The sequence below is a fragment of the Zingiber officinale genome, chromosome 9A (genome assembly GCF_018446385.1).
Source record: "Zingiber officinale cultivar Zhangliang chromosome 9A, Zo_v1.1, whole genome shotgun sequence".
Classification (NCBI taxonomy): Eukaryota; Viridiplantae; Streptophyta; class Magnoliopsida; order Zingiberales; family Zingiberaceae; genus Zingiber; species Zingiber officinale.
Genome location: NC_056002.1, coordinates 130528164 through 130672342, shown reverse-complemented (window position 1 = coordinate 130672342; position 144179 = coordinate 130528164). Strand labels below are relative to the sequence as shown.

The 144179-nt window shown below is 38.5% G+C and overlaps 2 protein-coding genes and 1 long non-coding RNA gene across 5 annotated transcripts; all 3 read right to left on the bottom strand.

Moving 5' to 3' along the window:
• Positions 1 to 45670: 45670 nt before the first annotated feature.
• On the bottom strand, positions 45671 to 48350 carry LOC122021401. The gene is made up of 3 exons (XR_006122546.1): positions 48308 to 48350; positions 46709 to 46770; positions 45671 to 45715 (listed from the first exon to the last, which is right to left on the bottom strand). It is a non-coding gene; the product is annotated as an uncharacterized LOC122021401 (long non-coding RNA).
• A 48-nt stretch (positions 48351 to 48398) lies between these two features.
• On the bottom strand, positions 48399 to 51150 carry LOC122019584. Its single transcript, XM_042577039.1, has 4 exons — positions 50897 to 51150; positions 50738 to 50825; positions 50353 to 50432; positions 48399 to 48427 (listed from the first exon to the last, which is right to left on the bottom strand). The coding sequence occupies exons 1-4, from the start codon at positions 51000 to 51002 to the stop codon at positions 48399 to 48401; spliced, it is 303 nt and encodes a 100-aa protein (XP_042432973.1). The 5' UTR covers positions 51003 to 51150.
• Positions 51151 to 58752: 7602 nt separating this feature from the next.
• LOC122020213 (cycloartenol synthase-like) lies at positions 58753 to 105004 on the bottom strand. Of its 3 annotated transcripts, XM_042578033.1 has the most exons (19): positions 84546 to 84898; positions 84118 to 84265; positions 81720 to 81905; positions 81363 to 81452; positions 81084 to 81278; positions 80728 to 80812; positions 78968 to 79134; positions 77265 to 77453; positions 63434 to 63547; positions 63175 to 63297; positions 62946 to 63068; positions 62783 to 62881; positions 62661 to 62714; positions 61783 to 61829; positions 61545 to 61688; positions 61199 to 61376; positions 60306 to 60386; positions 59227 to 59310; positions 58753 to 59003 (listed from the first exon to the last, which is right to left on the bottom strand). In XM_042578033.1, exons 1-19 carry the CDS (start codon positions 84551 to 84553, stop codon positions 58884 to 58886), a joined length of 2235 nt encoding a protein of 744 aa, XP_042433967.1. In that variant the 5' UTR covers positions 84554 to 84898; the 3' UTR covers positions 58753 to 58883. The 3 variants fall into 3 exon arrangements, with proteins under 3 accessions (XP_042433967.1, XP_042433966.1, XP_042433968.1); XM_042578032.1 differs by lacking the exons at positions 84118 to 84265; positions 84546 to 84898 and adding an exon at positions 104691 to 105004; XM_042578034.1 differs by lacking the exon at positions 84118 to 84265 and having other exon boundaries at positions 84546 to 84897.
• Between the last annotated feature and the right edge of the window lie 39175 nt (positions 105005 to 144179).

Genomic DNA, 144179 nt, shown 5'->3' with positions numbered 1-144179 from the left:
ATATTTTAGGTATTTTTGATAATTTATATCTTTTTGAATTTTTAGATCTTGAACCCGTTTAGATATTTTAAGATTATGAGAATTTTTTCTTTTTGATAGGATTTGTGTCCTTTTCTTTACAAGTTAGGAATTTAGGGTCTATATATTAGGATTTTTTTTTTTCTTTGTGTCATAGAATTTAGAGTCTATATAAACATGTATTTAGTTGTTTGAGGAATTATCTCTATTCTCAATAAAGTTTTCTTTTTTTGGGTAAAAACTAGAGGTTTCTCTTTGTTTTTGCCAGATTCTCTTCTTATCTTCTCCATAATTTCCTCTTCTTGTCAGCTCGTAGGATAATCACTATCTTTCTCAGCATCAGTTTGTTTCATAACAAGCAGGTTCGAATTGAGGAAGTCATCAGGTCCAATGGAAGGTCATCTGATCATGGTCATCGTCGCATCAATAGGCAGGTTTCGATTGAAGAAGTCGAGCACCGTGATCGTAGCATTCAGGACATGATAATGATTAAGAATTTACAGAGGCAAGTCACATATTTAATTTTGCATCAAGCAATGTAAGACCTTGAGGATCGTGAGATCTTATATCATGGGCTGAAAATCGAGGTTTCGAGAACCTTTATCACCGGGCTACATACCAGAACCACCGTGGTCGGGAGGAACCCTATAGAAACCTCGATTTTCAGATTAATTTGCACGTATTTTCTGATACGTTACCAGTAGAGGGAGGCGAAGAAGGCCTCCTTGCCCCATTCTTCTCCTATCCCTATAGTCAGTAGGATGATAGAACCCTATTCCTTATCCATGCTAGGCTTTGACCGGTGACCATGACCAGTAGGTAGGCTGGTCTCTGCCATCGTTCCCTTCCCTTCCTCAATTCCCATCCATTTAGGCAAGGTTGCTTGGGTTAATGAACTGGAATTCAGGGCAAGGTTGCTTAGGGGAGAAGAGTGAACTCCATAGCCGCCCTATCCACCGAACCATGCCACGAAGCAAGCCTCATTCTCCTCCCTTTCCATGACATGCCTAACCTCCGGCTCATCTAAGAAACCGACGCGATTTGGATTCTGGGCTACCTCAGAAAGAAAGAGTCAGGCCGGGCCGTGACGAAGAACTAGAAGACTTCATTGATTGGATCAACGAAGTGAAGAGATTTTTTTACTATGAGGATGTCACGCCCCAGAGGAGTCTCTGTCCGAAGAAATTTCGGTAACATCTCCCCTGTACGGCGGACAATCTGAAACTTTTCTACAAGCACTATATACCTCAGCCACATGCGGCTGGAATAATAACAATAAAAGAAAACAAACACCACGCAGTTAATATCAAATTCAGCCTCTGGCTGACACAACCACGCAGCAGCCCACTCGGCTATACCAAAACCAAAACACAAACTGCTAGCCGGCTAGGCTTACACAACCAATAACAAATACAAAACACCACACAACAACATCAACCCTCCAAAAATAAAACCAGAGTACAGAGCTAAACAAACTGATACATAAAACAAACAAAACATACGTGAAACCGATAAGTCTTCTGATGTGACGTGGGGACCAGCAGACAGGATGCTCCAAGCGACACCATAAATAACCTGGTACCTGAAAAAGATAGTGTCAACGGGGGTGAGTTCAACAACTCAGCGAATACCAATGGACATGAGTAGTAAGATATATCTAACAGCAACAAACATGGAATACAGCTTCCTAATCATATATATAGGGAATAGGCAAAACCGAAAGGTAACTGAGGAAGCTGTACTTACCAGGAACTCCTGTCCAGATAAAAAGGGTCGTCAAACTGAAAGTGTCAATAATCCTGTATGCAGGTCAAAAGTATGTATCCAACCAAAATGCAGCAACCAAATGCAGCAAACACAATCATATAAATATAAATGCATCAATGCATATGATGCTAATGATGCGTCCTAGTCACCCCTGACGCCAGTCAGTCATCTCACACACAAATGGTGAGACCGAGTGGGTAGGGCTGTGACAACCGTGCACTCTGTCGTCACTACTCCTGATGAGTGACCGAGTGGACGGGATGCTGTCGGAGTACTCCTGTCCTGTGACCCCAAATCATAAATGGGGGAGCTCAATGCTCTCAAATCCCGGTACACGATGACGGGGAGGTATCTCTGCCGGCTACCACGCTGAGTCACCTGACCAACGGAGTCAAACAGAGTCCACCGTCTGCCGGCTACTACGCTGCTACACTAAATGCCAGCGGAGCCAAACAGAGCGAACGGCTACCACGCTGGGTCATATGACCAACGGACCCAAACAGCAGAACCGCCACACACCTGCCTGATATACCACTAAACCATGAGTGGGGGTGTGTGCAGTACATGTAACTGACGATGGGCTCAACCATAGTGGAGCCGACAATCGCACAGCATGCAATCATGATGCATGTCACTATGCATAATAAAAAATGATCAACATAACCATATCCATATATACAAAATGGGTACTGTAAAAGCGATGGTCACATACCAAAACCTATAGTACACAGGTCAGATAGAATATCAAAAACCTATGTCCTGAACATAATAAGTATGGAATAAACTGATCAGCATAGAAAAATCCATATATACATAATATGGGTACCACAGTATCAGTAGGTCAATCCACGGATCTAGGCATACAAGTCCTCTATGGTATAGCAACCTAGATCCTAAATGTTGGGGTTGCAAGGTTGCAAACATAGTCCCATATTGGAAACACATGGGAAAGATCATGGGTTTATAAGAGAAAGATATCTCCATTGGCATGAGGCCTTTTGGGGAGAGCCCAAGAGCAAAACCATGAGGGCTTATGCCCAAAGTGGACAATATCATGCTATTGTGGAGATATCTAAATTCTTTTCGATCCTACAATTGGTATCAGAGCCCGGACTGCCAGAAGGTTTAACCGCCGACTGTGCACAAGAGCTATGGTCTGATTGAACCATGTGAGTACAATATTGACCTCGAACAAAGAAAGTGGGGGCTCCTATGTTCGGATCAAGAGGACCAGACACCAGGCAGGAAGTCCTAGTAGGTCGGGTGGACCGAGGGGCAGGAAGTCCTAGTTGCGACTAGGCAAGGAAGTCCTAGTAGGTCGGGTGGACCGAGGGGCAGGAAGACCTGGTGGGTCGAGGATCGGATGTGGAAAGCCTATGGTCCTTTGTTTGAGGGGGGGATTGTTGGGGTTGCAAGGTTGCAAACATAGTCCCATATTGGAAACACATGGGAAAGATCATGGGTTTATAAGAGAAAGATATCTCCATTGGCATGAGGCCTTTTGGGGAGAGCCCAAGAGCAAAACCATGAGGGCTTAGGCCCAAAGTGGACAATATCATGCTATTGTGGAGATATCTAAATTCTTTTCGATCCTACACTAAACATATCTCCTTCCATAACATATGTACCAACAATATGCACATATCAAGAATCAAGGTCTAGGTACACGAATCATATATGATATACAAATAGAGGTACACAAGCCAGTCATGGCATAAAACCTAAGTATCAGATAATCTCGATACACATGACTGAAACCAAAAGTCCAGAACCTAGTCCTAACCTCAGTAAAACATGGTATGTCACTTATTCTAGAATCTAAGATACTTATGGTAATACAGTACTCATGGCAATAAATCACATGATATAAGCACGGATACGTCACAGGCGATAAACCTAACATGCTATGGATATCAAACAGTGACATACCAAAGACAAACATGTTCATTGCTTGTAGTTATAAAATACTATGCATATCCAAAGACAATATCATAAAAGATAAGTCAAGAGGTACCCGCCTTCATACGCAGGTCGTATCAACCGTCCTCAACAAGTCCAAGAGATCGCATCCAACTCAAATCCCGAACTCAAGTGGTTTGCTGATAGCTCACCATCAAAGGATGACTTAAGATCGGAAGGTTGGCCGAAGCCAAGGATCGTCCACGAACAGCACAGCTAGAGCTGTAATGGCTAATAACACCTACAAAGATTCCAAAACAAGTCACTCCTTGAAATCCTTATTCCACATCAATTGACATCAAAGCTGAATACCAACAATAACCTGTTCTCACCTCCTCTTCTTCTTCAACAGTTAGGAAGCCATGGATCGGGGCAGAGTCAACAACAAGCTGCCAACACAATGGTAGCCGGAACCAACCGAATACCCTTGCCCGATCGACGATCCACTGGAGTAAAGGTAATCCGGCGCTAGGGCACTCCTCAGAGGGTATCCAGTGACAATGCTAGGGCATGAAGATCGGCCGTGATGGTCGGCTCTGGCAGCACAGAGGGAAAGGAGAGCGTCGGCGGTGATGTTGCTCGGCTAAGGCACGGGATACTAGCCGGAGACCGGTGCTCGGGAGAAGAAGAGAAGGAGAGACCGGCGGTAGACTCCTGTAGCCGGCGATGTCTCGCGAAGAAGGGGAAAGATGTCGCTAGGCACGCGAAGGAAGGGGAAGAAGGAACCGCCCCGGCGCTGGAGGAACAGCCCCGGCGCTGGAGGAACTGCCCCGGCGCTGGAGGAACCGCCCCGGCGCTGGAGGAACCGCCCCGGCGCCGGTTAGGGCAGATGGATGTCGGGCGCGGTGAGGAGAAGAAAAGGCACGGCGTCGGGGAAAAACTCGGGCATACGGGTGAGAATAAGAAAAGAAAAGAAAAAGGAAAAGTAAAGGAAAAAGGAAAAAGGAAAAAGGAAATAAAACTTTTCCTCATTAAAACAGGGTAACCTAAATAGGTTTTTCCGAACCCCATTTTTGTCCCCGTTAACTCGTCCATACGAGCTCCGAAAAATTCCCGAAAAATTTCTAAAAAATTCCGGAAAATTCCCTTATTATTATTCACCATTTTTTTCGGTATTTTACAGAGGAAGTTTCTGATCAGGTGATAGTAAAATTGGTTATCTTCAAACTCAGAGGTCTAGCATCGGCATAGTAGAAGCACTTTTGACTCTCACGAGACTAACAAGGCAAGACCAAGATCAGGAATTGACAGAAGATAAAAAAAAAAGATAAAGAGTCTCTTTCTTCCCTTTGGTTACACTCCAATCTTGTTTCGAAAACGTCATGCGTTAAGGCAAGGTGTAAGATCGGTCGATGATTACATCGAGGAGTCTTACCAGGTGATTGAGGAAGATGTGGAAGACAAGACCGAGGCGATTAGCGAGTCGGTGCATGAGGATGAATCTATTGATGAAAATATGTCAAGAGATAAGGGTGAAAAAATTGACGAGGGTGGCAATGGTGAAGAGATATTTGATTCTACTGCACTGACTTCTCTACTTAAAGCAGTGGCAATATTACTCTAAGCTTCCAAGATGGTAGTAAGCTCTTCTCAGATGATCCCCCTGGAATAGGTTCTTCAATTTCATCCTTAAAACTGATGCCACAACGTTCTTTATGTTCAAGCATTTTACTCCCGCTGATTTATCAGTAGTTGGAGATGATGAGATAATGGATGAGACGGAAAGGAAACATTATGATAAGGTTGAGCATATAAGGGGATAATTCCTTCGCCTTGTTCTGAAGCTGGGGCATTCTCCTGATGATACTGTTGCTACTCAAGTTCTACATCGTCTTAGTCTTGCAGAAGGCATCAAACGATGCAAGGCAAACTGGTCGTTGATTTATTGCTGAAAGTGCAAAGAGAAAGACAATGCAACTAGAGGCTGATGGCAAGGAGGGTTTGGACTTCTCTTGTAATATTCTTGTCCTTGGAAAGAAGAGTGATACTACTAATTCTATTTTTGACCATTCGAAGATTAAGACAAATGCATTTAAGCCAGCCACAGCTTATTTGAGAGAGATTTGAGGAACTTTAGAAGGGATTAAAATTAGAGTTGTTGATACTTTGGGACTCAATACTTCTGCAATAGAACAGTCATCAAATAAAAAAGATACTCATCTCGACAAAGAAATTTATCAAAGGATGTCCTCTTGACATTGTTCTCCTTGTAGATCGCCTTGATACTCAGACACGTAATCTGAATAATTTGCCTCTATTACGCTCAGTTACTAGTATATTGTGTTCCTCCATCTGGTTTAATGTTATTGTCGCTCTCACACATGCTACATCTTCCATATTTGTTGTCATCACTTTTGCAGTCCAGAACACATGCAAAGTTACCTGTTAAGCAGGGTGGTGAAAATGATGATTCGGATATTAATTTGGATGATTTATTGGATGTAAACGAAGAAGAAGAAGATGAATATGATCAACTTCCACCCCTTTAAACTCGTTAAAAAGGCTCAGCTTGCTAAGTTTACTAAGGAGCAATGCAATGCCTACTTTGACGAATACAATTACCAGATTAAACTTCAGAAAAATCAATGGAAGGAAGAATTAAGAAGAATCAAAGAGATGAAGATGAGAGGAAAAATCAAGCAAGATGATATTGGTTATGATTATGGAGATATGGGTGAAATTCTTCGACAGGGTTCACTTGTAGCTGTGTCAGAACCTTTATCTGATATGGCTTTGCCATCTTCTTTTGAGGTAGTGATAAACTTCGACCGGGTTGATAAGCCTCTAACTATTGGTGCTGATGTTACAGCATCTGCTCCTTCGTGTTGGCCCTGAAACGAATTGACGGGCGCACTGGGAGCAAGTGTATTCGTCTTTTTTGCCACTATGATGTTACAGCATTTGCACTAGGATAATACCTATTTAACATCCTCTTTCCATTATGAGTGGGTATTATAATACCAACTCACGAGAGGTGTTCAAAGGAATGAATGCCCCTCTCTCATCTTTTCTTTTCTTTATTTGTTTTTTTATTTTTTTAACGGTAAAAAGTTTAATATTATTTTTTTAAAAATAGTATTTTTAAAAGTAAGATTATTATTATTATTATTAATTTAAATATATTTATTTAATATAATTTTAAGATGATTGAATAGACGGTGAGATCCATAAATAATGAGTGTTAATATTAAAAGGAATGTAGATGAAAGAGATATGTTATTATAATGAGTATGTGACAGTGGACCCATATTTTTTTATGAGATAGTGGGTGGTATAATGATAATACATTGTAGATGCTCGTATAAATACGAGGTTACTGACGCAAATGATCAGAGGATTGAAGCTGATGACCCAATCACCTTGGTTGAAATATAGTTTGCTAATGGAATTGATATGTGCCAAATTGAGTTTTAGCTTGTCAAGTTTGGAACTTAAGTTACATATGGATTGTCGAAGATTTCGAATGTCTAACCGTTGTTAATAGATTTTGTCAATTTGGTACTAAATAATTAATCTCATATAATCTCCTTTCTGGGCTACCATTTAACATAGTTTGAATTTGAGGACAAGTTTTTTTTTAACCTAAGATGACTAATGCTCTTTCAATAGATTATTATTATTATTATTATTATTATTATTATTCTAGTAAATTAGTCTTTGTATGTTTTTAGGTTTTTTTTTGTAATTTTATGTATTTTTGGTAATTTATATATATTTTATTTTTTTAGATTTTGAGTCTGTTAGGATTATGAATAGTTTTTTTATAGTTTTTTTAATAAGTTAGAAAATAAGGTCTATATGTTAGGATTTCTTTCCTTTCTGTGTTTTATGATTTAGAGTCTATATAAATATGTATTTAACTGTTTAAGTAATAATCTTTTATTCTTATTAAAGTTTTACTTTGCGTTTGTTAAACTTAGAGAACGATAGAGTTCTCTTTGTTTTTGACGATTTCTCTTCTTGTCTTCTACTCTATTCCTTATTTTTATCAGCCCGTAGGATAATCGTTATCATGCCCGGCGTTAATTTTCTTCTCACCCTTCACTAATATGAGTTTCATAGTTGATTTTTCCTGTTACTGACATGTTCAATTTTTTTCCTTGAAATCTCAGTAAATGAAAACAAATCTTTCATGAAATTGTTGGATATATGTGAATGGAGAAGAGGCTGAAGAGGCATGAAGCTCCATTGTGAATGAGGCTTTAGTCCCACATTGGGTGGTAGCAGTTGAGTATTTCTAAGTTGGTCATGACCATCAGTGCTTGGTGGGAATCATGGTTCACCGTTGTATCCTGGGAAACAGATGACCCGAGGAAATCTCGAAGCATAGCCGGAGGTGGGGCGAATCTGTTTCAAGGAAACTGCAGCCCTCGCAGGCCTTGGTCGATCCGTCAACTTGAATTCTACGTTCAGTCGACTTCTATTTTCGCTCGGCCCTTTGCTTGCCGGGCCTCTTCTTTGCTCAACTGCACGCCTGTCCGGCCGTAGCTCGCTTAGCCTCTACGTACGTTCGGTCGCACTCCTGTCCGACCACAACCCACTAGACCTCTTCTTCACTCGGCTGCATGCCCGTTCGAACTAAACTTGCTCGATCAGTTCGTTCGGCAGCTTGCTCAGTTTGCTCGGCCTCTCGTTCGTTTGCTCGCTCGGCCGCTCGGTCACTTAGTCTGCGACTCGCCCGTCCGGCCGTTCACTCTCTCAGCCTCATCACTCACCCGATCAGTTACTTGCCCAGCCACTCTCTCAGTCTACTCGGCTGCTCACTCGCTCGCCCAGCTGGTCACTCGTCTACGTTCAGCACTTAGCAGAAACCAGCCCCTGCTGCCAGTGGTCAATCTCGAAGATAAGTTGAATTTAATTTGGTGTATTTAAATTCAGCTAATTCCCAAAATCTCCGGCAACTAATTATTTTATCCAACAATCTTGAAATATATTCGGTTCTGTTGAGATAGCCACAGAACAAAGTGTTGAGGTGCAACAAACTCAACACATGAAGACCAGCTACGCCCCAATTAGAGTTACATCAATCAATCATGAGGAAAAACCAGAGAAGTTTAGTGGACTAAACTTCAAGAGGTGGCAGTAGAAGATGTTATTCTATTTAACCACGCTCAGTCTGGCTCGATTCTTGACCGAGGACCCTCCCAAACGTGCTGAGGATGCTGATGAGCATACCATCAGTGTAGTGAAGGCATGGACTCATTCTGAGTTTCTTTGCCGAAACTACATCCTCAAATGCCTTGCCGACTCACTGTACGTTGTGTATATCATAAAGAGAATGACTAAGGAGATGTGGAAGTCCTTGGACAAGAAGTACAACTCTGAGGATACAGGGGCCAAGAAGTTCATCGTGGGCCGATTCCTGGACTACAAGATGGTTGACTCCAAGGCGGTGGTCAGCCAAGTCCAAGAGCTTTAGATGACCTTGCACAAGATCCACTTAGAAGGGATGGTTTTGAGTGAAACCTTCCAAGTGACTGCTATCATTGAGAAGTTGCCCTCCTGGTTGGATGTAAAATACCGAAAAATGGCGAATAATGATAAGGGAATTTTCCAGAATTTTAGAAATTTTTCTAGAATTTTTCGGAGACTGTATGGACGAGTTTACGGGGATAAAAACGGGATCTGGGAAAGCCTATTTAGGCAACCCCATTTAAACGAGGAAAAGTTTCATTTTTCCTTTTTCTTTTATTTTCTTTTTCTTTAAATTTTCTTATCCTTTCCCCGTGCCCTCACCCGAGCCTCGCCGCGCCCTCTTCTTTTTTTTTCCCTCGCCGACTCATTTGCCCTAACTGTTGCCGCTCGCGGCGATTTCTCCAACCCGACAAATACAAGTCTTTCCCTGCACCGATTCCTCTGCCCTAGCCTCTTCATCGCTGCACACCGCCACCTTCTACTTGAGACAAGTTGCAGGGACGACATGAGGCCGAGAGCCGGCCACCAAGTCCGGCACCAGTCGCCGATGATCCATTTCTCCTTTCTCCCGCGTCGCCTCTTTCCCGATCACAGTGGAGACCACCCAATGCTGATGTCCATGCCCTAACTTCGATTTGTCAAATGTCGCATACTTGATTCTCCGGTCATTGACACCTTGTTGCAGCTTTCTCTTGTGTCCAGCCATCGTGACCAGGTGCGAGCCCTAGTTTTAGTTCATTGCGACATCTTTCTTCTTGATTGGATTTCACCGTGGATATGAGGGGTCTCTATTTGATCCCTCCAACCGATCTCTATTTAGTTGGGGGTTTCATTATTGATCTTTTTCTTGTTTAGGGATTGCGATGCAGTAACCAGGTCGAGCTTTGGCTCCACGAATCAGTTGTGGTTGATGAGGTATACATGTTATAGTTCAGTTTAAGCTTGATTCCATATTAGGGTGCTGAATTGGGTTTAATGTTTGGATGTGGTTATGATGATTGTTGTGTAGGGCATTTGAATTGGAAATAAACAACTCTATCTTGTTCCGACCACAATCCTTGGCAGCGAACATATTTTCAGTGGTGAATCAACATGAGAGCATATGAGATTTGGGTGAGTTATGATGGATTCATGTTTAACCTAACCTAATGTGATTATGGAATGCTTAATCTATTGTAGTTGTGATGGTTTATGGATTAAGTTTAGTAAATTCTTATTGAGATGAATTAACTACAGTTGATTCATTTTGGATTAGATTTAATCCTTGGATTATTAGAGATGATCATATTGCTAATCGTAAGTTGATCAACGAAAGAGAATGATTGTGTAGATTGAGGATTATTGGAGTTATTGAAAAATGTTGGATATGATTGGATAATTGATTAAGGGGATTAATATAAGTTAATCATTAATTAGGATTAATTAATGATGGATCGATTAGAGTTTTCCCTAATTAAATTGGGGAGTTTATCTGGCTATTTGTTATCTATATAATTAGCCAAATATATTGTGTGATCACAGGACTTTGACACGAGACGAGCATCTCGACGTCGGATTTGGACTGGATTGGACCTTCCTAATGGAGGCAGGTACCTCTTGACTTATCTTTTATGATATTGTCAATTTGATATGCATAGTATTTTATAGCTACAAGCAATGATCATTTTGCCTTTGGTATGTCACGGTTTGATACCCAAAGCATGTTCTATTTTGTCGCTTGTTATGTATCCATGTTTATACCTCGTGATTATTGTCATGTGTACCTTAGTTCCTAGAGTAAGTGGCATATCATGCTTTACTGAGTTTAGGACTAGATTCTGGGTTTTTATTATCTGACATGTGTACCTATATTTTTATATCATATCTGATCTGTGTACCTAGACTCTTTTGCTTTGATCCATGTATATTGTTGGTATATATTTTATGGAGGTGGATATGTTCAGGACCTAGGGTTTTTGATTCCTTATCTGACCTGTGTACCTAAACCATTGATTAGGTCAATTTATTCTAGGGTACACATTTTATATATGTGGATTGGTACAGGATATTGTCATGCACCATTCGCATGATTGCATGCTGTGTGATTTTCGGCTCCATTATTGTTGAGCACATCGCCAGTTACATGTATCTACACACACGACCACTCATGGGGTAGTGGTATATTCAGGCAGGGTGTGTTGCAGCAGGTGCTCTGTCAAGAGCTCCGTTGGTCCACTCATGGGTTAGTCTGATGCAGCGTCGTAGCAGGACAGGGATCCCTCCCCGTCATCGTGTACCGGGAGATGAGAGCATTGAGCTCCCCCATTTATGATTTGGGGTAAGGAGGATAGGTGTACTCCGACAGCATCCCGTCCACTCGGTCACTCATTAGGAGTAGTGATGGCAGAGTGCACGATTGTCACAGCTCTACCCACTCGGTCTCACCATCATGTGTGAGACGGCTGACTGGAGAGTAGGGGTGACCAGGACATGTCATTGGCATCATACGCATTGATGCATTTATTGCTTGTGCTTGCTTCATTTATTTGGTGCATTTGGTTGGATGCATATGTTTGACATGCATACAGGATTTATGACACTCTCAGTTTGACGACCTTTTTGTTCTGGATAGGAGTTCCTGGTGAGTACAGCTGCCTCAGTTACCTTTCAGTTTTGCATTTTTCCTATATATGATTAGGAAGTTGTATTCCATATTTATTGTTGTTAGATATATCTTACTAGGCATGTCTATTGGTATTCGCTGAGTTGTTAAACTCACCCCCTGTAGACACTATTTTTTTTCAGGTACCTGGTTGTTATGGAGTTGTTTGGAGTATCCTGCTTGTCGGTCCCCACGTCACATCAGAAGACCTGTCTCCATTTTTGTTTATTTGTATTTTGGTAGATGAATGTGTGTATTTGGCTTTGTGTTCCGGTTTTGATTCCGGAGTGTTATGTTGTTGTGTGGTGTAAGCCTAGCCAGATAGCAGTGTTTTGTTTTGTTTTGTATGGGCTCGTATTTATGTTTTTCCGCTGTGTTGGTTTTGATTTCAGCCGAGTGGGCTGATAAAAATATATATAACTGCGTGGTTGTTGTTATATTTGTCCATTCGTGTAGGCTGAGATTATTAACTGCGTGGTTGTGTATATATTCCAGCCGCATGTGGCTGATGTATATTGTGTCTGTAGAATTGCTTCAGATTGTCAGCCGTACAGGGGAGGTGCTGTCGAAATTTTCTTCGGACAGGGACTCCCCCGGGTCGTGATAATTTAGTGGTATCAGAGCCAAGTTTACGATACTTACTATGTGTTTTGGATTTTCGAGATTTATCTGATACCAATTTATTTGGTATCAGAGCTCGGTTTACGAGTCTTATTTCTCGTGTTTCGGTTTTCATGTTTTAGTCTTCTCGATGTGATTTTTCGGGTTTTGGGACCTGGCAGCGGCAGGACATCTCCAAGCTATAGGAGGTATGTTGGTATATGTTATCCTACCTTTTTGGTTAGTATATGCACTGTTGACTATTATAGTTTATGACATGTATTAGTATTCTTTATTAGTATCTATCTGGTTGTTGTAGCACATATTACATGTGATGGGTTAGCCACTGATCTTGATCGACCTTAATAGAGATTAAGGATTTCAGGCTCTGGTGATTTTTCATATCATACCCCCAGTAGTTTTAGCTTCTGTTACGATTAGTTGGTTAGAAGATCGAGACACATACCAGCCTCTATTATTATTAGCTATGTAGTGGATAGTATCTACATATTCATGTTAACTTAGCCAGTAGTATATCATTTTATCTTAGTTAATTTCATTAGTATATAATTGATATACTCTTGTTAGATCGGTTAATAGAAGTTTGATTTACCATAGTTGCTTGAAGAGGATTAATGTAATCTTGATCAGTTGGTAGATGACCGATTTAGTTTTGTTGGTCCGATCAGTAGAGGACCATCATACTCTATTTTTATAGAGATGCTGATCTTTAGGTTATTTGTGATTAGTTGGATATTTTGAACACATTTGAGTACAGGGCTTTTACCGACGTGGAAAAGACTGAATTAGTCGTATACCATTGTCGGCTTGGTTAGTCTATAGAGGATCGATGTATCCTATTCCATGTTGACTTTAATTTTTGACTGTATGTACCTAGTTGGATAACTTAGAAGGTGACCCTGCCGTTTCAGAATGCAAGGTTGATTGGATTAAATATGCTGATTTTACATATCTATGTGGTGGGTACATATGATTATTATGTGTTGTAGAAGTGTTATGATGGACGGTCTAATTGCATGTAGTGGGTGTATACTTTTCTAGTTATGATTGTTGTGGGTTTCTAGTAGATTATACCCGAGTGGTCTGATTAGTTTATTGGAGGTATTTTGTTGATTAAATCTATGTTGTGAAATGTGCACATGTGTTTGAGTGTTTTATTGGAGGTATCTTATCGATTTAATCTGAGTTGTGATATGTGTAGATGTGTTCAGTGTAATATTTGAAGTATCTTGTTCATTATATTTGTTCTGTGTGTACACTCGTGTCGATTATGATTTGTTGGAAGTATTACGTTGATTATACTCTTGACATAGGTGTATATATGTCATGTAAGTGTTGTTTGAGGTGTATTGTCGATTATACCTATATTGATATATGCACACGGGTTCGGTATGCATTGTTGGAGGTATCACGATGGTTTATACCTTTGTTGTGAGTATGTTTGGTGTGTACTAAATGGAGGATTATGTCGATCATATATATGTTGTGTGTGCACGTGTGCTAGGTGTATGGTTAGTAGCATCATGATGATTCTACCTATGTTGAATGTAGAATGTCGAGTGTCTATATTATGTTATTGGTTGTATTACCCTGTCAACTAATTATCCTATTAGTGGGTAATCGACCCACTAGGATGATGATAGAGTTGACTATGGATTTGATTTACTTACTGGGTTGGTTATACCCTAGGCTACCCATAGTGGTCTGTGGTAGAGAGATCTCGTGCAGTCTCTAGCTGGATAGTTAGGTGCCTTAGACACTTATGTATTGTTTGTGGTGGAGCGTTGCTCCCATACATGTTATGGATTGTTTGTGGTGCAGCGTTGCTCCCACATATTGCAGATTGCTTGTAGCAGAGCATTGCTCCCATATTTATTGTAGATACATGTTACGAATTATTTGTAGTGGAGTGTTACTCCTACATATTGAGGATTTCTTGTGGTAGAGCGTTGCTCCCACATATGTGGTATTTTCTATAATGGAGCGTTGCTCTCACACTAGAGGATCTATTCTTTGGTGATTTATATCGTTGGTGATCAGATTTCCTGACTTGTTGTCGGGGATCTTATGGTTGAGGATGTCTGATTTACGGACATTATAAGTTCTTGGTTTTATCATTTAGGCTAATAGTGCCTTAAATGTTATCATGGACTCGATGATTTGGGTATCCCTAGGATATTGGATCTGAATTCGTTATCGTTATTGACGACGTGGTGTTTTATTCCTGATCTGAGGTGTATCACGTACACCATCTTCACATAGTTCTAGAGATGTTTCGACGAAAACGTCTATATGTGAAGATCAGTAGTGCGTATTTTGGTTATCTTCTGTGAGATGTTTGAGACACACGATCACCAGTAGGAGTATACCGTGGTTCCACAGGAGATAGAGGTTGTTATCATTGGGAGTAGACGAAGTCTATAGAGGAGGCTCGCAATTTTCTTTGTTTGGCTCAATATTTCCGGAGATACGTTGAGAGCTTCTCTCGGATTGCTTTGCCACTTACACGCCTGACCAGGAAAGGCGTGAAGTTCACTTGGACTGAGGATTGCGAGACCAGCTTCCAGGAGCTGAAGCGGAGACTAGTGTCCGCTCCGATTTTGGTTTTACCTTCTGGAGAGGACGGATTCGTGCTCTATACTGACGCATCTCTACAGGATTTGGGCGCTGTTCTGATGCTGCACGGCACGGTAGTCTCCTATGTTTCTCGGTAGTTGAAGGAGCATGAGGAGAACTACCCAGTACATGACTTGTGGCTGACCGCCATTATTTTTGCCTTGAAGATTTGGCAGCATTATCTGTACGGTGTTACATTTGAGATTTTCATTGACCATAAGAATCTCAAATATCTGTTCACTTAGAAAGAAACTTAATCTCCGACTGAGGAGATGAATGGAATTCCTGAAGGATCACGATTGTACCATTAGCTATCACCTGGGGGAAGCTAATATGATTGCCGATGCACTCAGCAGGAAATCCAGAGGGACTTTGGCTTGCCACCAAGTTTCAGTTACAGACTTGGTTCAGGGTTTCTTCGAGTTAGACCTTGAGGAGCAGGGACTGTTAGGGTGTATACTAAAAGCCTAGCTTTTGGTATAAACATTTATCTAGTAATAAGAATCACATTGGTCAAATGTCTACATTTATGATAAATGTAGTTGTTCAATTAATTTATATTGTAGATAACATGGTGTGTGGTGTCACACACAGAGGATCATGTTATCAGTACCTTATAAATTATAAACAGTAGCTCACGACCAAAATGGAAAGGAACAAACCATTAGAAGGTCGTAGTGTAATTAGGTATCAGTTTATCTTGACTGTATAATTACACTAGTACACTTAGAGTGTATTGAGTAGGACCATTTGAGGTCGTTTCTTTTATACTGATTTTATAAAGAAACAAAGACCTCGGTTATTATGGAAGTGTGTGCTCTTAATCCTAATATAATAACAAGCACATATATTTGATATTTATTTCTTTAATTTATCAATGGGTGAGATTTAGTTCGATGAATCAATAAGCCCGATAAGTTGGGAAATGGTATCACTTATAGTGTGTGTTGTTGATTATAGAAGGAAAGCGTGTCCTAGAGATACTAGGTTGATAATGTCCTCAAGAGGAGCTCATAAGGATTGTCATGTTAAACCTGCGGTGGACCTAGTCCGACATGATGATAAGGTTGAGTGGTACTACTCTTGGACTAAGATATTAATTAAATGAGTTGTCAATAACTCACTTAATTAGTGGACATTCGATATCTTAAACACAGGAGACTAACACACTCATGATAAGAAGGAGCCCAAAATGTAATTTGGGATTGGTGCGTAGTTCAATAATAGTTCTCTAGTGGAATGAATTATTATTGATAAAATTAAGTTGTGTGTTCGGGCGAGCACGGGATGCTTAATTTTATCGGAGACCAAAACCAATTCCTCCTCTCGGTCCCTATCGTAGCCTCTTGTATATAGAGATTTATACCCACCACATACCCACCTTCTTACCCAACCAATAGGGGCCGGCCAAGCTAAGCTTGAAGCTCAAGCTTAGGGCCGGCCAAGCCTAAAGGTTGGCCTTAAGGTGGCCGGCCAATAGCTTGGAGCCCAAGCTTAGGTGGCCGGTCACATCATATTAAAAAGGATTTTTTATTAAAATTATTTCTTATGTGGATATCATAGTTTTAAAAGAGAGTTTAAAAATTAAATCTTTCCTTTTAAAAGCTTTCTACAAAAGATTAAGAAAAGATTTGAAATCTTTCCTTATTTGTAGATTGAAAGGAGATTTTATTTTTAAGAAAAATTTTCCTTTTTAACCATGATAATAATTTAAAAGAGAAGTTTAAAAATTAAATATTTTCTTTTATTAGTTTCTACAAAAGATTAAGAAAAGATTTGATATCTTTCCTTATTTGTAGATTGAAAAGAGATTTTAATTTTTAAGAGATAACTTTCCTTTTGGAAATTATCCACATGTTTAAAAGAAGAATTTTAATTTATAAAATTTCATTTTATTAAACCATGAAGGAAAATTATTGGAGAAATTTTTATAAATTTCTGGAGACAAATTAGGAAGTTTTAATTAATTAAAACTCTCCTTGTTTATAACTTGATGGTGGCCGGCCATGTAAATTTAGAATAGGAAAATTGTTTTTAATTAAATAAATTTTTCTTTTTCATGGCAAAAGAATTAAGGAAGTTTTTAATTAAATTTCCTTATTTGCCAAGACCAAGGATTATAAAAGAAGGGGTAGAGGTGCCTTCATGGGTGATTAACTCTATTATTCTTCTCCTCTCTTTTCCTCCTTGGTGGCCGGCCCTAGCTTCTTCCTCTTCTCTTCTTCTTATGGCCGGTGGCAACCTCTCTTGGAGCTCTTGATGGTGGCCGGTTCTAGCTAGGAGAAGAAGGAGAGAAAGGTGGTTTTGTTTCTTGCATCCCTTGGAGCTTGGTGGTGGTGGCCGGACCTCTACTTCTCTTGGAGAATTGTGGTGGCCGAAACTTGCAAGGAAGAAGAAGGTGCTTGGTGGTTCTCATCTCGGAAGATCGTTGCCCACACAACGTCCGAGGTTAGAAGAGGAATACGGTAGAAGATCAAGAGGTCTTTTTAGAAGGTATAACTAGTAATTTTTCCTTTCCGCATCATGCTAGTTATTTATGGAAATAATACCAAATACAAGAGGCTTACGATTCTAGTATTTCGAATATGTTTTTCGAAGTTGTGTTCTTTTATTTTTCTTTTCCTTGTGATTTGATTGTTCTTTTCGGTTAACCTAAAGTTATTTTAGGAAATTAAATATTATCTTTCTATAAAAGGTTTTGTCTAGTTGGTGGTGGTTGCTCCCATATCCAAGAAGGCCATGTGCCTCGCCACGTCAGTACTGGGAACCAATTATGGAAATTAATATTTAATGGAATTAATAACTTAAGGTGACTTGGGTCGAACGTGTTAAGTTCCGCAGGAGATCCAAGTCAAAACCTAAAAGAACAAATAGATTAAGTTTTGGATCAAACGTGTTAAGTTCCGCAGGCGATCCAAAATTTAATTTAAAAGAACACATGGTAGCTAGGAAAAGGTTCAGACCTTTGTACAAAATTTTTGTACAGTGGAACCTATAGGTTTTTCGAGTAGCAACCAACAGGGACAAACAGAGCAGGGTATTATGGTTACCATGGTTGCTCAGTCGTCGATCAGGACGAGGATCTGAGAGGCTCAGGCTGGTGGTCAGCATTTGCAGTTCATTGACAGTCAGATAGCTTCTGGGCAACATACCAAGTTTACCCGAGATGAGGAGGGTATTATATACTTTCGAGACAGATTTTTGCGTACCTCAGTTTTACCCGGTCTTACATGAGCTATTTCAGGAGGCTCATCATTCTCGATTTGTGATCCACCCAGGCGGTACTCGTATGTACCGAGATTTAAGGCGTTTCTATTGGTGGAACGGAATGAAGAAAGACATCGCGGATTTTAAAGCTGGATATCTTTGAAAGGGAGTAAGTTAGGATTTCATTACCTAGAGGGAGTTTGCCCTCTTAGGGGGAGAATGAAGAGCTTAACTTATGTATTCATTGCCCAGTGGCATGAAGCAGGTTTAGGCTATGGGATTAGCCTAACTTACATGTGGTATTGTAAGTGATAGTGTTGGTATTGTCAAACATCAAAAAGGGGGAGATTGTTGGTGCAACATTCCTCAGGTCAAGGTTGACCTAGTTGACCAAGCTTGAGTCTTGGTTTGGGTTTCGATGTTTGACAATGCAAGGCTGATTGAAGAAGAGTCAAGTAGGTCAAGGATGACCGGATACTTGACTGGGAAGTCTTAACTGGGATGTTAGGCAGAAGGAAAGACCTAGTGAGTGAAGCTAGGCCATGAGGAAAATCCTAGTAAGTGAAGTTAGGTGAAAGTCCTGGTGAGTGAAGCCAGGTGAAAATCCTAGTGAGTGAAGCTAGGTGAAAGTCCTAGTGAGTGAAGCCAGGCAGAAGAAAATCCTGGTGAGTGAAGCCAGGTGAAAATCCTAGTGAGTGAAGCTAAGTGAAAATCTTGGTGAGTGAAGCCAGGTGAAAATCCTAGTGAGTGAAGCTAGGTGAAAGACCTGGTGAGTGAAGCCAGGCAGAAGAGAAGTCCTAGTGAGTGAAGCTAGGCAGATTGGAAGTCCTGGTGAGTGAAGCCAGGCATGGGGAAATCCAAATGGGTCAAGATTGACCAAACATCTGGTGAAAGTCCAAGTAGGTCAAGGGAGTGACCGGATACTTGGCATGATGAAGGAAAGTCCAAGTAGGTCAAAGGATTTGACAGGATACTTGGTAAGAGGAGAAAAGTCCAAGTGGGTCAAAGGGATTGACCGGACACTTGGTGAGGGAGTCCTAGCAGGTCAAGGGAGTGACCAGATGCTAGGCATGATGTACCAACAGGTCAAGGTTGACCGAATGTTGGTTTGAGAGGCTTGGGACTTGGTTTTGGGCAAAAACCAGGAGCTGGATCGATCAGTGAATCGATCCAGGCTTTTCTCCAGCGAATAGAAAGCCTCTGGATCGATCAGTGGATCGATCCAGGCCTTTCCCAACGAACAGAGAGCCTCTGGATCGATCAGTGGATCGATCCAGAGGTCCCAATCGATCAGCCGATCGATTGGGACGTTGTTGGTTCGCGCGATATGCGCTGGATCGATCCGTGGATCGATCCAGGCATTTTCCCAGAGCACAGAGGCGCTCTAGATCGATCCGTGGATCGATCCAAAGCCTCCCCGATCGATTGGGAGCTTTCGAATCGATCGGGATCCGACCGTTGCGTCGTATTTGAGCTGCAGGCGTGTGATGGCTGCAGAACAATTTCACGATTTCATCTCAGATCAACACAGCGACTTCTCCACACTTCTCTCAAGCTCAGATCGCCAGTTCTTAAAGGTTCTTGGAGGTTTCCCAAGTCAAGAGGCGGATCAAAAGCAAGAAGAAGAAGTTAGGGTTAGGATTTTTATTGCACATCTTGTAAGCTTTTGCTTATCTTGTATTTCCCTTTCTTCTTCTTGTATTGAGAGTGTTGTAGGGCTTCTCCGCCTTTGGTAGTTACCATAAAGGAGTGTTATTCATAGTGGAGGGTGCGTGAGTAGGTGTGGATCCTTGGACTAGTCACCTCTTGTGAGGTGGATACCAAGTAAACCATCCTTGTTAGCGTTGTAAGCTTTTGTTTCTTATATTTCCGCTGCATATCTCTGAAGAAACGAGCAACGTCGACGACGAGCACGCGAAGAGCTATTCACCCCCCCCCCTCTAGCTACTTTTCGGTCCCAACAATCTTGTTTGTCAGCAAGTGAAGGCCGAGCACCAGAGACCTGCCGGCTTACTTCAGTAGATTCCTATTCTTGAGTGGAAATGAGAACACATTTCCATGGACTTTATGGTGGGTTTGTCTAGGATACAACGAGGCTATGACGCGATTTGGGTAATCGTTGATCGATTAACCAAATCCGCGCACTTCTTAGCGATCCGGAAGACTGATTCCCTGGATCGATTGACAGATTTGTATTGCCGAGATATCATCATATTTCATTGTGTCCCTTTGACTATTATTTCGGATAGAGACCCCCGGCTCACGTCTCGATTCTGGCAGAGTCTGCAGCAGGCCTTGGGCACTCAGCTCCAGCTTACCATCCGCAGACAGATGGACAGTCTGAGCGGACCATTCAGACTCTAGAGGACTTACTGAGGTCATATGTATTGGATTTTGGAGACAGTTGGGAGGACCATTTGCCATTGGTAGAGTTCGCCTACAACAACAGCTTTCGTTCGGCTATCCAGGTGGCACCGTTTGAAGCGTTGTATGGTAGACCTTGTTGGACACCCACCCTCTGGGATGAGGTTGGGGAGGCCCAGTTGTTGAGACCTCATAGAGCTTAGCATGAGGCAGAGTTGGTCCGTACTATCAGACAGAGGATGTCAGAGGCGCAGGACCGCCAGAAGAGTTATGCTGATCGGAGACGCATACCCCTGGAGTTCTCTACTGGCGACCATGTATTTCTGCGCGTCTCACCCACGAAAGGGGTGAAGAGATTTGACCTCAGAGGTAAGCTAGCTTCACGATACATTGGATCTTTCCAGATCTTGGAGAGAATTGGAGCGGTAGCTTATCATTTGGCGCTACCACCAGCTTTGGCAGGTGTTCACGACATGTTCCATGTGTCTATGCTGAGAAGATACATACCCGACCCGACGCATGTGCTGACAGATATCTCGGTTCCTATTCAGCCTAACGTCACTTATGAGGAGGTTCCGGTACAGATTCTGGACCGGAAAGAGCGTCAGTTGTGGAACAAGACTATCCGGCTGGTTAAAGTCGGATGACAGTATCATTCGGACGAGGAGGCTACCTGGGAGCTCGAGGATACGAACCGAGCTCGATACCCCATCTTTTCACTTGAGGTATGTGATTTAATTTATCGTTCAGCATTTGTACTCTTTGCCTGTTAGTATTTGCTGATGGAAGATAACGAAATTTGGGGACAAAATTTTTATTAGTGGGGGAGAATGTAAAATACCAAAAAATGGCGAATAATGATAAGGGAATTTTTCAGAATTTTTAAAAAATTTTCTGGAATTTTTCCGAGACTATATGGACGAGTTTACGGGGATAAAAACGGGATCTGGGAAAGCCTATTTAGGCAACCCCATTTAAACGAGGAAAAGTTTCATTTTTCCTTTTTCTTTTATTTTCTTTTTCTTTAAATTTTCTTATCCTTTCCCCGTGCCCTCACCCGAGCCTCACCGCGCCCTCTTCTTTCCCGCTGACTCATCTACCCTAACTGCTGCCGCTCGCGGCGATTTCTCCAACCCGACGAATACAAGTCTTTCCCTGCACCGATTCCTTTGCCCTAGCCTCTTCATCGCTGCACACCGCCGCCTTCTACTCGAGACAAGTTGCAGGGACGACATGAGGCCGAGAGCCGGCCACCAAGTCCGGCACCAGTCGCCGATGATCCATTTCTCCTTTCTCCCTCGTCGCCTCTTTCCCGATCACAGTGGAGACCACCCAATGCTGAGGTCCATGCCCTAACTCTGATTTGTCGAATGTCGCATACTTGATTCTCCGGTCATTGACACCTTGTTGCAGCTTTCTCTTGTGTCTATCCATCGCGACCAGGTGCGAGCCCTAGTTTTGGTTCATTGCGACATCTTTCTTCTTGATTGGATTTCACCGTGGGTATGAGGGATCTCTATTTGATCTCTCCAACCGATCTCTGTTTAGTTGGGGATTTCATTATTGATCTTTTTCTTGTTTAGGGATTGCGATGCAGTAACCAGGTCGAGCTTTGGCTCCACGAATCAGTTGTGGTTGATGAGGTATACATGTTATAGTTCAGTTTAAGTTTGATTCCATATTAGGGTGCTGAATTGGGTTTAATGTTTGGATGTGGTTATGAGGATTGTTGTGTAGGGCATTTGAATTAGAAATAAACAACTCTATCTTGTTCCGACCACAATCCTTGGCAGCGAACATATTTTTCAGTGGTGAATCAACATGAGAGCATATGAGATTGGGGTGAGTTATGATGGATTCATGTTTAACCTAACCTAATGTGATTATGGAATGCTTAATCTATTGTAGTTGTGATGGCTTATGGATTAAGTTTAGTAAATTCTTATTGAGATGAATTATCTACAGTTGATTCATGTTGGATTAGATTTAATCCTTGGATTATTAGAGATGATCATATTGCTAATCGTAAGTTGATCAACGAAAGAGAATGATTGTGTAGATTGAGGATTATTGGAGTTATTGAAAAATGTTGGATATGATTGGATAATTGATTAAGGGGATTAATATAAGTTAATCATTAATTAGGATTAATTAATGATGGATCGATTAGAGTTTTCCCTAATTAAATTGGGGAGTTTATCTGGCTATTTGTTATCTATATAATTAGCTAAATATATTGTGTGATCACAGGACTTTGACACGAGACGAGCATCTTGACGTCGGATTTGGACTGGATTGGATCTTCCTAAAGGAGGCGGGTACCTCTTGACTTATCTTTTATGATATTGTCAATTTGATATGCATAGTATTTTATAGCTACAAACAATGATCATGTTTGCCTTTGGTATGTCACGGTTTAATACCCATAGCATGTTCTGTTTTGTCGCTTGTTATGTATCCATGTTTATACCTCGTGATTATTGCCATGTCTACCTTAGTTCCTAGAGTAAGTGACATACCATGTTTTACTGAGTTTAGGACTAGATTCTGGATTTTTATTATCTGGCATGTGTACCTATATTTTTATATCATATCTGATCTGTGTACCTAGACCCTTTTGCTTTGATCCGTGTATATTTTTGGTACATATTTTATGGAGGTGGATATGTTCAGGACCTAGGGTTTTTGATTCCTTATCTGACCTATGTACCTAGACCATTGATTAGGTCAATTTATTCTAGGGTACACATTTTATATATATGGATTGGTACAGGATATTGTCATGCTTAGTGTCATGCATCATTCGCATGATTGCATGCTGTATGATTGTCGGCTCCATTATTGTTGAGCACATCGCCAGTTACATGTATCTACACACACGACCACTCATGGGTTAGTGGTATATTCAGGCAGGGTGTGTTGCAGCAGGTGCACTGTCAAGGGCTCCGTTGGTCCACTCAAAGGTTAGTGTGACGCAGCGTCGTAGCAAGACAGGGATCCCTCCCCGTCATCGTGTACCAGGAGATGAGAGCATTGAGCTCCCCCATTTATGATTTGGGATAAGGAGGATAGGGGTACTCCGACAGCATCACGTCCACTCGGTCACTCATCAGGAGTAGTGATGGCAGAGTGCACGGTTGTCACAGCCCTACCCACTCGGTCTCACCATCATGTGTGAGACGGCTGACTGGATATTAGGGGTGACCAGGACATGTCATTGGCATCATACGCATTGATGCATTTATTGCTTGTGCTTGCTGCATTTATTTGCTGCATTTGGTTGGATGCATATGTTTGACATGCATACAGGATTTATGACACTCTCAGTTTGACGACCTTTTTGTTCTGGATAGGAGTTCCTAGTGAGTACAGCTTCCTCAGTTACCTTTCAGTTTTGCATTTGTCCTATATATGATTAAGAAGCTGTATTCCATGTTTATTACTGTTAGATATATCTTACTAGGCATGTCTATTGGTATTCGCTGAGTTGTTGAACTCACCCCCCGTGGACACTATTTTTTTTCAGGTACCTGGTTGTTATGGAGTTGTTTGGAGTAACCTGCCTGCTGGTCCCCACGTCACATCAGAAGACCTGTCTCAGTTTTTGTTTATTTGTATTTTGGTAGATGAATGTGTGTATTTGGCTTTCTGTTCCGGTTTTGTTTCCGGAGTATTATGTTGTTGTGTGGTGTGAGCCTAGCCGGCTAGCAGTGTTTTGTTTTGTTTTGTATAGGCTCGTATTTATGTTTTTCCGCTGTGTTGGTTTTGATTTCAGCCGAATGGGCTGATAAAAATATATATAACTGTGTGGTTGCTGTTATATTTGTCCAGCCGTGTAGGCTGAGATTATTAACTGCGTGGTTGTGTATATATTCCAGCCGCATGTGGCTGATGTATATTGTGTCTGTAGAATTGCTTCAGATTGTCAGCCATACAGGGGAGGTGCTTCCAAAATTTTCTTCGGACAGGGACTCCCCCGGGGCGTGACATTGGAAGGACTTCAAGAACTACTAAAGCATAAGCAGAAGGAGATGAATATGGAGGAACTCACTATTAGACTTCACATTGAAGAAGGCAATAAGAGTTCTGAGAGAAAGTTGTTCTCTCTGGCTACTATGAAAGCCAATATGGTCGAGCACGGTCAAAACTTGAAACGGAAGAACCGCAAGTGTTCCAAGATGGGATCCAGAGGAGGCATCATCAAGAAGCAATTCTTTGGGAAGTGCTTCAACTATGACTGAGTCGGTTACAAATCTTCAGAATGCAGAAAGCCGAAGAAGAAGCAGGAGGCCAACCTGAACGAGGCATCAGAAATAAATGGCCTCTGCGCAATGGTCTTAGAACTGAACCTGATTAGTTCAAACCCGCGGTAATGGTGGATCGATACTGGAGCCACCAGACATGTGTGCTGCAATAAGGAGCTACTTCACAACTTTGAAGAAGTTAATGGAGACAAATTATTCATGGGGAACTCAGCAACCTCAGACATCATGGCCTAAGGAAAAGTGATGCTGAAGATGACCTCGAGCAAGGACCTTACTCTGAACAATGTATTGTATGTTCCAGAGATTCGAAAGAATCTAGTGTCTGGATCACTGTTAAGCAATCATGGCTTTCACATTATTTTTGAGTCAAATAGAATTATGCTATCTAAAAATAGAATATTTGTTGAAGAGGCTATGTATCTGATGGACTATTTAATCTCAATGTAATGACCATTGGGCTTAAGATAAATAAAAATGAAAGCTCCTCTACTTATATGCTTGAGTCTTCATGTTTGTGGCATGGTAGACTAGGACATGTTAACTACGATATGTTGTGTAGATTAATAAATATGCAAAGCATACCTGCATTCCACCTTGATCCGAAACACAAGTGTGAGATTTGTGTTGAAGCAAAAAAGATAGTCATCCTTTCACCATATTGAAAGAAGCAACGAACCACTCGGGCTAATTCACACAGACATGTGCGATCTCAAAGGTACACCAACACGTGGTGGGAATAAATACTTCATCACTTTTGTAGATGATAACACAAACTACTATTATTTGTATCTTTTCAAAAGTAAGGATGAAGCTATAGAAAAATTTACACTTTATAAGAACGGGGTTGAAAGCCAACTTAATAGAAAGATTAAGGCTTTTCGTAATGACCATGGCGGTGAATATGTATCACTATTTGCTGAGTTGTGTGCTGAATATGGGATCAGAAACAAAATTACATCTTATACTCCTCAACAAAATAGAGTTGTTGAGCATAAGAATCAAATTCTAAAGGAGATGACAAATGCTCTTCTATTAAGTTCTGGACTACCAGAGTTCATATGGGGGAAAGCTATGTTAACAGCTAATTATCTTCTAAATAAGGTGTCTGGAATAAAATAGATAGAGCCCTTATAAGTTGTAAAATGAAAGACAATCCTCTTACAAATATTTACAAATACGGGGGTGTCTTGCCAAAGTTTTGGTGTCTGATCAGAAAAAGAGTAAGATAGGATCAAATACTATTGATTGCATATTTATTGGATATGCACAGAATAACAGTGCGTATCAGTTTTTTTCTATGAGTCACAAATATCGGAGATACACAAGAACTCGATAATAGAATTGAGAAATGCCTCATTCTTTGAACATGTATTTCTGTATAAGACCTGAGAGAATGCTAGCTCCTCAAAGCGGGCATATGAAACATAAGGTGAAGATGATGATAAGGAACCAGTGGAGGTTGAGCTTAGATGGAGCAAAACAGCTCTTGTAGAAAAATCCTATGGATCAGATTTTATCACATTCGTGTTGGAAAGTGAGCCCCAAAGTTACTCAAAAGCTGTAGGCTCTTTTGATGGACCTCACTAGAGAGAGGAAATTACATCTGAGATAGACTCTATCTTGCAAAATTACACTTAGGAACTTATAGATATTTCTCCTGAAAGTAAACCACTATGTTGCAAGTGGATCTTCAAGAAGAAAGTAAAGTCAGAGGGCATAATTAATAAGTATAAGGCCAGATTGGTAATCAAAGGATACTGACAACAAGAAGGCCTCGATTACTTTGATACATATTCTCCGATGTCGAGAATAACTTCCATTAAAGTATTGTTGGTTATTGTCACTCTATGGAATCTCGAAATACATCAAATGGATGTAAATATAGTCATTCTAAACAGGGATTTAGGAGAGAAAGTCTATATAGAGCAACCGAAAGGATTTTCTGTGCCAGGACAGAAAAATAAGATTTATAGATTGGTGAAGTCATTATATGGTTTGAAACAAGTACCAAAGTAGTGACATAAAAAATTTAATAATAATATAAAGGAATATGGATTCAAGATTAATGAATGTGATAAATGTGTCTACATGAAAGTCACAGAGAATTAGTACGTCATCTTGTGCCTATATGTAGATGATCATACTTATCATTGGAAGTAATGATAAGATAATCAAATCCACTAAATATATGTTTGTTCCTATCCATCTTAGTCATGAGCAACTGCTTATAATTTATAAAGAACTGATAACATTATCTTCTGTGTGTGACACCACACACCATGTTATCTATAATATAAATTAATTGAACAACTACACTTAGCATAAATGTAGACATTTGACCAATGTGATTCTTTATTTCAAAATAAATGTTTACAAAAAGTTAGGCTTTTAGTATACACTCTAACACAACCAACCTAACTACTCAATCTAATCAACTCGGTAGCCACATTACCTTCGGATCTAACATAGCTATATCTCCGATAGGCGTAAAGCTGGATGGCTCCAACTATGCTTTATAGTCCTAGGTGGTTGAAATGTATATCTTGGGTAAAGATAAACTGGGAGATACCAATAGAGATTTCCCTCAACAACCCTAGCTAATCCGGCCTTTTGATGATGGCGTACTGAGAATGCTATTGTCAAAGGTTGGCTAATTAACTCTATGGATGCCTCCCTTATTGGGAATTTTATTCCTTCCCAACCACGAAATCGGTATGGGATGCCCTAGCCATGACATACTTTGATGACAGCGACACCTCTCAAGTGTACAATCTTCATCACCGGGTGACATGACTTAAACAAGCTGGTAGTTCTCTAGAGAAGTTTTATTCAAATCTTCCAGGACTTTGGCGGGAAATTGAGTTTCGACAACCAAATTTGATGGAATGTCTAAGTGATATTCAGCGGTATAATTCCTTGGTTCAAGAAGACCACGTCTACCTATTTCTGGATGGTCTTGACGATCACCTTGATAATATTCGCAGCGATATCCTACAACTTCAGGCGTTTCCCACACTAAAGTAGGCTTTTGCCCATATTTGTCAAGAGGATACTCGACAATCAGTAATGACCAACCACCCTACGAATGATCTACATGGAGTAGGCTTAGCAACTCGAGGTTCTCGGTCAAGTCCTTGGGTTCCACCTCACGTTGGTTCTCAGTCGAGTTCTAGTAGGAGAACAGGCCCTACCACCAAGGCCCTTCCTTGCTCGCATTGTGGTAGTGTTAAGCACTCCCATGACAACTGTTTTAAACTTCATGGATGCCCCAACTGGTGGCACGACCTCCAAGCCCGCAAGAGGAAAGATAGCAGTGGGCGGGGCTCTTGGTTAAGCCAAGCAGACGGACTTAGCAAGGCATCCCTCGTTGACGGGCGGGATGTTGGAAAGGAGGATAGTTCGTTTGGTCCGATGGTTAGACCAGGCTGAGTTGCAGTGGCAGGAGCAGGAGCAGCTACCCAAACAACAGGGAAGAATGTTGATCTAGGCTAGACCATTGGACAAGATGGCCCAAGCCGGATAGTCGAGCAACGACTGCCCATGCTTCCACCTGATGGTCAACCTACTTCCTCAGGTAATGCTCTTCTTTGCTCGATTCAGGGGGATAGCAAATCATTCCTGGATACTTGATTCTGGTGCGATGAATCACATGACTTTTGATGTGACCGATTTTACTCAACGCACTCCTCCCAAGCGAACCACAATTGTCAATGCTAATGGTGATATATCTTGGTAGCTGGAGTTGGGACTGTGCAATTATTCCCTACCCTATCCTTATCTAATACCCTATTAGTGCCTTCCTTGTCCCACAAGTTACTATCTGTTAGCCAATTTACTAAAGACTTGCATTGTATTGTGCTGATTTATCCCACGTTTTGTGTCATTCAGGATATTCTCACAAAGGAGATCATTGGGCGTGGTACTAAGAGGGGGGGACATTATTACCACTACAAAAAAATACAGTTTTACCGACGGGAATACCGACGGAAAATAATTTCCGTCGGTATTATTCTTAAACACCGACGGAATAGTTAATTCCGTCGGCGTTATTTTCATTTCCGACGGAATAAAAGATTCCGTCGGTAAACTACCGACGGAAGCTTTTATTCATTTTTTTTTAAAATAAACTATACCGACGGAATAAAATATTCTGTCGGTAAATTCATTTTTACCGATAGAATACAGAGTCCGTCGATAAATCTGCCTAAAACACAACCCTAGCTTCCTTTCTTTCCACGCGCGCGCCGATTCCTTTCTTCCTCTTCCCCGATTTCGCCGGTAAGAATGTAACTCCTCTCCCTCATTTTTTTTTTCCTCTCCCTCATTTTTTTTTCCTCTCCCCGATGCCCTTTGTGGCGACCGGCAGCGGGCTGCTGTGGCGACCGGCAGCGGGCCGCTGTGGCGACCGACAGCGGGCCGCTGTGGCGACCGGCAGCGGGCCACTGTGGAGACCGGCAGCGGGCCGCTGGCCGCTGTGGCGACCTGCAGTAGACCGCGAGCCGCTGTGGCTGCCGGCAGCGGGCCATTGGCGGCTGTGGCGGCCGCCAATGGGCCGCTGGCCGCTGTGTCGGCCGTGCCGGTGGCCGCTGTTGGCACTGTTGCCACTATGCCGGCTGGCATCAGGCCGCTGTGCCGGCCGTGCCAGTGATCGTTGCTGCGTTGGATACTGCTGTGTTTGTTGATAGTAATAATTTATGCTTTGTACTTGTTAATTTTTAGTAAAATTTTGTACTAAGGTGTTTTTATTTTGTAAACAGATAGCATTTGCTGCTCTTCTCCGGTTGACCTACACATCTTCAGGTATATTTTAGTAAATTGTACTTGATATTATTTAGCATGATTTAATTTAGATATATTCGTATATTATTCTGTAACATAATATAGTTATTTCATTTGTAATGTGTTTGTACGTTAATATTTGCTAATTTTCAATTTATTGGTTTAAGGTCAAAATGTCTATGAACAAAGCTTGGATGTACAATCGTTTGGAAAATGGGTTTATTAGAGATGATTTTATTGCTGAAGTTGAAAAATTTGTGAACTTTGCTAAAAGTCGTTCAGAATGTATGAATGGTGATGAGTTATGGTGTCCGTGTAATCTTAAGAAATGTAGGAATAGAGCTTTTCGTGATGAGGATACCGTGAAGGTTCACATATGCAGAAATGGTTTTGTACCAAATTACTATAATTGGTATTGTCACGGGGAGCCTTATGTGTATGAATTAATTGGACCTTCTGGTGGGACGTCATCTGCCACAACTTATACTGCTCCTGATATCTCAACTAATGATATTGCAATGCAGTCAATGGTTCACGATGTGATGAATGCTGCAGTTGATTATTCCAATATAGATGATGAAACACCAATACCTGAATATCAGCAACTATATGAAATGTTGAAAGCTAGTGAAAGAGAATTGTGGGAAGGAATTCCCTCTAGTCATTCTCAGTTATCAGCTACTGCTAGGTTATTGAATATGAAAGCAGAACATCATTTTTCAGAAAGATGCTATGATGACATATGTCAATTGATGTCAGAATTGCTTCATTCTGATAACATAATAACTGATAGTTTTTATAATACAAAGAAATTGGTCAGAGGTTTAGGCTTGCCTGTAGAGAAAATTGATTGTTGTATAAACACCTGTATGATATTTTGGAATGAAGACAATGATCTACGTGAATGCAAAATCTGTACACACCCTCGTTATAAGCATGGTAATCGTATACCAGGGCAGAAGAAGAAAAAAATTGCTTGGAAAGTCATGTATTATTTTCCGTTAACTGCTAGACTTCAACGTTTGTATGCATCTACTGCTACAGCTTGCCACATGATATGGCATCATGAACATGAGCACGATGGAGCGCTGATGTGTCATCCTTGTGATTCCCCTGCATGGAAACATCTTGATGGTTTATTTCCTTCGTTTGCAATTGAACCACGTAATGTGAGATTGGGACTTTCCGCCGATGGATTTTAGCCATTTGGTCAGTCAAGGCAACAATATTCATCTTGGCCAGTTATATTAACACCGTACAATTTACCACCATGGATGTATATGAAGGATGAATTTATGTTCCTTACAGTACTGTAAAATACCGGAAAATAGGCGAATATTAATAAGGGAATTTTTCAGAATTTTTGGACATTTTTCGGGAATTTTTCGGAGCTTGTACGGACGAGTTAACGGGGATAAAAACGGGGTCGGAAAAGCCTGTTTAGGCTACCCAGTTTTAATAAGGAAAAGTTTTATTTTTCTTTTCCTTTTTCCTTTTCTTTTTCCTTATTTATATTTTTTTTCCCTCGTTACTGTGCCTGCCCGAGCCCTAATCCGTTCCTCTCTTCTTCTCTCGCGCCCGACGTCGGCGGTTTCTTCTTCCCGAGCACCGGCAGCCGGTTCATAGCCGAGTTTTTTTTTTCTCCACTTCGCCTCCCAGTGCCGAGCTCTTCTCCTCCTCACTGCCGCCGTGACGCCGCCACCACAGCGCCCGACGCCTCTGCCCTAGATCGGAACTGAAGCCCTAGCCGCCGGCGACGCAATCGACCACTTTCTCTTCCTTTCTTCCCTCCACCCGAAGCTGTTGCCGATTATCTTCTTCTCCAAGCACCGACGACTCTGCCACCGCCGACCTCCCCAGTGCCCTAGCCTTTGCACAGCGTCGCTGCCGATCCGACCGTCGGCTTGTAGATGCCCTAGGGTGTTGAGGATTGAGGCCACGGGATTGGAGAAGAAGGGTGAAGTTCTGTGTTCTATGGGGTTCTGGTAGCATTCAGTCAGCAGTAGAACAGCAGCTTAATCGAGGTATATTCTTTGATTTGTAATCGTCACTGCTTGATCTCTTCTTCTGATCCTAACCAATGAGGATTTGTTGGAAGTGATCTTGGTTCTAGTGGTGTTTCGTGCTGGCAGCACTCAAACAAACATTGCCAGGGATTTTAGATCAAGAGCAAAGGTAAGAATGTGTACTGTGAAGAAAAGAAAGAATTTGTTACTAGAATTAGTTTTAGGTTTACCTTTAAATCTATTTGTGTAGTGGAATTAAGTTTGGATTTCTAATCTAATGAGTTAATTGGGGATTAAGTTACTAACCCTAGTTAACTATTAGATTTAATTAGGTAATTGAGGTTATGTGATTAAGGTTTTTCCCTAAATTAGTTTTTTTAGATTTTATTTAGCTATTTTTATGAATGTAGCTAAATAAAAGTATATCTATTGGTATTACAGGGCTTTGACGCGAGACGAGTATCTCGGAATCTGATTGGACCTTTCTATTTTCGGAGGCAGGTACTTTTGACTTATTGTCTTTGATATGCTTAGTAATGAAATTAACATGTTGCATTAATTGTGTTTCTTATCTGTTTCGGTTAATCACTACCCAAATCTTAGTATATGCTTGATTGATTGATTGGTTTGCATCTCATGTATACTTTACCTGTTATTACATGCTTATAGGGGTAGTGATATACCATGCTTGACCATGTTCAGGACCTAGGTTTTATACCTTCTGTGTACCTTTGGATTGTTTTGATTCGTTGACCTATGATGCACTTTTATATCCATGTGGATTAGGTCAGGATATTTTTGTGGTTAGTGCCATGCACCATTTGCATGATTGCATGCTGAGCGATAGTCCGCTCCATTATTGTTGAGCACATCGCCAGTTACATGGATCTGCACACACCACCACTCATGGGTTAGTGGTCGATTCAGGCTGAGTGTGTTGCAGCAGGGACTCTGTTAGGCACCGTTGGTCCGCTCATGGGTAGTGTGACACAACGTGTTATCCGGCAGGGATTCCTCCCCGTCTTTGAGTACCGGGAGATGAGAGCATTGCGCTCCCCCATTTATGATTTGGGGTAGGAGGATAGGTGTACTCCGACAGCATCCCATCCACTCGGTCACTCATCAGGAGTAGTGACGACAGAGTGCACGGTTGTCACAGCCCTACCCACTCGGCCTCACTATGTGTGTGAGATGATCGACTGCCGTCAGGGGTGACCATGACGCATCATTGGCATCATATGCATGATGCATTTATTGCTTGTGTTTGTGTTTGCTGCATTTATATGCTGCATATTGTTTGGATACCTATGTTTGACATGCATACAGGATTTCCTTATCCCTCGGACTGTTTGACCTTATACTCAGGACCTGGTTAGTACAGTATTCTCCTGTTTACTTCAGATGCATTTTTTTATCTTTATTATCAGGAGACTGTACGCATGATTAGTGCTAGGTGTTGTTTCTTTACTTTGCATATCAATTGTACCTGCTGAGTGTTGGACTCACCCCGCCTCCATTGTTGTTATTTTCAGGTTGATGCTGTCCGGAGGGAGTTCCAGTCGCTAGTCCTCACTGCACGTAGTGCTGGTCCCTGCAGACCTCCAGGATATGTTTGGTTTTCTTTGGTTTTCTTTTCTGTTCTAGACTGTTTTGAACATGATATGTTTTGGATTATTTCTGCTTATGGATATGGTATGGATTTTATTATTGCGATGGATTTGGATTTGGATTTTATTCTACTACATGCCTGCCAGGATGGCAGAAGAGGTGAGTTCGTCGGATTTGAGCTTTACGAGTGTAGTGGAGTAGGGTGGATTTCGAGTCAGAGTATTATTTTACTGTTTAATTATCTTAACTGCGTGGTTGTGACAGCAAGAGGCTGAATAGATTATATATAACTGCGTGGTGATGTTTTATTTTGTTGTTATTATTCAAGCCGCCTGTGGCTGAGGTATTTGTGAGATGTAGAAAAGTTTCAGATTGTCCACCGTACAAGGGAGATGCTGCCGAAATTTTCTCAGACAGGGACTCCTCTGGGGCGTGACAATTTAGTGGTATCAGAGCACAGGTATGCGATCTTTTGTTTTCGTATTTTTGATGTTTGGGATAACCTGATACCAATTTATTTACTTGGTATCAGAGCGCCAGAGTTCGGCGACGCTTGTTGGATTTTTGTATTTTGGATTTTCGAGATTTATCTGATACTAATTTATTGGTATCAGAGCAGGTTATGGATACCTGCTTTTGGTGTTCTGGATTTTTGGATGTCTATTTCGGTTTGTACGGATTTTCGTTATGGTTATGTTTCGGACTTCCGTTTCGGATTTATTTGGATTTCCGGCGATATGTACGTTCGGAATTTTGAGGTCAAATTGGGGACTGGACAGCGACGGAACATCTCCAGACGGCAAATAGGTATGTTGTTATTTTATGTTTGTTATATTGGTATTGATATCTGTAATTTAATTTAACAGATATGAGACGATCTACTCGTATTGCCGTGGTGCTGGACGACCACGTGCGAGGACCACGGGATCTCTGGATATGCCAGAGATGCCCATGTTAGTGAGCCCGTCAGTGATGGACTCAGGATGCGGCAGGAGCATCGGGCCTCAAACCCGATAGCTCCTATAGAGATACCTACTTTGGCCACACCGGTATCCACTCCCACCGGTACCATCAGTGTACCATTGGCGTGCATTCGACATTTGCTCCAGGCGACCACTACGTGCAGCACCCGGCCCGCTGACCTACAGTATGCCCGCCGACACGGTGCTGTGCCCCGTGCCTCTGATGGCGTGCTCCATATCCGTACCATTACTACCTCCAACCGCCACCACTTTGTTCCCGGTCACCGACTTATGCTCCGGTATATACAGCAGCATCGGGAGTTCCTCCTCCGGTTTATTCCGCGGTACCACCTGTAGTATCAGCTCCAGTGTTTCCGCCAGTTCCTGCAGCCGTCCCGACACAGCTCACTGATATTGTCGCTGCACGAGCTAGGATTCCAGCACTGGCTGAGTCGATGAAGACTCGTTTCACTCTTTTCCGCGGAGATCTCGATCCGAGTATGACTCTGTCATGGATAGAGACTATGGAGCAGACTTTCTTCTATATGGCTTGCTCCGAGTAAGAGAAAGCAGAGCTGGCTGCTTACCATTTACTGGATGAAGCTAATGCCTGGTGGGTTACTCAGCGTTCTATTATTGGTGAGCGCAACGTCACATGGACCAGGTTCAGAGAGGCTTTTGAGAGCCGTTTCTTTCCACTGTCCTATCAGATGGCTCGCCGACAGGATTTTATGAGTCTGAGGCAGAATAATCGCTCAGTGACCGAGTATAATACTGAATTCCTCCGGTTGGCTCAGTTTTGTCCAGAGTTAGTTGCGGAGGACAGAACTCGCATGATGCAGTTTATACAGGGATTGGATGGTTATCTGCATGTACAGCTTGCCGGATTAGGGATTTCATCTTACTCTGATGCATTGAATCGAGCTTTGATGATAGAGTTAGCTCGGCAGACAGCATATCCGGACAGGAAAAGAAAGCATACGGGTCAGACATCAGGGCAGGTCCAGCAGACACAGGCGACAGGACAGCCTCAGAGTAGTCACAGACGGTCAGGTCAGGGTACTTCTGGGGCGTCTCGTAGGCCTCATAAATCAGGGCGGTCTTCTTCAGGGCGTTCTCGGTTTTCTCAGCAGAACCGACAACCACCTTCCAGTGATACACATTGTTTCAGATGTGGATCCAGAGATCACCTCACCCCAGCTTGCTCTCTGGGACAATCAGTTTGCTTTTATTGCAAACTGCCGGGGCACCAGAGCCGAGATTGTCAGCTGAAGGCTCAGCACACGGCTTCCGGAGGGTCAGGTCAGAGGGGGCAGTCTAGTCAGTCAGGGGCATATCGAGGAGGGCAAGCTTCAGCAGGGAGCAGCTCCCTCCGCAGTAGCATTTGGCATGCTTGGACAGGAGTACTCCAGTGCTTCTGTAGCACCCCAGAGTTTTGTTCCAGGACTTTATTATCCGACTCAGGGGCAGTATCAGACTCAGTCCCAGCCAGCTGCATAGTATCAGTCACCATCCTCTCAGTCTTATCTGGCACATAATCCAGCAGCACCTCAGTGGCAGGCTTCTGCCCAGCCGCAGCAGCCGCTGGCAGCATTACCACCTCCTCCTCCGCCAGAGACTGGTCGTGTTCATGCGATTACCAGAGAGGATGCTCAGCGGGCCGACGGATCCATTTTCCACGGTACGATTTCCATTTATGCATTTACTGCTGATATTTTGATTGATACTGGTAGTTCGCACTCTTTTATATCCCGTACCTTTATGCGGGAGATTGGTAGATTACCTACTGTTAGGTTGCGGCGATTGACTGTCTCCCTACCGTCCGGTGATACTTTAGACGTCACCCAGGAGATCAGAGGTTGCCCGTTAGACTTTGGCAACATGATACTTACGGTAGATCTTCTAGTATTGGAGATGGTCGAGTTTGATATCATTCTTGGCATGGATTGGCTGTCAGTATATCATGCTACCGTTGATTGCCAGACGAGGGTGGTCACCTTCCGGCCTCCGAACCAACCCTCGTGGAGTTTCACTGGCATCAGAGACGACGACATCTCGATTATTTCGGCGATTCAGGCGCAGAAGCTGCTGTCTCACGGTTGTCATGGTTTTCTGCTGTCGTTGATCAGTACTGAGGACAGTAGTAGTTCGCAGCTCTCCGACGTTCCTGTTGTCCGGGAGTACCCAGATGTATTTCCAGAGGAGCTGCCAGGTTTGCCTCCCAGAAGGCCAGTGGAGTTCGCTATTGAGTTGATTCCGGGAACCGCGCCGACATCGAAAGCTCCGTATCGTATGGCACCAAAAGAGTTGAACGAGCTGAAGGTTCAACTCCAGGAGCTTTTAGACAGGGGATTTATTCGCCCTAGTGTTTCACCATGGGGTTCTCCAGTTCTGTTTGTCAAGAAAAAAGATGGTACTATGAGGTTGTGTATTGACTACAAACAGCTGAATACAGAGAAAATCAGAAATAAATATCCATTACCACGGATCGAGGATTTGTTTGATCAGCTCAGAGGTACATCAGTGTATTCTAAGATTGATCTGTGATCCGGATATCATCAGTTGAGAGTCAGAGATTCTGATATCCAGAAGACAGCTTTCTGTACCAGATACGGTCATTATGAGTTTTTGGTAATGCCATTTGGGCTTACCAATGCTCCAGCGGTGTTTATGGACTTGATGAACCGCATCTTTCTGGAGTATCTGGATCAGTTTGTTATCGTTTTCATTGATGACATATTGGTCTACTCTCATTCCGAGGAGGAGCATGCACAGCATCTTCGCACAGTCTTGGAGATTCTTCGACGACATCAGCTATACGCGAAGTTCAGCAAGTGTGCATTCTGGCTATCCTCAGTTGGGTTTCTGGGACACGTGGTTTCTAGCAGAGGTATTTCAGTTGATCCTCAGAAGATCGAGGCTGTCACCGGTTGGGAGCAGCCGAAGTCAGTTCAGGAGATCCGCAGTTTTCTGGGATTGGCCGGATATTACCGACGTTTTGTCGAGGGCTTCTCGCGTATTGCTATGCCACTGACACGTCTTACACGGAAAGACGTGAAGTTCATATGGTCCGAGGATTGCGAGACCAGCTTTCAGGAGCTGAAGCGGAGATTAGTGTAGGCTCCAGTTTTGATTTTACCTTCTGGAGAGGACGGATTTGTACTTTACACCGATGCATCTCATCAGGGTTTGGGCGCTATTCTGATGCAGCACGGCAGAGTAGTCTCTTATGCTTCTCGTCAGCTGAAGGAGCATGAGAAGAACTACCCAGTTCATGACCTGGAGTTAGCTGCCATCATCTTTGCTCTGAAGCTATGGCGACATCATTTATACGGTATCACATTTGAGATTCTCACTGATCATAAGAGTCTCAAATACATTTTCACTCAGAAGGAGCTTAATCTCCGACAGAGGAGATGGATGGAGTTCCTGAAGGACTACGATTGTACCATTAGCTACCACCCGGGAAAAGCTAATGTGGTTGCCGATGCGCTCAGCAGGAAGTCCAGAGGGACTTTGGCTTGCCACCGGACTTCAGTCACGGACTTGATTCAGAGTTTCTCGGAGTTAGATCTTGAGGAGCAGGGATCGACAGAGCAAGGTATTCTTGTTACCATGGTTTCTCAGTCGTCGATCAGGACGAGGATCCGAGAGGCACAGGCCAGTGATCAGCATTTGCAGTTTATTAGCAGTCAGATAGCTTCCGAGCAGCAGACCGAGTTTACACGAGACGAGGAGGGTGTTATATTCTTCCGAGGCAGATTATGCGTACCTCAGTCTCATCCGGTCTTACAGGAGTTATTACAGGAGGCACACCGTTCTCGATTTGCGATCCATCCAGGCGGGACCCGTATGTATCGAGACTTGAGGCGTTCCTACTGGTGGAACGGCATGAAGAAGGACATCGCGGATTTCGTAGATAGATGTCTTGTTTGTCAGCAGGTGAAGGCTAAGCACCAAAGACCTGCAGGATTACTTGAGCGGATTCCTATTCCTGAGTGGAAGTGGGATCACATTACCATGGACTTTGTGGTAGGGTTGTCGAGGACACGACGAGGTCATGACGCGATTTGGGTAATCGTTGATCGATTAACCAAATCCGCGCACTTCTTAGCGATTCGGAGGACTGATCCCCTGGATCGATTGGCAAATCTGGATTGCCGAGAGATCATCCGATTACATGGTGTTCCGTTGAGTATCATTTCGGATAGAGATCCACGGTTCACGTCTCGATTCTGGCAGAGTCTGCAGCAGGCCTTGAGTACACAGCTCCGTTTCAGTACAGCTTTCCATCCACAGACAGATGGACAGTCAGAGCGGACCATTCAGACTTTAGAGGACCTGCTGAGGTCATGTGTTATGGATTTCGGAGGCAGTTGGGAGGACCATCTGCCGTTGGTAGAGTTTGCCTACAACAACAACTTCCATTCGGCTATCCAGATGGCACCGTTTGAGGCGTTGTATGGTAGACCTTGTCGGACACCCGTCCTCTGGGATGAGGTTGGAGAGGCCCAGTTGTTGGGACCTCATAGAGTTCAGCAGGATGCAGAGTTGGTCTGTACTATCAGACGGAGAATGTCAGAGGCGCAGGACCGCCAGAAGAGTTACGCTGATCGGAGACGTAGACCACTAGAGTTCTCTGTGGGCGACCATGTATTTCTGCGAGTTTCACCCACGAAAGGGGTGAAGAGATTTGGTCTCAGAGGTAAGCTAGCTCCGCGGTACATTGGTCCTTTCGAGATCTTGGAGAGGATCGGAGCAGTAGCTTACCGACTGGCACTACCACCGTCCCTGTCAGGCGTGCACGATGTATTTCATGTATCCATGTTGAGGAGATATGTACCCGATCCGACGCATGTGCTGACAGATATTCCAGTTCCTATCCAGCCTGACATTACATATGAGAAGGTTCCGGTACGGATACTCGACCGGAAAGAGCGTTAGTTACGGAACAAGACTATTCGGCTGGTTAAAGTCGGATGGCAGCATCATTCAGACGAGGAGGCTACTTGGGAGCTCGAGGATACGATCCGAGCTCGATATCCCCATCTTTTCACTTGAGGTATGTGATTTTAGTTTACCGTTCAGCATTTATACTTTCTGTTTGTTGTTAGTACTTGCTGATGGTAGATACTGAAATTTGGGGACAAAATTTTTATTAGTGGGGGAGAATGTAAAATACCATAAAATAGGCGAATATTAATAAGAGAATTTTCCGGAATTTTTGGACATTTTTCGGGAATTTTTCGGAGCTCGTACGGACGAGTTAACGGGGATAAAAAGGGGGTCGGAAAAGCCTGTTTAGGCTACCCAGTTTTAATAAGGAAAAGTTTTATTTTTCTTTTCCTTTTTCCTTTTCTTTTTCCTTATTTATATTTTTTCCCCTCGTTACTGTGCCTGCCCGAGCCCTAATCCGTTCCTCTCTTCTTCTCTCGCGCCCGACGTCGGCGATTTCTTCTTCCCGAGCGTCGGCAGCCGGTTCATAGCCGAGTTTTTTTTTTTCTCCACTTCGCCTCCCAGTGCCGAGCTCTTCTCCTCCTCACTGCCGCCGTGACGCCGCCACCACAGCGCCCGACGCCTCTGCCCTAGATCGGAACTGAAGCCCTAGCCGCCGGCGACGCAATCGACCACTTTCTCTTCCTTTCTTCCCTCCACCCGAAGCTGTTGCCGATTATCTTCTTCTCCAAGCGCCGGCGACTCTGCCACCGCCGACCTCCCCTGTGCCCTAGCCTTTGCACAGCGTCGCTGCCGATCCGACCGTCGGCTTGTAGATGCCCTAGGGTGTTGAGGATTAAGGCCACGGGATTGGAGAAGAAGGGTGAAGTTCTGTGTTCTATGGGGTTCTGGTAGCATTCAGTCAGCAGTAGAACAGCAGCTTGATCGAGGTATATTCTTTGATTTGTAATCGTCACTGCTTGATCTCTTCTTCTGATCCTAACCAGTGAGGATTTGTTGGAAGTGATCTTGGTTCTAGTGGTGTTTCGTGCTGGCAGCACTCAAACAAACATTGCCAGGGATTTTAGATCAAGAGCAAAGGTAAGAATGTGTACTGTGAAGAAAAGAAAGAATTTGTTACTAGAATTAGTTTTAGGTTTACCTTTAAATCTATTTGTGTAGTGGAATTAAGTTTGGATTTCTAATCTAATGAGTTAATTGAGGATTAAGTTACTAACCCTAGTTAACTATTAGATTTAATTAGGTAATTGAGGTTATGTGATTAAGGTTTTTCCCTAAATTATTTTTTTAGATTTTATTTAGCTATTTTTATGAATGTAGCTAAATAAAAGTATATCTATTGGTATTACAGGGCTTTGACGCGAAACGAGTATCTCGGAGTCTGATTGGACCTTTCTATTTTCGGAGGCGGCTACTTTTGACTTATTGTCTTTGATATGCTTAGTAATGAAATTAACATGTTGCATTAATTGTGTTTCTTATCTGTTTCGATTAATCACTACCCAAATCTTAGTATATGCTTGATTGATTGATTGGTTTGCATCTCATGTATACTTTACCTGTTATTACATGCTTATAGGGGTAGTGATATACCATGCTTGACCATGTTCAGGACCTAGGTTTTATACCTTCTGTGTACCTTTGGATTGTTTTGATTCGTTGACCTATGATGCACTTTTATATCCATGTGGATTAGGTCAGGATATTTTTGTGGTTAGTGTCATGCACCATTTGCATGATTGCATGCTGAGCGATAGTCCGCTCCATTATTGTTGAGCACATCGCCAGTTACATGGATCTGCACACACCACCACTCATGGGTTAGTGGTCGATTCAGGCTGAGTGTGTTGCAGCAGGGACTCTGTTAGGCACCGTTGGTCCGCTCATGGGTAGTGTGACACAACGTGTTATCCGGCAGGGATTCCTCCCCGTCTTTGAGTACCGGGAGATGAGAGCATTGCGCTCCCCCATTTATGATTTGGGGTAGGAGGATAGGTGTACTCCGACAGCATCCCGTCCACTCGGTCACTCATCAAGAGTAGTGACGACAGAGTGCACGGTTGTCACAGCCCTACCCACTCGGCCTCACTATATGTGTGAGATGATCGACTGGCGTCAGGGGTGACCAGGACGCATCATTGGCATCATATGCATGATGCATTTATTGCTTGTGTATGTGTTTGCTGCATTTATATGCTGCATATTGTTTGGATACCTATGTTTGACATGCATGTGATTTCCTTATCCCTGACTGCTTGACCTTATACTCGGGACTGGTTAGTACAAGATTCTCCTGCTTACTTCGATGCATTTTTTTATCTTTCTTATCAGGAGACTGTACGCATGATTAGTGCTAGGTGTTGTTTCTTTACTTTGCATATCAATTGTACCTGCTGAGTGTTGGACTCACCCCGCCTCCATTGTTGTTATTTTTAGGTTGATGCTGTTCGGAGGGAGTTCCAGTCGCTAGTCCTCACTGCACGTAGTGCTAGTCCCTGCAGACCTCCAGGATATGTTTGGTTTTCTTTGGTTTTCTTTTCTGTTCTAGACTGTTTTGAACATGATATGTTTTGGATTATTTCTGCTTATGGATATGGTATGGATTTTATTATTGCGATGGATTTGGATTTGGATTTTATTCTACTACATGCCTGCCTGGATGGCAGAAGAGGTGAGTTCGTCGGATTTGAGTTTTACGAGTGTAGTGGAGTAGGGTGGATTTCGAGTCAGAGTATTATTTTACTGTTTAACTGCGTGGTTGTGACAGCCAGAGGCTGAATAGATTATATATAACTGCGTGGTGATGTTTTATTTTGTTGTTATTATTCCAGCCGCCTGTGGCTGAGGTATTTGTGAGATGTAGAAAAGTTTCAGATTGTCCACCGTACAGGGGAGATGCTGCCGAAATTTTCTCGGACAGGGACTCCTCTGGGGCGTGACAGTACTTATTCCTGGTCCAACAAATCCAAAAGAGAAGATAGATGTTTTCTTGCAACCTCTTATTGCCGAGTTGAATGAATTATGGAATGTAGGGTCAGTGACTTACGATGTTGCAAGTAAAACTAATTTTAGATTGCATGCTGCATTATTATGAACAATCAGTGATTTTCCAGCATTCTCAATGTTGTCGGGATGGAGCACGGCTGGTAAATTAGCTTGTCCACACTGTATGACAGATTCTGATGCATTTTCATTACTTTATAGTGGGAAAGTATCTTCGTTTGATAATAATCATAAATTTTTACCAATTGATCACTCTTTTAGACGAAATAAGAAATTCTTTTTAAAAAATATTGTTGTGAGAAAATCTCCTCTAGCTCATGTTTCAGGTGAAGATATCATTGAGCAAATAGATAGTTATGGATTTCTACCAGTATCTCAACCTGGTTCCGATGAGTTAAATAAATACATTGTTAGGATGTGTAAGTGTGGTTGGAAGAAAAGAAGTATTTTTTGGGAGCTACCATATTGGAAGCATTTACTTATTAGACATAATTTGGATGTCATGCATATTGTGAAAAATTTCTTCGATAATATTTTCAACACTGTGATGAACGTGCCTGGAAGAACTAAAGACACTGCAAAATCACGTGAAGAATTAAAGGAACTAGTTAATAGACCAGAGTTGCATCAGGATGAAACAACCAACAGATTTCCAAAAGCTTGTTATACATTAGACAAAGATGGTAAGCAAGCTTTATGCAATTGGTTGAAAGAAATCAAATTTCCAGATGGGTATGCCTCAAATATGGCTAGATGCGTGGATGTGAATAGATTAAAGATGTTTGGAATGAAAAGTCATGACTGTCATGTCTTCATGCAAAGACTTATTCCAGTAGCCTTCCATGACTTACTTCCTCGACATGTTTGGCAAGCACTCACTGAATTGAGTCTATTTTTTAGAGATTTGACAGCGAGATGTATTATGATGGATGATATGCTTCGGCTAGAAACAGACATTCCTCTTATATTATGTAAGCTGGAGCGCATATTTCCACCTAGTTTTTTTTATTCAATGGAACATCTACCAGTGCATTTACCATACCAGGCACAAATAGGAGGGCATGTGCAGTACAGATGGATGTATCCATTTGAATGGTTTTTGAGGAAATTAAAAAATAATGTTCGTAATAAAGCAAGAGTTGAGGGTCCAATCTGTAATGCTTATTTGGCTGAAGAAGCATCTTCTTTCTGTTCATATTATTTTGCTGATAGTGTGCAAACAAGACACCGCAAATGTCCTAGAAATTCTGATGATGTTCAGCCGATAGACCCATCAATGCTTTCTATTTTCAAATTTCCTGCTAAATCAATGGGTGCATCACGTTCTAGATGGTTAACCGATGATGAATACCATGCTGCAAGAAGATACATACTATTAAACTGTGAAAATGTCAAGTCATACATAAAGTAAGTTAACTACTTTAAATAAATAATTATTCATTCTTAAATATCTTTCTTGATATCCCAATATTTATATAATTACATTCTTTCTCAGCTTATACGAACAACAACTATATTACAAAATCCATCAATTGCTACAAGTGAGGTAGCTGAAAAGTTAGAGATTGAATTTGCACTATGGTTTCAAATATATGTAAGTTACAAAATTTATAAATTTTTTTCCTTCAATCCTATTAATAGGTGTCGTAATTTATATGTGGACTATATTTTATAGGTGAAAGACCGTAGAATATCAAATGTGCAAGATGATAGGATAATGAATATTGCATCAGGCCCGCTTCGTAAAATTAAGGTGTACTCTGGTTACTATGTTAATGGCCTTAAATTTCACGTGGCATAAAGAGATTCACAGATATTAACTTATAATTCTGGTGTTTGCGTCAAAGGATCTATGAACAACAATAATACTGAGTTTGATTACTATGGTAGACTTGAGGAGATCATAGAGATTGAATATCCTGCATTACCAATAAAGAGGTGTGTGTTGTTCAAGTGTTCATGGTATGATCCGACACCAAGAATAGGTACTAGAATTCATCCAAATTATAATTTAGTTGAGGTTAATACAAACAAAAAATTCAACAAATTTGAGCCTTTCATTTTTGGGATACAAGCGGGTCAGGTTTTCTATCTTGAATACCCTACGAAGAGAAGAAGATCTAGTGAATGGTTGTCTGTTTGTCAAATCAAGTCTCGCTCAACCATAGAGATGTCGAACACAGTCACTCCTCAAAATCATAATGCATTTCAGAATGATGAAGTGGAGAGACATTTAGTTGATTTACAACTCCAATCTACTTCTCAATTACTTGTAGATGTTAATGTCACTTACGAAGAGATTGATGATGGAGAGATCTCGAACAGTGAGTATGAAGTTGAACTAAGCTCATCTAGCGAAGAGGACATAGCAACTGTACAGAGTTGATTAGTCAGATGGTAACGATGATTAAGTATTATAATTAGTAATCATCAAGTAAGTTATGCTTTCGTATTAAATTGTAATTTTATTATCATGTTTTCATCACCTTATTATTATGTGTTCTAATGTTGTTTTACAGATATCATTATGGCAGAGCAGCAGCCTGTAGCACCACGTGGCTACAAGGTCCTTAAAGTCGTCGGGGACTCGTACGTATTTTTCATTATATTAATTCAAGTTAATATATGATTGATTTCTCTTAACTTAATATTATTTTGTGCAGGTTCACTCCAGATGGCCACCGAGTTGCCACATATATCACGGGAAAATTCAAAGAACGAGTTAGCGCGTCTGGTACTACATGGAGGCATGTAGACCAGGAGATGAAGATATTTTACTATAATGAATTTGTGGAAAGTAAATTTAATATATTTGGTATTATATTTAATATAGTTATCACTTAACTTAAATGCTTAACTTATAATTCACTACAACAAAAACCCTCATAGACATCGGTTTTCCACCGATGTCTATTATATTTTCGACCGATGTCTATGAAGCAGATGTAAAAGGTCTGCCATTTTAGACATCGGGTTAAAACCGATGTAGTATCACTTAACGACACCGGTGTTCGAATCGGTTATTAACCGGTGTAGTATCACTTAATGACACTGTTTCATCAACGGTGTAAAACCGACGTAATATTATATGTTAATAATACCAGTTTTGGTAGCGGTATACGACCGATGTAATATTAGTTAATAACACCGGTTTTGCAGCGGTGGAAAATCGATGTAATATGGGTATTTTTTTAACAGCACAAATTTGATTTTCGAAACAATGAAAAACTGACAGTAACAAAAAAAAACACAAATATTCACAAATTACACAAACATTCTTCATTCAACAGTATCCATAAAATACACAAATATTCACAAACTACATAAATAATCTTCTTACAACAGTATCCATAAAATACCCAAACATTCTTTTTACATCAAAAGCTAATAGATATCAGAATCAAGGTAGAACATTCTTTTAACAACACATCAAGGTAGAACCGCACTTCAAATGTAATCTAGCATGCATTCAGCCCACTCGAACCGCACTTCATCAATTTCAACTCTGGAGTACTTGAGATTTGTAAACTGTAAAAACACATAAATAATATATTAGTAAAGATGCAATTTTGAAAGCTGGAAATGGTAAAGATGCAATTTTGAAAGCTCGAAATGGTAAAGATGCAATTTTGATTTATTTATTTTTTTCCAAATATCTGCTCTAGCTCTAACGAGGCCAGTCTAGTTTTTCTGATCTCTATCCTTCTAACACTTCAAATCAAGCATTTTGAAAGCTTTTCAGTCTGATTTTGCAATGAGAACTACCAATAAACTAAATTTGGAATGCAAAATATCTAAACCAAAGAAAGTCCCTTTCTAATTGATACTTGCAACAAAGATAATCTACAATACTTTATACAAAGTTAATTCATGATCAAGACCCAATAATCCACCATATGTCAAATAACTAAAACAAATGTGTACATGTATCAAATAAGATAGAATACTGAGTTTTTAAAGGCTGCTGTGGAACAGTATTGTTCATAATGCTTAATTCATTGAAGGATAATTGCGCGCATCCGCATACACACCGATACACATATACATATGCAATCTAGCACAAAAAAATCATTGTAAAATCTAAAACTTTCATATATGACACTTAGTATATGCTGCTTAGAATATAACATAGATAATTTGCTCCTTCTAATTAAAGTGCAGAGATTGATAAGAACCGACAGCATCATACAACAAATTACTAGGCATGATAATGGTTGAACAAAGAAATATGACTACACAACAAATCCAGTGAAGGAAGCATAGAAGAACAAAGAAAATGTTCATAGTTAACAAGCAAATGAAGAGATATACTATTTATTGTACTACCTCTGATGCCATCTTCCAAATCTCGTAAGCAAGAATGCAACTGTGCCCTTTGTATAAACATGGCTAATAGACATAATACAATAAGGAGCAAAAGCTATAAAATTCACCATCACCACGCAATCAATGAAGCAGACAAACACAAGGTGGGTTGATATGCAGTGAAAGTGTTAATTAAGTGGAACTGCAGCAAATTACCTGTTTCTATGTTGCATCATCAGTACAGTTAGCCATGTGCATGAAGATGGGGGTCTAAATCTCTGTACAGGAGATTTGGATGGTTAAGTAGTTTCTATTACTGGCTTTTACTGTAACAGATCAACTGAAAAGTGAATATCTGGTTAATTTACAAGTAATGAAGTATTCACAATCAGGAAGCTATTTAAAGGTCTTCTTTCTTATCAAGAGCAGGGAATATTCTTGATGCAAACTAGCCAATTACTGTAATCATAGGGCACTAGGTCACAAAACTCAGAAACATCGATTATGATAGGACGCTGAGATCCTAAGTAGCAATTTTACTTCAGAAAAACCTTGGAAACGATCCCAAATTCAAGAACATAAAGATCCTAACATATCTCACTTACATCCGTCAACTCTGCCTTACAGCACAGCGGACAACAAGAGTGGTGCATGGTCGCCAATTGCACTAGTGAAGGTTCTCCTCTCTTTTTCTCTCAAATTTGATTGGCTGACTATTTATCCTAAAATCTAAGTTGTTAGGAAAGAGAGAAAGAGACTAATATATACATTGATATCCTTAATAATCTCCAACTCTTTCTCCAATTCTAATTCCCTCTTTTCGGCCACTCTAGTTACTTTTGAGGGCATTTTTACTAGACTTTGGTTGGCTATTACTGATCTTATTCTTAAGCCAAACCAGCTGATTAGATTGACAAATATTCATTTATGAATCTCTAGTAGCACAATCAAAATCTGATTAAAGACAACCTTAACAGATTGTCCACACTCCAGATTCTGCGAACCACCATATTGTCAATTGAGGCATTCTCTATCCACCAAGTAATTTGCTCCTTCTAATCTCCTTCTCAACATTGATGATAGTCAAAATCCAGTGAAAACTACACAAAGAAATATAATTAGTGTATATATGCATCTTGCAAGTTCTCAAAATAACTCTTTTATTATTTCCGTTACCACAGTTCAATGGTCAAAACTTTGACAGGAATTAACAACTACAGAAAAAAACTAAACTTTTGACAAGAATCTTTAGATGTCTTTCAGATTTTTTTTTTTTTGGCAAAATACATATATACATATTAGAAACTTAACCCAAAATATAAACAGATACCAAAACTTCAGCACCTGGAACTTCTGAAACAACAAATTTGCAACACTTAAAATATGATCAAAGAAAAATACACTAATTCACCAAACAAAGAACAAGAACTTGTCCCCAGGTCATCTTAAGAAATTCGAGATATTTATCTGCAGCAGAACTACATCCTAGAAATGCCCTCATTAAGTAACAAAATTCAATCCTCAGACTACTCTGATGGGCGAGTATGAGAAGAAAAGAACCAGAATTGCTCAGAAAGGTAATGGATAAATAAAGTAAACCTTATGCATACACCAGCACATAAAACTCCTTTCATATTTCTAATATTTTATTGATTGCGATAGAATGGACAAAGAAAAAGTGGAGTCGAAACGTACAAACAACACTAATTATTCTAAATTCGGAATAGATGTAACAGTGTGAGATAAATGAAATTTATGAAGTAAACAAAAAATTGAAGTGTGAGATAAAAAATTCTAGATAAAAGTGGTTGTCACCTTGGCAAACTTATCTGATGAACCTGTTAGAAAATGAGAGCCATATGCAAATTTTGATAGGGAGGTAATCGTTTTCTGATGACCAATTTCTTTATCTACCTCCTTCAGCAGTTTGCCAGTCTGAAAAGTTCACACAAAAATACCACAATGAATACACATATTGCCCAATGACAACAAGAATGAAATTGACTATGCTGTGATGAAGAGTTGGGCAAGGTCTTGACTAATTAAAAAATGAAATCAAATAAGTCTGAAATTTTATATATCTTAGATTTTGTACTGCCATTCCTTGCAACCGATTTGATTTCCTTGGCTCATCAAGAATGAAATGATAGTTAAATTAGATATGATAACAGTCTCTTATAATTATATGTTGTCAAATGGCATGAAATTTCCTTGAAAGATAAGAGCCACCACAAAACATGGCAAACATGAAAAGTAGACCATGTGAAAGAATGATATATTAGGAACTGGTACAATAATTGTAGGGGGGACTAATATGGTATCAGAGGGAAAAAAAATCCATACTTAGCTAACGTCGCATCACAAAACAGCAAATTTACATATTAGAAGATAGAAACATCCATCAAGTCTTTGGTAAATAATTTCAAGAAAATGAATAGCTTATACATAGATGATATGACTGATTCAGTAGTTTCTGCACAAGCAAACATCATGAAATGACTGTCCTATAGCAGTGAAGAGATGGTGAGAACACTAAGGTTATACATAGGTGATATGACTGATCATGCTTCAAGTGAAATCCTGACTTCCTAGGAATACAAAGTCATTGGACTAGAACTGCTGGATTAGTTGATTGACTATATTGACTAATCTGACGATAAGCAATCTATAGTGCTAGCTATAACAGCATGAGCAAATTTCAGTCATGCATGAACCTACAAAGTAATGATAGTTCAATAATTATCTTGTACATTCTCGTGGGGCCTACCTCAAGGCCAAGGCAACATTATGTTGAAGAACTTAGATATGTAGTTAAGATAAAAGCTAGCATGTTCAAAGTGTAAACAAAGTATATTTTGTTTAATTAATTCCAGCTGTGTATCCATACGGCATGACGTGACTGCACGCATAGAAGTAAGCTTGGAAAAGTGTTAACAAAGTAAGCTTGGATATGGTGGATGGTGAGGTAGATGCTTCCAGTGTTTGGAAAAGTGTTAACAAAGTCAATCTTGGGCCATGTTAATAGGTCGATAAAAGTAAGCTTGTATTTTGATTGTTGCTTCTTAGATGGTGAATTAACATATTGAGAACATCCATATTCTAATCCTGAATATGCTATAGAAGACTGATTAATACAGACTAGAATGACAATTAATGATTGAAAAAAAAAAAGAAACATTGACTATCATTTAGAAGATGAAAATCCTTCTAGATGTCCATTAAACTTACTATACATTTTTTGATTCCCAGCACATAAAATCAAAACAAGTAACTGCTATAAAAAATATAAATGACTCCACAAAAGATTTGTCATGGCAAACATACCTTTCCAAAAAAAAAGTATCTTACAATCTTTAACCTTCAAGGCAAAGAACCAATAAAGCTTGCAAACACAAACGAAAAACATCAAATAACAAGACCTTTTTTCCAAATAATTCTTTTCTTTCTCAAAAGAAATTAAAAAGGAATATGGCATGATTTTTGAAGCTGGCAGAGTTGTTACACCTAAAAATCATATCAAACCATGTAAACATTTTATGGATGACTACCAACAGAAATTTCCAAAGTTTATTTAAATTGAAGCTTTTGTGCAACATGAGTTCTCAAACTTCGATTTGCATGTAGTAAATAAGCATGACATGGTACATAAAGCTAATAATAACATGTTTTAGTCTTATGAAGTAAAAAAACAAATTTCCTCAAGAGAATAATCATATCTATCAAGAACTATCCTTCAACAATACAGAGGAAAACAAATGAAATGAAAGAAAAGAATGAATGGGAATAGTACAGACTTCAAGAAAAAATGGAGTCAATTTGAAGCCTATATAGCAATTCCTATAACTTGTACATGTACTTACAAGCTAGGCTCATGCTCAAGTGTAGTCTTCTCTCTATGAGGAGAAAAAATATCATTGAATTCCACAATGGAGAGACAAACCTGAAAATTGACATAAACAATAAATGAGTTCAATGCTTGAACATATAGAACATCTCATTGGTATACCCAACTTAATAAGTATGGTCAAGATTACTACTAAATCCAGGAGTCCAATTTGTTTTTTGTAACTACAGCTAAGAAATAAAATTCAAAGTAACACAAACAAGTAATGGGATGGAGCATTAACCATCAATTGTAACTTGTAAGTCATTAGGTGACTTTTTGTAGTGAGAAGCAACATAAAGGGAAATCATGCCCTGTAATATAAATGAAAAAATAGCACAAATTTAACCAAATAAAAGTACCTATAAACATATCTCACTCTCCTTGTGATATTAGAAAAGTATATCTCGGTTGACATAGTAAAGGGCACATTCACTTGGATGTGGAAGTCTAGACAAATAAAAGATCATTTAGAGAATGACCTGAAAAACAATTATTTACTTTTCACCAAGAATACTAACATAGTGATATTTGGAATGTAACTTGCAACATCCAAGCAAAGTAATTCATTAAGCCATGACTTAATTGAATCCTCAGTAGCATATCTGCTAGCTTGTGCAATTCCATCTTCTTGAAAAGCTTACCAGTATATGGAGATGGAAAAACACGAGAGTTTCAGAAGCAGATAACGATGTCGTTGCCTCGCTACAGGCCACTGCTTAGACCCCCTCGTGTGCAACCGTTTGTGAACGGGCTGCCTCGTGAGCCATCGACCCCCTCACGTGAAGCCATTCGCAAATCGACCGCTAGTAAACTAGTGGTCTGGAGAGGCTGCAACCCCCTTGAGTGTGGCCGCACCTAAAGCATCCTCTCATCGCCTGGCGAGGTTACGCACGGTGCTGCGAAGAGGGAAGAAATAAGATATAGGGTTACCTTTGAACTCCTTGCTTACTGCGAAGAGGGAAGAACCTGGTGCGCTGCAAATACGAAAGGAAAGAAGGGGTAGGAGAGAGGAAACCTAGCGGTGATAGAGGAAAGGAAAGGAGATGGAAGAAACCTAGCGGTGATAGAGGAAAGGAAGGAGAGGGGAGGAAACAATGATCGAGTGGGAAGGAAAGTTTAGGTTAATATGTTTATAAAATAATGACATTTATAAAATATGTCACCATACAAAGTTTAATATGATAATTTTTATAAAAAAATAATTAATGGTAAAGAATGTCATTATAAAATATTTATAATGATATTTTTTAATAAGTGTCATATAGAAAATATCACAATAGACTTTTTTTCTTGTAGTGAGAGGAAGGGGCGTCGATCTTGGAAGGGGAAGGACGATGCGATATAGGTTTAGGTTTGGAGGGAAAAGTGAAGTGTTACAAATTTTGGCTAAGTATTGGGGGGAAATTAAATTATTTTATTTATCATAGACATCGGGTTTTAAAAACCGATGTTAAAATCGGTGTCTATTAACGAAAAAAAGGCACTCATAGACATCGGCTAAAAAAACCGATGTCTATGAACGAAAATCTGCGCTCATAGACACCGATTTTTGGAAAAATCGGTGTAAAATACTCAAAGACATCGATTTTTGCTTAAAACCGTTGTTGTTCCACCGATGTCTATGAGGGTTTTTGTTGTAGTGATTGCAGAAAATGTATACATGGGAGGACGGGCATGAAGAAGAATTTAAATCTACATGGAATACATACTGTGCCAAACTATACAGAGATCATATGTATTACATGAGAAAGAAGGGCGTTAGACCTGCGTATGTTTCCGAGGCGATATGGAGTGCATGGACGGCCACCTGGGCTGCAGAAAGATGGCAGGCAAATGCTGAAAAGGCAAAAGCAAATAGAAATACAGAACCAGGTGGCCCGAGCATCGGAACCGCTCGGCATACGTCAGGACCCAGATCTATTGTAGAGCATACCATGGATCTGGTGAGTAAAATTTAAAGTTATACATTGTAACAAATTATGTATTTATTAGCAAACTTGTATAATTTTATCCAAAAATTTTTTGTATGTTGGAACACGAGCTTGCCCGACAGCCCACATGTATGGAGGTCTTTCTCAAGACCCATAAGAAGAAGGATGGATCATTTGTTGATTCTCGATCTCAGACTCTCCATGTAAGATTATTAACTTTATTACATTTGTTCATTTCTATATTAATTAGTAGTCATCAATACTGATTAAATTGGATATTATTTATTTGTTTACAGCAACAAATGACAGAAAGGGTGGCTCAGGCATCTCAGCCATCAGTAGAGGGGGGAGATTCACAGTCTCTATCCACCGACGCTCTAAATGAGATTTATTATGATGTTGTCGGTGGAAGGACAAAAAACTCTACCCTCTACGGCCTGGGCTCTCAAGCAAAAGTTGCATTTGATTGTCTGAGAAATCTGGCCGCCCGTGCTAGTTCCTCTTCATCTAGCGAGATGCAGTCCTTAAGACGTGAAAATCAAGAACTGCGCACTCAATTGAAATCAATGGATGAGAGGATGGCCGGTATGGATCAGTGGCGAGCTGATGAGGAGAAGAGGAGATCTGATGAGGAGAAGAGAAGAGCCGAACGTGACAAGAGTAATGATGATCTCATGGCCCAGATGCGCCAGATCGTGGCTAATTTCACCCAGGGCTCACATGGTTCTGAGTCACAGGAGACTCAAGATCCATCAGCCGGTGATGATTAGCATTTTCTGAGGTATGTTCAATTATACTTTATTAGTTTTTTATTTATCATATATAGACCGTGGTAATATATTTATTCCATTTTTATATTTGGTATAATATGTTCATTTAATTTCTAAATGTTTTATTAATATATGTTTCAGGAGTCACATTCGGTTCTATTTACATACTGGCCCTTCATATGATCATATGCTCCTTTTTGTGTCCCGGTATCATTTTATTATAAATAAAATTTGATATACATATATGCAAAAATGTTTATTTATATATCAACATGATCATTTGATATTTGTCTTTTGACAGGATTTCTAGCATTATCTTTCATTCTTGTATTATTTTACGTACTCTACACTATGGTATGTATTCTGTAACTTTGCACTATGGTATGTATCATTTTCACAGGATTTATATATGCACTATGATATTTTGTTCAGTTTAGTTTGTTTTAGATGATTATAGTTGTTTCTAATAATATGATATTGTGATTGTTTAAGTGTCGATTGTGTAAAAGTGATTGTTATATATATATATATATATATATATATATATATATATATATATGATGTAAGTTAGTAAGTGTGGATTATATGTTTGTATGTAGTTGTATCAATGAAGTGTTAGAATGTTATGATTGTTTAACTGTGGATTGTGTAAATGTGATGTTTTAATTTATGTGTGGATTATATATGTTTGTGTGGATTATATATATTTGTGTGGATTGATTGTAATGAATTATATTTGTGATGGTTTGTATATTTGGAAATTGTATATATGGAAATTGTCAAAACAGATCGTTCCTGGAATTTTTTTTTTTAGTTTATCGACGGAATAGCGACGGAAATCTAAATCCATCGGTAAATATCGAAAAAATCGACCGACGGAAATGCGGTTTTCCGTCGGTAGATCGATATGTTACCGACGGAAACAGGTGTTTCCGTCGGTAATTACCGACGGAAACAGTCTTCCGTCGGTAATTCATTCCTGGCCAAAAGACACTGTTCCAGCAATGTTTCCGACGGAATTATGGTCCGTCGGTATATTATTACCGACGGAAATAAGATCTTCCGTCGGTAATGACCTTTCCAACAAATTGGTTGCCGACAACTACAATTCCGTCGGTATTCCGTCGGTAACCTATTATACCGACAAAATACCGACGGATAATTTCGTCGGTAAAACTGTTTTTTTTTGTAGTGTACATGGATGACTTCATCAACCGTAGTGCTCACCACACATCTAGTGATTATCAAGCACAACAAGTTCTTCTATGGCATCACCGACTGGGCCACCCTTCTTTCAGTTATTTACAGCATGTGTTTCCACCGTTATTTTTGAATTTATCGTCTATGGATTTTAACTGTGAAACTTGTTTGTTAGCAAAAAGCCAGAGAGTCTCGTATCCATTACGACATAATAAATATGACATTCCGTTTGCATTAGTCCATTCTGATGTTTGGTGTCCTGCTCCAAATCCCACGTCATCTGGTTACCGATGGTTTGTGACATTTATTGATGATTGTACCTTCATGATTTGGATTTATCTACTGCACCATAAAAAGGAAGTGTTCACTATATTTCAGTCTTCTCAGACTCTTATTTAGACACAATTTGGGGCTAAAATCAAGAAGCGACAATGGAGGTGAGTATGTTAATCAATCATTCTGTCAATATTTCAGTTCACGTGGTCTCATTCATGAGACCTCCTGCCCTCATACTCCCCAATAGAATGGTATTGCAAAGCGAAAAAATTGATATATCTGGGAGACTACTTGAGCCCTCCTTCTTGGGGCCCATGCCCCGCAGCATCTCTAGGTTGACGCTGTTTGTACTGCTGTATATCTCATTAATCGAATGCCCTCCAAAGTATTGGGGTTCCAAACTCCTTTACAAGTTCTGGAATGTTAGTCTCATTACCTACCATCTGATGCTTCCACCTCATATTTTTGGATATGTGGCTCTTGTCCATCTTCCTGAAACCCAACGGACCAAGCTTGATCCCCGTTCTATCCGTTGTATTTTTGTGGGATACGGTACTTACCAGAAGGGGTATCAATGTTATGACCCATCGATTCACTATACATATGTTACTCTGGATGTTACCTTCATGGAATCTGAATTATTTTACTCCCCTACTACTTCCCTTCAGGGGGAGACGGTATCAGAAGGGAATACGTGGCTCTCGTATAACCAACTAAATGAAGCTAGCATTCCACTTTCTGGCTTAAGAGAAACAACAAATTATTCGGAAGATTGCTCAAGAGGAACGACTCCCTGTATGGGTGACACAGTAAACCTACCGAAAGAATCTCATTCTGGCCCAAGCAATACCATGCAATTACCGCTTGAGAGCCCTCCCTCGCCAGTATCCACCAGCCTATCTCCTGAGAATATCATTGACGTATATCCTTATGCTAGTGATAAAACTACTAGTGTTGGCTATGAATTACCTTTCAGGCATAATAGGGGTAAACCTCCAAACCGGTACTCTCATGAAGGAAAACCAGGCAGTCTAAATATCCCATTGCAAATTATGTATATACACTAAGGTTATCCAACCCTCTAAAACACTTTGTATCCGAACTATCCTCAAATCAAGTTCCTACAAGTGTAAAAGAGACATTGGGAAATCTTAGGTGGACTCAAGCAATGGAAGAAGAGATGGCAGTGTTGCTTAAAACAAGACATGGACGCTAGTATCAATACCAGAGAATAAAAATATAATGGGATGCAAATGGATATTTTCTATCAAATATAACACCAATAGATCGATTGAGAGATACAAAGCAAGGCTGGTAGCGAAGGCTATACATAGACATACGGTATAGACTATCAAGAAACTTTCTCACTAGTAGCAAAATTAAATACTGTCAGGGTACTGTTGTCTCTTGCTGCAAATCTTGATTGGCCTTTATATCAGTTTGATGTAGAGAATGTTTTTCTCCATGGTGACCTAGAAAAAGAAATATACATGGAAGTGCCTCCAGGTTATCGGGCATATACTCAAACTAAAGTAGTATATAAGTTGCAATGAACTCTGTATGGGCTGAAGCAATCTCCTAGAGCATGGTTTGGTTGTCTAACTACTTCCATGAAAAGATATGGGTTCAAGCAAAGCCACTCAAACCACACGTTATTCTTAAAACATCATCAGGGTAAGATAACTGCTCTAATAGTATATGTGGATGATATGATCATTACAGGAGATGACTAAGAAGGAATGGCTAATTTAGAAAGGAGACTGGCCACTGAATTTGAAATGAAGAATCTTGGAGGATTGAAGTATTTCTTAGGCATTGAAGTTGCTCGATCAAAGCAAGGTATATTCTTTCTGAAAGAAAATATGTTCTTAACTTATTGGCAGAAGTTGGACTACTAGATTGTGTGGACACCCCAATAATCCAAAATCATAGGCTTGGAGAGTACACAGATCAGGTTCCAATAGACAAGGGCAGGTATCAAAAATTGGTGGGGAAATTAACTTATCTCTCCCATACTCGGCCTGATATTGCATATGCAGTAAGTGTGGTAAGCCAGTTCATGCACAACCCAAGTAAAGATCACATGAGAGCGGTGATTCGCATTCTCCAATATCTAAAGTCATTTCCGGGAAAGGGACTTATGTTTACAAAGAACAACCATTTGTTGATTTAGGGATATACAAATGCTGATTGGGTTGATACAATTTCGGATAAGAAGTCCACCTCTGGGTATTTTACATTTGTCAGTGTAATCTAGTCACCTGGAAAAGTAAGAAGCAGAATGTGGTGGCTTTTTTTAGCGCTTAAGCGGAATTCCGAGGTATGGCAAAAGGGGTGTATGCACTCCTCTGGCTAAGGAATGTATTAACTAAAATAGACTTTGCGCCTGATCATGAAATTGATTTATTTTGTGATAATAAAGCAGCGATTGCTATTGCTCATAATCCAGTTCAACATGATCGAACGAAGCATGTGGAAGTTGATCGACACTTTATTAAAGAAAATATAGAAACAAAGATAATTTGATTTCCTTTTGTCAAATCTGAAGATCAACTAGTAGGTATACTTACAAAAGCAGTATGTAGCAGAAATTTTCATGACTCACTCAACAAATTGGGATTGTGAGATATCTACCTACTAAGTTGGAGTATTGGAATGAGTTAGGAAAGATAATCATTGAGTTGGCAGCATTCAATTTTTACTGTAATTAGTGGATCATTTGTTAGGAATATAATCTCTAAATTATAATAACGTAGACGGTATTAATTAACATTTAATTTTTTTACTTTAATTTATATTATATTGTATCATTATATTATATATTCTTGATGAATAATAATATAGCAAGAAAATCTTCTACCTAAAGGTTTGAAATCTTCTGCCTAAAGGTACGACAGTTCCTTCAATTGATAATGGTGGGAAGTGAGCAACTGTTACATTCCTTTCAACTTTACTTGAATTATTTGTCCCAAGGATTCTCTAATCTGCACATTCACTTTCTTGGAGGTTGTTCATTCATTTCTTTGAACATCGAAAGAGTCAAGGTCGGTAACTTTGGTGGCAAAAGAACTGATGCAGCTTTGGTGGCAAAAGATGTTCTTTGCTTTGGGATGATCGGTTTGATTTCATAAATTTTTTCTATTATTTCATAGTTAAAAATTGAACCGTGTGTACCTAGAAAATAACTAAACGTTTTTACCATTGTATCATAACTCTTGGGCGGTTGGAGAGAAGGGAAAAAAGAAATTGATAATTGAGCGAAGACAATTGTATTAATTGTTTAATTCTTTGTATATGATATGTTTGTACAGAGTATAAATGAATATGAATAAAAAACGACGGTTGCATTAATGATATTACGATGATAGAGTGGTTGGATAAATGAAAGGATCTTAATGTTTGTTCCATGTGGTAATATTTCTATGCTTTTAGAGAAATTCACAAAGGCAAATTAAATTAGCACTCAAACAAAAAAAAAAATACTCAAAAGACATTTTTAAAATTCATCAAGATACATCCTAATATTCTAGGAGTGTCAATTCAGATGGATCGGGTAGGATTAAGTCGGCTTGAGTTTTTTTTTTTTTTAACCCAATCCGAACCCGATCCGAACCCGAGTTCAACCCAAAATACCTCAACCTGAATCCGAACCCGACCAACCCGATCAATCCGAACCCGACCCATATAACCCGAAAATCCGATTCAAAATGACTTTTTTGAGTTATTTTCCCTATAATTCTTCACTTTTATCTCAATACTCCATTATTATCATACAAACTTCATATTAATATACATAAAAACATCTAAATTTTTAAAATAAAATTTAATTTAACTCCAAAAAAACCCACAAAACCCTATATTTAAGTCAACCCGGATCAACCCGAACCCGACCCGACCCGACCCGAAACTTTTTTACTCTCCAACCCTCCAACCCGAACCCGATCCGAACCCGAAAATGCCCAATCCGAACTTGATTTTTTTTCGGGTCGATTCGGATTGGGTCGTCAGGTCGGGTTCATTTTTGACACCCCTATAATATTCTATCAATTTTTTATACTCTAACAAATATTGCTATGAAATATTATTTATTATGAAACCAAAAATTTTAAAATCACAAGTAGAGACTTGCATGGTCAAATACATGCATGATGCATGATACTAGTTATATTTTTCACTGTGTGAGCACCTCGACACACATTAGTTGTAACTTTTTTTCTTTGACGTGAAAGAACCTTAACACACATTACACACATTGCGCGAATGAAAATTATTATGATCATAATAATGTTAATCATAACAGTATATTCAGTAAGACTTAATATAAATTTTTAGCGGTCTTTAGGGCACAACACACGAGCGCGATATTCTCCAAGTGCCCATATCGGAAATATATTTCGAAATGCTGCATAGCTGTTTGTCATATTTTTATTGGAGACTCCGATAATCTCCTACACGAACAAGAGAAAAGATTAAATATAAGTTCTTGAGTTCTAAAAAACCAATGAGCACATAAAAAAAAATATAATCAATAAATTCACAAGTGTGATGCTCAACTGTTATATGAATGTACATCGTCAAATAAATTATACGTGAATTTTTGAAAATCAAGATATACATGAATATAAAATTTGTCATTAAGCTTGATGTTTTATTTTAAGAAAAGTGTCTTACTTGTTGGGGAAATTCGCCATTCTCCATTTGCATATTTATTAATACCTTTGCTGCTCTCTGCAATGGTTTTGGATCTCTATCACCCTGATCCAACACAAATTTGAAAAAAAAAAAAAAAAGTAATGTTACCTCATCTATTACATCATTAAGTTCAAGAACATATTATTAACACAAAAACTAAGTGGTTTCCATAATGAAAAAAAAAAATTAAGGAAATAGTTATGAATGATGGATATAGATTCGTGTATGAGTTTTAAATATTTTGGAGAATGGAGAGGCATTTTTAGATTCTTGTGTGATAGTCATGTGCTTCAAGAAAATTTTATAAAGGGTGAACAATAATGTATAAGAATGTTGATATAGAAAGGTAAGATTATTTGAAAAAATAGGATTTGGATGCCACTGTACTATAATTTTTACCCGGCCCGAGCTAGAACTGTAATTGACCAGACTTGTAACCGGGCTAGTTATGATTCCAGCTCAAATTAATCGCTGTTCTAAATAATTAGAAAAAGAGACACTTATTTATTTATTAATTAATTTATAATCAATTATCTCTAAATAATATTATATATTAATTAATTATTTAATAACTAATTAATATTTTTTACTATATAATTATTCTTAATAAGTCCAAGGCTAGAACCGGTGGTTCCGAATTATCAAACCGTTGAATCGTTGATTTCATACTAGGGTCGGGTCTAAATTTTGAAGTTACCACAATGAAATATACAATATTTCTTATGCTGGCCCTTTGAGCAACCCCCAATACTCCATGTCAACAACAACCTCATCTCCAAATTCTAACCTTCTTGCACATGGTAATTTTGAACATTTGAATTATTTCTACTTGGATCTTAAGACAAGAATAATCTTCATTGAATACAACATTTCACTCATTTTGCATTAACTTGGACACTATTTTCATTTTTTTTCTTTCTATTGACCATACTTCCAATCTTTCCCCATAGGGATTTTATATGTTGTATCATTCACTTGATAAAATTAAAATTGCTTGCAAATTTGTAGTCCTAGGAAATCCAAGCCCTCATAAGATTGGTAATCAACAGAAAACTGACCTGTCCAGCATCTATTAGAGCTAGCATGGCCCAGCTTGTATTCACTGCATGAACCCTGTTGCCCTCAAGATTTGTGTAGACCTGCTCAAAGAGAACACGAGAAATATCTAAGTCACTTACCATCTAGATAATGTGAAATCTAAAGTGGTCAGTAACTTTCAGAATCAATCAAAATGCCAATGTGACACAATTATAATTGTAAGGTAACTTATATAAAAAAATTGGAATTTGATGAATTCTGTATAACAAGATTCAGATACTCAAGTAGATTTTCACATGATGTCCCAACTATTTGAGGACTACTGCACCGACAATGTGTTGAACAAATCATAAAACTAAAATATGAAGACGAATGTACGAGAAGAAATCAGTGTGTTATTTCATGGAGAAACATCTCTGCTAATTTAACTATCTGTAAAGGCATTGCCTTGTGATCTGCCAAAGATGTTTCTTGTTAAATTTGATATCTAATTATAACATCTCACTGGCTACTCTTGCTTTGACCATAAACATTCAAATAATCCAAGAATATGGCTAGATTTTCTACTCACCCCTCAACAATGAGTTTCATAGTTGATTTTTCCTTCAGTTTTTTTTTTTACTGAAATATCAGTAAATGAAAACAAATCTTTCATGAAATTACCATAAAATAAATAAACTTCACTTATTTACAAAAGTGAAAAAGATAAAACCATTGGCCTCTATTATTTTGAACGGAATAATGTTAAATAACTTATACACTAAGCTTCTATGTTTGTTGTCTTAGCTTAAAGCTAGACCTTATTAAACATGTTAAAAAAAACAGAGGATATTATACGGAGAAATGAACTAGAACCGTGTTGATTCTAGGAAGAAACTTGAAAAGATAAATGGGTAATAAATTAGGAATTAACCTTGTTTACACAGGAAAGGTAGCTCTCTCCCCAACCACCAGAATCCAGTTGTTTAGATAACAGAAAGTTGCATGCCTTTTGGATACAAGAGCTGCTCTCGTATGTCCTTCCAGCAGCAAGTAATCCCTCTACTCCAAACCATGTGCCGTAAGTGAAGCAAACACCCCAAGATCCATACCTATTAATTAGAAGTAGTTAACAGTCTGTACTCAAAGTTTAAATGCCTTAATTCAACTATTGATTTGTAAGCCTAATTGTGTTATTTTTTTGTCTTTTTAAAAAATGACAAAAGAGAGTCCTACAAAATATATTTAAAGGAGACAAGCAACTATATATAAATGCAAACCATGAACCATCGTCTCGCTGCATCTTTTCAAGAAAACGTGCTGATTTGTTAATGCAATTATCTATCTCCTCTCTCCGGTGGCCTGGATATATCTTTCTAAATGATGTCAATGCCTGAATCGCTGATGAGGTGCATTCAACATACCTATAAAAGACATTTGCATTTCAACTACATATAAAAAAATTGAAGTAATAAATAGGAAATGTTATATTGAGAAATAAAAGTGATGTAATCTTACGAATAGTCAATAAAAATGTCTCCAAATGTTTCAGAAGGGTTAAGAATCTGTACGAGAAAAAACAAGAAGAGATTTACAAAGTCAAGATTAGCATGACTTTGGTAGAAGATTGTCCTAGTTTTATAGATAAAAATTCAAAGTTATTATGAACCAATCAAACAGACATAAATACTTTCTGCGGTATATCTAAGGCTAATGCTTATCAAGATCATCATTGTGAATCAAACATGAGGTTTATAGTCGAGTTTGCCTTGGAAGGAAAGTTGATATATACAAGGCCAACAACTAAAGATAGATTTTTTTTGTAAAATTACACATTGTTCCATTTCCCAACTCTGTCCCACGAAATCTCGCATTTTACACAACTGGAAAGTGTGGAAAATGTCCCTGGATTTACTTTTTTCTTCTAAAACTAGAAAAGAGATCAGTTTGTTGAGAAATTTTCACTTTTTATTCCTGAAATTGTAAAGGAACATACAATAAGATATTTCAGATATAAACTAGCCACTCCAATTTGTATGTGCCAAAGTTCATTTCTTTCCTTTATTTTTTGCTATCGTGTTCCTCTCAAGCTTCCCTTGACTATCCAAAATTTCTATGGTTCTTGAATTAACAAAACAATGCCTTGAACTAATGATCTAAGGAATTAATTTCAATTTTACATCTTTAAAAATACTTTTAATAAGTGCTCATGTGTCTCATCAACCTTTATGCCTCAATTTAATTGGAAAATTAACAACTTCAAGGATAAGCCCGCATTATATATATAAACAACTCCTATTTGTCCAAAGTGAATTAATCTATGAGCAAATTCCAAATTCATGATTGAGAAACATATGCAGAATGCAATAACCACAAAATGTTCTTGGAATACATACCTCCAACCAAGCATAGGATCTTGTAAGTTCATAACTGGCAAAACCATCCTTGTTCTGCAACATAACTACAATTAGAAGAAAAGTTACTGTTAAGTATTTGCATCTATTTCTAGTGGTATTACCATTAGTGAAAGGATGATATTAACAGCATCATAAAGCTTCCTTGCTTCAATTGGATCACCAACAATCTCTGGAGAAACCTTAAATAACAAGAGGACAGCCTATAGAAGAAATATTAGCATCTCCATCATGAAATTTAGCTTGACAATAGAAGATAGCAGTTACCTTAAGTCCTTCTGCTGTGCAATCTGAGACAGACCACCCTTGATCTGCAGTGGAAAAGGGCCATGCACCTTTGGAGATGTGGCGATACCAAAAATCAAGATTACCAGGGCAATCTTCAAGGATCTTCAATCAGAAAGAAGTGAAAATTTAATGTATTTACATATATAATAAAGGGTAAATATTCAGCAGAACTTTGCATACTTTGAGAACTTTGTTAAAAAATGCTAACCTGTGAACTTTTTAAAAATTCATGAGCCTTCTTGACTGTTAAACCAAATTCCTCAAAAAGATCAGTTGACATAATTGCATGAATAGCAAAAGCTGTGTCCCACAACTGGCTACCATTATAGCCCTACAAAATTAACAATATGGCATCAACTTCTTTAACGCATACAAAAAAAGGTACCACACACACTATTCAGAACTGTACATGATTATAGGAAGTAAAAAAACTAATAAGAGTACATGCGCTGCATATTCTAGCGTACCTGCATTTTCATTCCATCTTCAGCTACCCATAGATAATCATATATTCGTGGAAGATGTAACTTAAATGCCTTTGAATTTGGGTCTTCAATCCAAACACAAAGCATATTAAGTACCTATATAGATGAAGTTTCAGAAGAAAGCAACATTTCTCACATAATTGCTGCATAAATTGTAAAACATTTACCGTGTTGGTCAGAAAGAAAAACTGGCTTGAGTTTTTCATTCACATTCTATTTAACTCATATACTAAAATTCTACAAAAAAAAAATAAACTTGGATTTAGGAACGAAATTTAGGGACAAAAAATTTTTATCCCAAATCTGCAACAAATTTAGCGACAAAACAAGAAATTGTCACTAATTAGCAACAAAATAGTTTTATAACAAATTAGCAGCAAATTATATTTCGTCGTAAAATTTGTTGCCAATTAGCGACGAAATTCAATATTTGTTGCAAACTTTGAGACAAAATTCTAGATTCATTGCAAATTTTGCAACGAAATTAATATTCGTTGCAAACTCTACGACGAATTAAGGATTCGTCACAGAAGGGGCGAAAATTAAAAATAAAAATAAAAATAGCTGAAATCGGTTGATGGACCAAAAGATCTCGGAATGATATGAAATTAGTTTCTATGTATTCGTCTAATTCTCCTAATTACGTCCATACCTTCAAATATCAATTTGACTTAATATATTGAGATTAATAAATTTTTGAACATGAACTAGATTTTTCACATACATTCATGTTCAAAAAATCACAAATCTTAATATATTAGATCAAATTAATATTTAAAGGAATAGATATAATCATGAGAACTAGAGGAAGATTTTATGTCATTCGAACTCTCTAGGTCTATCAATTGGATTTGGACATATTTATTTATTTATTATTAAAAAAAGGCCCATTCTATGACAATACAAGGATTCGTCGTCAAATCTGAGACGAATCCATGGATTCATCGTAGAATGAGCATATTTTCAAAAAAAAAATGTCTCAAGATGATTGATGGACCTAGAGAGTTCGGAATAATATAAAATCAATTTCTATGTATTCTTTTAGTTCTCTAGATTATATTCATGCATTCAAACAACAATTTGACTAGAAATATTAAGATCAATGATTTTTTTTAACATGAATGTATCTAAAAAATCTAATTCATGTTTAAAAATTCACTAATCTCAATATATTAGGTACAATTGATGTTTAAAAACATGGATATAATTAGAAGAATTAAACAAGCATATAAGAACTGGTTTCATATCATATTGAGTTCTCTATGTTCATCAATCGATTTCAGACATATTTTTTTGCATTTGTCAGAGAATGAGGATTTTTCAAAAAAAAAATGTCAGAAGCTGGTTAATTGACCTAGAGAGCTCGGAATAATATGAAACCAATTCCTATGTATTCCTCTAGTTCATGTTCAAAAAATCATGTTCCTAGGAGTTTGGAATAACATAAAACCAGCTTCCATGTGTCCGAAAAATTAATTCATGTTTAACAATTCATTGATCTCAATATATTAAGTAAAATTGATGTTTGAAAGTATATAATCAGGAGAATTAGAGGAACACATAAGAACTAGTTTCATATCATTATGAGCTCTCTAGATCCATCAATCGGCTTCAGACATTTTCTTTTTGAAAAAATGTCATTCTACAACAAATCCATAGATTTGTCGCAAAATGAGCATTTTTTTTTAAAAAAATATTTAAAGCCAATTGACAGACCTAGAAAGCTTCAAATAATATAAAACCAGTTTCTATGTATTCCTCTAGTTCTTTTGATTATATTCATGCCTTTAAATATCAATTTGACTCATATATTAATTAGATCAATGATTTTTAAATATAAATGTGTCTAAAAAATATAATTCATGTTCAAAAATTCACTGATTCAATATATTAGGTAAAATTAATGTTTGAAAACATAGATATAATCAAGAAAATTAGACGGACATGTATGAGCTGATTTCATATCATTCTGAACTCTCTAGATCTATGAACTAGCATTGGATATTTTTATTTTTATTTTTATTTTTTTATAAAAATGATCATTCTACGATAAATCCATGGATTCATCCCCAAATCTGTGATGAATCCGTGGATTCGTCGCAGAATGAGCACTTTTTTGATAAAAAAAAATAAATATGTCTGAAGTCGTTTGATGGATCTACAGAGCTAAGAATGATATGAAACCAGTTTTTATATGTTCTTCTAATTCTCTTGATTATATCTATGCCTTCAAATATCAACTTGACCATATATATTGAGATCGGTGATTGTTTGAAAACGAATATGTCTGAAAAATCTAATTCATGATAAAATTTCACTGATCTCAATATATTATGTAAAATTGATATTTGAAGGTATGGATATAATCAAGAGAATTAGATGAACATATACAAATTTGTTTCATATCATTCCGAGTTTTGTAGATCCATCAAACTACTTTAGACATTTTTTTTAAAAAAAAAGATGCTCATTTTGCGATGAATCCATGGATTCATCACAGATTTGCCGATGAATCTATGAATTTGTTGCAAATGGGCATTTTTTAAAAAATAAAAATAAATATGTCTGAAGTTGGTTGATTAACCTAGGGAACTCAAAATGATATGAAATCAGTTCTTATATGTTTCTCTAATTCTTCTAATTATATCCATGTCTTTACAAATCAATTTGACCTAATATATTTTTTTATGTCTAAGTCAATATATGGGCTTTAAACGATGGATGCCTTAGTTAAAATCCTAAAAAGAGTTATTGATTGAACATGTTAGAGTTATTTTGATGTTAAAAAATTATTGCTCTCAATATATTAGGTAAAATTTATATTTTAAGGTATGGATATAATCTGGAGAATTAGACGAACATATAGAACTAGTTTCATGTCATTCTAAACTGTTTAAATCCATCAACCAACTTCAGATATATTTTCCTTTTTTAAAAAAATGCCCATTATGCAACGAATGCTGAGCTCTCTAGGTCCATCAATCTACTTTGGACATATTTGTTTTTTTTTTAAAAAAATGCCCATTCTACAATGAATCTATGGATTCGTCGTAAATTGGTGATGAATCAATGGATTCGTCACAAAATGGGCATGTTTTCACAAAAAAAAAAAGTCCAAAGCCGATTCATCGATTTAAAGAACTCAAAAATACATTAAACTAATTTCTATAAATTACTCTAGTTATATTCATGTCTTCAAATATCAATTTGACTCAATATATTGAGATTAATAATTTTTGAATACTAATATGTCCGAAAAATCTAATTCGTGTTCAAAAATTCATTTATCTCAATATAATAGGTAAAATTGATGTTTGAATGTATAGATATAATGCGGAGAATTAAATGAACACACTTTAAACTTGGAGTTCAAACTATTTTTTTATTAGGAACAATATAAAAACATTAAAAAAACATGTTATTAAAATAATAATAGAAATAAGTAAGTTCTACAATCAATACCAACCCAAAAACATGTCATTTTGTGATTTTTTTAATTAACTTGATATTATTATATTAACTTTATTTAAAATTTATATTTATAAATTTATCAATAATTAAGATTATTATATACATTATAGTAGTTTAGATTAAAATTAACCAATAATAGTTGAATAAAGATATATTTAAAATAAAATTAATATTTATAAATAAAACTATTATAATTAATATTTATAATTCAGGGTCGAATTCAGGATTAGATACTTCCTGATCCTTCTTCTGCTTAAGGCTTGAAAGATCAGTGTTTTTCTTTCTCCTTGTCGTCCCGTGAGTTCTACTTTCCCTTTGATTTGATACTTTTGTTGGATAGAGTAGTCTCACGTTTGTGATTTTTGATGTGCTTCAGAACCTCTGAATATCAGCAATTGATTCTCGACCTATGTGTGTGAGTCACCTGAGCCTTTGGGTCTCCCTAATCCTATTGGTAGTTTCTGTTGGAACCCCAAGGTTGTTTTGGTGTGATCAACAAGTTAAGTTAGGTCCTGCGTTGTTTCTAACCTTGTGTCTAAGTGTGCAGGAGCTTAGGAGCACAGGTACTCGAGCGGAAGAGGCAGCTAGAAGGGCTCGCTGCGTCCGAGGGACGAGGTGTCTTGGAAGAGTACACCGACGAGAAGGAAGTGCGGTGGTTCCGAGGCACTGGAAGTCGAGCGGAAGATCGCTCGGGAGCAAGAGACGCAACCAACGGTCGGCACGGGTGCGACCGAGGGACGAAGTCTGAGTACGCCGGTGGACGAGAAGGGACACGCGGTAATTCCGAGGGACGAAAGCCGGAAGCACGCCCGAGAAGACCGGAAGATGGGTTGGGTGAGCCCTATTCCGAGATCACCCAAGCAAGCGGAGCAGCGAAAGAGCCAGAGGCGAGCTGAACCAGAGAAGAGAGCACGGACCAAAAGTCAACTGGTTGACTTGCCCGGCGCCGAACTATCCGGCGCCCGTCCGGCGCTGGAACCATCCTGCGCCGGAATGGACTTTCAACAGATCGAGTTTGACTCGATCCGACCGATGGGGATAAAATTTATCCCCAGGTGCCCGAACCCTTCAGGCGCCCGACCAAGACTATAAATATAGCCTTGGTCCAAGCAAATGAACTCACCGATTGTAAATCCAGTGCTTGCACACTCTCTTTAGTCTAAGCTTCTGTTTTCTGCACACGAGGCTTCTCCGCCTGAAGGAGTTTTATTGAGCTTAATCTTCCTTTAATTAACAACCACATCGGTTGTAACCAATTAAATCTTTTTTGCCTCGCGTGTTCTTTATGCTTTTAATTTGCTGCTTAGTTTATTGATGCAAGTGTTAGCCTAAAGAGTTCGAGGAGGGTTTGTTTTCCTTTTGTGTTAGCAGGATATCCAACAACCCCTCCTAGCCGGCCCAACGGTCCTACATACCGCACTCGGTGATGCTCTCCACAAACTAGCGACTACCCACCAGCATTCGAGGGGGAGCTTGCGTCTTGGAAGCAACAAATGATGGTATTTCTTAACTCTGATATTGGTATTTCACTAATAATGAAAACAGGTTATGAAGCACCAAAGACAACGAATGGAGAAGAACTCGATCTACGCCTATGGAACTAGAAGCAACGTGACGCGTCAATGGCAAACGGTCGGGCAGAGTTTCACATTCTAACCGCAATACCAAACAAAGATTTCGATAGAGTTGGCGAATACAACAGCGCAAAAGAACTTTGGGAAAAGTTCTTAAAACTTTACGAAGAACCAACTGAAGCCGAATCCGACTCTTTGATAGACACCGAGCTGCCGACAGAACAGTCTGAGATGGAAGAAATTACCGAGACAGCCCCAACAGCCGAAGTACATCCCGAGAGTGATGAAGGGGGAGAATCTTCGGATAAAAGCAACTCGACAGGGGGAGAATCAACTACCGAAAAGGTAAGTCAGGTATGGATTCGAACCTTTGATCAATTAAATGATTCAATCGAAAAATTGCCTGAAGAGTCTTTCGAATCAGAAATTGAATCATCGAAAGAATTTTTCGAATTAGAAAATCAATTGTCAAACTTGCCTTGCAAATTATTATTAAAAGAATTTTGCAAGTTAGAAATTTTGTCGAAAAACTTTTGTAAATTGCAAAATATTTTTTCGAAAGAATTATGCAAATTAGAAATGATGTCAAAAACTTTCTTCGAATATTTTTTCGAATTACAAATTACTTTCTCGAAAGAGTTTTGCAATTCAGAAAATGAGTCATCGAAAAAGTGTTTCGGATTAAGAAATCTATTATTAATAAATTCCTGCAAATTAGAATTTTTATTAAAAATTCTTGCAAATTACAAAATATTCTTTCAAACGAATTTTGCACATTATCGAAAGAATTTTTTATAGCGTCGAAAATTTTTATCAAGTTAGAATCTATGCTATCGAAATATTTTTGTGAACTTGAAATTCAAAAAATAATATAAATTAACATGATACAAATTGTTGCATGTTTAATATTTGTTGCTTTAAATCTGAAAAAGTGTGACTTAAGAATTTCTGATAAATTAAAATGAAAATTTAAACCTTCTGATTAAAGCATAAACTATATAAATAAATAAATGCATAGAAAATTTCTCTTTATGTTATTAATTCTCTGAAATTTTCTTGCATAAAGCTTTCTGTTTAGAAACTTCTTAATCTTGATGTCGAATGACTTAGAAATTTGTCTTGACTTAGAAATATTTCCCTGAAAATTATTGAAATATAGTTTCAAAATTTTTTTTAATGTCAACCCTTAGATTTCGTTTGTACCCCATTTTTATTGTGATCAAAGGGGGAGAAGGGAAAGTATAAGTCTAGGGGGAGGTAGAAAACATTGAAAATTAAAATTTGGAATGTTTGAAATTTAATTTTTTTCTATCATGTTGCATGTTATTGCAATAAACTGTTTAATTTCATATCTATTGTTGACCCTAGCTTAACTTGGGTTGATCACACCAAAAAGGGGGAGATTGTTGGAACCCCAAGGTTGTTTTGGTGTGATCAACAAGTTAAGTTAGTCCTGCGTGTTTAACCTTGGTCTAAGTGTGCAGGAGCTTAGAGCATGTACTCGAGCGGAAGACGCAATTAGCGAGAAAGATGGCACAGAGGCGAGGTCTTGCGGAAGAGTACACCGGACGAGAAGGAAGTGCGGTGGTTCCGAGGGACTGAAGTCGGAGCGGAAGATCGGGAGCAAGAGACGCAGCTAGCCGAAGGTCGGCACGGGTGCGACCGAGGGACAAAGTCTGCGGATGAGTACTGGTGGACGAGAAGGACACGCGTAATTCCGAGGGACGAGAAGCCGAAGCACGCTCGAGAAGACCGGAAGATGGGTTCGGGTGAGCCCTTTCGGATGTCGAGATCACCCAAGCAAGCGGAGCCGAGAAAGACCCGACGCAGGCGGTGAACCAGAAGAGAGACGCCCAAAAGTCAACTGGTTGACTTTTGGCTCGGCGCCGAACTATCCGGCGCCGGAACTATCCGGGCGCCGGAGTCGTCCGGCGCCGAACCATCCGGCGCCGGAATGGACTTTCAACAGGATCGAAGTTTGACTCGATCCGACCTGGGGATAAAATTTATCCCCAGGCGCCGGAACCCTTCCAGGCCCGGACCAAGACTATAAATATAGCCTTGGTCCGGAAGCTTAACAGACAAGCGATTGTAAATCCAGTGCTTGCACACTCTCTTTTAGTCTAAGCTTATGTTTTCTATTGTATGAGGCTTCTCCGCCGAAGGAGTTTTATTGAGCTTAATCTTCCTCGAATTAACAACCACATCGGTTGTAACCAATTAAATCTTTTGTGCCTCGCTTTTCTTTATGCTTTTAATTTCTGCTAGTTTATTTATGCAAGTGTTAGCCTAAAGAGTTCGAGGAGGGTTTGTTTTCCTTTGTGTTAGCAGGATATCCAACAACCCTCCTGGCCCAACGGTCCTACAAGTGGTACCAGAGTTAAGTGTCGTCTGAAGCAACAAAACAATGGCCGAGCTAGCGATTACCCACCAAAGATTCGAGGGGAGCTTGCGTCTTGGAAGCAACAAATGATGGTATTTTTAACTCGATATCGTATTTCACTAATAATGAAAAAGTTATGAAGCACCAAAGACAACGAATGGAGAAGAACTCGATCTACGCCTATGGAACTAGAAGCAACGTGACGCGTCAATCGGGCAGAGTTTCACATTCTAACCGCAATACCAAACAAAGATTTCGATAGAGTTGGCGAATACAACAGTGAAAAGAACTTTGGGAAAAGTTCTTAAAACTTTACGAAGAACCAACTGAAGCCGAATCCGACTTTGATCGAGCCGTCATCAGAAACCGAGATGGAAGAAATTACCGAGACAGAACAGCCGAAGTACATCCCGAGAGTGATGAAGGGGGAGAATCTTCGGATAAAAACTCGACAGGGGGAGAATCAACTACCGAAAAGGTAAGTCAGGTATGGATTCGAACCTTTGATCAATTAAATGATTCAATCGAAAAATTGCCTGAAGAGTCTTTCGAATCAGAAATTGAATCATCGAAAGAATTTTTCGAATTAGAAAATCAATTGTCAAACTTGCCTTGCAAATTATTATTAAAAGAATTTTGCAAGTTAGAAATCTCGTCGAAAAACTTTTGTAAATTGTAAAATATTTTTTCGAAAGAATTATGCAAATTAGAAATGATGTCAAAAACTTTCTTCGAATATTTTTTCGAATTACAAATTACTTTCTCGAAAGAGTTTTGCAATTCAGAAAATGAGTCATCGAAAAGTGTTTCGGATTAAGAAATCTATTATTAATAAATTCCTGCAAATTAGAATTTTTATTAAAAAATTCTTGCAAATTACAAAATATTCTTTCAAACGAATTTTGCACATTATCGAAAGAATTTTTTATAGCGTCGAAAATTTTTATCAAGTTAGAATCTATGCTATCGAAATATTTTTGTGAACTTGAAATTCAAAAAATAATATAAATTAACATGATACAAATTGTTGCATGTTTAATATTTGTTGCTTTAAATCTGAAAAAGTGTGACTTAAGAATTTCTGATAAATTAAAATGAAAATTTAAACCTTCTGATTAAAGCATAAACTATATAAATAAATAAATGCATAGAAAATTTCTCTTTATGTTATTAATTCTCTGAAATTTTCTTGCATAAAGCTTTCTGTTTAGAAACTTCTTAATCTTGATGTCGAATGACTTAGAAATTTGTCTTGACTTAGAAATATTTCCCTGAAAATTATTGAAATATAGTTTCAAAATTTTTTTTAATGTCAACCCTTAGATTTCGTTTGTACCCCATTTTTATTGTGATCAAAGGGGGAGAAGGGAAAGTATAAGTCTAGGGGGAGGTAGAAAACATTGAAAATTAAAATTTGGAATGTTTGAAATTTAATTTTTTCTATCGTGTTGCATTAATTGCAAAAAGTTAGTTTAATTTTATATCTATTGTTGACCCTAACTTAACTTGGGTTGATCACACCAAAAGGGGAGATTGTTGGAACCCCAAGGTTGTTTTGGTGTGATCAACAAGTTAAGTTAGGTCCTGTGTTTCTAACCTGTGTCTGAGTGTGCAGGAGCTTAGGAGCACAGTACTCGAGCGGAAGACGCAGCGAGAAGGACTTTGCGTCCGAGGGACAGTCTTTGCGGAAGAGTACACCGGACGAGAAGGAAGTGCGCGGTGGTTCCGAGGTACGAAAGTCGGAGCGGAAGATTGCTCGGACGCAAGAGACGCGAAGGTCAGGGGTGCACCGAGGGACAAGTTCATGGATGAGTGGGACGAGAAGGGACACGGTAATTCCGAGGGACGAAAGGGAGGAAGCACGCTCGAGAAGACCGGAAGATGGGTTTGGGTGAGCCCTATTCCGATGTCGAGATCACCCAAGCAAGCGGAGCCGAAGCGGAAGACCCGAAGAGAAGAGAGCACGGACCAAAAGTCAACTGGGTTGACTTTTGCCCGGCGCCGGAACTATCCGGGCGCCGAGTCGTCCGAGGCCGGAACCATCCGGCGCCGGAATGGACTTTCAACAGGATCGAGTTTGACTCGATCCGATCATAAAATTTACTCCCAGGCGCCGGAACGCGCCCGGACCAAGACTATAAATATAGCCTTGGTCCGGAAGCTTAACGAACTCACTGATTGTAAATCCAGTGCTTGCACACTCTCTTTTAGTCTAAGCTTCTGTTTTCTGCACTTCAACGCTGTACGAGGCTTCTCCGCCAGAAGGAGTTTTATTGAGCTTAATCTTCCTTGAATTAACAACCACATCGGTTGTAACCAATTAAATCTTTTGTGCCTCGCTTTTTCTTTATGCTTTTAATTTACTGCTTAGTTTATTTATGCAAGTGTTAGCCTAAAGAGTTCGAGGAGGGTTTGTTTTCCTTTTTGTGTTAGCAGGATATCCAACAACCCCCTCCTAGCCGGCCCAACGGTCCTACAAGTGGTACCAGAGCCGAGTACGCCTCAGAAGGGCTAACCGCCGTCTGAAGCAACAAAACAATGGCCGGAGCTAGCGACTACCCACCAGCATTCGAGGGGGAGCTTGCGTCTTGGAAGCAACAAATGATGGTATTTCTTAACTCTGATATTGGTATTTCACTAATAATGAAAACAGGTTATGAAGCACCAAAGACAACGAATGGAGAAGAACTCGATCTACGCCTATGGAACTAGAAGCAACGTGACGCGTCAATGGCAAACGGTCGGGCAGAGTTTCACATTCTAACCGCAATACCAAACAAAGATTTCGATAGAGTTGGCAAATAAGAACTTTGGGAAAAGTTCTTAAAACTTTACGAAGAACCAATTGAAGCCGTCCACTCGATAGACATCGAGCCGTCAGCAGAATCCGAGATGGAAGAAATTACCGAGATGCAACAGCCGAAGTACATCCCGAGAGTGATGAAGGGGAGAATCTTCGGATAAAAGCAACTCGACGGGGGAGAATCAACTACCGAAAAGGTAAGTCGGTATGGATTGAACCTCATCAATTAAATGATTCAATCGAAAAATTGCCTGAAGAGTCTTTCGAATCAGAAATTGAATCATCGAAAGAATTTTTCGAATTAGAAAATCAATTGTCAAACTTGCCTTGCAAATTATTATTAAAAGAATTTTGCAAGTTAGAAATCTCGTCGAAAAACTTTTGTAAATTGCAAAATATTTTTTCGAAAGAATTATGCAAATTAGAAATGATGTCAAAAACTTTCTTCGAATATTTTTTCGAATTACAAATTACTTTCTCGAAAGAGTTTTGCAATTCAGAAAATGAGTCATCGAAAAAGTGTTTCGGATTAAGAAATCTATTATTAATAAATTCCTGCAAATTAGAATTTTTATTAAAAAATTCTTGCAAATTACAAAATATTCTTTCAAACGAATTTTGCACATTATCGAAAGAATTTTTTATAGCGTCGAAAATTTTTATCAAGTTAGAATCTATGCTATCGAAATATTTTTGTGAACTTGAAATTCAAAAAATAATATAAATTAACATGATACAAATTGTTGCATGTTTAATATTTGTTGCTTTAAATCTGAAAAAGTGTGACTTAAGAATTTCTGATAAATTAAAATGAAAATTTAAACCTTCTGATTAAAGCATAAACTATATAAATAAATAAATGCATAGAAAATTTCTCTTTATGTTATTAATTCTCTGAAATTTTCTTGCATAAAGCTTTCTGTTTAGAAACTTCTTAATCTTGATGTCGAATGACTTAGAAATTTGTCTTGACTTAGAAATATTTCCTGAAAATTATTGAAATATAGTTTCAAAATTTTTTTAATGTCAACCCTTAGATTTCGTTTGTACCCATTTTTATTGTGATCAAAGGGGGAGAAGGGAAAGTATAAGTCTAGGGGGAGGTAGAAAACATTGAAAATTAAAATTGGAATGTTTGAAATTTAATTTTTTCTATCATGTTGCATGTTATTGCAATAAACTGTTTAATTTCATATCTATTGTTGACCCTAGCTTAACTTGGGTTGATCACACCAAAAAGGGGGAGATTGTTGGAACCCCAAGGTTGTTTTGGTGTGATCAACAAGTTAAGTTAGGTCCTGCGTTGTTTCTAACCTTGTGTCTAAGTGTGCAGGAGCTTAGGAGCACAGGTACTCGAGCGGAAACTAGCGAGAAGGGATGCGTCCGAGGGACGAGGTGTCGGAAGAGTACACCGGACGAGAAGGAAGTGCGGGGTGGTTCCGAGGTACGAAAGTCGGAGCGGAAGATTGCTCGGGACGCAAGAGACGCAGCGAGAAGGTCGGCACGGGTGCGACCGAGGGACAAAGTCTGCGGATGAGTACGAAAGAAGCGAGCGGTAATTCCGAGGGACGAGAAGCCGGAGGAAGCACGCTCGAGAAGACCGGAAGATGGGTTCGGTGAGCCCTATTCCGGATGTCGAGATCACCCAAGCGGAGCCGAAGCGGAAGACCCGAACCGAGGCTGAACCGGAGAAGAGAGCACGGACCAAAAGTCAACTGGTTGACTTTTGGCCCGGCGCCGGAACTATCCGGCGCCGGAGTGTCCGGCGCCGGAACCATCCGGCGCCGGAATGGACTTTCAACAGGATCGAGTTTGACTCGATCCGATCGTTGGGGATAAAATTTATCCTTCCAGGCGCCGGAACCCTTCCAGGCGCCCGGACCAAGACTATAAATATAGCCTTGGTCCAGAAGCTTAAACAGAACTCACTGATTGTAAATCCAGTGCTTGCACACTCTCTTTTAGTCTAAGCTTCTGTTTTCTGCACTTCAACGCTGTACGAGGCTTCTCCGCCAGAAGGAGTTTTATTGAGCTTAATCTTCCTTGGATTAACAACCACATCGGTTGTAACCAAGTAAATCTTTTGTGCCTTGCTTTTTCTTTATGCTTTTAATTTACTGCTTAGTTTATTTATGCAAGTGTTAGCCTAAAGAGTTCGAGGAGGGTTTGTTTTCCTTTTTGTGTTAGCAGGATATCCAACAACTCCCTCCTAGCCGGCCCAACGGTCCTACAGTTTCATGCTGCACCAAGAAGATGAGAGCGAAACTGCCAGAATGTGAGGTATTGCTTCTACTTTGGACTTGTATTCCTATTGATTGTTTCTTGTTATATATAAGACGTGGAATTCACTGTTATTTTATTGTTTCTAGAACAATAGAAGAACACTTTCATTGATGTTCCACCAAATGACACCAAGAATCCACTTGGTGTCACTTGCCCGTGGTGTAAGAATAAGGGTTCTGAATCATATTGCATTGACTAGTATACAATATTATCTGTGTGACCATGTTGAGGCATTAGAAAAGGTAAAGTTTTAATTTGTAGGTCAGTTGCTATTTACCCCTTCTGAGCATTCTAAAAAGTTCCTAACACAATGTAACATTGTTTGACAACACTGAATGTTTATCCTTAGCATGTTGAGAGATGACTGTAACTATCTATAAAAGTTTCTAGTAACATAATGTTACATTGATAGGTCAATCAACTGAATGTGCATCTTGTGATAGCGTTGCAGATTTTAGTAAATATCTACTACAACATGGAAAATTTTTGGGAAAAAACTGCTTCACATTGTAGCAATTTTTTTCAAATCTACTACAGCATATGTAGATTGATTTGCATGTTTGTCAAATCTTTCCATTGTGCTCACTAGACTCAATTGAGTTGCAAGATGCAATGGCTTCAACACTATCAGTTTGGCTTTATGAAGACGTTCAAATCATTCCATTTTTTTTTTTGCAAAATTGTTACAACAAGTTTTGAACTCCTACATGATTAATAGAATTCATTATTGCATAGAGTAACAATTGCATTGGTTTTGCAACACTAAATAGCCTCAAGTTCTTCACATTTAGTCGATAATTCATTTGTTGACTATGAAAACACTACATCATGTAGTTATGAAAGGAAAAATACAATGAAAAGCAATTTTTTCCATTTAGGTCCTTTATTACACTACTATTAATTTGTATGTATACATGGTGGCAATATCATTAAAAATATTGTGTTTTGCTATGAATTTGGTGATGAATTTTTTAATCGCAAAATGTTATTGTGTATCAAAATTCTGGGATGAAAACATGCTTTTATCCCAGAATTTACGATGAAAATAGATTTTCGGTGCAGATTTGAAGTTCACTGAATTTCTATTCTTTGCATGATTGAGCGACAAATAATTCATCGCAAATTTACGACAAAAATATATTTTCGTCATAGATTTAAAATCATAAAACTTTGTGACAAATTAATTTTCGTCGCAGATTTGCAATGAAATCTGCAAGTTCTTTTGACAGTAAAAGAATCCTATTGTTTGCTATAAAAATTAACAGTAATCAACTTCTGCAAAATGTTCTTTTGACTTACCTTACTAACTGGTCCAAGGCAAATATATCTAGTATTCTCATCTTCATAATGAATATGCTGGATAGCAGTATTAATAGCCTTCTCTCTCAACTTGCTACAAGGCCAACGCATTAAAATAGGTTCAGCAATTTTATGAAGGAATGCCCAAACCATGTCTTGTATAAATGGATGTGGATAGTATAAATCTTCCTGAAACATACATCACCAAGCCACAAAATAATGAGCATTTAGTATATACTCATTAATAAGCATCACAACTAATTATAGTCACCAATTACAAAGTTATTTAATTCATTTATTTAAGCATTAGCAGGATTTTCTGGTAAATTAATATACTTTGTAGTTGATCCTATCTAATGGGATAAGACTTAGTTGTTGTTGTTGTTGTTTGGTAAATGCACTTTGTGCTTAAGAAATTTGAGGATGAAAAGGTAGACAGGATTACCTTCTAGTTATTTATGGAGGGAAAATGGGGATACAATTACCTCTGATCTATTAGGAGATAAATAACCAAAGCAATAAAAAAATGACTAGTGAGTGGGGCGATAGATTTCAGGAGTATCCCATTGAGGGTAAGGAGTTGACAAGAGGTAGATGATGAAGCAATTAAATCCTATGGAGAGAAGAGACAGTAAAATAAAAGCTACCACCATCATGAGAGGAGCAAGCCTATGGACATTTAAGTCAATGATTCCAAGTTCTTGAGATTTACAACTAGACGAAAAAACCAATTGCTCTTGAAATCAACAGAGAAATAGAGGATGATCCAATTCAATAAATCACTCATTTAACAGCTTTGAAGAAAGAAATTATAGAGAACAAAAAGTACAACATTTCATGTGGGTAAGGCATCCATCATTATTTAAGTATCCATGAACCAATTTTATGCTAGGAATCTCAGGGATGCTTGGATAAGAAGTTGGAAGTTAAAGATACTTGGTTGAGAGGATCCTAAATTACTCCCAAAGAAATCTACCTAGACAATGGGAGGAGTAAGGACATATGTTGAGATAATAAACTAACAAGCATTCTCAGCACATATCTTCGATCAAAGACCAATTGGCACTTAGACAATCATAAATATGCTAGCACCATAATATACATGAAGATAATGTATGCTTCAAAATGGAGCGCTAAATAAAAAACCCTTCATCCAATACGAGTTCAGGATGTCATCACACATAAATATCAAGAAATGCAGTTTAGGTCATGAAAAAGTATGAAATGTGTTCATATCCCCATGCTACAAAATATTGCATAAAAGAGACCCTGTTTGTATTATAATGCTAGAAGTCAGCATGCACATTCACAAGGGAATCATTATAGATCTTATATGCCCATGCTACAAAATAATGCATAAAAGCAACCTCTTCTGTATTACGCACTATGATACAGTCAACTTGCATGAGGGGCTAATTGTAGAACTTAACGTTTGGTTCATTACTAATAGACAGTCTAGCTAGCATCTCATTTCTACTGATAGTAATCTAAAATTCACTGTATCTCTTCCCATCAACATTTATTTGGACTAGATGTACTTATGATAAGAATCGCACAACCATAGAACTATTTGTTAATGTAAGACACATTTAGGTACACTATAGGCACTGTAATAAGATAGGAAAAAGATGCAATGACATGCATGATAATAGTACATCCAATTAGTCAGAACTAGGAGAATAAGGAGTAGAGGAATTGCACACCTTTGCACATTCATTACGAGCATGATTCCAATCTATTTGGTCATATGGGCAATGGAATAGCTCATTTCTTAGTGATAAGATTATTGGTGTAATTGGGCCAGTAAATCTTTTCCCGTATATATATGACATGGGCAAGTAAACCATCCGGCAATGGCACCACATTCGTCCTATAAAACAAAATTATTTGATAAAGTTCAGAGCTTTGTTGTACCATTCAGATTTATAGTTTGGAAATGAAAATTGATTGTATAAAGGCACCATACTAACATTTAAATGCCTAAAAATATAACCATGATTAGAGCTTGCTAGATTCCTTCTCTTAATGCAATCTCTTCTTTGCACTTATCTAAAAGATACTTATTTGATGCATCCTAAAGGTCATTTAAACCACTTGATAGTAACAATAGTCTAGTCTTTATTCCACTAAATGGAGTGAGTTATATAAATCCTCCTATGCTATTGGGCTCAATCTCCTAGTATATCATCACCTATATTTAAATAAATTTTATCCACTTTGATCGTTGTTAACCAAGTCTTCTTTGTCTCCCTCTTCCTCTATTAATGTGCATATTTATCACGCTTCTCACATTACCTAACTGGAGTACTTATTGAACACCTAAGTATGTGTCATTATCCTCTTAAACACATCTATTGGACTTTTTCCGCATTCAAACCATAGATTGCTTATATAAATGAAACTTTCTAATACATAAATGCTAAGAATACATATGGCCATGATTATATTTTACATGATGTCTTCCCTAGATGTTATCTCTTTTCCGCTTGTTTGAAAGAAACTATTTGCTGAATTATAAATGTCAGTACTCAAACCACCTGATGCATCTAGATATTCCTACCTTGTAGAACAACAAACAAACCAAATGGAGGGAGGAATGCATGATGATGCCATCCGTAGCTAAAAAGGCATAGACATAGTAGAGTAGGTCTGTCGTTCCATGTAGAGAAGTGAAATTGACACTTGTTTCTCAAAATAGAATGAACATTCTACTTATGTTTTATTTGTCAAAGATTTCTGCAGGTGATATCTGTGAATGATGGAATTAGTTAAATAATACAACTAGTAGGTAGAGGAATAAACCGCATGGAATGATGTTCTTAAAAATTCATAAAGGAATGGCAACCCTAATAGAGAGATAATGGAGTTCTCAAATATATACTAAAAATTTGCACCATGTATAAAATTACCATCTCATAGTAATGCAATTTCATACAAAAAAATTGAAACCTTCTCTAATCTCCACTTTAGTAATCGTGTAGTTCATCTTAACCCTAGTAAGTATCCTACACAACTTTTGAATAGTGAGACTGTCTATGTAGAAATTTGGTCTTTAAATTTCCAAGTTGCATAAAAGTTACCTCTATCCAATAAGTTTTATGTTGTAACGAAAACTATATATTAGGCACATTGCCTGCAATAGAAAATTGTATAGTATATGTTATCACGAATGTATGAAGAGTTACGAAACAAGTCTTGAGAATTGAAAAGGTTTTAGTATTGTTTCAGTTGTGCTCAGAATCATATCTGAAGTTCATGTCTAATGAGCAAAAGTCCTCATATATGTTGTTATTTACTATTACAAGAGCAGACAGTAAGTGATTGTGACAACATTCTCCACAATACAGAATTTTCATGTTCTACTAGTTACCATTCAGCTTATCTAAGACATCATCTTTGTTTTTACATCCTCTTTTTAGTTGGAACTAGATATTCTACTCATTGTTCTCTAACAAATGCATACCTGGATGAATAGGTACAAAGTATGGCAGTAACCACATTTCTGGTGGTAAAGGGTTGTTACCAGCCCAGTCAAACACTCCAAGCACCTGAATGAAATTCAGTACGTAGGAGTCAAAGCTCTTCTCTTGGACATGTGATATAAGTAACAACTAGAACGAAAAGTGGTAAAAAAATCCTATAAGGTTTCATTAGTATCACCAAATGTTTCCATGGCAGGAACCCCATTGGAAGCAATGCATGTGGCTATAACTGAATGTAACCGCCCCACAAATGCTTAGTTTAGTGAGGTAACTATCTTTGGCTTGTGGAATACATGGATATCAAGCTTTAATATAAAAGAAAGTCACTATTACTTACGGATAACCACATCTTTCCCCATGATGTTGTACAAGTTGCACTTCCATGGTCTAAGATCCATTTTCTCCCTTTTTCCATTGCCCCATCTCCATCATCAGGTCCTTGCCCAAGCAACCTTAAACTAACATAAGTCAATGTCGAACCAAACATAGTACTCCCACCCTCAATATGCAAACCCCACCCTCCATCTCTGTTCTGCAGCACATAAGCAGACACAAATGACAATTTAGCAAAGAATTTAGATCAAGTTTATCAAAAAAAATGTCAAGAATACGAAACCTGATGGTTGTAGAGATAACGACGGATCTCCTTCTGGTGTTCAGGTGTCAGAACAGTATTTAGAGTTCCAGTAACTTGTAAAGTTATTATCTGCACAAATCAAAAGGCAAACATTTAGTAGACACCTGATATGAATAATAAAATTGCGTATCTTATCTAGTAAGACATATCTAGAGCCAAAATTCAAGTCTTGTCCAACAATAGACTGAGTCAAGTTTTCAGAAAAATAAAACTTCATAAGAATAATCAAGGCACAATATTGAAGAAGCATAATCTAGAAAAAGGGTCATATTAAAATATTCAAGGCACAATATTTTATAATTTTCCATATTAAAATATTCAAGCAAATTTAAATACCAATCCCGGCAACAAAAACATTGGGCCTGCAAAATCCCCAGGCCAATGTCCATCATGTGCTTGGTGAGTAGAAAAAATGCTAATAGCCTTTCTTAAGGAAGTGACTAGAGCTTCTTCCGTGACATCTTCATCATCTTCAATCCTGATGATAGGATAGTCCATCTCAAGTGGATTCTCCTTTGCAAACTGCAATAAAGTAAAGAAAATAATAACTGCAATCACTTCCATAAAAAGAAAAATACAGAGGCATAGTTTTTCCAAAACTGAAAACATATTGCCATATTTTCGAAATAAAGTTAAAAGATTTCATGAACCAGCAACTAAACGTTGGAACCTGAAATTTGATTATGCCATATAAACAACTCAAAATTATGGTGTCATTTCTTTACTCAGTGGGAAAAGAATCTGCAAGAGTTGTTTTTTTTGTTTTTTTTTTTTTTGACCCAAATGAAAGAAATAACTTACACAATTGAGTCCAAATATTAGATGTGCAATGTCCAAACCACCATCCACTGGCACCTTAGCGAGCCCGTGGGTGTTCCTAGGGCTATGGTGTCGTAGTAGGATATCCAGATTATCACTCAGGTACCCGTCATTCGTTCCCCAACTATGACGTATTTACTGAAATTTTTCCTCCAAATGGGGGGCACAACCAAAGGATGCTGGGCTTCTAGACTGGTCGCAGTCTGCGCTTCTCGATTTATCCTGGTGACCGGTGGAAAACTTCCGTGGGGCCGGGCCGGTCACCCCAAGGATAATTAATGAGACTAACTGGAATTATCATTTTCTTAACTAGCCCGTGGGAGGCAGAGTCCAAATATTACAGTATACACGGTAGGTGGCAAGGAGGGATATTTTGTCCCATAATCTTCCTGTCCCATTAGTTAAATGACAAAAGAAAAATGTCATTTTGAAGCAAAAAAAAAAAAAAAAACCTTGGTTAGAGTTTGGGGGTCAGGGTGAGATGGGATCTTCTATCCCATAATCTCCCGGTCCTCTTGTCCCATTAGTTAAACGATAGAAGAAAAATATCGCTTTAAATAAAAAAATAAAATCTCTGTTTAGGGTTTAGGATTTAGGACGTTTAAATATCTTTCCTATCATCACTCCAGCTCCATGGATAACTTTAAATCCTAACCCTTAAACTCTAACCCTTAAATTCTGAACCTCAAATCTTAAACAGAGATTTTACTTTTTCAATTCAAAATGATATTTTTTTTCTATCGTTTAATTAATGGGAAGGGGAAACAAGGCGATTATGGGACTGAAGATCCCATTTCGTGCCCAAGTGGGGCCCTCCCCCTCAGACGCATACAATAGGCTCGCACGCCTACCATGCAACGCAACATATCTGTTTCTCTGCATGCTCGTGTTATGCTGCTTGGAAAGCGTGTGCACCTGCAGTGAACAACTAACCCTCTGTTTGGATGAAGTGAGGGAAGATTCATTAACGGAAGGGGAAGGAAAGGAAAGTGAGGGAAAGTAAAATATTTAACTTTTCCTTGTTTGGGAGAGATGGAAGGTTTATTAACGTAACATGTATTACTTTGTTTGGAAGGAAAGGAAAGGGAATGAAGGTTAAATAGATAAAGTTACAAAAATACCCTTATTTTTTAAATTAGAAAATTTTCATAATATTAATATTTATTTTATAAATATAAATTAGATATTTTTAATAATAAAATTAATTTTTTATATTATCATTTAAATTAACTATTTTTTTAATAAAAAGGTAATTTTTTATACTATTCATAACAAAACAATGAAATAATCAAGTAATTAAATGAGAAATAATGAAAATAATGATTTTAGAAATCTTAAATAAAAAAATTTGAAAGATAACGGTGATAACGAGAATTCCTATTCTTTAAAAACTTATTAAACTTTGATGGAAAAATTAAAAAATAGTAGATATCCTCTTAAATTTTGACGATAAAAATAATTTCTCCCTTCAATTCAGTTAGAAGACGTATCGAATCCCCTCCTCTAATAATCTGATAACAAGCGAGCTGTGAAGAAGGCGAGGAAATTGAACTCCGACAACATAGTAAAATTAGAAATTGAAATATTTCTTAAACTATTAAGAACAGGGATAAAATTGGAATAAAAAATATTTTGTTTTCCCTTCCCCTTCCTTACACCCCAATTCGGGGTGTAAGAAAATCTCTTTCCATGGGTAACGAAGGTTAAAGTTTACCTTTCATTCCCTTTCCTCACTCATTCCTAAATGAGGTTCAAAGTTTCCCTTCCCCTTATTTCCCCTTCCTTCCCTTTCTCTCACCTCCTCCCAAACAGACCATAAGGGGGAGGGACCCTTATGTGCTAGTCAAAGCCGAGGTACATGCCTCCCTTATGTGCTAGTCACTATTCCAAAGGCTAGTAGCCGCCCGTGATTTACCTCCTCCGTGTTGACCCTGGGACGGATTGACGGGGGCGCTGGGACGAACATATTCATCTTTTTTGCCATCATAAGGGGGAGGGACCCATACGGCAAGTGTACAAGGCAGGAGAGCATGGCTGCCGTGGAGCACAACAGGTCTCTTCCTCTGCATTTTATAAAATAGTAACGCGAACTAATCATGACCTTTCTTTTACATAATCGAATAAAATAAGCATAATAGATATAGACTGTCTTTCCTTTTAATTTTTCCTTTCTCATGCCAATGAAGTCTATTATTATCCTTTTCTTTTCCTTTCATCTTTTCTAATGCTAAAATTTCCAGTTATAATTTTATATCCCCTACAATCATATGCAATCCTACAATGAAAAACTTATAGAAAAAAAATTTCTGATGGTATCCGAGGTTTTCTGTCCTAGATGATTACCTTCCCATAGCCCAGCATGGTTTGAAAACCCTTCTTCAGCCCTTCCTGACCTAACTGATTTGATCCAGTAACTTCCTCATGTAGAGGAAACCTTGCCGACCCATCAGTCTCATTTCCCCAGCACTCTTGACTCGTTAGTCATTTTTCCCGAGCACTCAGAGTTCATCCAGTAATGTCCCATTCGGACTCAGGAAGGCCACTCAAGATCTGCACTCTCAAGCACTCGACATTCGTCCAGCTTTTTCCTTTCTGACTCGGGAAGGCCACTCGGAGTCTACGCTCCCGAGCACTCAACATTCATCCAGCGATTTCCTATTCGGGCTCTCGAAGCCCAGTCGCTATAGCCTACCACTATGACTCGTACACACCTAACCCATGGCCCAACAGCTTCCGACAACTCACGCAAAAGGTGACACCTGGCCAATGGCCAGATAGTGTTAGAGGTATAGTCCAATGGTTGTCGCCCCTGGTGACCTACCACCATTCCTACGACCAACATGCAGGCACCATCTCATTCATGTGGTACTGGTAAGTCCATTTTTGTGTGTCATGAATGAAATCCAAATTAATAAATTGTTTGAAATCGCTCAACTACACGAGAATAATATAGAATAGTACCCAAGTTGAATCTCTCGAGGACTAATATTAGAGTGTTTGTCTTAGATCAAAAGCTCTTTTTGGGGTTTTCTTCTTTAAAAATTGGTTACGTTGTTGAATTTTTGTTTAAGTTCTAGATTAAAGGCGAATTTGCAAACAATAAAAGGAATTTCAAACAAATAAGAAATCTGACCTAATGCAATTAAAAGAGTTCTAAGCTAAACAACATTATGAAACTACACTAATTAAAACTTCATGAAACAAAATTTACAACTAAACAAGAATTCGAACAACTAAGCACAAAAGAAGTTAAGATTACTGAATCCAAACATCAACAATTGTCAAATGAAATATGTTCTAAAGTTGTAAATACAGGAAACTAAATTAACCAATCCCTAAATCCCATTCAATCTGCAAGGAAAACTTCTTCTTGCCATCACACAAGAAACCGATATGAAACCTCACTTTGGTGGTCGGAGAAAAATCTCTCAGCTCCGAACTCAATGTCAATTTGTCCCAGCAAACCAAAGAAACCTCTCCGATAAGATGAATGAGAAATTGAAATTGTCAACACACGAAAATTTGGAATTTGGCCATTTGAACCTCTGCTGCAATGGGGAGCTGGATGATGATTAAAAGGGCGTCGGAAGGAAGTTAGGAACACTAGATAAACCTCTCCAATGCTCGCCAATGATGGAATGGGTGCACTGCCATCTTCACCGTTTCAGGCAGTGGCGGCAGCTGGGATTTCGATAATAGAATTCTCTTCGGAGAAACCTCTCCGACGAGTTTAGCTGATCAGGGGATGAACGCTAGTGACTGGGGACCTCGACGCCAATGAAGTCGCCTGAGAAATAGATATGGGAGAAGAGATGGGGGCTGTGAAGCACAAAATGTATAAATAGAAACGATGAACAATAGGAGCAACCACTGTTCATCCGTGAAAATTGAGTTTTTATACCTCTTGATTGAACCGGGATTTGAATGGGGTTTAGGTTTTGGTTCAATGGGGGCTTTTAGGGATTTGATAGGGGAATTAGACTTGAGTTAAGCTCAAGAGATTATCTCCTTGTGATGGGTTGAATAAATTTGGTTTGAGCTTCTTCATTTCGTTGGATGAACCAAACTTGTTTGGGTTGGTATCAATCTTCGAAGTGTGAGTCCACCTTTTTCCTTGGTCATGTACTAATTTCTATGAATCAACTTAAGTGTCCTATAAAACCAAATTTAAATTGCAAATGGATATAATACACCCAATATCAACCCAAAAAAATATATCAAATAATGACTTATTCAGCAAACCACATGAATATCTCATTCTGTCAGCTATATAAGGACCGATGAAGGTATGATCATTTTTTTCTCGTGCTCGAAGGTAACTCTTCTACACCAAGCGTGTGCACGTGCGCGCGCACACTCTCTCTCCCCTTTGTGAGTCTCATATCTCAGTTCAGTGTTGACTTGATCATCAGAAGGGCCACGCTAGCCCCTGTTGACATGATGGACTTTGTAGGCCACCTGATCTTAGCCAACTAGGAGATGGTTGTAACTTCTACTCCAAAGGAATCAGGAGAGGAGAAGTCCGAGCAAGTAAAAGGCATCATCAAATTGGTGTCATCTATGGAAAGAAATACACAAAGCTACGGTGATGAGTGAACAATGAAGCAACATCACCCTCAACTCTTCTACTGTCTACCAATCACAAATCCTCTGGTTTCCTCTCCTCACACTCCATCCTAGAGGGAGGGAAAAATCTTTGAAGCCTGGCAACAGAAAAGGACAATGACTTGGATCTCCCAGGCATGCATCTCCACATCCTTTCTCTCCTATGATAGCAAGATGAGAGGCTTGAATCCACCCACAGCCCTCTACTCCATAGGGAAAAAAAGGTGAGTGGCGTGTGAACGTCTCGACGAACTCAGCTGTTGAAGAGCTTGAAATAACATGATTTGCTTCATACTCCCCCAAGAAAGTTAATGAAGGATTTCTTGCTCTGTATCCCATTTTTTGCTCCATACAAATCAATTATTCAAGCAAAGTAGGTAGTTTTATCCCTTTCACACTAAAGGTAATGTGGGAACGCATTGCCCTTCGGCCATTCAGCCATTCGCCACTTGGCCAATCAGTCATTCTCCTCCTGGTCACCTAGCCAGGATCAACTTATCTCTCCTAGTCTTTCAACTAGGATCAAGCCATCTCTCCTGGCCGCTCAGCCTGGATTGAGTTAAGTCTCCCGGCCACTCAACCAAGATTGACTTATCTCTCTTGGCCTTTAGGTCAAGATTGAATCATCTTTCCTGGCCCTTGGCCATCCAATTGGGATCAAGCCCATCTCTCTCGGTCAATAGATCAAGATCAAGCAATCTTTCCTCGCAGTCTTATTGGGATCGAGCGGTTTCTGTCAAATGTCTGATTGAGATCGAGTTGCTCTCCTGTCCATTCTACCAGATCCAATTACCATGTACGGCCTTTTGGCCGACACTAGGTATCTTCTCTCCTAACAACCCAATTGTATGACTTTACCTTTCTTGGCCTTATGGCCAGGATTCAATCATCTCTCTCGACCGCCTAACTGGGATCGATCCACCTCTCCCTATCATTCAACAAGGATCAAGCCTTCTCTCTCTCTACCATTGACAGCGGATAGAGTCATCGCTCCCAAATTTTACAGTTGGGTATGCATTGGTCACATGTCCTTGCCCTCAGCTTTAGCCAAATGATCTTGCTTCAAATTGACAGCACGACCTCATATCTCATTCTTTTAGCTAGGCTACCTGGCCTCAGCACTTCATTCATCAAGCTCGGCCAAACGACCCCACCTCAGTCATTTAGCTATGTCGCACCACCTCAACTCTCATTACTTTATCCTTGTCCACACGATCAAACACTATTGTTCAATGCTCGGTCATTCAATGGCCGCTTAGCCTCAACCTTAGCTACAACTGTTTTACTACTTAATCGCCATAGCCCTAGCCCTTCATTTATCTATCTTAGTCACAACTAGACAATCTGACTCTTGCTAAGCATTCAGTTATTCAGCAACTACATGGCCTTATGTCAATCCTCCAGCTCGGCCACATGACCTCAACTCACAGTCTCAGGCCCAGTCACGCGGCCTTATTTCATTCTCTCAGCTTATGCACATGGTGTCTATCATGACCATACAACTTTGTTTTTGTTATTCCACCTAGGTCGTAGGACCCACATTGTGCTATGTTGCTTCATGACGTCAGGGTCTTAGCTTTGTTCCTTAGGCCACACGGTCTCAAGCTAGGTCGCACAACCTAACTCTGTTCCTTAGCATTTAGCAGTTCAATGGTCGCATGGCCTCAATTCAATTTTTCCTCTTAGCCACAAGGCTCTGACGGAGTTATTTTACCGAGCAAGCCTGAGTTAGTTAATCAGTCTTTACTACACAGTCTCAGCTTGTTTAATGGCCCCATACATCTCAGCCTCACTGCTTAGAGTTCTCCCAATCTCTCACACAGCTTGGTTTAATTATTTGGACTGTCACTACTTTAGCTCCCATCCTCATGGTCTATGGGATTAAGCACCTCTCCCTAGATAGGGAGGGATCAATGTGAGTAACAATATGACATAGAACTGGTCTTCTTGGTATTCTTATTTGTTAGAGTGTATACTAAAAACCTAGTTTTTTGTAAATATTTATTTTTGAAATAAAAGAATCACATTGGTCAAATATCTACATTTATATACTAAGTGTAGTTGTTCAATTAATTTATATTATAGATAACATGGTGTGTGGTGTTACACATAGAAGATCATGTTATCAGTTTCGTATAAATTATAAACAGTAGCTCACGACTAAGATGGATAGGAACAAACCATTGGAATAGTCGTAGTGTAATTTAGTATTAGTTTATCTTAACTATAAAATTACACTAGTACACTATAAGTGTATTGAGCAGAACCATTTGAGGTAGCTTCTTTTTGTACTGACTAAATAAAAGAACAAGACCTCTGTTATTATGGAAGTGTGTGCTCTTAATCCTAATATAATAATAAGCACATATACTTAATATTTATTTCTTTAATTTATCAAAGGATGCATTTAGTTCGACAAATCAATAGGCCCGATAAGTTGGGAAATAATATTATTTATAATGTGTGTTGTTGATTATAAAAGTAAACTGTCCTAGGAATCTAGGTTGATGATGTCTCCAAGAGGAGCTCATAAGGATTGTCATGTAAACCCTATAAGTCGACTTAATTCGACATGACAATGAAGTTGAGTGATACTACTCTTAGAACTAGATATTAATTAAAGTGAGTTGTCAATAAATCATTTAATTAGTGGACATTCAATATCTTAAACACAGGAAAACTAATACACTCATGATAAGAAAGAGCCCAAAATATAATTTAGGATTGATGTGGTAGTTCAATAATAGCTCTTTAGTGGTATGAGTTATTATTGATGAACTTGAGTTGGGTGTTCGGGGTGAACACGGAAAGCTCAAGTTCATCGGGAGACCATAACCAATTCCTCCTCTCTGTCCCTATTGTAGCCTCTTATATATAGTCTTATATCCATCCAAAGCCTAGCCTCTTAGCCCATGCTAGGGGCCAGCCCCTATTCTTGCTTGGAGCCCAAGCAAGGGGTCGACCAAGCCAAGCTTGGTGCTTGAGCTAGGGCCGGCCAAGTCTTGCTTGGTGCCCAAGCAAGGGCCGGCCAAGTGTGAAAAGGGAAGAGGGATTTTATTAAAAATAAAATTTTGATAAAATCTTTCCTTTTATGTTTCATCCACATTATTTTAAAAGAGAGTTTTAAATTTTAAAATATTTTCTTTTATAGATTTTCTACAAAGGATTAAAAGAGATATTAGATATCTTTTCCTATTTGTAGTTATCTATAATGTGAAAGAAATATTTTAATTTTTGACAAAACTTTCCTTTTTGTAACCATGATATAAAAAGAGTTTTATTTTTATCTCTTATCTTTTATAGATATCCATATAAGGATTTAAAAGAGAGATATTTTAATTTATAAAACGTTCCTTTTATAGCCAACCACAAAAGGGATTTATAAAAGAGAGATTTTAATTTTTATTTAAAATCTTTCCTTGTTTGGTTTTACAAGAGGTGGCCGACCATTAAGAGGAATTAAAGGAAGTTTTATTTTTGTTATAAAACTTTCCTTTTTTGGATTCACCAAGGAATATAAAAGAGGGGGAGAGGGTGCCTTCATGAGACACACAACCTATTATATTGTTCCTCTCCTCCATCCTTGGTGGCCGACCCTACCTCTTCTCCTTCTCTTCTTCATTGTGGTCGGCGACATCTTCTTTTGTGGAGCACTTGGTGGCCGGTAGCTTGGAGGTGAAGAAGTAGAGGAAGGAGACATTGTTTTCTAGCATCCCTTGGAGCATTGTGGTGGTGGCCGGAACTTGGAAGCAAGGAGGGCTTTGATGGTTTTCTTCTTGGTAGATCGTCGCCCACACGACGTTCAAGAAAAGAAGAGGAATATAATAAAGATCAAGAGGTTGTTGCTTACAAAGAAAGGTATAACTAGTAGTTTTATTCCACATCATGCTAGTTTTCTTTGTATGGATTTTGAAATACCAAACACAAGAGGCTAATAAATCTAGGCTATCGAATTTATGTTTTCGATTCTGTGTTTCTTTTGTTTTTTGAACTTGTGATTCGATTGTTCTTTTTGATTAAACCTAGGGTTACTATAAGAAAATTAAATATTGAATTTCGTTGAAAGACTTTGTCTAGGAAGTGATGGTTGCTCCCATATCCAAGAAGGCCTAGTGTCTCGCCATGTTTAACCTGGAAGCTTATCTCTGAAATTAATATTTAATTGAATTTGTAACATGAGCGGATTTGGATTAATAATATTAAGCATCGTTTGCGATCCAAATCTAAACCTCTAAGAACAGATAAGTTGAATTTGGAATCAATAATGTTAAGTTCTGTTTGCGATTTTAAATTTAATTTTTAAAGAACACAATAGGTTGTTAGGAGTGGTTCAGGACTTGTACAAAAATTTTGTATAGGGGAACCAGTACGATATTTTGGATAGCAACCAACAATTAGTATCAGAGCTAGGGTTTGCCTCTGTGTTTGGTTTTCAGTTTAATTATGCACATGTCATATATAGTTTAGGCAGGATAATAGTAGGATATGATAACTCTGTGGTTGCAGGCTCCAACTATTATGGCTTAATGTGATTGTGTGTGATTGGACCCTTGTACATGTCAAGGGCATTTTATTGTGTGTGCATAATTGTATTTATTAAATACAACTGGAGCTGTATTAGCCCTAGGATTTTACATTTTTTGTTCGATCTAGACTTCATGTACATTCCCTTGAGAAATATAGGATTGATATATGTAAAATTATATTTTTTTTCATGGATCGTATCCTTGCAAGACGTGGTACTATTAGAGCATCAGAGGCGCAGCAGAAAAGGAAGCTCGATGGACCCGACGACATGAAACCTAGGGCTGGCAGCACACGGAGGACAGTGATGGAAGAAGTCATAATAGTTGGAAAATTAATTTACATATTTATTGCTTTTATTTACTGTGATGTGTGTGTGCATGTGATGTGTGCTTGCATGATAAAATCCTCATCTTAAAAAACTAAGTGGGAGAGGGATTAGTAAATAAATTTCACAATCTCCATTACTGGTTTGTAAGTGATGCAACAAACTTGCGTGTTGGCTCTGAGTGCCTCCCTCCACAACGGATGAGTTTGTTTGCGGATCACTAGATCAAACTTCTTTTATGGATGGTTATAGAAAATTATTTAGGAGCGTGTGATCTTCTCTAACTGAATGGGTACAATTCTATTTAATGGACTAAGTATCAAGTAATGATATACACTTAGACACATGTAATAGTATACTCCCCAACGGAGTCACTGCTATTATTTATGTGACCAAAGGGATACCAACTATTAATTTTATTTGTCATAAAGTTAGGATGACAAGATAATAAAATTAATGGGTAAAAATCTCCTCTTGCAAATGTTGAATTTGTATACGCCCACACTAACATGCCATGCAAAATTCAAGGTGTTTTGAAGTGTTGGTAAATTTAAATAATATTGTTTGAGGAATTAATATTATTCTAAATTTAGAGTCTTGACTAAAAGTTTATTTTGTGATTCTTAGGGTGTCTTTCAACCCATTTGCTATTATACTGAAAGAGAACAAACTTACTAGTCCCAATTACATAGATTGGAAAAGAAACTTGGACATTGTTCTTACTGCTGAAGGCTATAAATTTGTACTGTTAGAGGTCTGGCCTAATATGCCTAATAGTGATTCTAGTGAAGAGGAGATTGAGAATCATATGAAATGGGTAAAAACAGATGAGATGGCGTGGTGTTACATCATGGCTTCAATGTCAAATGTGTTGCAACATCAGTATCAGGACTTACCAACTGCTTATGATATAATGAACAATCTCAAGGAACTCTTCGGACACCAGAGTCGGGCTGCTAGGCAAGAGGTAATGAGAAAATTGATGACAACCATCATGTCAGAAGGGACACCCGTAAGAGATCATATCCTAAAGCTGATGGCTTACTTGAACGAGATACAAATCCTTGGAGCTGAAATCGATGGGGAAACCTAAGTCGATATTATTCTCCAAATGCTACCCAAAAGTTTTAAGCAGTTCCGCCTGAACTTTAATATGAATAAGAGGATGCATTTATTGGCATAACTACTGACAGAACTTCAGGCAGCAGAAGAGTTATTTCGTCATAATTCTCAAATTCACTTTGCTGAAAATGTTTCTACTTCTAAGTCGAAAGACAAGAAGAAGAATAAGAAACAAGCTGGCTCAGCAAAGAAGGTGAATAGATCTCTAGGTACTGGACCGAAAGCTGGAGTAAAGAAGCCGAAAGGCAAGTGCTTTATTTGCAAGCAGACTGGACATTGGAAGGCGGACTGTCCTCGTATGAGAGAGAACAATAAAGGTATATCTTATTCTCTAGTAGTTGAAACATATTTAGCGGTGTTATTTACCAGCACCTGGTGTGTAGATACAGGAGCCACTGATTATGTCTGCAATACATTGCAGGGGTTCCAGGAAACCCGGCGACTATTTGAGGGAGAGATAACCGTCTACATGAGAAATGCTACAAAAATGGCAGTTGTTGCAGTGGGAGGCGTCTACTTATCATTCGATAGGAATAGAACTTTGGTTTTAAGAAATTATCTTTATGTACTAACTTTTAGAAAGAATTTAATTTCAGTTTCTAAATTGTTTGTGGATGGATATTCTGTTTCTTTTGATGACAAAGTAATTATCAAGAAGAATAGGGTTATTATCTGCTCTGGTATATTAATAAGCAATTTGTATACTTTAAATCCAATTTCTCCCACAAAGTAACAAATAGAAATTAATAACACATCTTCTAATTCTAATAAGAGAAATGAACCTTTGGAAATGAACCAAACATATCTTTGGCATCTGAGGCTTGGTCATATTAACTTAAGTAGGATTCAAATGCTAATAGTCGATGGACTCTTGGGTTCGTTAGTGTTGTAAAACTTTCCAACTTGTGAATCTTGCTTGGAAGGTAAAATGACCAAGAGACCTTTTAAGGCCAAGGGGTATAAAGCCAAAGATATGTTAGAATTGGTTCATTTTGATTTGTGTGGTCTTATGTCTATCCAGGCAAGAGGTGGTTTCGAATATTTTATCTCTTTCATAAACGACTATTCGAGATATAGGTACATTTACTTGATGTGCCGCAAATCTGAATGCTTTGATAAGTTTAAAGAGTATAAGGCTGATGCGGAGAAACGTCATTGTAAAAGTATCAAGACACTACGGTCTGATCGTGGTGGTGAATACCTCTTTAGAGAGTTTAGGAATTACTTATCAAAGGATGAGATTCAATCCCAATTGTCTGCACCTGGTACACCCCAACAGAATGGTGTGGCAGAACGAAGGAATATGACTCTTATGAAAATGGTTAGATTAATGATGAGTTATTCAAAATTATCAAATTCATTTTGGGGATATGCTCTGGAAATAGCAGTGTACATTCTGAATATGGTACCTTCTAAATCAATACCCTCTACTCCCATGGAATTATGGAATGGGCGTAAGCTTAGTCTGAGTCATATTCGGATATGGGGTAGCTCAACACATGTGCTGAAGGGAGATACTGACAAGTTGGATTCACATACAGAAGTTTATATGTTTGTGAGATATCCTAAGGGAACGAAAGGTGATTTGTTTTATAATCCTAAAAATCAGAAGATCATTGTTAACACCAATGCTCGATTTTTAGAGGAAGATTATGTAATGAACCACTAGCCCATGAGTGAAATTGTTCTAGAAGAAATTTGAGAGGACACGTTTAGTCTAGTACCAACAGTACAAGATGAAATATCACAAGAAACTACAACACGTATCACAAATGATACACAACCACAGACAGTGCCTCGTCGTAGTGGGAGGGTTGTGAGGCATCCTGAAAGATTCATATTTTAGGGAGAGTCTTTGGACTTGATCCCTGGTAAACATGAACCTGATCCCCGGACATATGACGAAACACTCCAAGATAAAGATGCAGTATCTTGGAAAAAAAACAATGAATTCAAAAATAGAGTCCATGTATTCTAACAAAGTCTGGGAGCTAGTAGAACCATCAAATAGTGTAAAAGCTATTGGATGTAAGTGGATCTACAAAAGGAAAAGAGGGACAGACGGGAAGGTGGAAACCTTCAAAGAAAGACTTGTTGTGAAGGGGTATACTCAGAAAGAGGGTATCGATTATAAGGAAACCTTTTCGCCGGTAGCCATTCTTAAGTTTATCCGGATACTCTTATCTATTGTCGCTCATATGAATTATAAGGTTTGGCAAATGGATGTCAAGACAGTTTTCCTTAACGGAAGTCTTGAAGAAAACATCCATATGAAGCAACCAGAGGGGTTCATTGAAAAAGGTAAAGAGCATCTAGTATGCAAGCTAAATCGGTCTATTTATGGACTGAAGCAAGTTTCAAGATCTTGGAACATCCAATTTAATGAAGTAATCTAGTCGTATAAATTTATTTAGTGTCCGGATGAGTCTTGTGTATACAAGAAGTGTGATGGAAACGTGGTGGTATTTCTTGTACTATACGTAGATGACATTTTGTTAGTTGGAAACAATATCAAAGTGTTGTCGGAAGTAAGGGTATGATTGTCCTTGCTTGTTTTAGCATGCAAGACTCCAAGAAAGGTTTTCTACCTTTTAGATATAGAGTAGCTTTATCTAAAGAGATATCTTCGAAGACATCAAAGGAGATAGAGGACATGAAGGCAGTTCCTTATGTTTCGGCTATCGGAAGCCTAATGTACGCTATGCTGTGTACGAGACCGGATATCTGTTTTGCCGTGAGCATGGTTAGCAGATATCAAAATAACCCTGGACAAGGACACTGGACTACTGTAAAGCATATATTAAAGTACCTGAGAAGGACTAGAGATTATATGTTAGTTTACCAGTCAGATGATTTGCTCCTTATGGGTTACACGGATTCTGACTTCCAATCAGATAGGGACAATAGTAAGTCTACATCAGACTATATGTTTAATTTAGGAGGTGGAGCCATTGCATGGAGGAGTGTTAAGAAGAAATGCGTTTCAGACTCAACCATGGAAACTGAGTATGTGGCAGCCTTTGAGGCAGCCAAAGAAGTTGTATGGCTCAGGAACTTCTTGATGGACTTAGATGTGATTCCTGGTTTACCCAAAATCATCACAATTTATTGTGATAATAGCGGTGTAATAGCAAACACGAAGGAACCACGAGCCCATAAGGCGAGTAAACACATAGAGCGCAAGTACCACCTGATACGAGACATCGTGAAGCGAGGAGAAGTTGTAGTCGCCAAGATTGCATCAGCAGATAACCTGGCAGATCCTTTCACTAAGGCCCTTCCAGCGAAAGCTTTTGATCGGCATGTTGAAGGAATGGGAATCAGATGTATGACAGCGTTTATGACATCATAGTCTTTTAGTATAAGTGGGAGATTGTTAGAGTGTATACTAAAAGCCTATCTTTTGTAAATATTTATTTTTGAAATAAAAGAATCACATTGGTCAAATGTCTACATTTATATGCTAAATGTAGTTGTTCAAGTAATTTATATTGTAGATAACATGGTGTGTGATGTCACACATAGAAAATCATGTTATCAGTTCCTTATAAATTATAAACAGTAGCTCACGACTAAGATGGATAAGAACAAATCATTGGAATAGTCATAGTATAATTTGGTATTAGTTTATCTTAACTATAAAATTACACTAGTACACTATAAGTGTATTGAGCAGGACCATTTGAGGTAACTTCTTTTTGTACTGACTAAATAAAAGAACAAGACCTCTGTTATTATAGAAGTGTGTGCTCTTAATCCTAATATAATAACAAGCACATATACTTAATATTTATTTCTTTAATTTATCAAAGGGTGTAATTTAGTTCGATAAATCAATAGACCTAATAAGTTGGAAAATAATATTATTTACCGTGTGTGTTGTTGATTATAGAAGGAAACTGTGCCCTAGGAATCTAGGTTGATGATGCCCCCAAGAGGAGCTCATAAGGATTGTCATGTAAACCCTGCAAGTTGACTTAGTTCGACATGACAATGAAGTTGAGTGGTACTACTCTTGGAACTAGATATTAATTAAAGTGAGTTGTCAGTAACTCATTTAATTAGTGGGCATTCAATATCTTAAACACAGGGAGACTAACACACTCATGATAAGAAAGCGCCCAAAATATAATTTGGAATTGGTGTGGTAGTTCAATAATAGCTCTTTAGTGGTATGAGTTATTATTGATGAACTTGAGTTGGGTGTTTGGGGCGAACACGGGAAGCTCAAGTTCATCGGGAGACCATAACCAATTCCTCCTCTCGGTCCCTATTGTAGCCTCTTATATATAGCCTTATATCCACCCAAAGCCTAGTCTCTTGCCCATGCTAGGGGCCGGGCCCTATCCTTGCTTGGAGCCCAAGCAAGGGGCCGACCAAGCCAAGCTTGGTGCTTGAGCTAGGTCCGGCCAAGCCTTGCTTGGTGCCCAAGCAAGGGGCCGACCATGTGCGAAAAGGGAAGAGGGATTTTATTAAAAATAAAATTTTGATAAAATCTTTCCTTTTATGTTTCATCCACATGGTTTTAAAATAGAGTTTTAAATTTTAAAATCTTTTCTTTTATAAATTTTCTATAAAAGATTACAAGAGATATTAGATATCTTTCCTTATTTGTAATTATCTATAATGTGAAAGAAATATTTTAATTTTTGACAAAATATTTTTTTTTGTAACCATGATATAAAAGGAGTTTTATTTTTATCTCTTATCTTTTATAGATATCCATATAAGGATTTAAAAGAGAGATATTTTAATTTATAAAACGTTCCTTTTATAGCCAACCACAAAAGGGATTTATAAAAGAGAGATTTTAATTTTTGTTTAAAATCTTTCCTTGTTTGGTTTTACAAGAGGTGGCCGGCCATTAAGAGGAATTAAAGGAAGTTTTATTTTTGTTATAAAACTTTCCTTTTTGGATTCACCAAGGAATATAAGAGAGGGGGAGAGGGTGCCTTCATGAGACACACAACCTATTCTATTGTTCCTCTCCTACATCCATGGTAGCCGACCATACCTCTTCTCCTTCTCTTCTTCATTGTGGTCGGCGGCATCTTCTTTTGTGGAACACTTGGTGGCCGGTAGCTTGGAGGTGAAGAAGTAGAGGAAGGAGACATTGTTTTCTAGCATCCCTTGGAGCATTGTGGTGGTGGCCGAAACTTGGAAGCAAGGAGGGCTTTGGTGGTTTTCTTCTTGGTAGATTGTCGCCCACACGACGTCCAAAAAAAAGAAGAGAAATACAATAGAAGATCAAGAGGTTGTTGCTTACAAATAAAGGTATAACTAGTAGTTTTATTCCGCATCATGCTAGTTTTCTTTGTATGAATTTTGAAATACCAAACACAAGATGCTAATGAATCTAGGCTATCGAATTTATGTTTTCGATTATGTGTTTCTTTTGTTTTTCGAACTTGTGATTCGATTGTTCTTTTTGGTTAAACCTAGGGTTACTATAAGGAAATTAAATATTGGATTTCGTTGAAAGGCTTTATCTAGGAAGTGGTGGTTGCTCCCATATCCAAGAAGGCCTAGTACCTCGTCATGTTTAACCTGGAAGTCGATCTCTGAAATTAATATTTAATTGAATTTGTAACATGGGTAGATTTGGATTAATAATGTTAAGCATCGTTTGCGATCCAAGTCTAAACCTCTAAGAACAGATAAGTTGAATTTGGAATCAATAATGTTAAGTTCTGTTTGCGATTCCAAATTTAATTTCTAAAGAACATAATAGGTTGTTAGGAATGGTTCAGGACTTGTACAAAATTTTTGTACAGGGGAACCAGTACGATATTTCGGATAGCAACCAACATTATTATCCTCGAGCAGGATGGATCTTCTGGTCTCTTTGGCATTCTTAGGGTTATCTCCGAACCAATTGGACTTTTGGCTATTCAAGTATTCGTATATGCCCAGGGATTGAGTTCCTCTCCCTGGTTCGAGCTGATTGGTTTTTGGTCTTCTAGGTATTCTCATTATTACCCCCAGGTGGGATTGGGCTTCTACTTTTCTTAGTATTCTTATTATTATTCTCGTTCAGGATTGATCAGACTTTAGATCTTCTTGGTATTCTTATGTCCTTACAATGGTGGGATTAAGATCCTCCCCCTAATTGGGATTGATCGAATTCTAGTCTTCTTAATATTCTTACTTATTCCCATGACCGAGGGATCAAACTTCTCTCCCCGGTCTAGGCTGATTGGACTTATGGTATTCTAGACATTATCCTCGATGTAGTTGAAAGAGCCCATTCAACTAAGATAATTTCTCTACCTAATAAGGCAATCAATACTCATTCTCAGTATCCTCCTACCGATTAATCAGACTTGAAGGGAGAACCTATTATGCATCATGGCTAAACTCAACCGGGCCATCGCTCTCTTTTACACCCTTACATGGGTCAACGCCCTCTAAGGGCTCCACTTTCTCCCGACCTCTCCATACTACTTGATTACAGCAAGTCCTAAACATATACTCCAACTATGTCGAGTGGACCTTCTCCGACCACAACCTCCAACAAGTACTTGGATGGTCGTCATCATTGCCCCATACTTAATCGGACTTCATTCGACTCTTCTCCTCAATGCGACTTGCAGGAGGAACATGTGATGGTATCCAGGGTTTCCTGTCCATGTTGACTACCTCCCCATTAGGGGTGTCAATTCGGGTGGGTCGGGTCGGGTTGGGTCGGGTTGGATTTTTTTTTTTATTTTTTTTAACCCAACCCGAACCCGACCCGAACCCGAGTTCAAACCAAAACACCTAAACCCGAACCCGACCAACCCAATCAACCCGAACCCGACCCATATAACCGGAAAATCTGATTCAAAATGATTTTTTTGGGCTATTTTCCCTATAATTCTTCACTTTTATCTCAATACTCCATCATTATCATATAAACATGATATTAATATACATAAAAACATCTAAATTTTTAAAATAAAATAATTTGATTTAACACCACAAAACCCTATATTTAAGTCAATCCGGGTCAACTCGGGTCAACCTGAACCCGACCCGAAAATTTTTAACTCTCCAACCCTCCAACCCGAACCCGACCCGAACCCGAAAATGGCCAACCCGAACCTAATTTTTTTCGGGTCGACTCGAGTTGGGTCATCGGGTCGGGTTCATTTTTGACACCCCTACTCCCCATAACCCAACACGTCTTGAAACCCCTTCTTCCCTAGCCTTACTTATTTGATCCTCTTGTAGAGGAATCTATGCTAAGTTAATCCTCTTCGACCCAACTCTTCTATCTAACTTCCACTCCTTAGTTTGACTTGGAAGAGAGACATGCGATGGTATATGGAGTTACTCCCGAGCACCTGACCTCACTTCCTAATTTGTTAGTATCCTTTCCCGAGCACTGCCAACTCACCAGTCTTCTTTCTTGAGCACCCAAAGGTCATCCAACAACGTTCCATTTAGACTTGGAAAAGTCACTAGGGAATTGCACTCCTGAGCACTCAGCGTTCATCTAACTTTGTCCCTTTCGGACTCTGGAAGGTCACTTGGAGTCTATTCTCCGAGCACTTGGTATTCATCTAGCGATTTTCCATTCGAACACAGGAAGCCCAATCGCAGCAACCTATTACTCAGACTCAACCTCGAACAACTCGCGCACACCTGACTAATAACCCAACAACCTTCGAAAACTCACACAAAAGGTGACATATGGCCAACGACCCGACAGTCTCAGAGGTACAATCCAATGGATGTTGTCCCAAGTGCCCTACCATCCTTCGTGCGACCCACCTATGGGTGTCATCTCGCTCATGTGGCAACCCACATGGAGATTTCATTCCATCGGCTATATAAAGACTAATGGACATAAGCAGGGACGATCCTAATAATTTTTGGGACTGAGTCTACTTTTTTTTTAAAAAAAAAAAGTTCCTAAACTATAATGGGAATTCATATTCTTTTAGTTTCATATTAACCTAAAATATTTTGCAACTGTATTTATTGATATCTCTATAATTATTTTTTTAATCTTTAGCTTTTTTTTTTTTGAACCATATATATGTGCTTAGGAGGCATGGTTAACCTAAAAATTCAACAAATAATTTAAAGGAATATCTTTTGCTTATGTTAGAATTTTGTGAGGCATTTTTAGTAAGCATATAAATTCATACCTCACGAAGATTTCTTACCATACATTAATGTAATTCCTAGTATTATCATAAAGTAAAGAAAATAACAAAGACTCCATTTAAAAAGCTCACTTTATATTCTTTGGTTGGGTTATGGTCTACAGAATTAATAGAGTCATAAACACTTTTTTTTCTTAAATTTAAAATCTCAAAAAACATACCCAAATCTCGTGTTCATCTATTAAGCAAGTCGAGATATTTACTCCTACTTTTGAAAATAAAATATTCTAAATTAATAATCAAAAGAAATAAGAGGGAAAAGAAATCGAATCTTTTAACTATTAAAAAATGATTCTACCAATAGGTGTTTTGTCACTTTTTAAGAACGGAAAAGGGGGAAAGAAATGATAAAGAGTTCTTCAATCAGGCCTTAAGAAGGATTAAAGTGCGAGGGATTGTATATTTAGTGAATTTACACTAATATATATAATAGGTTTTTTTCTCTAAAATTATGGGGTCCTAAAAAAAATAGGCATGAGTCGGACGACTCTTTTGCCTTGCACGACCCTCTAGGTAAGTTAAGGTATGATGGATTTTTTTTTTCTCGCGCATAGAAATTACTCTTCTCCACTTAAGCGTGCTCTCTCCCATTCTCTCATGCGTGGTTTGATTTGATCATCGGAGGGGTCATATTAGTTGCAATACACGGATATTATAAAAAAAATACTCGTATAGGGGCGGTTTTTTTGACTTTTAAGAGTGACTTTCAACCACTCCTATACTTTTACCAACGGTTTGAAAACTGCTCCTCTTGTCGCCGCCCCTATATCCTATCGAAGCGATTTTCGTAACCGTTGGTAAAAATTAAAAAACCGCTCCTATTATATTTTATAGGTATGGTTTGAAATTGATCTTACACGTTATATATATAACAACGATTTTAAACCATTTCTATAGCTATATATTCAAGAGGGGTTCAAACCACTTTAAAACTCTTCAAGTGTTAGAATGGTTTTAAACCGCTCTTACACACCATGGATATAGGAGAGACTTCAAAATGTCTAAATGTCATAATTATAGGAGCACTAATCCTACAGGTAGACTCACCGACCTTGGGCTCTGGGTTAATGGGTCAAATGCCCGTTGACCTTATTTTTATTTTTATTTTTATTTTCTTTTAAAGTTGGAAAAGAGATTAGTTGTTACTTGGGTTTGAATCTAAGTCTCCTAAATTAGAACCTAATTTCCTAACCAACTAGACTACAACTATTAATATTTTTATGTGTTAGTTAATTATTTAATAACCAGTCAATAGTTTCTTTTGTTATATTGTTATTCTTAGTAATTAGGAGAAGATTAAGAGACATATTTATTCATTTATTTATTAATTTATAATCACTTACTGATGGATAATTTCATATGCTGGTTAATTATTAAATAATTAATTAATAATTTTATTTTACTATATATTTATTCTTAATAAGTCCAACAATGTCAGGTTTAGTAAACGATTTTGATTACCTATGAGAATATGAGACTAAGATGATCTATGGAAAGGATTTTGATTCTAGTTGATGCTGAGAAGTGGAAAGAAAAAAAAATTAGATTAACTTTACTTGCTATTAGAGGCTAATAAAAGCAAAATTTTAAGAGAAAAAATAATAAGGTTAATATATTTTTAAAATAATGGTTCTATATAAATAATAATAATATTTAATAATATTCCAATCATAAATAATCTAATATTATTTTTAAATTTTAAAATAAATAATTTTTAATAAATGTCATTATAAAATATTTATAAAAAATATCAAAGTTATATTCTAGTAGTGCGAAATGGAGGATGGATAGAATCGAATAAAGAAAGAGAAAGGTTTTTCAAAGTGAGATTTAGGATTTTGGAATTGAATAGAGGAAGAAGAAAAGTTTTTGGCGTGAGATTTAGGTTCGGAGTTGAATAGAAAAAGAGAAAAGATTTTTGACATGAGATTTAGAATTTCGGAGATAGATAGAGGAAGATGAAGGTGTGGAGGTTGTGTGCGATGCCGGGAATGAAAGTTATATGTTTAGGGAAAAATATTAAGGAAAATTTTTTAAAGAAAATACATATAAGAAAAGAAAGAAAATTGATATATATAAAATTAAAAATTTTCTTTAACAAAAATAAAAATAAGAAAAGAATGAAAATCGATATAAATAAAATGAAGATTTTATAAGTTATTTAAAGATTAATTTATTTGACTAATAAATATTTATATTAAATAAATAAATTTAAATTTGAGATGTACAAAATAAAATTATATTAAGTAAATTGTACACTTTAATTGTTATTTTTTTTAAAAAATATTGATCAATTTTAACTTCAATAAGTTTACAGAATGACTACTAAAAGTGTATTGTTTGATAACTATTATTAGATATTAGAGCAATAGAAACAGTTAGTAGCAGCGTTTAACATAGAACTGCTGCTAAATGTACCCAACATTAGTAGTTTTAAGATTGCTTTAATAGCTGAATCATTAAGAGTGGTTTCAGCAGCGGTTTATTCAAATCGGTGTTAGAACTATTCAACAAGAGCGGTTGGAAAACCGTTCTAAAAAGGTAAGACATTAGAAATGATTTAGTTCAAACTGTTGATATTGTTTGATTTTCAAGAGCGGTGTTAAAATCGCTCCTAATAAACCGTTCCTATACCGGTATTTTTTTTGTAGTGGGAGTTAGATGACTCTTTTGCCTCCTAATAGGCACGACAAGTATGATGATTTTTTTTTCCCACACGGAGACTATCCTTCTCTACCTAAGCACGCGCGCGCTCGCTCTCTCTCTCTCTCACAGCCCTAAAGATAAGTCCCATATCTCAGCTTAACTTGATCATTAGAGGGACCACACCAGCTAGAACGCTAGCCCTCACTAATGTGCTTTGCTTCATAGGCACCGGATCTTGGCCAGCTAGGAGACGGCTATAGCTTCTAAGGGTGATCATGGATCGGATTGGTTCGGTTATTGGAGTAAAAAAATATTCGGCCCTACTAGATCAGATAATGCAAAATCGGGACCTACATTCGGCCCTATATCCGGCAGTTCTTATGTTTCAGATATCCGACGGGTTGTCAGTTATTTGGATATCCGACCCTATATCTAATAAATATAAAATATAAATATAAATATAATAAAATAAAATAAATTTTTTTAAAATGATAATAGACATTACTAATTACACATTATAGCAGCTAATCAGAAAAAACTATTATAATGTGTAGCAGTTTATCGGTAATAGTTGGTACAACGTGTAACAGCTTATCAACATTAGTTGCTACAAGTAGGGGTGATCGGATCGGGTTGATTCGATTATTGGGATAAAAAACTATCCGACCCTATTAGATCAGATAATGTAATATTAGGACCCTATATCCGGCCCTATATCCGGCGGATAATTTTTTTTCAATTCGATTGGGGTCGATATGAACGGGTTGATCGGTTTGACGGATTGACTGCTCACCCTTAGTAACTTCAACTCCAAAGGCATCGGGAGAGGAGAAGCCCGAGCTAAGTGAAGAAGGACGCCATTAATTTTTTTAAAAAAAATAAAAAATACTTTCACATATATACACTTGAAGAATAAGAAAATAAATCCCGCAACTTCTATATATGGTTTATCTACATCATGTTAACAATTTTAAATTCTGGACAAAAACCAAATTGGCATTTCAAATGATTGGATTAATTCTTGGATGTTAATACCCAACTATTCCGATTGATATCAAATCCATCTTGCTTTTGGAACTTGAATGTGTTTGAACTACGTACAGCTCGTACCTGCAACCGCATGAGCAGATCGGCGCTGTGTTTCTTCTCAAACCGGCTCTTGCGGAAAGCTTCTCGCGCCCTCTCCACCTCCTCGATTTCCTCGGGCGTGCCGAGGCTGGGGTCGAACTCCCACACCTGTCTGCCGACGTGATTGTTGGTCGTGCGCAACCAGGGGCTGCCGCCCTCAGCCACCTTGAGCTTCCACATGTCGATCGGGTGGAAGACGGAGTTCACCGAAGGGTATCGGAGTGGAAGAAGGTGGGTGTAGAATCTCTGAAGCTGCCGTGCGCTTCGCTCTTGGCTGGGATGGCGAGCATCTGAAGCGCAAGGACTCTTTATAACTAACGTTAAGTTTCATATTAATACGAAACGTCGGAAAATTGGAGGGGTATAATGACATTTGTCAAAGTAACTAAACTTCCACCCTGCAAGGCAAGTGCTAAGATTGGGGATGAACATGCAGGCCACCAGGCCAGATTTTCTGGACCGCATTTGTGGTCCAGATAAAGTTTCCTTTGCATGTATTAGTAGAGATGTATGATCTCCACTTGTAAAATTGGTGGGGACCATGCACGCCCACCAATGCATGAAAAGGGAGCCTCCTCTGGATTGCTTTTTGCGGTCCAGAGAATCTCTGCTCGCAGGCCACTTGTTACTTGACGTTAAACTAATATTTTAAAAATGAATAAATAAATAAAATGAGAATGAAAAATAGGAAAAATTAAAATAGTGCTGCCAAAAGTGTTTTATTCTGAAAAAATAGTTGTTTAATTTCACTAAATTTATTTTTAATTAAATTAATAAAACAAATTATAAGTGATAAAAATAATCGTAACAAAAGAAACCCAATTATTATTTTCTCTAATCTTCTCTCACTGTATCTTTACTGTTTTTCTCTAATATATTCGTCAATCATTTATTTTCTAACCCAATTAACAAATATCTATCGGCAATTTATCTTGAATTGATGAACAGGTATATTATATTTTGATAATTATTAAAGTGCATACTAATTTATCTAGTCTTCTCATTCTTTCTCAGTCAATGTCAACGGCATCCCATCTCAATATCTCTTTTCCTCCTCTCTCAACTCGTGGAAAGTAAATCTTCCACCCTTTTACTTTCATCTATCGATTTATTCCATTCGAATTTATTTTCCTAAAAATACTATGGAAGACCGAAAATACTAATAGATGATATATTTAAATTCCTTACCATTTTAGAAATTTATAAAATTTAAAATAAATATAATAAAAAATTCTTTAGTTAATCAGTGGATTCCATTATTTATTTTAATTTTTTTAAAAAGTGTTAGGCACTGATGCGAGTCAATTAATTAAGAGTCAAATAAGCATATCTTCTTAAGTAATGTAATAATTGCGCAGACGATGGACGTATGATATCTCTAGCGTAATGATTAGGGGTTGATTCTCAGGAACTGACGACCTGGGGTTTACCCCACCATGCGCCTATGACCTGTGTACCTGCATAAATCTCCCTCAATATTCATGGGGCTGGTACTAGCGGGGTCGCTAAGGTAACGGATCTACTTTTTTTAAGTAATGTAATAATAATAACATAAAAAAAAAATATTTTTTTCCAGAATTTATTTTATTTTTTTTTCAAATGCACTCAAGAGGCTCAATTCATAGAAATATTCTTAATATTTTTAAGCTATTATCATCTTAGTCCTAACCATGAACCTCACTAATTAATTAATTAATTAATTAATTAACATGAAGGAAATGACGCCGTACGTGGAAGTGAAGGTACATCATATACGCAATACATTGTTTTTCCTATCAAGTAATAATATAAATAGTTTGAGTGTGAAATAACAACTGTTTGAATCTATTGAAATGGAATTTAGCAGTTTTAAAATGAAAAAGGGTGTTTTGAAAAAAGAATAAGAAGGTAAACTCGAAGGGCGTTAATGAAAATTTTCCATTACATCAAGAAGGAAAAGGAAAACAAATATAAGTCCTTGAATAATGCATTAGCAAAAATCAACCAAGAATAATAATTCGTTTCATTTTTTTCAAATTTGAATGACAATAAAAACTTGAAGCAAAGATATTCTATAATGTTAATATTTAGATTTTAATTTACTTAGTATCCATCTTATTAAGATAACTAACCTAAGGATTCACTCATTTCTCAACGTTCCACTATAAAAACCTCCTTTTTGGAGACTTTTTGGAGACTTTCCGGAGGTAAAGACGCCTCGTACAAGCTGTTCTTACAAGAACACAACAACAAAATGCAAACAAGATTACAAACTAAATCGAAAACGACTTTACAACAATGAATATTACTTTGTTTGCTCTTTTCTTACTTTGAATTACCTCTTGGTGGTAGGAAATACAGTAGTACTTGTCTCCCAAACACACAAGAACTGGCGTCTTCAAAACATCGTGAAACTCTCTTTTCTAGCTAGGATTCCTTTTAGGCTGGAAAATATCTCTGAATCGATTGGTCTTACCTCGAATCGTTTGTCACATCGAATAAGACCATTCAAACCTGCAGAACAACTCTTTTTTACTTGACCAATCAATTGTGAGTTATACTAATCGATTGCAATCAATTCACTAATCGATTCTGAAGCCTTCTGTTCTCTCAAAAAAATATTGCTACTCGGCCAATTGATTGATAAGGCTGAATCAATTAGGCCAATCAATTTGATAGCATTCTGTTTCCTTGTGAAACAACTACCAATCGATTATGATTCCTTACGTCCCAATCGATTGCTTCAATCAATTCCGAATCTTATTGTGCTTTATGAAAAATGCTACTAGATTGCCTTAATCGATTAGCATTGCTCAATCGATCAGTCCAATCGATTTGAACATACAAACCCAAAATTTCAGGTTTGGGGTTTGCAAATCGATTCCATTTCCTGACAATCGATTACCAACCCTAATTTTAGCTTTTCCAAGACTGAAGTCACGTCTTGCTTGTATCTGATTGACCTTAACATACTAGGACTTCCTCTACCTAACATCTAGTCATTCGTGACCTGCTGGGACTTATTGTTGCCTAGTATCTGGTCACACTTAACCTGCAAGGGCTTCTTCAATAAGTGTCTGGTCCTCCTTGATCCACTTGAACTTTCTCTTGCCAATTTTTCATTAGACTTTCTATCACCAAGTGTTCGGTCAACCTTTAACCCACTTAGGCTTTGCCCTTACCAACCTTCTCGTTAGGCTTTCTCTTACTTAATCTCAAGTTAAGACTAGTTACTCGGTATATTTCTCACCTGCCTAACCATAAGTTAGGAGTTTTCATTGCCTAACCTTCAGTTAGAACTAGTCACTAGGCAGACTTCTCACCTACCTAGCTTCCAGTTAGGACTTTCCATTACGTAACATCCAGTTAGGATTTTCTAAGTCAAGTATCCGATCCTCCCTTAACTTACTTGACAACTCTCTCACATATTGTCAAATATTGAAGCTCATGTTCGAGTCAATTCAAATATAGTTAATCTGATCAACCTTTATCCAAGCACGATTACACCAATAATTATTATACATTTAACATATTTTCACTTGATTCTTTCCCATCGTAATATTAATATGTCAAATAAAATTGAGGAAGTCTGAAACAAAAAAATATTACAATCAAAAGATTGACCTAGGAATAAAAAGAAATAGCGAAGAGTAAAAAGTAGAAATGTGAGAAAATAATTGCATTAAATTTTTAAAAAAATATTGTAAAAAAAAAATTAAGAAGTAAAAAATATAAAACTAGAGAATGTTGACAAATTGTTGCTGTAATCATTCTCCAGGTCAATTTTGCCTAGTTTGACTAAGCTCGAGTGGAGTCAAGCTTCAGTTTCGATGTTTGAATAATATATTGTGGATAACATGTTTGGACAATATATTGTGGGATATATATGAGAGAAGTCAAGTAGGTTATGGAGGATTGACACTTGATTGTTAAAGTCTTAATTAGGGTTAGACAATAGTAAAGTCCTAGCTGGGGGTTAGGTAAGGAAAGTCCAAACTAGGGTTAGACAAGAATAAAGTCCTAACTGTGTTGGTGCGGGAAGCATCAGACGATCGAACCCAAGTTTTGATAATGACAAAGGGTTCAAAGTTAAGTAGTGTTGTGATCTAACAAGTTCATAGAACTTGCAGGAAAGTCCTAAGTGATACTTAGGAAAAAGTCTTAGCTGCAGTTAGGCAGGTGGAAAACTCTACGGGGTGGTAACCCTAGGTCATAGGGGGTGGTAACCCTATGCGGAAAGTCTTGGCGGGTTGACAGCTTCAGGCAAAAGTCCTAGGGGGTAACCCTAGGTGGAAAGTCCTGATGTCACGAACCAGGTGAAAGACTGGACGGGTCGGGAAGCGGAACTCTAGCATAAAGTCTGGAAGCTTCGAACGCTGAGCAAAAGTTCAGTCGATCTGGAGAATCGCACTGGTAACAGGTAAATCTCCTAAGTGGAGTAGGTGAGGACGCATTCCCCGTAGAGGGAACAGTAGGCGTCGGGTCGACCTACAGTTTCTGGTTGAAAATCCGAAGTCAAACCCGGACAGTCCGTTGACTGTTGATATCATTTATCATATTTCTGTGCTAACTTTGTTTTGCAGGGTTTGTGTTTGGGACTAACACATTTTGCAGGAACAAAGGAGCACATTTAACCTCGGATGAACAGTATCCGAGGTGCCTCCATGGGACTTGGAGGTAGGGGTGGGATAGGGTCGGGACCCGTCCCGTAACCCCCTTACCCAATACCCGTCCCGATAAGAATTAGGAATTTTTTTTTCTCCCGATCCCGTACCCGAAAAGTGTCGGGACCCGAATGTTCGGGATCCCGAATATTCGGGATCGGGTAGGGACCCGTAAGAATATCCCGAAAAATATTTTTTTTTAAAAAAAAAATCTATAGAGACTCAAACAATATTTTAGTACAATACAAATAAATTAAAATGATTTCTTGGTACATAACCATTAAAAGCTAAAATATCTTCCTAGGACATCATAAATATATTAAAACTAATAAAAAAAACTAAAACTACTACTTAGTTTATACTTTATACCTAATACAAGAAAATCCAAAAATAAAAGTTGTCATGTCAACCATTGTATCAATAATGAATTGATGATATGGTGACCTTAGTCCTTAGAAATGCTTGGATTCAACTTACAGAAAAAAAATCATAAAAATTATTCTTTATATCATTTTATCAGTTTTCATATCCTAAAATAAACTAATTGATTATCTTCTTCACACATTGCCAATAAATTATTTAGAAACAAAATTATGATGAAGTATGAGAAAAATGAAGAGAAAAAAAATAAACATAATAGTTAGATGCTTAAAATATAAAAAAAATAATGTAAAAAATAATATTTTTAATATAAAAAATAATATTTTTAATATAAAAATAATATTATAATATAATCGGGTCGGGACGGGATTTCCGTCGGGAGAAAAAAAATTCCCGATCCCTTTCCCGATATTGATCGGGACGGGAAAAATCCCGAACCTTCGGGTCGGGAAAATGTCGGGTCGGGATATTTTCGGGTCAGAAATGGGATGGGATTCGGGAAGGGTTGGGATTTTCAGGAATTTTTCCAACCCTACTTGGAGGCGCCTCGGGTGCTAGCCGAAGCCAGCTGTCCAGAGGCGCTGGAGGCGCCTTGGAGCAGGCGTTGGAGGCGCCTTGGAGCAGCTTGGAAGCGCCTTCAATGGGATAAGGTGCGACCAGATCAGAGCTGATCCACGCGTGCGACTCAGCGGCCTAGAGGCGCCTCGGACAGGCTTGGAGGCGCCTCCAGCACTGTTTAAAAGGGGGGTCGAGGCAAAGGCTCAGAACAAGAATTCTAAATCAATCTTTCATCAACCTACTGCCTACGTGACGACCTTGAAGTGTTATTTCAAGTTCCCGACGACCCGGAGCTCCGATATTGTTTGATTTTGTCGTCGGTATAAGTTTTCTTTAATTACTACACTTATTGTAACTTACATTTGTACAAACTCTTTGCGCGATATAGTTGTTGCCTATAGTAAGCGATCAACCATCGCGGGCCTTGGAGTAGGAGTCGCCACAGGCTCTGAACCAAGTAAACGACCTGTGCCTTCTGTGTTTGTGTGATTCTTTCTATTTATTCCGCTGCTTTATTACTCGAACGATTTACGATTCTGATATGCAAAATAGCCACGAGCGCTATTCACCCCCATCTCTAGCGCTTCTCGATTCAACAAACTGTGGTTAGGGAAAGAAAAATCTAAGTGGGTCAAGGAGGACCGCATGTTGACAAAGGAAACTGCGGTTAGATAAAAAAAAAGTTTGAGTAGGTCAAGGAGGACCGTACATTGGTAAAGCAAAATCCAAACTGCGGTTAGGCAAAAAAAAAAGTCTAAGTATGCTAAGGAGGACTGCACATTATCCAGGAAAGTCTTAACTACGGTTAGACAAACAAGTCCAAGTGGATCAAGGAGGATCGCAAGTTCACAAAGGAAAGTCCTAACTGCAGTTAGGCAAAGGGAAGTCCAAGTGGGTCAAGGGATCACACGTTGGCAAGGTAAAGTCTTAACTACGGTTAGGCAAGAGGAAAATCTAAGTGGGTCAAGGAAGACCGCACTTGGTGACCTGAAGTCCAACAAAAAATTGGAAAAGTCTAAGTGGGTCAAAAGGTTGACTGGACACTTGGTAGAGAAATCCAAATAGGTCACGGTTGACCAGAGATTGGGCAAGGGAACCCTAGACTTAGGTTAAGAAAGTTAGGTTTGGGTAATTTGAGATATAGAGGCGCTCTCAATCGATCCACTAATCAATTGAGAGATGCGCCAATCAATCAATGGATCGATTGGGTGCATTTTCTTCGCGATGCACAGAAGCATGGTGAATCGATCTGGTGATCGATTCACCTTGAACTTAATTGATTGGGTAATTGATTAGGAAAAGCTTGTGGTAAATAGAGAGCTTCTGGATCGATCGACTGATCGATTGACTGCTCCAATCGATTAGGTGATCGATTGGGCACACTTTTGTCGTGAAGCATAGTAGCTTCCTCGTGAGAGCGTGATCGATTGGGTGATCGATCAAGAGGAGCTTAATTGATCAGGTGCTCAAGTGGGAGGCGAACAAGAGAGTTGTTGTGAGGTTTGGATGGCTAGATGTGCTCGTATCTCATGTGACAATCGATTGGGGGTAAGGTCAATCAATTAGAAATCCTAGATCGTGAGGTATAAAGGCATTTGTGAAGATTTAAATGCAACTCTTCATATCCACTATTAGATTTTGAGGAATGTCCTAAGGTAATTATAAATATAGATTCACTATTTGAGTGCATATTATATATTTAAATGGTCTTAAACTAATTTACTGGATATCCGCAATACAATTCATAGCATGAGAAAATTTGTGATTGGATCACAACTTGTGATTATCTCTACATATGCAATTATGAACATATTAAAATTTTTCTAGTCATCGAATTGGTACATTTAGACATTATCAATTCTGTAAGACTAGCACGGATTATACTCATTGGTTTGACCAAGCAGCTATTTCTCACTAGTTGGACACATTGGGATGTTGAGAGTTAAATGGGGATGCTAGTTGTGGTAACTAATTCATTGAAGTGACTTACTATAAACCTTCGTATGACTCTCTACATATATGGATATATCTGTGAAGTTCTTACTACAGCTCTATTGTAAGTTTCTTTAGACTTGAGGTATACAAGTCATCTTGGTTATGGAGGCTTATACTTTGACATCTTAAGCAAACATCTCTTGGAGGTGTGGGCCCGAGATGATTAGGTACAAATCAAAGTGCCCAAAGGTGTTTGGATAGCCCATAGAGGATTTACCCTCCTTATGTGGAGACGTATACCCTATGATCACTTGTTAGGATTATTACTCAAAGTCTTTGGCTAAAACATCACATGTTAAGACTATAGGACTCTTGTACACATGTACGAGTAATTTGAATCCGCAGAACAAGGAAGTATTACTTAGGCTAAGTGTGATGTAGTCAGCCTAGTGGGGGCAGACACATGGACCATGTCATATACTAAGTGGGTATAAGACGAGTGAAATGAATGAGATACGACTCACTCTAACTTATGAAGGGTTCAGAATTAGTTCTGAGATCAACTGTGACTTTTTAGTTAATTGGGAATCATGATGTACTACTAGGTGTCACTCATGATCATTCCATAATTAAGTAGTTAATATGGACAACCAAGATAAACCAGGAACTTATTAGGTCACGCAAACTACAAGTCTCTAGAAGACATAAAATAAGTTAGAGAATATGATTCTTAGATCAAGAGATAAATGTTTGGTTGGACCATATATAAAATAAATATGGAAATATTTATTGAAACGAAAGCATGGATGTGCCACATTTCTTATGAAAGAGTTGGACCCTATTTGATTTAGTTATGAACCAATTTAGTTTAGCTATGAGCCAACTTGATTTAGTTGTGAATCAAACTAAGAGGTTAATGGGCTAATTTTTGGTTAAAACATAATGGATTGGATTTAGACTTTCTAATACAACTTATTAAAGAAGACTATATATTAATATGGTTAAGAGAGAATTAATACACAATTCATGATTGGCTTAATTAGGTTTTGAAAATCTAAACTCAATACCTTTTTCTCTCCCTCTCTCTTGCCGCTGACCACAACAAGAGGGTCTCCTAGACCCTCTTGTTGTCGTGAGCCATCTAAAGGAAGAAAATCTTCCTTTAGCTTCTTCCTATTCTTGCTCCTCTTTCGCTTGTGTCTAGTACCTTCCGAAAGCGAAGCTTGTTCTCTTTGAATTATCTTGAAGAGCTCAACGTGGATACTAACATCACAAAATGTTGTCGTCTTTCTCGTTACATGTCATCCGTAAGGCATACCTAGAATAATTGTTATTCAATTTATTTTTATTTTATAATCTTGTCTGCGCAATTGCATCTTGCATGCGTGTGGTGTGCGTGATGTAATAAATTAGTTTATTTATCGTTAAGTCTTCTACTGTGAATGTTTATGAAATGTGTTTTTAGCACACACCACATCGGGCATATCCCATAATCCACTCTTCACCATCGGTTCATGGAAGATTCAAGACAAAGTGCTACTATATTTCTGAGTCTCTACAAGAGACATCTACAAGTTACAAGAGACCAAGCAAGGTGTTCATTGTATTGTTTGTTTATTTCCTTATTGTATTTTCTTGTTGAGAGATTGTACAAAGTTTCTCCACCTCCAGAGTGTTCCCAAGGAGTATTTTCATAGTGGAGAGTGTAATCTATGTGGATCCTTGGATTAGTCACCTTGTTGAAGTGGATACCAAGTAAATCCGGGTGTTGGCATTACTTCAAGTGTTTTATGTTACAACTTATTATCGAAGAAGTGATTGGAGCTAATCACCTCCTCTAGCTCGCTGGAGTGTCTTAATTACAAGTGGTATCAGAGTAAGGTTGCTCTTCATTGGACTCATCGTCGAGAGAGCAATGAGCTAGTGGAAGAAGAATACATTGAAGCTTGAAGCCCTAATTTCAAAGTCAAGAAATTATCATTCAAAGAACTCAAGTTCAAGAATGGAATTTATAGACGAATTAGGATATGATATTCGAGCACCTCTACCATTTGGCATTGAAAGCTTCGACCTTTGGAAATCAAAGGTTGAAAAAATTTTTATGATCAAAATTGAGCAATGGTTTGCTCTAATAGAGGAGTTTCAAGCTCCAACATATTGCAAAGGGAAGCTTCACAAGAGAAGCAAATGGACCGAGGAGCAACTAAGAAAATCTGAGGCAAATGATAAGATAACTAAAATTTTGATTAATTTATTACCTAACAGTGTCTTGTGCAATATAGGGGATTATAAGAGTGCAAACGAGTTATGGAGCAAGTTAGTCAAGTTCCATGAAGATTCATCCCTCCATATTGCCAAATCAAGAAAAATTCAAAGAGGGAGACTCATTGGATCAAGAGGAAAAGGATTTGGAAATTGAGAGATGTTCAACATCTAAAAAAGAAATTGAGGAAGCATCCATCACAAGGAAATTGAGGGTAGAGATAATTGATAATGGAATAACAAGAAATTTCATCATCCGAAATTAATGTGAAAGAAGAAAGTGTCACCTCTATAAGTAAAATTCATAAAAGTATAACAATTTCAATTTGTCAAAATAAAAATCATATCATTTATTTTGAGTGTTGGAAAAATGAATATTACAAGAATAAATGTCCAAAGTTGATCAAGTAGAAGGGTCAAGCTATTAGTACCCCAAGATTTACAACAGAGAAGATAATCACTCCCTAATTCGCTGGAGTATCCTAACAAAGAAGAACTCAGACACAACAATAAAATAATGTAAAATAAAAACATGTTAAATTATAATCCAAAAATTTAGAAATGTGTATTAAAAATGCATTGCCCGATTTCTTCAGGGCTAAATAGGAAAAAAATTATTACAAAAATTGACTTTTTTTTTTTTTTTGATAATTTAAGTATCGAAGTTTTACAATCCAATTAATCTCGAAAGTTAAAGATTTGATTTATAAAAATTTATGATTAATTCGAAAGGCCGGTGACAGTATACGATGGCCTAGTCATCCTATAGCTGTGCTTACCACTACACGTCCGACATTACATGTGAAATATTGTAATAACATTATAGTGACATGCTTAATTTCCTGCTCAATAAATTGAGCAACCGACTTGGCTCACGTACCTCATTATAGTCTTTTAAGGTTTGACATCGACTTTCAAAGTATTGTGCATCTCAACCAGCCATAATAATTATTCGACATCTCAACCATCCATAATAATTATGTTCGTGCAGTCGATCTGCCAAAATTAATAATTTGAATTTTGATATTTAATCAATATATTACTGAATAAGTGAGATATTTGTAGGAAATTTTCTTACAAATATTATCTCTTGTATTATGATATTATGATAGGATATTTAAGTTATTACTATCTCTAATTATTTTAATACTATAATTTCAATTAAATTTAAATAACTTTGATTAAATTAATGAAATCCTAAATAGTGAAACTCTTTCCTCTAAATAAATTGGACTACTGGCCTGGCCCGTTTCTATAGTTCATCGTAACATGTGACAGCGTTCTCATACATGTGACATGTCCCATGGTGGATCCGTCACCTCAATGGTAAGCTCTGATTGTTATATTAAAAATATTATATATCCATCGTTAGTCCTATGCTCTGGGACATATGACATGTACGAAGGGTTTGACATTGTGAGCACCAAGTTCGACTTTAATAATTCAACTTTATTCGACAGCACCCATAATAAATTCCTAAGTAATTGACATTCAGAGCATTAACTCATTTTTTTAAATGCCCAGCATCCCAAGTACCTAACTCAAGTGCTTATCATCTTGTGCATTCACATTGGCTTACAGAGTACTTGGCATCTCTATTGGTACGAATTCTTTTAGATAAAACTTAAAAATAAATATATAAAAACTTAAGTTTAAAATAGACAATATCATATTATTATGAAGATATTAATTTTTTTTTATTTAAACAAGTGATATTAGATGTTAGGACACTTGAGAGCTAGAGGGGGCCGAATAGCTTCAATCATTTCTTGTCGTTGTTTTGTGCTCGTCGTTGAAAGCGCAGTGGAAACTTCAATCAACTTGGATGCCACATGCATTACACTATGATTTTACTTGGTATCCATCTCCTTAAGGTGACTAATCTAAGAGTCCACTCCTCAGTCACAACATCCACTAAGAACTTCTTCCTTATCAAAAACCTTCCAGAGACAGAGATACCTCTTACAAGTTTGAGCACAAGAATACAACAAGAAAATAAGAAAGCAAGAAAGCAAAGGCAAATATATTCGAAAATGACTTTACAATTAAAATCTTACTTGCTTGATCTTTTTGTAGTTTGAAAATGCCTTTTGTTGGTCTGGAAATGCAGCAATACTATTCTCCAAAACACCCAAGAACTAACAGTGAAAAGCTTCTCGAATCCTTAAAGCCTTTAGATCGAGGCTAATTACTGCCTATCAGCTGACTGATCTTATCCATTAATCAATTAATATAGTCTCTGACCATTGAACGACCTCTGAACTTTCTAAGACCTATTTGATTTTGTCGATAATCAATTAATGTAACTATTAGTCAACTGATCGAATTAGTCAAATCAAACAAGCGAATTTGACTCTCTTCTGTTCAATTCTAATCGGCATCATCCGACTGATATAAACCATTAGTCGATTAATGTCATCAGTTGAGTCTAACAACCATATCGACTTGTTTCTATTCAGTTTGTAGAGTCATCAGTCGACTAATCACACCCATCAGTCGACTGATTCCATCAATTGAGTCTAGCAACCGAATTGACTTACTTTTGTTCAATTTCTAAAGTCATCAATCAACTGATCAAACTCATCAATTAACTAATACCTGAGTTTGGTAAATATAGATCTTTAAACGAGATCTATTTCACAGTAAAATTATTTCGTTTTGATATCTGAGTCAAAAGTTATGACATTCGAAAGTTTGCTCTACCGGAACTTCCTCATTTCATGTCAACTCCTTGTTGGACTTCCGACCGCCAAGTGTTCGATTAACTGTGACCCACTTGGACTTTCCGTATCGTGCCAAGTGTCCAGCTTCTAGCTAACCTAATTTTGACTTTCCATCTCGTGCCAAGTGTTCAGCTCCCAGCTGATCCACTTTAGACTTAACCTAATTCCCAACTAGGTTTACCTAGTTTCCAACTACGTTTACCTAGTTTCCAACTACGTCTTCCACCGTCTATCCCCGCTAGGACTTCCATTGCCTAGTTCCCAATTAGGACTTCCATTGCTTAGTTCTCAATTAGATCTTCCACTTGTAGGATCGAAGCGTACATGAGGAGGGAGAGGGGGGGGGGGGTGAATCACGTGTATTTTAAAAATAAAGTCTTTTTTGAAACTTAATAAAAAGTACAACAGAAAAATTAAATAAAAACAAAAACACAAGACTCGATTGGTTACTTGGTTCGGAGCCTTCGACGACTCCTACTCTAAGACCCATGATCCCTCAGACTGTATCAACGGGGTAATCTACTAAATTCTCTTCTGAAACTGCTAGAAGAGTAATCTGACACTTTCCTTTTGCAAGTATAAAAAATATACAATAATAAAATCGTTACCAACACTTCGGAGAATTGAATCTGATTGGGCTCGTGTATTGGTGTCGGTCTGCCGGCAGTGGTCGGATGTCACTGAATAGTAGCACAGTAGCAGCAGAGCGTGGTCTAAGCGGCAGAAGAGTCGTAGTACCTTGTATGGAAGTTCTGTGTCTTCTGTTGGCTAAATACCCCTTTTATAAGATATTAGAGGCGCCTCCAATGCCACTGAAGTCACCTTCAACCCCAAACCTCATCCCCGAAGAAGCGACCCCTCATCCTCAACGAAGCCTTCTGTCTTATCTGCTCGAGAGCACCCTCATTGAGCTCCAAGGTGCCTCCATTGCACTCTGAGGCACCTCCAACACTCTGAGGTACCTCTCCTCACGTGGTTCGACATAACAATCTTCCAAAGCTCATACCTTTTGACTCTGAACTCGAAATTAAGCTCTGTTAGTTGCCACACATATAAAATTTGAAGATCTACATTTGTCTCTACATTACAGAGTTAGATCCTATCTTATATTTATGAGTTAAAAGAATATCTATATATATATATATATATATATATATATATATATATATATATATATATATATATATGAGTTAGATCCTATCTTATCTAGACCAGGATTTAGTTTCAGTCTCAACCTAGATTTTCAAAATGAATCTAAGTTGGACCGACGCCTATAGTCCCTACTAGGACTCATCCTCACTAGATCACTCTCCTCCAGTGCATACCTTACTTGCCATTTACAATCACTTGACTTGCCTCTTGATCCATCATGTCTTCCTGCTAGTTGTCAGGTCTGCAGACCCAACTGGACTTTAGTCAGTTGTCAAGTCATACAGACCTAGCTAAACTTCCTATCAGAGATTAGGTCACTCCTTGACCTATCTGGACTTCATGACAATTATCAAGTCCTCAGACCTAACTGGACTTCAACTAGGAGTGACTAGACAGGCTTCCTTAAGGGGAACCGAAGACTTTAAACCATCATACAATCGATCGGGGACCTTAAGGAGTGACCAGACAGACTTCCTTAAGGGGAACCAGAGACTTTAAACCATCACATAGTCGATCGGGGACCTTAAGGAGTGGCCGGAGAGGCTTCCTTAAGGGGAATAGGAGACTTTAAACCATCATACAATCGATCGGGGACCTTCAGGAGTGACCGGACAAACTTTCTTAAGTGGAACCAGAGACTTTAAATCATTACATAGTCGATCGGGGACCTTAAGGAGTGACCAGAGAGGCTTTCTTAAGGGGAACTAGAGACTTTAAACTATCATACAATCGATTGGGGACCTTAAGGAGTGACCGGATAAGCTTCCTTAAGGGGAACTGGAGACTTTAAACCATCCTTTTGATAAACCATGGATTTTTGCATCAACATTACTTATTACGCAGAAAATTAATTTTGCTCGAGCATATAAATCCGACCGGTCCATCATACAGTCAAAAGGAGCATTTATATTATAGATGTTTAATCTCTTCAGGGTATATAAATCCGACCGGTCCATCATATAGTCAATAGGAGCATTTATATTGCAGATGTTCAATCTCGCTCGGGTATATAAATTCGATCAATCTATTATATCATCGGAAATAGTCCAAAGGAGTATTTATACTGTGTATGATTATTTCTGTTGGAACCCCAAGGTTGTTTTGGTGTGATTAACAAGTTAAGTTAGGTCCTGTGTGTTTCTAACCTTGTGTCTAATTGTGTAGGAGCTTAGGAGTACAGGTACTCGAGCGAAAGACGCAGCTAGCGAGAAGGACGACATGCGGTGCGTCCGAGGGACGAGGTGCTGCGGAAGAGTACACCGGCGGACGAGAAGGAAGCGTGCGGTGGTTCCGAGGGACGAGAGCCAGAGCGGAAGATTGCTCGGGGAGCAAGAGACGTATCTAGCGAGAAGGTCGGCACAGGGTGCGATCGAGGGACAAAAACTGAGGACGAGTACGCTGGTGGACGAGAAGGAAACACACGACGATTTCGAGGGACGAGAAGCCGGAGGGAAGCCTGCTCGAGAAGACCGGAAGTTGGGTTCGAGTGAGCCCTTTTCTGGATGGCAGAGATCACCCAAGCGAGCGGATCCGGAGTTGAAGACCCGGACTGAGGCAGACTAAACCGGAGCAAAGGTCCCGACGGAGAAAAGTCAACTACTATTGACTTTGGTGCTTCGGGCGCCTGGAACAATTCTGGGCGCCCGGAACAGCCCGGGGTGCCCGAAATGACTCCGGGAGCCCGGACCAGACTTTTGACCAGGATTGAGCTTTGACTCGATCTAAACGTTGTGGGATAAAGTTTACCCTCCCCAGGGCGCCCGGAACCCTTCCAGGCACTCCGACCAAAGCTATAAATATAGCCTTGGTCCAGAAGCTTTTCAACGAACTTAGAACTTGTAATTCCAACGCTTGTGCGCTTCTAGTTGTAGTTGAGCTTCTATTTTTTGTGCCTAAATGTTGTAAGAGACTTCTCCGCCTGAAGGAGTTTTTAGTGCTTCAATTTCCTTGGATTAACAACCACATCGGTTGTAACCAAGTAAACACTCGTGCCTCTTCCTTTATGTTTTATTTATTTTATATTCTTATGCAAGTGTTAGCTTAAAGAGTTTGAGGAAGTGTTGTTTATTTTTATTTTACAGGGCTATCCAACAACCCTCTCCTAGCCGACCGCAACGGTCCTACAAGTGGTATCAGAGCCGAGACGCCTCAGAAGGACTAATCGTCGTCTGAAGCAACAAAACGATGGCCGGAGCTAGTGACTACCCACCAGCATTCGAGGGGGAGTTCCCTTTATGGAAGCAACAAATGGAGGTATATCTAAACTCGGATTATGGTATTTTTTCCAATAATTAAATTTGGTTATGAAGAACCGAAGAACGCGAATGGAGAAGAACTCGAGATACGCCTCTGGAACAAGAAGCAACATGATGAGTCAATGGCAAATGGTCGGGCAGAATTTCACATTCTAACCGTAATACCAAATGAAGATATCAACAGAGTCGGAGAATACAAAAGCGCAAAAGAATTTTGGGAGAAGTTCTTAAAGCTCTACGAAGCACCTTTGGAAGCCGAAAACTCAATGGACACCAAGCCTGTTGGTGCAACATCCCTCAGGTCAAGGTTGACCTGGGTGACCAAGCTGAGTCTTGGTTTGAGTTTAGATGTTTGACAATAAGAAATTGATTGAAGAAGAGTCAAGTAGGTCAAGGTTGACCGGATACTTGACAGGGAAGTCCTGGTGAGTGAAGCCAGGCAGAAGGAAAATCCTAGTGAGTGAAGCTAGGTGAAAGTCTTGGTGAGTGAAACCAGGTGAAAATCCTAGTGAGTGAAGCTAGGTGAAAGTCCTGGTGAGTGAAGCCAGGAAGAAGGAAAACCCTAGTGAGTGAAGCTAGGTGAAAGTCCTGGTGAGTGAAGCCAGGTGAAAGCCCTAGTGAGTGAAGCTAGGCAGATGGAAAACCCTAGTGAGTGAAGCTAGGTGAAAGTCCTGGTGAGTGAAGCCAGGCAAGGGAAAATCCAGATGGATCAAGGATGATCGGACATCTGGTGTTGGGAAGTCCAAGTAGGTCAAAGGATTGACTGGATACTTGGCACGAGGAAATACAGATAGGTCAAAGGGATTGACCAGACATCTGATGGAAGTCCAAGTAGGTCAAGGGAGTGACCAGATACTTGGCATGAATAGAAAAGTCTAAGTGGGTCAAAGGATTGACCGGACACTTGGTGGGAAGTCCTAGCAGTCAAAGGAGTGACCAGATGCTAGGCATGATGTACCAAGGTCAAGGTTGACGGATGTTGGTTTGAGAGGCTTGGAACTTGATTTTGGGCAAAACCAAGAGTTGGATCGATCGGTGGATCGATCAGAGGCCGGATCGAGCTGATCGATCAGGGGATCGATCGGTGGATCGATCCAGAGCTATCAGAGACTCGGATCGATCCGTGGATCGATCGGATGTTCCAATCGATCGCTGGATCGATTGGGACGCCGCTGCTTGCGATAAGGGCTGGATCGATCCGTGGATCGATCCAGCGCTTCTCGCGCGAAGGCTCTGGATCGATCCGTGGATCGATCCAAAGCCTCCCCGATCGATTGGGAATATTCGAATCGATCGGGATCCGACCGTTGCGTCGTATTTGAGCTGCAGGCGTGCGTTGGCTGCAGCATCTCTTCTCCGATTCACTCCAGATTTCTCGCCAGCTCCTCCACAGCACTCACAAAGCTCAGATCGCCAGTTCTTGAAGGATCTTGGAAGTTTTCCAAGTCAAGAGGCGGATCAAAGCCAAGAAGAGAAGCTAGGGTTAGGGTTTATACTCATTGTAAGCTTGTAAGCTTGTATTTCTTGTATCCTTTCCCTCTCTTCTTGTATTGAGTCTTGTAGGGCTTCTCCGCCCTTGGTAGTTACCATAAAGGAGAGTTTTATTTAGTGGAGGGTGTGTGTGTTGGTGTGGATCCTTGGATTAGTCACCTCTTGTGAGGTGGATACCAAGTAAACCAACCGTGTTAGCGTTGTGTGATTGCTTCTTTGTATTTCCGCTGCATAGTCTTGAAGAAACAAGCAACGCCAAGCAACGCCGAGCAACGCCGAGCACCGAGCGAACGCGACGAGCTATTCACCCCCCTCCCCCCCTCTAGCTACTTTTGGTCCTAACAAGTGATATCAAAGCGAGGCCGCTCTTCACCGGAATCATCGCCGGAAGGGTCAAGCATAACAAGAAAAGCTAGAGGGTGAAGAAGTTGAAGCAAAAATTGTCAAAGTCAAAGATATCAAAAAGCTCAACTTCAAGATGCAATTCCAAGATGGACTTGGATTTTACACAAGGGTGGCTCCACCATACACTTCCACGAGTTTTGATTCTTGGAAATCAAGAATTGAAAATTTTCTTATGATGGAGATAGAGCAATGGTTTGCTCTAATGGAAGGCTTCGAGGCTCCAAGAAATTCAAAGGGCAAAGTTCTCAAGAGAAGCAAGTGGAGCCAAGAGCAAGTCCAAAGGTGCGAGGCCAATGATAAAGTGACCAAGCTCTTGGTAAATTTATTGCCAAGCACCATCCTTTGCAAAATTGGAGAATTTGAAGATGCAAAGGAATTATGGAGCAAATTGGCCAAGCTTCATGAAGAGATCCCCTCCACTGTACAAGAGCAAGAAGTATCCAGAGAGGGTGACTCTTTGGAGCAAGACCAAGAGGAGGGCTCCGAGGTTGAGAGATGCTCAACCTCCGAAGAAGAGGAAATCCAAGAAGCTTCATCCTCAAGGGAATGCAACGAAGGGAACAAGGAGGGAGCATACTCCTTGTTTCATATTCAAGATGATGAAGCCTCCACCTCTAGGATTGAGGGGGAGCAATCCTTGGTGACGTCGGATCAAGAAGAAGGAGAAGCTTCTACATCCGGGTCAAGAGATGAAGAGATTGAAGAAGCTTCTACCTCCACAAGTCAAGAAAAATCAAATGGAGGGGAATCAAGGTCCGATCAAGAGGAAGCTTCTATCTCCGGATCCAAAGGAAAAGATGTCACCCCTACACACAAAGGTATAAATGTTTCAATTAAAAATAAAAATCATATAATATGTTTTGAGTGTAGGGAAAATGGACACTACAAGAGCAAGTGTCCTAAATTGGCCAAGAAGAAGGGCCAAGTGGCACAAAAGGGCAAGGTGAAGCCCAAGGAGATCATCCCCAACACAAAGAAGAGCAAGGAGCATATTATATGCTTCTCTTGCAATCAAAAGGGGCATTACCGAAGTCAATGCCCCAAGGGGAAGAAGATGGTCAAGGCTCAAGGAGGCATTCATCAAGGGGGAGCCTCCAAGGTAAAGAAGAAGGTAATATTTATTGAGCCTACCCCTTTACATTATGGTAAAAAGCATGATAGTTCTAACTTATATCATTTTAATGCTATTTACCATGAAAATAGAAAGCATGATAGCGTTAAAGAAAAACATATAGCTTTTCATGCTAAAACTACTACACCTAAGGCTAGGAATGTAAGTAAAAGTCTAGGCAAGAACTCTAAGGATTGTATCTACAAGCCTAGGCACAAAAATGCTCATGAACTTAATGGAAAACCAAAAACTAAGGACTTAGTGATGGAAAATCAAGTCTTGAGGTCAAGACTTGATAAAATGGAAAAGAGCCTAAAAAGGATGGAAAATATCCTAATAGGGCAAAATGAGCATAACCTAGGTTTAGGGGTACAAAAGCCATCCAATGGCCATAGAGGTTTGGGATACAAACCAAAGGCTAAGAAGGATGTACCCTCTTACCATAGAGTTCCATATAGTTATGGAACAAACCCTAGGTCTAGTGGTCAAGCCAAAAATACTAGGGAAGTCATCCCTAAGAGTATTTTTGCAATAAATGTGACTAAGACTTCTAAGAAGTCTAAGAAAGTCACAAACAAGGTCACAAGGGAGGTTATCCCTAGAGTTGACCTAGAAAGTGTGACCAAGGCTTCTAAGTAGCCCAACAAGGTCACTAGGAAGGTATCTAGGGAAGTTATCCCTAGTGAGTACCTAGAGCATCCAAGGAGCACCAATAGGTGTTGGGTTCCTAGGAGCATCTTCTCTACCCCATAGATGGGTTAGAGAGTGTCAACTTCGATTAGAAGGGTAGTTAACCCAACTTTGAGGAAATTGACACTCAAGGAGCATTTTCAAGGTTTTAGTTAACCTTTGAAAATGAAATGGACCTATTGATTACTTCTTGAAAGAGTAACATGTGTCTATTGGTGAAAAATTGATTTTATCTTAAAAAGGCAAAAATTAGAAAAATATAAGAAATACCAAGTTGGGACTTTGGTATTTTCTTAGTGCTACTCTTGTGAAAAAATGAAATATGCCAACATTTGAGGATATGTTTAATTATTAAGTGGCATAAACAAATCAAGAGAAATGAGAAATGTCAATTTAGGTTTTGACATTTCTTTGAAGCAGTTAGGGCAATCTAGGTTTAATGTTTTAAATTAAAACAAGTGGTATCGTTTTAAGTTAAAACAAGTGGTATATTTTGAGTTTAGCTAAGACTTTAAGGATACTTAGATAGTTAATCTAGGTATATTTTATTTATGCTAAATCTTGCCATGAGTGTTTGCCCATCATATGCCATGACATCATGTCAAGTTTTGCATTCATGTTTTATTATGAAAAATCCAAAAATACCATGTCATGACATTCATACATCATGTAGTAATAGGATATTTTCTTTTGAAAACTATTTTCTTTTGATGTATGCCATAACATAATCATGCATTAAGTTTAATTCCTTGTAATTAAGGACGAATGACATTTAACAACAATTATTGACAAGTGACATCCTAGGTGGATGTCTAATATCTCTAGAATGCCTAGATAGATATGCATGATCCCTAGATTAGGGAAAAATCAAAATCTCACATCTCACAAGGACTATAAGGTGACTTGTCCGTGTTTTAGTGTACATTAGATACAAGTGAGATGTTAGGAAGATGAACAAAACTCAAGATGTTGATTTAGTGCATTCTTTTGATTTTTAGATTCATCAAAACACATAGTTATGTGTTTTCCCATCATTGGGAAAGCTAATGTACAAGTCTTGTGCATTATGCCCAAGGAACATGATGGGATATTGGTTTTGAAAATGTTTTTAAAATGTTTTTGGAAAACCTTGGTGAAGGCTATCTTTTGATAGTAATCACCATTGAATAGTTAGACACAAACTTGAAGAAAAACACTAAAGTTTTGCAAGTTTTCAAGTTTGTGTCAATCTTTGAAAATATGATGTATTTTCATAGAAAGCTATTTTTCCATGATTAAGTATGCCCTAAATAATGTCTATACGAAATTTCATGATTTTTGGATTTTTGTAGAATTTTCTAGGGGTTTCTGAAGTTGACTGAAATGGAATTTCAGCAACTATCAGAGCTCCGATCGATCCATGGATCGATTGGAGTGCCCGAATCGATCCGTGGATCGATTCAGAAGGCAAGACTCCCGCGAGCAGAAGCTCGCTGGATCGATCAGCCGATCGATCCAGGTAGTCTGAATCGATCAGTGGATCGATTCAGAAAGGTTCAATCGATTGGAACCCAACTCCAATCGATCCAAGTTGCTGATTTTGGCTGGGAAGGCTTGATTTCAGCATCTTTGAACCTCTTTGAGTCTAGGTAACCATTCCAAACCCCTAAAATACATTTGTATACATACAAAGGGTGTTTTCATGTGAAAACAAGGATGGATTGGTTAAGGAAGGCTTCATTGAAGTTTAGGTTGAGGTTTGTTTCAAATTTTAAGTATTTGAACCTTAAAACTTCTAAATTTGGATTTCCTAAAGGTTTAGGGATTCCAAGTCATTGTTGGTGCAATGACAGAAGTCACCACCATGTCTTTAGGGGGAGGGACTCTTTAAAGACATGAAAAATTACTTTTCATGAACCTTGGAAGGTGGTTAACCTTCTTTAAAGAAAATGCTCATGTATGAGCTTTTGAACTTGAAATGGGGAGTGGATATCCTCATTATTTCAAGTGGGAACTCAAGTGATTAGATAATGCTCAAGTTTGGGTATTTGTCTACATTGAGGGAGAAGTTAAGGATAAATGAAGGGTATGAGACCTTCATTATCGTGTTGATCACAACGAGTGATGTTGTGAACAATGATGAGTAACTCTTCAGGGGGAGAGTCGTCAACAAATGGATTTGTTGATGTGTACCCAAAATTGGGACATGGGTTGATGTGTGCCCAAAGATGGGTTGATGTGTGCCAATAGGGGGAGAATGAAAGTGTTGGTGCGGGTAGCACTAACGGTCTAACCCAGGTTTTGATGAATGACAAATAGGTTAAGTTAGTTGTGTTGTTGTCTGACACTTTGATCAAGTGTGCAGGAAAAGTCCAGCTAGGTCGACGGGCTGACCGGATAGCTGGCGAGAAGTCCAAGCGGGTCGACGGGCTGACCGGACGCTTGGCGAGAAGTCCAGCTAGGTCGACGGGCTGACCGGACGCTTGGCGAGAAGTCCAGCTAGGTCGACGGGCTGACCGGATAGCTGGCGAGAAGTCCAAGCGGGTCGACGGGCTGACCGGACGCTTGGCAAGAAGTTCAGACAGGTCGACGGGCTGACCGGACGTCTGGCAGGTAAGTAAGGTAAGTCACTGGAGGGGAGTGACTGCGAGGACGCGTTCCCGGGAAGGGAACATTAGGCGTCGATCCGGCTTAGATCCATTTCGGATATCTAAGTCGAGATCGTGACTAGATTCCGGTCTCGGAAAGACGGAATCTAAGTCATACTCTTGATGCTAATTTTTATTACTTAGCGTATCTGTAAAAATGTGCTAACAAACTGTGCTGCAGGATTTATTTGCCTCGGACTAACACTGTTTTGCAGGTAGGGAACAGTGAGGGTCCGGGCGCCCGGAATGGCTCCGGGCGCCCGGAAGTCCGGGCGGGCTGGAAGGGATCCAGGCGCCCGGAGGCAAATTTTATCCCAGGACGACGTTGACACTTGGAGCATGCTGGTTGGGAGTGTTACGTCACACTCCAAGCGCCTGGAAGGGATCCAGGCGCCCGGAGCAGCATATAAAAGAAGCCCCAGGCAGGAGCTTCAACATATCAGTCTTCTGAGAACTCTGAGTCCAATCACTCTGCTGCTCTGCGCTCCAACAACGTTCACAAAGCTCCGACGACTCACTCCGGCTCTCCTTTTAATTCATTGTTTGTCGGTTAGCTTTGTTTTCTTTCTTTTCATTAGCAATATTTGTACGTAAATTGTAATTATCCGAATTGCCAGTGAATTGCCCAACGAAGGTACTCAAGGAGTACAGGCCTTCGAGTAGGAGTCGTCACAGGCTCCGAACGAAGTAAAAATCAACCGTGTTCATTTCTTTACTTCCTTACTTTTCCGCTGCGTTTTAGCTCGAGATTTTCGAATCGATATTCACCCCCCCTCTATCAAATCTAACGGTCTTACAAGTGGTATCAGAGCAGGTACCGCTCTGATTTGGTGCAACCACCAATCAGACAGGGGGTGAAATCATTTTTTTTAAACAATTCCAAACTGATATTATTATCTTTTTGGAAGTTTTTTTCGTTGCATTTAAAATCTAAATTGGTACAACACCAACTTAGAGTTTCTATTTTCTCCCGCACTGCTAATCCAAGACGAAGTCTTGGGATTTTTTCCAGTTAATTTAGTGTGTGCAGGATAAGATGTCTCAACAAGAAGGCTTCAGCACAGTACGTCCTCCCCTATTCAACGGGGATGACTTTTCATACTGGAAAAGAAGAATGGAGGTCTACATGAAGACAGACTACGACCAATGGATGAGCGTCACAAGGGCTTACAAAATTCCAGTAGACAACTCCGGGAACATAGTAGACCCTGAAGACTGGACAAATGATATAAAGAAAAAGGCATCAATTGAAAACAAAGCCATCAATACTCTACACTGCGGACTAACACGAGAAGAACTGAACCGAGTCGGACCGCATCAAAACGCTAAGGAGCTTTGGGATAAACTGATCGAGCTGCACGAAGGAACAAGCGATGCGAAGGTAACAAAAAGAGATTTGCTGTTAAATAAAATTTTTAATATAAAAATGCAGGAAGGAGAAACGGCAAGTCAGCTCCACGTGAGGATCAAAGATATCCTCAACGGTCTCCACGCGATTGGCCACCAAATGGAGAACCGAGACTTAATCAGGTACGCGTTAAATGCTTTTCCGCGAAACAATTTGTGGGCATCAATCGTAGATGCCTACAAAATTTCAAAAAATTTATCTAAATTAAAATTGGATGAACTCTTTTGTGAATTAGAACTGCATGAGCAAACTAACGCCGGGGTCGAGAAAGGTGTAGCTTTATTTGCAGGTTCCTCTAAAGAAAAGAAGAACAAGCCCGAATCTGAAGAAGATTCCGATCAAAACTCTGAAGACGAAGAACACCTGGTGAACCTGGTAAGGAAAATGTTCACCAGGAAAAAGAGAAGCTTCAGCAAACAGGATCTTCAGAAGATCAGTTCGCCAGTCGACTCAAGAAATGTCACATGTTTCGGATGTAACAAAAAGGGGCACTACAAGAACGAATGCCCAAGATTGAAACTTGACAAACCAAAGTCAACAAAGAAGAAAGCCCTCAAAGCAACATGGGACGATTCCTCCTCAGACGAATCGGAGGGAGAAAGGCAAAAGCACCAAAGTCACCTCGCGCTGATGGCTCGCGAAGCTGAAACGGAAGACGAATCAGAGGAATCGGAAGACGGGTCCGAACCCGAATCGAGCCACGAGTCCGCACTCGTTTCCGAAGGTTTCGAAGAGGTATACCTAAACTTAAATCGTAAATTCTTTAGAATTATCTCGTGTTTAAATAAAAAATTAGTTAAATTGGAAAATAAAAATAAATCGCTTCTTGAGGAAAATCAAAACCTCAAGGAACAATTAAAAAATTCGAATCCAACTCAAGATCGAACACTTGAGGAGGAGAATTTATCGTTAAAAAATGAAATTAATAAGTTGAAAGAATTGTTGGAAAAATTCACAACAAGATCTAAAAATTTAGATTTAATTCTAAATAACCAAAAGGCATGCTATAATAAAACCGGACTTGGATATAAGTCAAACTCAAACAAAACCTTTAAATCATTATTAATCCAACACAAAGCAACTAAACAAGCTTGGGTCCCGAAAGCGTGCTTAACCACGCAAGTAGGACTTAATCAATTCTATATACCTAAAGATAAAATACATTATATAAACTTGAATAAATCAGATAAAAAACTAAAATATAAATCTAAATTAAAATCAAAATTCAAAACTCAACAAAATTTAGATTATCACCAAGTTGATTATAACTATAAAAAGAATCGACACAAACCCAAAATCTAAATTAATGGCCAATAATTCAGGGGGAGGCTCCAGAATAGCTGGCACCTCCAAAACTAACCTACCCGACAGGGTAACCCAAAACAAACTAACCCGGCAGGGTAATTAGGATTAGTTAAAAAAAGACCAAGCTTAACTTGAAACATGGTACTGGTGAAATTTTTGGATGATAGTACGTTAGGGAAACTTGGGCATCGCATGTCTAGAAAGATATGGTTTCGATCTGGTGCATTTGGCCAAGTGGAACTGACCGAAGCTACCCTTAAACAAATCCTAACCAGTTAGACCAAGATTTAGTACTAAGTTCCGTGGATAGGACTATTCGGAAAACCTCGAAAGGTTGGTTACTTCTAATGATGTCCTTGTGACTCACCAAGCTTAGAAGTTTATCCGAAGAATGCCTATTTGTGGAAACCAAAGCTAAGTCTGAATCTAACACAAGTTAAAACAAAACTCTGTAATCAAACTAATTTCATCTCACAAAATCATAGGATTCCTTGATTGATAATATAGATCGGGTGAGATGAATAAAACTTAAAAATTAATTTCAAAATGTTAAAACTTAAATTAATTTCAAAATTTCAATTTTAAACTTAAATTAATTTTAATTTTAAAACTTAAATTAATTTCAAAATTTTAAAACTTAAATTAATTTCAAAATTTTAAAACTTAAATTAATTTCAAAATTTCAATTTTAAAACTTAAATTAATTTCAAAATTTTAATTTTAAAACTTAAATTAATTTCAAAATGTTAATTTTAAAAATTAATTTCAAAATTTTAATTTAAAAACTTAAATTAATTTCAAAAATTTAATTTTAAAACTTAAATTAATTTCAAAATTTTAATTTTAAAACTTAAATTAATTTCAAAATTTTAATTTTAAAACTTAAATTAATTTCAAAATTTTTAATTTTAAAACTTAAATTAATTTCAAAATTTTAATTTTAAACTTAAATTAATTTTAATTTTAAAACTTAAATTAATTTCAAAATTTCAATTTTAAAACTTAAATTAATTTCAAAATTTTAATTTTAAAACTTAAATTAATTTCAAAATGTTAATTTTAAAAATTAATTTCAAAATTTTAATTTAAAAACTTAAATTAATTTCAAAATTTTAATTTTAAAACTTAAATTAATTTTAAAACTTAAATTAATTTCAAAATTTTAATTTTAAAACTTAAATTAATTTCAAAATTTTTAATTTTAAAACTTAAATTAATTTCAAATTTTCAATTTTAAACTTAAATTAATTTCAAAATTTTAATTTTAAAACTTAAATTAATTTCAAAATTTCAATTTTAAAACTTAAATTAATTTCAAAATTTTTATTTTAAAACTTAAATTAATTTCAAAATGTTAATTTTAAAAATTAATTTCAAAATTATAATTTAAAAACTTAAATTAATTTCAAAATTTTAATTTTAAAACTTAAATTAATTTCAAAATTTTAATTTTAAAACTTAAATTAATTTCAAAATTTCAATTTTAAAACTTAAATTAATTTCAAAATGTTAATTTTAAAACTTAAATTAATTTCAAAATTTCAAAACTTAAATTAATTTCAAAATTTCAATTTTAAATTTAAAAATTAATTTCAAAATTTCAATTTTAAACTTAAATTAATTTCAAAATTTCAATTTTAAACTTAAATTAATTTCAAAATTTTAATTTTAAAACTTAAATTAATTTCAAAATTTTAAAACTTAAATTAATTTCAAAATTTCAATTTTAAAACTTAAATTCAAAATTTTAATTTTAAAACTTAACTCCAAAACCTAAAACAAAAAAAAAAAAATGTCAGTCCAAAACCAGGGGCGGGCGCCCCTGGTATTCCCCTCCGGGGCGCCCGGAGGGGATCCGGGCGCCCCGCCCTAAATCAACCTCGGGCGCCCGGAATCCCCTATAAATAAGGGGCAGCAGGCGCCCCCAACCTCTGCCCCACTCATTCTCACTTTTGCCAAGGTTCACTTTGAACCTCAGTGCGAAAGTACTCTAAATCAAAATTTTCTTGCGGTGAAGACGCTGTTGCGATTCAACCGAGGTCGTCAAATCTATATTATTTTTCGATGGCTCCTCGGTAAAACATTCTTTCCCTCTCTAAAATTTTTTTCTTCTAAATTTTGTTTAATATTCTTTATATACAGTAGGAAACGAACAAATACTGGTGCTGGACCCTCCAATGCTAGTACAGACCCTAGGTTTCCCACAGACGAACTTAGGATTAAATTTGAGTCCACCAATTATAAGGCCATTAGGACTACCTGCATAGATAGAGCGTTCTTCCTTAGGTCATGTCCCTCTGCTTTAGAGGTTATAGGCCACTATAACTTAAGGAACCTTGTCGAATGTACCAGTCCAATAAACATAAGTCTATGTGCCGAATTTTGCAATAACCTAGTAAAAGTAGACGATTTCACCTATACCACTAGGGCAGCAGGCACTGATATCGTATTTTCCCCTACGACTATCCGAGAGTTTTTAGAGTTGCGTCCATCTACTTGCTCCTTTTTGTGCTATCCTCCGAGGGATCTTCCGTTCGACGATCCCTACTCACATATTACTCTCGATACGATGTATTCGTATTTTTTTGAGGGAGAGAGAGATCCCACTGTGACACAGTTTAGATCAGTAGAACTTAGAGTCCAGGACTACGCTCTTTATAGGGTTGTAGTTCTTTGCATTTTACCACTGACTACTCGGGACATCGCTGTGATGCGCCCATTCCATTCATTCTTACTTTATGCCCTGATTCATAGGTTAGAGATTGACATTAGCCTACATATCTTCTCCACCATCATTTACTCAGCCGGATTCGTGACTGACAGTCGAGTCCATATACCATTTGGTCACATTTTGACAGCCTATATGTCCTCGTTGCACATTGATGTCACTAGAGGAGACGTTGCCCATATGACCAAGTTCGATGTTATATCCTCTCGGAACTTTTCCCTAGCCGGCATCCAGATAGATAGAGATGACGGGACTATGTCTTGGCGGAGGGGGGCACAGCACCAGCCCGATCCAGACGCACAGATGGATGAGTTCATGCTCGCGCTATTTCCGGAGGAAGCCGCACCGGCTCCACCACCACCCCCAGCTCGAGCACCACGACACGCTCCTCGCACTCTAGCCGACCGTATGACCGAACTAGAGAGAGCCATGGCGAGTCTCCAGCAGGAGAACTCCGATTTTCATCGGGACATACGGCGAGAGGTTGCCGAGTTAAGAGCTGCCGGAGACACCCGACACACTGAGCTGATAGCACTTCTTCGATCCTTGAGATCTAGTCCACCCCCTGCATCATCTCAGTAGCTTTAGTGATGACCTACTTCTGTAGCTACACTACTTGTAAAATATTTTGGATTTATCTAGTGGCACTTCAAACTTACATTGCATATGTTCTTTCTTAATAGACTAGGATCTTTTAAAAATACCTTCAAAAATGATTTTAACAACTTATAGGCTAAAATTGCTTGTTTTTCAAACTTTCCATTTTTAGACTTTCAAAAACAGTTTTGGCCTTAGACTAGTTTTACATCTTTAGAAAGCATGTACCCATAGGACTAGTTTTTGAGCATCTCACCAACACCCTAGGGCTACCTTGCTTGTGTTTGACAAACATAGAAAGGGGTGAGATGCATAGGCCAACTGTCTAGACTTAAGATGCTTATTTCAGTGCATCAACATAAGTCTGGACGTTAAATACAATTAAGATATTAATCAGATTAAAGTTCATCAGTCAAGTCAAACACTGACTGATTATAATTAACTTTATCTGACTAACCAGGTGAAAGCTACTATCTTCTGATAGTTAGTTAGTACCTAATTGGTTAGACAACTGGTTAAAGTTATGTCAGGTTCAGGGGGAGGAATTAATTAAAAATTTTCCGTTATATAAAATATTTTAAATCTTGTTTGAAAAATGTTCTCCTAAAAATTTCTTAAACCTACTTTTGAAAATTAACTCTTATAAAACTAAGTTGTTTTTAAAAATTGGGTTTTACTTTTTATTGAAAATTGATTCTGAAAATTAGATTTAACTTAGTTTTGAAAATTGTGGAAATTAGATTTTTCAAAACTTAAGTTTACAAACTAAGCTTCTCAAAATCATTTTCCTTAATTTTGAAAATCAATTTTTAATATCAACTTGCTTAAAATTGTGAAAATTTTTTCAAAATTGTTTGTTTTAAATCACAAACTTTTTATCCTTTTTACTTAGTCTTTGAAAACTCAACTTTTCAAGTATTTTAAACCATGGTTTTGAAACTAGTACTTTTGAACTTTAAAATTTTGATTTTTGAAAATTAGATTTAATTATTTTACTTTACCAAAATTAGTTCTACCAAACTCCTTTGAAAACTAAAAGTAAAGTTCAAAATCAATATTTACAAACTGAAATTTGATTTGCAAAAACTCAAGTGTTAAAAATTATGAAAGTTAGATTTTTTCAAACTTAAATCACTGTCAAAACTTAAGTTTTAAATTAAATCGTTTACAAACTTAGTGTTGAAAAATAAAATTTTCAAACTTAGTTTTGGAATTCTGGTTTTTGAAAACTTGTGTTTGAAAATGAAAACTTAGCTAGCTTTCTAAAAGCTAAAAGCTAATGCTTTAAACAAATTTTCAAAAGTTTAAACTCCCCCAAGTCAACTTGGCTAATTTTTTTTTGCTGTTAAAAATTATACTTTTATCAATATCTTTGAATTTTTTTTAACCAAACTTTTTATTACTCTACACTATGCTTGTTTACCCCTGCTTACTTTTTTATGAATGCCAAAGGGGGAGAAGGGTTAGGTAGTTAAGTTAGCTAAACCAATTTGAAAACACAAACTAACTTTAAAACCACACAAATGCATGTTGTTTCGTACATATGCTTTCACTAACTTAACCAGGTTGTCATTCCATCAAAAAGGGGGAGATTGTTGGTCCGGGTAGCACTAACGGTCTAACCCAGGTTTTGATGAATGACAAATAGGTTAAGTTAGTTGTGTTGTTGTCTGACACTTTGATCAAGTGTGCAGGAAAAGTCCAGCTAGGTCGACGGACTGACCGGATAGTTGGCGAGAAGTCCAAGCGGGTCGACGGGCTGACCGGACGCTTGGCGAGAAGTCCAGCTAGGTCGAGGGGCTGACCGGACGCTTGGCGAGAAGTCCAGCTAGGTCGACGGGCTGACCGGATAGATGGCGAGAAGTCCAAGCGGGTCGACGGGCTGACCGGACGCTTGGCAAGAAGTCCAGACGGGTCGACGGGCGGCCTGGCAGGTAAGTAAGGTAAGTCACTGGAGGGGAGTGACTGCGAGGACGCGTTCCCGGGAAGGGAACATTAGGTGTCGATCCGGCTTAGATCCATTTCGGATATCTAAGTCGAGATCGTGACTAGATTCCGGTCTCGGAAAGACGGAATCTAAGTCATACTCTTGATGCTAATTTTTATTACTTAGCGTATCTGTAAAAATGTGCTAACAAACTGTGCTGCAGGATTTATTTGCCTCGGACTAACACTGTTTTGCAGGTAGGGAACAGTGAGGGTCCGGGCGCCCGGAATGGCTCCGGGCGCCCGGAAGTCCGGGCGCCTGGAAGGGATCCAGGCGCCCGGAGGCAAATTTTATCCCAGGACGACGTTGACACTTGGAGCATGCTGGTTGGGAGTGTTACGTCACACTCCAGGCGCCCGGAAGGGATCCAGGCGCCCGGAGCAGCATATAAAAGAAGCCCCAGGCAGGAGCTTCAACATATCAGTCTTCTGAGAACTCTGAGTCCAATCACTCTGCTGCTCTGCGCTCCAACAACGTTCACAAAGCTCCGACGACTCACTCCGGCTCTCCTTTTAATTCATTGTTTGTCGGTTAGCTTTATTTTCTTTCTTTTCATTAGCAATATTTGTACGTAAATTGTAATTATCCGAATTGCTAGTGAATTGCCCAACGAAGGTACTCAAGGAGTACGGGCCTTCGAGTAGGAGTCGTCACAGGCCCCGAACGAAGTAAAAATCAACCGTGTTCATTTCTTTACTTCCTTACTTTTCCGCTGCGTTTTAACTCGAGATTTTCGAATCGATATTCACCCCCCCTCTATCGAATCTAACGGTCTTACAGAAAGGACCTATGAATGGGTGTAAGTTAGGCTTTCATTACCTAGAGGGAGTGTGCCCTCGTAGGGGGAGAATGAAGAGCTTAATTTATATGTTCATTACCTAGTGGCATGAAGATTGAGGCTATAGGATTAGCCTAACTTACATGTGGTATTGTAAGTGTTATTGTGGTATTGTCAAACATCAAAAAGGGGGAGATTGTTGGTGCAACATCCCTCAGGTCAAGGTTGACCTGGGTGACCAAGCTGAGTCTTGGTTTGAGTTTAGATGTTTGAAAATAAGAAATTGATTGAAGAAGAGTCAAGTAGGTCAAGGTTGACCGGATACTTGACAGGGAAGTCCTGGTGAGTGAAGCCAGGCAGAAGAAAAATCCTAGTGAGTGAAGCTAGGTGAAAGTCCTGGTGAGTGAAACCAGGTGAAAACCCTAGTGAGTGAAGCTAGGTGAAAGTCCTGGTGAGTGAAGCCAGGCAGAAGGAAAACCCTAGTGAGTGAAGCTAGGTGAAAGTCCTGGTGAGTGAAGCCAGGTGAAAGCCCTAGTGAGTGAAGCTAGGCAGATGGAAAACCCTAGTGAGTGAAGCTAGGTGAAAGTCCTGGTGAGTGAAGCCAGGCAAGGGAAAATCCAGATGGATCAAGGATGATCGGACATCTGGTGTTGGGAAGTCCAAGTAGGTCAAAGGATTGACTGGATACTTGGCACGAGGAAATACAGATAGGTCAAAGGGATTGACCAGACATCTGATGGAAGTCCAAGTATGTCAAGGGAGTGACCAGATACTTGGCATGAATAGAAAAGTCTAAGTGGGTCAAAGGGATTGACCAGACACTTGGTGGGAAGTCCTAGCAGGTCAAAGGAGTGACCAGATGCTAGGCATGATGTACCAACAGGTCAAGGTTGACCGGATGTTGGTTTGAGAGGCTTGGAACTTGGTTTTGGGCAAAAACCAAGTGTTGGATCGATCAGTGGATCGATCCAGGCTTCTCCTAAGCGAACAGAGAGCCTCTGGATCGATCCGTGGATCGATCCAGATGTTCCAATCGATCAGTGGATCGATTGGGACGCGGCTGCTTTGCGCGATAAGCGCTGGATCGATCCGTGGATCGATCCAGGCGTTTTTCCAGAGCACAGAGGCGCTCTGGATCGATCCGTGGATCGATCCAAAGCCTCCCCGATCGATTGGGAATATTCGAATCGATCGGGATCCGACCGTTGCGTCGTATTTGAGCTGCAGGCGTGCGTTGGCTGCAGCATCTCTTCTCCGATTCACTCCAGATTTCTCGCCAGCTCCTCCACAGCACTCACAAAGCTCAGATCGCCAGTTCTTGAAGGATCTTGGAAGTTTTCCAAGTCAAGAGGCGGATCAAAGCCAAGAAGAGAAGCTAGGGTTCATTGTAAGCTTGTAAGCTTGTATTTCTTGTATCCTTTCCCTCTCTTCTTGTATTGAGTCTTGTAGGGCTTCTCCGCCCTTGGTAGTTACCATAAAGGAGAGTTTTATTTAGTGGAGGGTGTGTGTGTTGGTGTGGATCCTTGGATTAGTCACCTCTTGTGAGGTGGATACCAAGTAAACCAACCGTGTTAGCGTTATGTGATTATTTCTTTGTATTTCCGCTGCATATTCTTGAAGAAACAAGCAACGCCGAGCAACGCCAAGCACCGAGCGAACGCGACGAGCTATTCACCCCCCCTAGCTACTTTTGGTCCTAACAAAGCCGCCGACAGAATAGTTCGAGAATGAAGAAACTGGTGAAACTACCAAAGTTCATCCCAAGGACACAGAAAACCCTTCTTCAATGAGCATCGATGAAGGGGGAGAATCTTCGGAAGAAAGTAATTCAACAGGGGGAGAACCAACGACCGATGAGGTAAGTAAGGTATGACCTCTACCCTCTGAACAATTGGTTAATTCAATAGAAAAGTTGTCTGAAGATTTTTGTGATTTAAAAATTGAATTATCGAAAGAGTGCTTCGGTTTACCAATCATTTTGAAAGAATTTGGCAAATTAAAAAATATTTTGACAAAAGAATTTTACAAGTTAAAAATTTTACTGAAAGACTTTTGTGAATTACAAAACATTTTTTCGAGAGAATTATGCAAATTAGAAATATTATCAAAAGAATTCTTCGAATTGCAAAATGTTTCGACGAAAGATTCTTACGAATTACAAAATATTTTGATAAAAGAATTTTGCAAGTTAGAAATATTGTCGAAAATTTTCTTCGAATATTCTTTTGAATTACAAATTATGTTATCGAAATAATTTTGTCAAATAAAGTCTATAAAGTCAAAAGAAATAGCTCGTGGATTAAAGTATCTCAACTAACTATTAATAGAAATTAACATGATACAATTTGTTGCATGTTTAATATTTGTTGCTTTAAATCTGAAAAAGTGTGATTTAAGAAGTTATGATATATTAAAATGAAAATTTAAAACTTTCTGATAAAAGCATTAGAATAAAATATATAAATAAATAAATGCATAGAAAATTTCTTTTAATGTTATCAATTCTCTTAAATTTTCTTGCATAATGTTTTGGGCTTAGAAAGTTTTTTTTTTATGACGAAAACTTAGAAACTCTTCAAAAGTTATTTTTGACTTAGAAATTTTTCTTGACTTAGAAATATTTTCCATAAAATCATTGAGATAGATTTTTATAATTTTCTAAGTGTCAACCTTTAGACTTTTCTTGCAATCCCAATTTTTTATGTGATCAAAGGGGGAGAAGAAAAAGTATAAGTCCAGGGGGAGGTAGCAAATTGAAAATTGAAAATTAAAAAAAAAATTTGTTTCTATCTTGTTGCACGTTATTGCAATATAAATTGTTTAACTTTCATGTCTATTTTGACCCTAGCTTAACTTGGGTTGATCACATCAAAAAGGGGGAGATTGTTGGAACCCCAAGGTTATTTTGGTGTGATCAACAAGTTAAGTTAGATCCTGTGTGTTTCTAACCTTGTGTCTAAGTGTGCAGGAGCTTAGGAGCACAGGTACTCAAGCGGAAGACGCAGCTAGCGAGAAGGACGGCACGCGGTGCGTCCGAGGGACGAGGTGCTGCGGAAGAGTACACCGGCGAACAAGAAGGAAGCGTGCGGTGGTTCTGAGGGACGAAAGCCGGAGTGGAAGATTGCTTGGGGAGAAAGAGACGCAGCTAGCAAGAAGGTCAGCACGGGGTGCGATCGAGGGACGAAGACTGCGGATGAGTACGCTGGTGGACGAGAAGGAAACACACGGCGATTCCAAGGGACGAGAAGCCGGAGGGAAGCCTGCTCGAGAAGATCGGAAGTTGGGTTCGGGTGAGCCCTTTACTGGATGGCAGAGATCACCTAAGCGAGCGAATTCGGAGTTGAAGACCCGGACCGAGGTGGGCTGAACCGAAGCAAAGGTCCCGACGGAGAAAAGTCAACTGCTATTGACTTTGGTGCTCTGGGCGCCCGGAACCATTCCGGACGCCCGGAACAGCTCGGGGCGCCCGGAATGGCTCCGGGCACTCGAACTATACTTTTGACCAAGATCGAGCTTTGACTCGATCTGAACGTTGGGGGATAAAGTTTATCCCCCCAGGGTGCCCGGAACCCTTCCAGGCGGCCCGACCAAGGCTATAAATATAGCCTTGGTCCAGAAGCTTTTCAACGAACTCAGAACTTGTAATTCCAACGCTTGTGCGCTTCTAGTTGTAGTTGAGCTTCTATTTTCTGTGCCTAAACGCTGTAAGAGACTTCTCCACCTGAAGGAGTTTTTAGTGCTTCAACTTCCTTGGATTAACAACCACATCGATTGTAACCAAGTAAACACTCGCGCCTCTTCCTTTATGTTTTATTTCTTTTATATTCTTATGCAAGTGTTAGCTTAAAGAGTTCGAGGAAGGGTTGTTTGTTTTTATTTTACAGGGCTATCCAAAAACCCCCTCCTAGCCGGCCGCAACGGTCCTACAATTTCATCCAGAAATATACGTCGGACCAGCATACTAGACAGGTCGAGGATTCCTTACATATATATAAGCAAGGCATTTAACTTATCATATAAACCTGGAGATCATCAGAAAAAGTTCATTCAACATTATATATCACTCAAAAGATAACTTCGATTATAATTTTTCTATGGGATTTCTTTACATATGGCGAATATATTGAAAAAGTTCATTTATATGAATACGTGGGTGGTTCTGAAGACAGAGAAGGTTACACAAGAAAATACAGGTAATTACAAATTTTTATTAACATCTGATAAATAATAAGTAATATATAGTAGTTATGAAATGATAAGAAAATATAGATACAAGATCCCAAGTTTACTCAAATTTGCTTAGGAGGTCTTTTGGAAGTTCTTGGTTAAGTTGTCAGCGGTCTATAAATAGGGGATGAGGTTCTACAGATAGGATACCTCCCCTCTCTTAGTTGTTGGATTACTCCTTCTGTTGGACCCCATTGACCGACTAGAAGGGGGGTTGAATAGCCCTGCACAAAATCAAAACAAACGAACCCTTCATGGACTTAAAAGAACACTGTAAAAAAATAATTAAATGAACAGAAAAGAAAGAGGCTCTGGAATTTTTACTTAGTTACAACTGGGGAAGTTGTTAATCCAAGGAAATGAATTGCACTACTTTCTTCTTCAGGTGGAGAAGCCTCTTTACAATAATTTACGCACAAAAATGAAGAAGCTAAATAAAGTGGAAAGCGTATACAAGTGTTGCTCAGTAATTCTTGTTGTTCTTTATCTTCTTGACCAAGGCTATATTTATAACCTTGGTTAGGGCGCCTGGAAACGTTCCAGGCACTTGGAGTGGGATAGAAATATATCCCCCACGCAACGGTCAACGTCCACGTCGATGGCGATAAAGTTTGGGTTCCGGGCGCTCGGAAGGGTTTCGGGCCCCCGGACTCTCAAAGTTAACCTTGTTGACTTTTTTGATCCGGGCCCTCTACTCTGATACTACTCACATCGATCCGGGTCTTCCGCTCTGGCTCCGCTCACTTGGGTGATTTCGACCAACCGAAATAAGGCTCACCTGAATCCAATTTCAGCCTTCTCCTCGAGCAGACTTCTGCTCTGGCTTCTCGTCCCTCAAATGTTGCGTACGTTCTTCTCGTCCACCGGTGTATTCTTCTATAGCACCTCATCCCTCAGACGTACTGAGCCTATCGGCTCTCTTCCGTGTTGTCCTTCTTGCTAACCGCGTCTTCCGCTCAACTTCCTGTGCTCCTAAGCTCTTGCACACTTAGACACAGGGATCAAAAACCAACAGGACCTAACTTAACTTATTTGATCACATCAAAATAACTTGGGATTCCAACAATCTCTCTCTTTTTGAGGTGAACAACCCAAGTTAAGTTAAGGTAAACAAATAAAGTTAAATCAAAAATAAATTTTATAATAAAGCACAAAAAGTAGAAAATTTTATATTTAACTACCTCCCCCTAGACTTAATATTTTTCTTCTCCCCCTTTGATCATATAAAAAATGAGGTACCAAGAAAAATCTAAGGATAATTCTAGTTTTCAAATAATTTTGAAAAATGTTATCAAGTTTTGAAATTTTAAAAAATAATCTCAGCAGTTTTAGAAGCTTTAAGTGTTGCAGAAAAGCTTCTAAGTAAGAAAATTTCAAGCAGAAATTTTTTTTAAGTTTAAAAAATGAAAAAAAATCAAGTAAAAAAAAAAGAATTTCTAACTAAACTTTGATTTTGAAAATATTGAGAACAATTTTGATAGCTCTAAAAATTCAAATGTAATAATTTTAGAAATATTTTCTAAGTAAAAAAATTTTTAAAAAAACTTTTAGTTAATTTTTTTAAAAGTTAAACAGATTTGCATAGAAAAATTTTAGAATTTTCCAAAAAAATTTGAATAACTATTCAAAGCATTTTCAATATTAATATTCTATCGTTAGTCAATTAAATATTTTATTTCAATATTTGGCTTCTAGGCTATGGCGAGGCACTAGGTCTTCTTAGTTATTGGATCATCAACCACTTCTAGATAAAGCCGCATAAGGAAATTAAACGTTTAATTTTCTTGCTGAAAACGCTAAGTCTAAATTAAAATTCAAGTTAAACAAGACTTTGGAACCCAATATAGGTTCCAATCAACTAGATTAATTAGGAATTTCTTTGGAACATATTTCTTTGAAATATTTTTAATTTATCCTTTGTGATATCTAAAATACCAATTTAGGTTATTGAATTTTCTAAAACTTGTATTATATGAGCATGCATGATTTTTCAAGTTACTTATTTTTTTTTTGTAAAATATCATTTTCTAGTTTTATTTTATTAAACTCTTCTAATGGGAAAGATTTTGTTAAAATTAATTTTTAATTTTTAATTTCTTTTTCAAGTTTGCAACAATCTTTGGTTAATACTTTCATAAATTTAAATAACTTGTCAGGTGGGAGAGATTGTACCTGACTTAGCTTGCCGATTTCGTTATCTGTAGCTCTCCGTGAACTGCTGCTTTCTTCCGATGTAGCTCCTCCTTCATCGATTCTCTCGATGCTCATTTCGAATGAGCTTGCCTTGTGTTCATCTTCTTGATGACTTGCAATTAATGCAAGTTCGGAGAAAGCCTCGACTTCCGATTCAGACGACGTATCGTCCCACGTCGCCTTTAAAGTCTTGTACTTGTTCGCTTGAACAGACTTTTTTCCTTTGTCCTTGTCCTTGTTCCTAAGCTTGGGGCAGTTGTCTTTGACGTGCCCTTCTTTGTTGTAGTGGTAGCATCTGATCGTCCTTTTCTTTCTACCCTACGGATGGTTAATTTTTCTTGATTTAAATAACTTTTTAAAACGCCTCACGATCATTGTCGTTTCTTCATCCTCAAGAGAAGATTCTGAATCTTGTTCGTCCATCCTTGCCTTAAGGACAATGTTGTGCATCGGTTCCTTCTTTGTATCTGCACATCTCACCTCATGGATTTCAAAAGTTGAAAATAACTCTTCTAAGGTAACAGTTTCTAGATCCTTAGAGATATAGTAGGCATCTACTAATGATGCTCATTTCATATTTCTAGGGAAAGCATTAAGTGCGTACCTTAGCAAATCTCGGTTGCTTACCTTTTCTCCGAGATTTGAAAGTCTGGTGATGAGCTCCTTTAACCTCGAGTGAAGTTGTGCGATCGTTTCATCTTTTTTAAATTACAGGTTGGTGAGTTGGTTACGAAGTAAGTACCATCTCGCGAGCTTGGCTTCGGACACCCCTACGTGTAGCTTAAAGAACTTCTCCCAAAGCTCCTTTGCTGAGTTGTAAGTGCCAATCTGGTTGACTTCTTGTGGCGGAAGGATGATTAGTAGATGAAACTCTAGCCTGCCATTTGCCACGTAGTCGACTTGTTCCTTCTTCGTCCATTGAAACTTTTCCTTACCCTTGGGTGCTTCAAAACCAAATTTTATTATTAATGATAAATCGAAATCAATTTTGAAAAATGCCTCCATTCTCTTTTTCAAGCTTGCGAACTCCCCCTTGAATTTTGGTGGGTAGATGCTTGGTCTGACCATCATCTTTGCTTCGATCGACGGTTAATATTCCTGAAGCGTCCTAGCTCTGATACCACTTGTTGGACCCAGTTGGCCGGCTAGAAGAGGGGTTGAATAGCGCTGCACAAAATCAAAACAAACGAACCCTTCTTGGACTTAAATGAACACTTGCAAAAAAATAATTAAATGAACATAAATGAAAGAGGCTCTAGAATTTTTACTTGGTTATAACCGGGGAGGTTGTTAATCCAAGGAAATGAAACATACTACTTTCTCCTTCAGGCAGAGAAGCCTCTTTACATTAATTTATGCACAAAAATGAAGAAGCTAAACAAACTGGAAAGTGTATACAAGTGTTGCTCAGTAATTCTTATTGTTCTTTAGCTTCTGGATCAAGGCTATATTTATAGCCTTGGTCAGGGCACCTGGAAGCCTTCCAGGCGCCTGGAGTAGGATAGATATCTATCCCCAACGTAACGGTCAACGTCCACGTCGATGGCGATAAAGTTTGGGTTCTGGGAGCCCGGAATAGGTCTGAGCGTTCGGACCTTCAAAGTCAACCCCGTTGATTTTTTCAATCCGGGCCCTCTGCTACGGTGCTGCTCGCCTCGGTCCAGGTCTTCTGCTCTGGCTCTGCTCGATTGGGTGATTTCGGCCAACCGAAATAAGGCTCACCTGAACCCAATTTCGGCCTTTTCCTTGAGCAAACTTCGGCTCCGGCTTCTCGTCCCTCGAATGTCGCATACGTTCTTCTCGTCCACCGGTGTACTCTTCCACGACACCTCGCCCCTCAGATGCACTTAGCCCGTCGTCTCTCTCCCATGTCGTCCTTCTCGCTAGTCGCATCCACTCAATTTCCTATGCTCATAAGTTCCTGCACACTTAGACACAGGAATAAAAAATCAACAGGACATAACTTAACTTGTTTGATCACATCGAAACATCTTGGGGTTATAACACCTTCAACA

Bases quoted from the DNA above. Each gene is read 5' to 3' on its own strand.
- LOC122019584 (XM_042577039.1), bottom strand. From the start codon at position 51,002: ATGGAATTGCACAAGCTAGCAGATATGCTACTGAGGATTCAATTAAGT. The intron at 50,826-50,896 runs GTTAGTATTCTT...TTATTTGTCTAG, and splicing joins TACATTCCAAATATCACTAT to ACTTCCACATCCAAGTGAAT. The intron at 50,433-50,737 runs GTACTTTTATTT...GTCAATTTTCAG, and splicing joins AGAGTGAGATATGTTTATAG to GTTTGTCTCTCCATTGTGGA.
- LOC122020213 (XM_042578032.1), bottom strand. From the start codon at position 104,888: ATGTGGAAGCTCAAGGTGGCTGAGGGCGGCAGCCCCTGGTTGCGCACG. The intron at 61,830-62,660 runs GTATGTATTCCA...TTTCTCGTACAG, and splicing joins GATCCTATGCTTGGTTGGAG to ATTCTTAACCCTTCTGAAAC. The intron at 61,377-61,544 runs GTTTGCATTTAT...TCTAATTAATAG, and splicing joins CAGCGAGACGATGGTTCATG to GTATGGATCTTGGGGTGTTT.